Source organism: Myotis daubentonii, chromosome 21 (assembly GCF_963259705.1).
Source record: "Myotis daubentonii chromosome 21, mMyoDau2.1, whole genome shotgun sequence".
NCBI classification, from domain to species: Eukaryota; Metazoa; Chordata; class Mammalia; order Chiroptera; family Vespertilionidae; genus Myotis; species Myotis daubentonii.
The window spans coordinates 16511065-16653851 of NC_081860.1; the positions used below are offsets into that span (position 1 = coordinate 16511065).

The 142787-nt window shown below is 53.2% G+C and overlaps 2 protein-coding genes across 4 annotated transcripts in view; both read right to left on the reverse strand.

The window, feature by feature from the left end:
- Positions 1 to 6543: 6543 nt before the first annotated feature.
- On the reverse strand, positions 6544 to 96604 carry ADAMTS17 (ADAM metallopeptidase with thrombospondin type 1 motif 17). The gene is made up of 23 exons (XM_059677915.1): positions 96445 to 96604; positions 95683 to 96056; positions 87424 to 87589; positions 77715 to 77887; positions 73757 to 73840; positions 72377 to 72534; positions 69990 to 70033; positions 57884 to 57989; positions 53150 to 53290; positions 51956 to 52106; positions 46521 to 46622; positions 44978 to 45123; positions 40518 to 40684; positions 37335 to 37462; positions 35062 to 35182; positions 32894 to 32974; positions 30938 to 31095; positions 28047 to 28206; positions 27426 to 27561; positions 22545 to 22749; positions 18407 to 18559; positions 10805 to 10982; positions 6544 to 9624 (listed from the first exon to the last, which is right to left on the reverse strand). Exons 1-23 carry the CDS (start codon positions 96521 to 96523, stop codon positions 9452 to 9454), a joined length of 3384 nt encoding a protein of 1127 aa, XP_059533898.1. The 5' UTR covers positions 96524 to 96604; the 3' UTR covers positions 6544 to 9451.
- Positions 96605 to 104472: 7868 nt separating this feature from the next.
- Positions 104473 to 142787, reverse strand: part of CERS3 (ceramide synthase 3) — a 57432-nt gene continuing 19117 nt past the window's right edge. Inside the window, exons 2-11 of one of the 3 annotated variants that reach the window (XM_059678393.1) lie at positions 141719 to 141892; positions 134211 to 134325; positions 129048 to 129166; positions 127186 to 127243; positions 126281 to 126331; positions 125661 to 125753; positions 123182 to 123310; positions 121399 to 121505; positions 114047 to 114200; positions 104486 to 106107 (exon numbers count right to left, since the gene is read on the reverse strand). In XM_059678393.1, the coding sequence (XP_059534376.1) occupies positions 105943 to 106107; positions 114047 to 114200; positions 121399 to 121505; positions 123182 to 123310; positions 125661 to 125753; positions 126281 to 126331; positions 127186 to 127243; positions 129048 to 129166; positions 134211 to 134325; positions 141719 to 141891 (1164 nt within the window). In that variant the 5' untranslated portion in view covers position 141892 and the 3' untranslated portion in view covers positions 104486 to 105942. Of the gene's footprint in view, positions 106108 to 114046; positions 114201 to 121398; positions 121506 to 123181; positions 123311 to 125660; positions 125754 to 126280; positions 126332 to 127185; positions 127244 to 129047; positions 129167 to 134210; positions 134326 to 141718; positions 141893 to 142787 lie in introns of all 3 variants that reach the window. The other 2 variants (XM_059678392.1, XM_059678395.1) reach the window with 2 other exon arrangements.

The following is a 142787-nucleotide window of genomic DNA, read 5'->3' on the forward strand; positions in this document are numbered from 1 at the left end:
CCACATTATAAAATAAACTTGCATCACTATTGCATGTCATATTAAAACATTAACTGAAGCCCGGTCGGCGTGGCTCAGTGGTGGAGTGTTGACCTATGTATGAACCAGGAAGTCACAGGTTCGATTCCTGGTCAGGGCACATGCCCCAGTTGCAGGCTCGATCCCCAGTGCGGGGCGTGCAATGATTCTCTCTCATCATTAATGTTTCTATCTCCCTCTCCCTCTCCCTTCTTCTCTGAAATCAATAAAAATATATTTAAAAAAACACATTAACTGAAAATGAGTAAAATCTAAATCTAAGAGCTAAAACTAAAAAATCCTTAGAGGCAAACATGAGCCTGAAAATGAGTGACCTTGGGTGAGGCAGGTTTTCTTGGATGTGACACGGAAAGCACAAGCAATCAAAGGAAAAACAAACAAAGTGGATTTCGTCACAAGTACAAACCCTGCCCGTGAAATAGCGTTAGCGAGGACGTGGAAGGATAGCCCGCCCACGTGGTCCAAGAAAATCTTCGAAAATCATCTCTCTGACAAGCATCTAACCTCCAGACTATACAAAGAATTCATACCACTCAACAATAAACAGACACCCCACTTAAAAATGGACAAAGAATTTGAGTAGACGTTTCTCCAAAAAAGACATAGAAATTAGCAGTAATCGTTAAGCACATGTAAAGATGTTTAATATCACTGCTGACCATTTTGGGTTGAATGTACCACATTGTAGATAAAACAAACAAACAAACAAAACAACACCGAGAAAACTGCACAGGTCATTTGAGGCTCTGAATTATCACACCTGCGTTTTTCTGCAGGCAGCGAGACCAGAGACAGAGGGAGGGCGCCCGGCCAGCAGGGGGCACTGTGACGTCACCGTGGATCCAGCCTTGGGCTTTCCCTCCAGATCACACAGCTGGGGAGGGGCAGAGCTGGGATTTAAAGTCCTGTCTCTTTAATGCCAAAGCGCATGGTTTTCCTACTGTCAATCACCCAAGATCACGGTGCCGGGAGGGATGTGAGTGCAGGGATGGATGGGGCCCTCTTTCTGGCTTGCCAATGACTACCTTCTCCCTGTACCCTCACAGGTAGAAGATATATATATATTACGTATATATGCACATATGCACATGTGCATATATATGTATGTATATGTGTATGTATATGTGTATGTATATTTGTGTGTGTGCATACAACACACACACACACACACATCTCACCATGAGGACCCCCCCTAATTACCTCCAATAGCCCTACTGGGGGTTAGGGCTTCCACATACGAATCCTATAGGGACGCGACCTTTCCTTCCAGCGCCAACGCCTTCGACATTCACTGACCTGTGTGGTGCCCTTCGCCAGCGCCCGGCGTCTTTGGGCGGATGCACGTCGCCTTGCCGCCCCCTCTTCTGCCTCCCTGTTCCGTCCTCTTCACTAAGGCATCTTCTCTCCGCGCAGCGCCAGGCATCCTTTATTCCATCCTGTGGGCCTGTGCGAGTGTCACTCCCTGTCTGTGCAACCGGGGACCTCTGCCGCCTCCCAAGGTCACGGTGCCCAGGCCACCTTCTCTCCCAGCCCGACCCCAGGGCGTCCTGAAGGCATCTCTTTCCTGAGCTACAGGAACATCCACTTGAGGGGAAACTGACTTTCCAAATACACCGTGTGCCGTTGCTTCTCTCTAGGAGGCTGGGGCAGTAGCCTCTACCTTGTCCAGTAACAACCTCTACTGCACAGAGGTAACCACCATTCAAGAACGCAGCTGTGCCAGCCGGTGTGGCTCAGTGGTTGAGCATTGACCTATGAACCAGGAGGTCACGGTTCCATTCCCGGTCAGGGCACATGCCCGGGTTGCGGGCTCGATCCCCAGTAGGGGACAAGCAGGAGGCAGCCAATCCATGATTCTCTCTCCTCATTGATGTTTCTGTCTCTCTCCCTTCCTCTCTGAAATCAATAATAAAAATAATAAAAAAGAATAAAAGAGAAAGCAGTTGTCCCCTGGAGCGGATGGTGGGCGCCAGGAGGGATGCTGTAAGTCAGGGTAGACTTAGTAATGGGTTTCTGGTCGGAGGAGACCACCAGGGCTGCCCATTAACACCACATTAGTCAGGCCATTGTTCAAGAACAAATCAATCATGGATCAGAGCTTGAGCCACGCGTGATTAATGGGTGGCGCGGTGTCACCATGAATCACGCCCCGGAGTGCTGAGGAAAGCCCGAATCGCGAGAAGGTGAGGGTTTAGGGTTTCCTGAAACAAAGCTCAGTCAGTGATATTCATGAGCGGGTGACGTACTGTGCTAACCAGGCCTTGGTATTAGTCCAACCCCATTAGGGATCCCAGGGGCTGCAGGGCTGCCCAGCTGCTGAGCTTTCTGCAAGAGAGGGATTCGTATGCAGCCTGTGTCTGGGGAGAAACCATATACCGCCCATCGTGTGTTTGCAGAGCTCGACGTGGAGAGCAAACGAGAAAGGAGAGGTTTAAGATTTCCAATTAAATTCAAACGTCGCATGAGGCCGGGGAGAGGCCAGATGTCCTTGCAGTTGGGGACGTAGGTCCTCAGAGCCCCATAGGACTGGAAGCCGACCCCAACGTGAGGGTCAACTTTGGTGAAGCAAGATGCAAAGCAAGCTGGGAGTTGCACACTACTAAGGCGCTTTTAAAAATATATATACATTTTTATTGATTTTATTATTATTATTATTACTTTTTAATCATGGATACGATGCTTGTGTCTGCTGTCAAGCATACCCCCTCAATGTTTAAAAAAATATTTGTAGTGATTTCAGAGAGGGAGAGAGAGATAGATACTTCAATGATGAGAGAGAATCACTGATTGGCTGCCTCCTGCATGTCCCCCACTGGGGATTGAGCCCCCAACCCAGGCATGTGCCCTGACCGGGAATCGAACTGTGACCTCCTGGTTCATAGGTCAATGCTCAACCACTGAGCCACGCTGGCCAAGCTATTTTTATTGATTTTAGAGAGAGGAAGGGAGAAGGAGAGAGAGCTAGAAACATCAACAATGAGAGAGAACCACTGATTGGCTGCCTCCTGCATGCCCCACACTGGGGATCCAGCCACAGCACGGGCAGGTGCCCTGACCAGGAATCTAACAGTGACCTGGTTCATGGGCCAACGCTCAACTAAGATGCTTTTTCATGCTATTGGTCCAGCTCCTATTATTGTCACGAGTGAGAATAATACCAGCTACCATCTCTTGGACCGACTGTGTACCAGGCTCTGCCTCAGGTGCTCGGTAGACACGAACATGCGTAGCTCTATATTGGGAGACAAGAAGACCGTGTACCTGCGATGTCGAGCACACAGACTCCCGGGGTGTGGAGGCTCCGGAACCGTCTTATTGCTCCGCTCGCTTTTCCTGTAAGTCCACTCTGTGGGGCCGGGTCTGCCCTGTCCGTGGATGACAGCTGTTCCCTCCTGGGTGAGAAAAGCAGTTCCCTGGTCACTTTCTCAGGTCAATTTCAGTTGCAAGCTATGATCTCTATTCAGCAATAACTAGTTCCATTAAAGGGTCTAAATTCTGAGCTTATTTTAAAAATTGATATATACACATATATTTCATATGCATTATACAAAAAATATATTTATGTATATTCTATATATCAGTTTCAGAGCAGAAGGAAGGGAAAGAGAGATGGAAACATCCATGATGAGAGAGAATCATGGCTCGGCTGCCTCCTGCACGCCCCCCCTACTGGGGATCCAGCCCGAAACCCGGGCACGTGCCCTGACCGGGAATCGAACCCGTGACCTCCTGGTTCAAAGGTCAATGCTCAACCACTGAGCCACGCCGGTCGGGTCCAACTCTGACCTTATTTAAACTTGAGACCACTGCTCCTTTTGTGGCTTAAGCAGGAAACCTGCTTGGGGAAGGGGTCCCTGATGAGCCTCTTGGGGTTTTCCCCACCATGGCCTTCTTCCTCCTCCTGGGCAGGGTGGACAGGAAAGGGTACTATCGGGTACAGGCACCCCTTCTGCCCTTTCATAGGCTGTTTGAAGACAGACCCGCCCCCAACCCACCCTGTCATGTCCTGGGGGCTCTCACCTGGAAGGCTGACACGGGTGACACACTTCCCTTCACTGTGGCCGCGGCTCCTTCTGCAGTTCCTGGGATCCTGGCTGATCATGGCTGGACCCTCTGAACACAGTCCTCTCGGATGGTGACCCAAGCCCCCTCCACTGGCTCCCTCTCAGAGAGCCCACACATTGGAACACGGGCCATCCTGGGGCAGTCACCGCCCCTTTGTTCTGCCAACAAAGCACCCAGGCAGCCAGCTAGGGACTGAATTGAGCCCCCCTGGTCAACATGTTGCAGTGCTAAGCCGCAATGTTACTGTATTTGGAGACAGGGCCTGTAAGGAGGTAAAGAAGGTTAAATGAGGTCGTAGGGGTGGGGCCCTGATCCAAGAGGATTAGTGTCCTTGTAAGACAAGACACCAGAGTTTTCTCTCTCTCTGGGACACCAGCTTTCCAGCACCAGAATGAGGGGTTGGGAATGTCATAAAGATTCGGGGGTCTCTAGGAGGGGTTGAGGAGCCTCCGTGGGGTACAGCCAGGAAATTCCCAGGGGGATGGCCCAGGCCCATTTGCACGGGGGTCCAGCTGACATCTCTCCGTTTTGTTCCAGACATACCTGAGACATCTGCTTTCCTGTAATCCCACCTGGTCCCCAAAGGAGGTACTCACCGGAGGACGGAACCACAACCACATTGCTGCCAGCAGGAGGCAGACATCGGAGGGAGCCGCTACCATTTCTCAGCTGCTGGAGGAGAGGAGCCATGCCCAGGGCCCAGGTGCAGACAGGGCCTCAGTCCATGGTTTGGTAGATCAGCCCTGGCCCTGGACCCCAGCAGAAAAAAAACTGCGAGAAACACGGATCGGCTGCCCCCTACTGGGGATCGAGCTGGCAACCTGGGCATGTGCCCTGACCGGGCATCGAACCGTGGCCTCCTGGTTCACGTGTGGGTTGATGCTCAACCACTGAGCCACGCCAGCTGGGCTACCCAGTGTTTTGTTTTCATCTCAATGACTCGGTCCATGCTGAGTTGCCTTGCTGGCTCTTTTTCCTATTGACTTGATTTTGTGTCAAGATTTCCTGTTCGTTTACAAATATTTGCTCCTCCTAGGTTTGCCTCTTGCCGTCCCCAAACAGCTGTGAGAATCCAGCTCATATCTGCGAACGGCTGCGTGCAGACGGACACACGTCCATCAGCCTGCATGCAGGACCGCTCAATGAGGTCCGACCCATGGACCCGCTTGGAAAGCACAGGTGATGTCATTATGATGTGACATTGGTGATCAATGTGGGAGGCCCAGGATTCGCTGGAGGCTGCTAGGGGGGTGGTACGCAAACGCTGAGAACTTGGCTTTGCTGAGTCCCAGCCATCGCAAAGCCAGCAGATCCCATTCCCCCCCCGGGCAGAAGTGTGTTTATCCTGACTCCGGAGCCAACAGCCCTATTAGTTTTGAGCTGACTTAAATATTTTTCCACATTTGGGCAGAGCCACTGTGAGCCAAGAGGAGGGCATGGCCACATATTGTTATGATTCTCTGAGGACGGGGACTGTGCCTCGTTTATCCTTCCTTCCACCCTGCATCCACCGCTCGGCTCAACAAATGCTTACTCCCCTGGCTGGTGTGGCTCAGCGAGTAGAGCACCGGCCCGCAGACTGAAGGGTCCTGGGTTCGATTCTGGTCAAGGGCACGTACCTCGGTTGGAGGCTCAATCCTGGGCCCTGGTTGGGGTGCGTGCGGGAGGCAACCCATCGATATGTGTCTCTCCCCCTCCCTTCCACTCTCTCTAAAAAATAAATCAATGGAAAAATATCCTCGGGAGAGGACTGACAACAACAAGAGCAAGTGTTTACGGACTCACACTGTAAAATGGTCATTTAACAGGAGTCATGATATAAAGTACAGCCCGGCTGGTGTGGCTCAGTGGTTGAGCGTGAACCTATGAACCAGGAGGTCAGGGTTCAATTCCCGGTCAGGATACATGCCCGGGCTGCAGACCTGATCCCCAGTAGGCAGCCCGTTGATGGTTCTCTCTCATCACTGATCTCTCTCTCCCTCTCTCTCCTTCTTCACCTCTAAAGTCAATAAAATATATTTTAAAAAGAAAAGAAACATCAATGATGAGAGAGAACTATTGATTGGCTGCCTCCTGCACGCCCACACTGGGGATCGAGCCTGCAACCCGGGCCTGTGCCCTGACCGGGAATCGAACCGCGACCTCCTGGTTCATAGGTTGACGCTCAAACACTGAGCCACGCCGGCCGGGCCCCATCCAGGGTTTGCAACCACGCAGGGAGGAGGCCCAGGACAGAATGGTTGGTTAGCACTTGCTCACTGGGGGAGACACGGCCAGAACCGCATGGACCAGCGCCCCCTGACACTGTCCACAGCTGGCCGGCAGCCCCCAGCTCCCTGCAGACAAGCCCCGCGACACCCCCGGAGGAAGGCACACCGCCTCCCTCTCTCAGCCTCGAGGACTGGCTTTGTCTCTTGCTGCACAGACAGCTCACGACTGTTACAGGAAACACACTTTATTGAACATATTCAGCTCGCTTCCAATGGAATGATCAATCTTTCATGTACAGTGGTGTCCAATGTGTGTCTTCTATTGTATTTCTTTTCTATTTTTTCTCTGCTTCTTCTTCTTCCGAAGACCAGCACCAAAAAAGTCACACAGAATAACCCGGGGACAGTACGCAAAGTGAGTTAGTTAACGGGAACTATATACATTTGACTCCGGAGAGAACAAGACATGGTATTACTGCCACTGAGATCGTGCCCTGCGGGCAGAGATGGCCAAGCCATGGTCAGCTGAGAGGGTTGCATTTGCACCAATGAAAACAGCACCATGAGCCTGGCCGGTGTGGCTTGGCGGTTGAGCGTCAACCTATGAACCAGGAGGTCATGGTTCGATTCCTGGTCAGGCTCGATCCCCAGTAAGGGGTGTGCAGGAGGCCGATCAATGATTCTCTCTCATCATTGATGCTTCTCTCTCTCTCCCCCCTCTCCCTCCCTCCCTTTCTGAAATCAATAAAAATATATTTTAAACCAACAGCACCACGAGATCCTAAGACGGTAGTTAGCCACGCATGTGTGCGACCGCGTAGGGACAGCACCTGAAGGACAGTACAGGGTGTTGTTAACCATTAAGACACGCCGCTGCCGCTGTGGCCATCACGGGGTAGTCGTGTCTTCTGAACAAAGTGGGGCGATGGCTGCACCGAGGTTAGTCGTTGCTGGTGAATTTCAGATCACCAGCGCCCACGTGAGTGAAAGGAGCACCTTAGGGAAGCAATGGGGTGTTTCTTAACAACTGAGTCAGCCGCTTGCACTCTGAGGGCGTGGGGCCCTTGCCAGGGGCGTGCAGTTGACACAGAGGTGACAGGGAAAGGGCTCAGCCAGAAGCCCAGGCTGCGACCCATGCAGGCGTGCAAGCTAAGCTGCTCTGGCTTCCTTAGCTGGCCTCCCCCCGCCAACCCCCTTGCTCCGCGCCCCCGGCTCTGTCCATCTGTGATGAACTACAGGACATTTGGGGCTGAGGAAAAACAAAATCCTAGTGCCCCAAGATTTAAGAATGTTGTGGGTACAAGAGCAGGGCGGGGAGGGTGACATTAGAGGATGGGCAGCTCCATCCTGGCATTCTGTCCCTTCTCTCCACAGAGCACCGGGCACTGAGCACCAAAGGAGGGTTCTCCGCTCCTCACTGATTCCAGGGGCTGGGGGTAGGGGCAGCGGCCAACGGGCTGCATCAAGTCCCGGCCACCCCCCTCCACATCCCCCATCCCTGGAGCAGGCTTGAGAGAGCAGAGGGATTTGTTGTTTGTCATTGTGATTGAAGCTGGCCTGAAAGCCGTGACATCCACAACACAAACACAGACCACAGACACAGCGCCAATAAGCGAAAAAGCACCCGGAGAAGACCCCCTGCACATCCTCTGGGCTAACGGAGGAGATGGTGGGGTCTTCATGGCAAAGTCCTTGAACATGAGCACCAACCCAACTGCCACCACGCCGGCCAGGGAAACGGACATCTTGGCATCCAGGGCCCGTTCCCAGGCTGGGGTCCCTTCCTCCCAGCTCCCGGGAGGTGAGCGGTGAGCGGCCTGTGCGCCAGCAGTGCTGTGGGTTGGGGGATCCTGGCTGCAGGACTGTTGCGCCCTGTTGTCAGGACTCATCTGTGCCCTCAGAGGGCTCACCTCCCCGGGCTCCAGAGAGGGCACAGCTCTGTGTTGAGGGGCGAAGAGGCTGAAGGTGGGAAAGACCCTCTTCATGCTTTTCTGAATGTCCTTCTTGCACCACTGGGAAGATGGTCAACAGGGACACGACAAGGTCTGCGCTACGGGAAGGCTGGATGGCCGGGCAGTGGTCCCTGGTGCCGGCCAGGCGGCTCTCCTCCACTAGGCGGAGCGTCCCCTGGAGGAAACCTGCCCGTGATGGACGAAGCGGCCAGGCTTGAGCCTGAATCTTCTGAGGTTCTGGAGACAATCAACTTCAGGCAGGTGGCCAAGGTCACTGGGAAGCCATCCACAAGGTGCCAAAGTTATGAAGTCCTGGCTAGAATCAAGGGCCCCCCCCACCCCCCAGTAGAGTAGAGGGCTCCAGAAGGCAGAGAGGAGCCCCCAAGACCCTGACAAGGCTGTCCTGGGCTCCCCCGTCTGCCAGGAAGCGATCCCAGAGCTGCTCACAGCACCTGGAAGAGAGGGTCTTCCATTTCCCTGGGTGGACAGCAGAGATCTGACCATTAAGCACCACCCCAAACCTAAACCTTCCAGAATCTTCTCCCCAACACAGCTGATGCAACGCGGCGTGGCCCCGGTCTCCCATGGGCTCACGCAGATCCAGCCTCGCAGAGGGAAGTCCTCCGGGCCAGGCCCAGGGTCCAGAGAACCAGCTCTCAGCGCTGGGCGGACGGCACAGTTCCTGTGCTGTCGCGAGGCCCCCTCCGGAGAGGCCGCCGGCATCTGTCCTTCCACCCAGGGTGCCGCTGGCTTTCAGAATAAAGCCCGATTCCACGTCCACGGTCCCGTTTGGGCCACTCCACCCCGTGATGCACAAAGCACCGGGAATTCGGACGTCAGAAGAGAGCCGAGGCAGAGGCGGCCAACGACGTCTTGCTCTGCTGTCGGTTGTCAGAGGTGCCCCCGCTGAGGTCCAGGGAACCTTCGAGACTGTGCCGATTCTGTGGCTCGGGCCTATTCCCCCAACTGCAGAAAGCCAGCCAGTGGCTCTGAACAATATATTAAGTATAAAAGCACCAAGGGCGAAGGTCAAGTCCACGCTGGAGTTCTACGGGGACGGATTCTTGGGACGGCCTGTGGGGAGGGCGCTGTGCTTTGGAGGATCCTGGCTGCAGGACTGCTGTGCCCTCAGATGGGCGGGTGTTCAGCTGGCCCTGGAGTGTGGCGGGGCTGCGGGAGCGCGTGTCATGAGCTTGGTGAGGGCGGCGGCAGCGGCCGGCGCATCTTGTTGGCGTAGAAGTCCCTGCACGTCTGGCAGCAACGCTGGTACCACCGCATGTCCTGGCAAAGGTTCTTTTCCCGGATGACCCGACAGTACACGGTCCACTGGTCCCGCGTGCACTTATAGGTCAGGGCAGCTACGGGGACAGTGGAGAGAGAAGGCCTGGGGGTTACGGATGGCAGGGGGTGATTGTGACGCACGCCGGGAGGTGGCCCGTGGCCCGACCCACACTGGGCCGCCCTTACCGTTGCCCCGTGGAGCCTGGCGGCGACTGAGGAGGTATGTGCCCTGCTGGGGACACTGGCTGCTGCTTTCTTGTACAGGGGACGCACCCCTGTGTCCAACGTGACCACGTGGCAGAGTCTGGTGGCCTGGCTGCCTCCTTGGGATGCGGGCACTGCCCACCCTGCTTCTGAGCTAAGTGGCGCTCACTGTTATTTTGTGGCAGGAGACCTCGTCACTATGGGCATTTATGAAACACGAGGACACGGGGCGCTGCAGATCAAAGGGCCCACACAGCTCAAGGTCACAGTGCAAGGTCACAGCACAAACAAGGGTCATGGTTCTGCAGAGAGGAGGCCCTGCCTGAGAGACAACCCTGGGGGATTCCGCGGGGCTGGTGCATACAATAGCCTGGGGTGCGCGTCCATCAGCTCACTCACCCTCGCCCCACCCAGCGCAGCCACAGAGAAACGCCCTTCATTCCGGGGCCTTCCAAGCGTCAGGGAAAGGGCTGTGGGTGGGACATATTCCCTGGGGATGTCTATTTGGGCGCCAGTGGACCAGTGTTCAGTGTTTCTCACCCCGCACCCCTGCTGGCCCGGGCCATGGCCGTTAAGGGCCGAGTGGGGAGCCCGCGGGGCCAAGCTGCTCACACAGAAGGTCCCCGCTGGACGAAAGACCGAGCCCACTAATACCTCTCCCGTCTTCTCGAGCTCGGCTTCAGGAACATCCCGTGCAGACCTCCCCAAGGGTTCACGAACGGCGCCCCCACCGCCTCCCTTTGCAGAAGAAAGCGCCGCCCTTTGCCCAGCCCCACCTAGGAACCCTAAAACATTTGGGGGGATTCCCTCGTGTTCCCCAGGGGTGGGCAGGGGGGTCAGCGGGACACTGTGTTTGAGACGGAAGTTAGCCAACGGCTTTCCCATGACAAGGCCTGGAATCCCACCTCGGATCTGCTACGGAGGTGGCCCACGTCGGCCTCTCCAGGGCTCAGATAAGACCAAGGAAGGCGCTTCCTGGCTCATGGGCCCCCCCCCCCCCCCGCCCCAGTGTGGACTCGTTGGCGTGGGGGGTGGGAGGGACAGGGCACTCACCGAGGCGCGGGGAGGTGATGGTGTTCACATTGATCTTGTCGTTGCAGACCTCCTGGTGGCACTGCCTGTAGGCCGCGGGCTTCGAGAGGGTGGGGCACTCGTTGCCATGGCGCCCGGTGACCTTGTGCATGCACTGCACCACGCGGGACTGCAGGCCCTTCCCGCAGGTGGAGGAGCACTGGGGGGGGGGGGGGGACAGGGCAGCCTGAGCAGCCGCCCAGGGCTGGGTGCTGGGAGGGCCAGGTGGCATCTGGACCACGTGCCTCCCGTCCCTTCCCGGCAGGCCTGCCCCAGGCGTCACCAGGCACAAGCACCGCGGCACCCAAGTGGGCGCCCCCTGCTCCCAAGGGCTGTGTGCGCCAGGTGGGTTCTGCTACTTCTAGATGGACAAGCAGGATCATGGGGTTTTGGGGTTTTTTTTAAGTAAATATTTTTATTGATTTCAGAGAGAAAGGGAGATGGAGAGCGAGAGAGAGAAACATCAATGATGCAATGATGAGAGAGAATCATGGGTCAGCTGCCTCCTGCACGCCCCCCACTGGGGATGGAGCCCGAAACCCAGGCACGTGCCCTGATCGGGAATTGAACCGTGACCTCCTGGTTCATAGGTGGATGCTCAACCACTGAGCCACGCGGTCAGGCTTGTTTTTGTTGTTGTTTTTCCACTTTAGAGGGATAAAGGGACACAGACACCGTGGTGCTGTGGAGGGCCCCGTCTTTTTGAGTCACAAAAAAAGCGGAAACCCCCCAGCGACCCCTCTGTGGGCCTGGCCTGCTCAACCCAGAGGGGCCGCCTCCAGGAGCCTAGGCCCCGCTGTGCGCCCTGTGCCACATCCCATCTCCCAGCCCAGGGCCCTGATGCAAAGCGAAACCCTGTGAACACAGAACACAGTCATGCCAACGTCCAGCCACAGCAACACGGAGCAGTCGCACCAACAGGGGGCAAAGTCATGACAACAGAGCAAAGCCATGCCAACGCAGTGCAAGGTTATGCCAACGGGTGCAATCCTATGCCAACATGGACCATCTGATGCCAACGCAGTGCAAGGCTATGCCAACGGGTGCAATCCTATGCCAACATGGACCATCTGATGCCAACGCAGTGCAAGGCTATGCCAACGGGTGCAATCCTATGCCAGCGTGGACCATCTGATGCCAACGCAGTGCAAGGCTATGCCAACGGGTGCAATCCTATCCAACATGGACCATCTGATGCCAACGCAGTGCAAGGCTATGCCAACGGGTGCAATCCTATGCCAGCGTGGACCATCTGATGCCAACGCAGTGCAAGGCTATGCCAATGGGTGCAATCCTATGCCAGCGTGGACCATCTGATGCCAACGGGTACAATCCTATGCCAGCGTGGACCATCTGATGCCAACGCAGTGCAAGGCTATGCCACGGGTGCAATCCTATGCCAGAGTGGACCATCTGATGCCAGTGCAGTGCAAGGCTATGCCATGGCCTATGAGTGAATCGCCAAAGACAGCAGCACAAACACATTCAAAAACAGGTGGCACTCCGTGGGCTCAGCTGGCAGTGCCCGGGCACAGCCTGGCGAACGGAACGGCGGCGCAGGAAGGGGGGTGATGAGGGCACAGGCAGACACCGCCATGGCCAGGCTGCCCCTTACGGAAGCGCTGCTCTCCCACCGGTTCTGACCCCTGGCCCCGCACGAGCGGCAGTGTTATCCGGCCCAACGTTATCGTGCCTGTGAGACCGGACACGGCATTATTTCTGATGTAAACCTATGGCTTTAACTGTGAACGCGGAACTTCGTGAATGAATGACGGGTTTTCAGCTGGCGTTTGACGAGCCCCCCTATGCTATTAAAGACCTTTATGTCTAAATTGGTCATAAAATAAAACAAAAACCTTGCTGCCTGAGAAAGCGGGGTTTCCATGTGCTTGAGGGCCTGTTTCTGTGACCATTCGGCACGGACAAGACCGATGGGGAGAGACAGGGACCCAGCAGCGCCCCAACATCCTCCCTTTCCTCATCGGATCAGGACTCGGACCCGGGGCCTGGCACCACCTCCTGCACAGGACACGCCCAGAGGAACAGCTAGGTTGTCTGTTGTTGGTGGTCCTCAACCAGGGATACTTTCCCGGTGATTTTTAGAGAGAGTGGAAGGGAGGGAGGGGGGGAGGAGGGGCAGAGAGAGAGAGAAACATCGAAGTGAGAGAGACACATCGACTGGTTGCCTCCCGCATGTGCCCAGACCAGGGCCAGGGATGGAGCCTGCAACCCAGGTATGTGCCCTGGACCCGAATCGAACCTGGGACCCTTCAGTCTGTGGGCCGAAGCTCTACCCACTGAGCAAGACCACCTACTGCTTAAAAAAAAAGTTTATTGATTTAGAGAGAAAGGGAAAGGAGAGATAAAAACATCCATGTTGAGAATCATGGATCAGCTGCCTCCCACACGCCCCCTACTGGGGATGGAGCCCTCACGTGGAATCGGAGGGTGACCAGCTGGTTCAGAGGTTGATGCTCAATCACTGAGCCACAGCGTCCGGGCAAGAGCTAGGTATCTTCTCGGCCAGTGATGGCGAGCCTATGACATGCGTGTCAGAGGTGACACGCGAACTCATTTTTTTGGTTGATTTTTCTTTGGTAAATGGCATTTAAACCTATAAAATAAATATCAAAAATATAAGTCTCTGTTTTACTATGGTTGCAAATATCAAAAAATCTCTCTATGTGACACGGCACCAGAGTTAAGTTGGGGTTTTTCAAAATGCTGGCACGCCGAGCTCAAAAGGTTCGCCATCACTGCCCTAGGCCCTTCTTGGAGGGATATGGGGCAGGTGGCTGCTGGGTTTCTAAGTCCCTAGGAGACTGCACCGGCTGACGGAGAAGTCGCCGCAGTATGCCTGCCTCGCTCCCATGGCGCCCCCTGCCACCCGGTAGCCGGGCCCTGCCAGCCGGGCAGTGGCCTGCCTAAGTCACTTCCGGGCCAGGAGCGCCAGCAAGGGTTTCCCCGTCTTGTGCAGGTGTGGTTATGAGGCCTGTGAGAAACCAGGCGAGGCCTCCATCCTGTGGGCCTAGCAAAGCCAAGTGCAACATGGACAAGGTGTCTGCCCAGAAACGATCAAGACCCGTCGTGAGACTTAGCTTCCACCTACGAACCAGGTTCGATTCCTGGTCAGGGCACACGCCCGGGTTGCAGACTCGATGCCCAGTGTGGGGCGTACAGAGGTGACTGGCTGCCTCCTGCGCGCCCCCTACTGGGGATGGAGCCTGCAACCCGGGCATGTGCCCTTGACCAGAATGCAATCTGGGACCTTCACTCCTCAGACGGATGCTCTGTCCACTGAGCCACACCAGCTGGGCCAGCAGCGCTATTATTATTAACATCAGCGGAGGGCAGGGCTGACGGGGAGTCCCCTGGCCTATTGCTCAGCGCCCCCAGGTGGCCGGGCCCGGCCTCTGCAGGCAGGTGTGGCCGGCACTGACCTGCTGACCTGGCGGCTCAGCCAGGTGGCCTCCGGGGCACACAGGCCGAGATGGCCCTGGTGACGGACATGATTCCAGACAGGTGTGTGGCTCGCTTCTGCACGGCCTCCTCCTGTCACCTGAGCTCCCCACAGTAAGGACAACAGAGACGCAGGCAAGGAATTCCATCTCCGTCTTCCCCCCCCGCCCCCTGGCACCCCATCCCACCGGCCTTGGCTTTAATTGAACAGCCAGGAGGCCGCCCACCCGTGCGGCCTAATAGCATGGGATTAGCACCAAGCACAGGAGGGAAGCCATTTTTCAGGCTTTTAAAACGCAAGCAAACGGATCTATAAAAGACAAAGGAACGGATCTGGTCTTGTCTGAAGCCCTCCTTCCCTGCTGGGTGGTTTTCTCAAGTCGCTCGTTACACGAACATTTCATGGGGCTCCCCAGACACCGGAAACTGAGCGGCAAGGGAGACGCCCTAAATCCACCCAACAGCCCCTTGCCTGGGGCTTGGAGGCTGTGCCAGCCCCTCCTGCTCCCTCCCCAGCACACAGGGCCTGGTGACCTGCCACCCCTCCCAGGGGCCCTCCCCCAGCCAGGAGGGGGCGCCAAAGACATTTGGGGTGTGAGCTCCGCAGGAAAAGCAATCTATATATATAAAAGGCTAATATGCAGTGGCCCTCAGGAGTTCGACGTGCGCTGACTACCAGGGTGGCAGCGTAGAAGGAAGGCAGGCCCTGGCCAGCAGCCGGAAGGAAGGCTCCAATCTGCCCCGATCGCTGGCCATGCCTAGGGACCCTACCTGTGCACAAATTTCGTGCACTGGGCCGCTAGCGTTGAAATAAAATAACTTGCCCTTGTCAGCATGGTTCAGTGGTTGAGCATCGATCTATGAACCAGGAGGTCATGGTACGATTTCTGGTCAGCGCACATGCCTGGGGTTGCTGGCTCGATCCCCAGTAGGGGGCTCTCTCATCATTGATGTTTCTCTCTCTCTCCCTCTCCATTCCCCTCTCTGAAATCAATAAGAACATATTTTGGAAAAAATAATGATAACAGCTACAGGGCCCAACTTCTGCCTGCCTACTGTGAGCGAGGACCAGGCCTCAGTCCTCTCTAATCCTTACACGAACAGCCACGGTGGCATGCAGGGCTGCGAGCATAGTAGGTGCACAATAATCGCGCACCAAATGCATGAATGGTGCCCCGAGGGGCGGAACCTGAGGCTCAGGGCCTGCGTGACGGGGCCTCCCACCCGGGCCTGCCCTCCCTGAGGCCCCCACTTCTCCCAGCCACACACCCCCCTCCCCCCCAGCTGGGAGGGACCAGGTCTCTGTCATCACCCGGAGGCCAGACCCTAATGACAGGCTCCACTAGGGCGAGGCGCCGTCTCTCCGGTCTGTAAAGTCACGACTATAAAGAACTCCAGATCCCAGAGGGATGTTTTCAGAGTTAGCGAAAGGAGGTTGTAAAAGTCTCGGAAGAGGGACTCGCTGCAGGAATGTTACAGCTGTGCGTGTGTGAGCCCGGGTTCCGGGCTCTGGGGGAGCAGGGGACTAGGTGGGGGTGACAGGATGCGAGGCGGACACTCACTGCCCAGCGTCACCCCCATGTGGTCACTGGGCCATTCTCTGAGGGGCCAGTCTGCCTGGGGCAGGTTTGGGTAACAAAGAATGAGAGAGAAAGGAAGGGAGGTGGGGAAAGGGAGGGAGGGAGGAGAGAGAGAGAGAGAGAGAGAGAGAGAGAGAGAGAGAGAGAGAGAGAGATGGGGGAGAGAATACCCTACAGTAACTCCTTCTTCTGTTTGTGCCTGGAAGGCACTTGCCTGGGAAAATGTCAAAAGCATGTGTGACAGATTCCCCCCGACTTGGCATGAGCACCACAGCCTCGGAAGCTGCTGGAACCTGAGCCAGCAGGTTAAGCAAGAACGAAAATCCCGTCCCGGCTCCAGCCCGAGACAGCAGATGCTATCTCAGACCCCCCCACACACAGCCCCCCACACCCCAACACACACACACACACACACACACAGACACAGCCCCCCACACCCAGCCCCCCACACCCCAACACACCCCAACACACACCTACACACCCAGCCCCCCACACCCCAACACACACACACACACACACACACAGACACAGCCCCCCACACCCAGCCCCCCACACCCCAACACACACACACCACACACACACACCTACACACACAGCCCCCCACACCCCCAACATACACACACACACACAGCCCCCCACACCCCCAACACACACACACACACAGCCCCCCACACCCCCAACACACACACACACACACACACACACCTACACACACAGCCCCCCACACACAGCCCCCCACACCCCCAACACACACACCTACACACACACACACACACACCTACACACACAGCCCCCCACACCCCCAACACACAGACACCTACACACACACACACCTACACACACACACAGGCCCCCCACACCCCCAACACACAGACACCTACACACACACACACACCACACACACACACAGGCCCCCCACACCCCCAACACACACACACCTACACACACACACACACCACACACACACACAGGCCCCCCACACCCCCAACACACACACACCTACACACACACACACACCACACACACACACAGGCCCCCCACACCCCCAACACACACACACACACCACACACACACAGGCCACCCAAACACCAACACACACATACACACACACACACACAGCGCCTCACACCCCCCCACACACCTACACACACACACACAGTCCCCCCACACCCCCACACACACACCTACATATACACACACACACACACCTACACACACACACAGCCCCCCACACCCCCCCCACACACACCACACACACACAGGCCACCCACACACCAACACACACCTACACACACACACACACAGTCCCCCAACACACACACCTACACACGTACACACACACACAGTCCCCCACACCCCAACACACACACCTACACACACAGCCACCCCCCCACACCTACACACACACACACAGTCCCCCACACCCCCCCCCACACACAGCCACCCATACCCCCACACACATCTACACACACATACACAGTCTCCCAACACACACCTACACACACACACACACACATACAAACCTACCCCCCCACACACACACAAACCCACCTACATACATCCCCCCACTTCCAGCCATCTCCCCCACCCCCGGTCTCTCTGAGCTGCAGACTCTGGTTGGGACATGGCAGCTGGGGAAGCAGAGAGCTAGGGTGACCCCAGAGCTAGGGTGAGCCAGGAGCATGGGGGCTTGCAGGGGGCACTCTCCCCGTCTCTCTAGTTTGGTAACTGACCTCGTCACCAGGACAGTTCCACATCCCCTGCGCCCATGTAAGAGCCTCCTTGAGCTTCTACCCCAAGGACAGGGGCCCGCCCGGCCTGGGGCGGGAGGGGCAGGGCACAGCAGAGAGGAACAGAGCCAGGCGCCGCCAGACCAGAGCTGCCCGCACCTCAGCCTACTTCCTGCTGACCACCTGAGGCCATGGGACCCGCTCTTCCGTACTGCGTGCGGCCTCTGCCGCTTGGTCCCACCCACACCTGCACATCGGCCTCCAGATGACGTCACTGTGCCTGTGGGACAGGCCCCCTCTCTGTCCTCAGCGACCCGTCGGGCACCACGGGCACTCCCAGGGAGACGGAGGTGAGTTGCCACCAGCTTGAGTTCTGATCAGAAAACAACCAGAGCCCGGCCGGCGTGGCTCAGTGGCTGAGTGTAGACCTAGGAACCCGAAGGTCACGGTTCGATTCCCATTCGGGGCACAGGCCCGGGTTGCAGGCTGGATCCCCAGTAGGGGGCGTGCAGGAGGCAGCCGATCCATGATTCTCTCTCATCATGGGTGTTTCTATCTCTCTCTCCCTCTCCCTTCCTCTCTCTGAAATCCATAAAAAAATAAATACATAAGCAAATAAATAAAAACATTGGTGAGGGTTCTGTGGCAGGACTGTCAAAAGCCACGGGCTCGAGGTGGAGAAGGGGCTGTCCCTTTCCAATGGCGCACGCGTGGGGTCACCAGTGGGCGCAGCGTTTGCCAAGAAAGGGCGTTTGCCTGGTCACGCAGGGCCCGCCTGGGTGACACCGGCCGGGAGTGCGGGCGCCGGGCTCACCTTGGACCAGTCCCCGGTCCTCCACGCGTAGCAGCCGGAGTAGTCCTCGCACGCCTCCTCCACGCGGGGCCGGGTGGACGCGTCGCACTTCCCTTGGGAGTTGGTGCAGGTCACGGTGCGCTTCTGCGTGCCGTGGCCACAGCTGGCGGAACACTGCAAAACACGGCTGGTGCTGAGGCCGGGCAGCGCCATGCGAGTCCCCCCACGCCCAGGGAGGCCCCACCCAGGGCCAGGCCGGGTGCCGAGGATGCAGGGACCGGGGGCCAGGCTTCTTGTTTGTTTGTTTGTTTGTTTGTTAATTTATTTTATTGATTTCAGAGAGGAAGGGAGAGGGAGAGAGAGAAACATCAATGATGGGAGAGAAGCATAGATCGCCTGCCTCCTGCACGCCCCACACTGGGAACCGAGCCTGCAACCCGGGCACGAGCCCTGACCGGGAATCGAACCGTGACCTCCTGGTTCCTAGGTCAACGCTCAACCACTGAGCCACACCAGCCCGGCCCTAACTTCCTTTTTCATATTTGCTTCATTTGTCTAAAATAAGGGGACGATAACAGTGATGTTTTTCAGCTACAACAAAGCTGACTTCTGCAAGAATGCACAGAAAGGACACACGCTATTCTTTACATCTGTCCTTAACATTTACCCCCAAATGCTGTCTAGCCTTATTTTTCCGAGGCATGCAGTTTAGCTCTCTGTCTGAAGATCTCAGGAGGTTGTCTTTCTTTTGCTTTTGGAGACTGAGGTAGACCCGCATGTTTTAGCAGAAATCCACGGGCCGTGGCGCCACTCGGGGGGCGGGGGGGATGTGTTTGTGACCTGCCTGTGGGGTGAGCGGCTGGTTTCAGGGGGCGCCAGGGTCAGGCTAAGGCGGGCTAGGCCCACAGGGCGGCCCGGGCAGGCGGGTGGCTGCAGGGAGCCCTGGGTGACTGTGCTGAGGGGTGGTCCCCTGCTCTTCCGAACGGCCATGGTCCCCCCAGCATTTCAACTCCGTTCTCACCATTTGACTCCTGGCTCTTCCGTGGCACCCGCATCCACCCCTCTGGATCCTTCTCCAACCAAGGGCCTCCTCCCCACTTCTGTCCGACTCCCTGATTTGTCGGACCCTCTTCCTCGCTCCTTGTCTCTCTCCTGGACTGTCCAGCCTGTCTCTCGGCCACGCCCTCCCGTGGCCTGGCTGCGCGGCAGCCCGCTGGCTGGGTGCCTGGGCCCTTGCAGGCCGGGCTGCCTCGGGAGGAGGGACCTGGGGACGGTGTGCAGTTTCCCTCTCGGCCTCGGATCCAGGGACGGGGCCTGGGAGCTGAGGACAGGAGACGGCCAGCTCCCTTTTCGTCCTTCTCGACATCTGTGCCTCGTTCTAACAGTGCTGGAGAGCAGCTAGTGGAAAGATCGGCAGGGCCGGCTGAACCCGGCAACCTGTCAATAACCCATCTGAACCCAAGTGTTTCCAGGGGAAGAAATGTCCGAGGGGCTTCGGCCCGGGGCAACGTGGGGCCCGGCCGGTGTGGTTCAGTGGTTGAGCACTGACCTATGAACCAGGAAGTCATGGTTCACATGCCCGGGTTGCGGGCTCGATCTCCAGTGTGGGGCGTGCAGGAGGCAGCCGGTCGATGATTCTCTCTCATCACCGATGTTTCTCTCTGTCTCTCCCCCTCTCCCTTCCGCTCGGAAATCAATAAAAAATACTTTTAAAAAGAAATAAGAAAGAAAGACGCACTCAGCTCAAGCCTGGGCTGCGCCCTGGGGGATGGGTGGGTGCGGATAGGGTTTCCGGGGCGGCTCGGGCGTGATGGGGCACAGAGATGGATGGAGACGGAGATGGAGATGCCTCTATAAATCTCGTCTCCGCTGGCTCACGCCTCCCTCCCGAGATGGTGCTCTTGAATCCGATGCTGACAGCTGATAATGTCAGGCTGGGGTATTTTGGGAAAGAGCATGTCTATTTCTTCCATATAAGAAAGAATCTGAATGGAAAATGTATGGTTTTGATCTGATTAAAGTATAAATCTTGTTTGGATCAAGACCCAGGTGATTACGGCCCTATGGCTCCTGGGAGGTGGGGGAGGGGAGAGAGACTACTTACCTACCCTTACCCCTGCAACAAGTACCCCCCTCACCCCCGAAAAAGGTCCCTGGGATGTTAAACTTACAAACCTAAGTCCATCTTAATAAAAAAAATCAAACAAAATTTTTAAACTCTTGGCCTAGTCGGCGTGGCTCAGTGGCTGAGCGTCGACCTATGAACCAGGAGGTCACGGTTTGATTCCCATTCAGGGCACAGGCCCGGGTTGAGGGCTGAATGCCCAGTAGGGGGCGTGCAGGAGGCAGCCGATCCATGATTCTCTCTCATCATGGATGTTTCTCTCTCTCTCTCCCCCTCCCTCTCCCTCCGCTCTGAAATCAATACAAACATATTTTAAGACAATTTAAATTCTCTTCTTTTCTTAAAACATCATAAAGGGTAGGTTCCACACGCAGGCCCTTCAATGGGTACACGTCAAGGTCTGTCTGAGAAGGAAGCTTCGTTTTAGAAAAACCCTGGGCAGACTTTTCATTCATTAAGAATGGGCTGAATGCTTTCTTATTCTAAATAATTCCAACTGTTTGGCAATAAAGAGGAACTTTAAAAATATTTTCCACACTGAACAGTGTCTTGGCCGGAGCCCTCTGACTTTCCTAGAGCACATCTCACGGGGGACCCGGAGGAAGCCGGCCCTTCATCCAGCGAGTTTGCTGTTTTGCAGCCAAACAATCGAAATCGTGAAGCCTCAACGAATGCTGTTACCGAAGAGAAAGCGACATGGGCACGAGCAGCCGTCAGAGTTAAACACCGAGGGCTTCACTGACCCCTTTCCAAAGCGGCGATGGCACGAGAGGCAGGACCTGGACGAGCTCAGCGAACGCGGGCCCTCCCAGCAGCCGCCTGGCCTGCCGCTGGGACGCACAGCCTGCCTCAGGGCTGGAGGGAAGCTTGTGAAACCTCCTTCCCAGTCTGACACGAAGTTCAAATATGCCCCAAGGGCATTAAAGGCAGGCCTGCACATCTGTGATCTATCTGTGGATGTATCTTTGTATCTACCTATGTATCTATTTATATGTCTATGTATGTATCTATGTATGTACGTATGTATCTAAGTGTCTACGTATCTATGTATATACCTATGTATTTATGTAGCTATGTATATATTTATGTAACTACATATCTATTATCTATGTATTTATGTATCTATGTACCTACGTATCTATCTATGTGTTTATGTATCATCTATGTATCCATGTATCTATTTATACTAGAGGCCCGGTGCACAAAATTTTGTACACTGGGGGGGAGGGGATCCCTCAGCCCGGCCTGTGCTCTCTCACAGTCTGGGAGCCCTGCAATCGATCGCCCCAAAGAGGTAGGCCCCGCCCACCCGGCCAGGGCTCCGCGATGAATGGCCCCTGCACAGGGAGGCCCAGGCTACCTGCTGCAGTGCCGCCGGCCGGGTAGCCCGGGCCTCCCTCTTTGGGGCGATGGTGGAGCCCCCCAATTGCTCGATCACCCCCACCGGCCGGGGCCTGGGCCTCCCTCTTCAGGGCGATCATGGGCGATGGCTGGGCCCCCGACCAATCGCATCGCACCCACGTTGGCTGGCCTGGCGCCAGCGGGTGTCACAGTGTGGTCGTCCGGATGGTCATCTGGATGGTTGCTCCACTGTTCAGCAGTTTGGTCGATTTGCATGTTACGCTTTCATTATTACAGATATCCATCTATGTATTTATCTATGTATCTATCTATGTATCTTTCTATGTATCTATTTACTTATCTATTTATCTGTCTCTCTCTCTATTCATGTGTCCATCCATCTCTATCTACATGAGAATTTTCACAGGAAATGGGACGTAAAAGTAGTGTGCTATATGTTATCAGAAAGCAACTATCCATGATCAGTAACACGTTCCCCACGTGTTTTAGCCACGTTGGTATCTCGGATGGACGTGAAGAGCATGTGAGCGCCCAGACAGCTCTGAGTTGCTTGGGGGCTGGCGAGGACCGTGACACGTGAACCTGTGTCATGAACACGACGCAGGAAAAGGGACCACGCGGAGGCCCCTGTGGACAAGGGCCAGCGGCCCTGGCGGCGGCCCCGGCACCCACCTGTGACCACTCGGACGCTTCCCAGATGGACAGGCAGTCCTGGCCCTCGCAGCTCTGCACGGGCGCGGGCCGGGCGCCCTGGCAGTAGAGGGGCCGCGTGGTGACGTGGGTGCCGTTCTGCAGCTGGTGCACGCAGGTCACCTCCCGCTGCTGGACGCCCTTCTCGCAGGTCGCTGAGCAGGGGCTCCACGGGCCGGCCACCCACCTGCCCGGGAGGAGGAGAGACGGTGAGAGGAGACCCGGGCGGAGAGGCCAGCCTCCCCGAGGGCCCTGCCCCCGGACCATGGAGCCTGGGGCCTGCGGGACGCAGGGGGGAGGCAGAGCAGAGAGCTCTGCGTGGACTCTGTCTTTTGTCCTTGTTAATTCTCACCCGAGGATATTTTCCCACTGATGTTTAGAGAAAGTGGAAGGGAGAGGGAGAGACAGAGAGAGACATCGATGTGAGAGAGACACATCGATTGGCTGCCTCCCCCTCACATCGAGCCTAAGCCTACAACTGAGGGACGCGCCCTTGACCAGAATCGAACCGGAAACCCTTCAGTCCACAGGCCAACACGCTATCCACTGAGCCACACCGGCCGGGCAACCTCCTGATTTTAACATGTCGGCCATGAACTCCAAACCTTACGACACCTCTGTGGGCCCAGCGGGTCTGCTGAGGAATTCAGCCCCACGCCTCCAGTCTGGGACTTCACGCTTTCACATTCGGGGGGGGGGAGGGCAGCTGTGCCAGACCTGAACCGACGTCCAAGTGGCCATGTGTGTATTTTCCTCTCGCTCTTGCCTACAGAAGCCATTACTGGGCACCAGCACTTGTCACATGGGCACCTCAGGCACTGCTTTCTCCTCCGCTTTGGTCCCCACACTCCTGTTGCACACACACGCATATGCACACACGTGCACAGACCCACACACATGTACACGTGTACACACACATGCACACACATGCTAGCTCGTCTTTTGGTCGCCTTCTCTGATGCGTCCCAAGCATCTTGTCTTCAGACAATGAGAAAGAAAAGGCTGCTCCAGGGGAGTAACATGGAATGGTTCTCCCGAGACCCCAGCGCGAGTGGGACCAGCCCCCGGCACCCTCCGTCCGCGACCACGCGGCGGAGAACACGGGCTTAGCGAGCACCAGCAGGCGCCCGCCCGCTCCCGCTGCCCAGCCCCGCCGCGATTCCGGGGGAACCGGCGCCAGCAGACCTCCCTGCCACGCCGCCGGCCGCCCACGCCGGCCAGGAAGCGGCTCCGGATTTCTCAGGCCTCTGCCTGCGAACGGTTCCCAGGGGAGGTCCCCGGGCCCAGCGAGCCAGCCCGGCCTCTTCGGGGGCCCCCTGAGTGTTCGGGGGCCCAGGCCCAGGGCTCCCTCAGGGACCAGCGGGGAGCTGGCTGCCGGCGCCCGAGCTCGCCCGCCCTGCGAGGCTCTGGCATGCGGCGTTACGAGTAGGCAGTTTGCCGTTCTGCCGGCTCCCACCCATGACTACCTTTTTTATTATTACTATTTAATATATTTTCACTGATTTCAGACAGGAAGGGAGAGGGAGAGAGATAGAAACATCCATGATGAGAGAGAATCATGGATCGGCTGCCTCCTGCACACCCCCTACTGGGGATCGAGCCCGCAACCCTGGCCTGTGCCCTGACCGGGAATCGAACCCAGGACCGCTCGGTCCCTGGGCCAATGCTCAGTCCACAGAGCCACACCAGCCACGCTTAGCCGCATCTTGCCAAGGCCGCCCACCTCCTCCTCGGGGGTGGGTCTCCCCGAGGCAGCGTGTTCCGAGGACACTGCAGACCTCGGCTCCGGCACGTTGGAGAGACACCGCGCATTAACACCGCAGGCGAAAGAAACCGCCGGGAGTTTCCTATAAAATGTTACAGCGGGATCCGTCACCGAAAAATACTCATGCCCTTCCGTTCACGTCCCAGATGGTCCAGGCATCCGGAGCACATGGTGTCACAGATGCTGGGCAGCTGCTCCTCTGGGAACAGAGACAACAATTAGTCTCAATTAAGTTCCCAATAAATTATGGAGCGGGGGGCGGGGGGGGGGGCCTTTGGTGGCTCAGCCCTGTGTGGCTTGTTGGGCTCAAGTCAGTGAACCTGGTCCAAGCTGTTTAGAAACTCTGATGGCTCTGGCTAATTCACGTTCAGAGTAAACTGCATACAAGTCTTGGCATGAGAGGGAATAATGAATCCCATAACCACTTGCAATTGGAAATAATAATTTGTTGATAATTTTAATAGCTAATGAGCTACAGAAACCATGTCCAGGAGTCCTGCAAGCAGAAGGGAAAGAGATCCGTTTTATTTCTGGCTTCCTTTCCCTTCAAATATATTTTATTGATTTTGAGAGAGAAGAAGGGAGAGGGAGGGAGAGAGAAACATCGATTGGCTGCCTCCTGCACGCCCCCTAGTGGGGATCGACCTGGAAACCCAGGCGGGAATGGAACCGTGCCCTCCTGGTTCATAGGTCGAAGCTCAACCACTACACGTGTACCGGTTAATAATGCACATGGTAAGCCACGCCAACTGGGCAAAAACTCTTACTTGTTTAAAAATATTTCTCTAAAGCCTCGATACTTGAAGGACAGTTTTGCTAGATATAAAACCCTCGGTTTCACAGTCTCCCTCCTGGTCTCTGCTGTTGTGTAGGGATGCCACTCACACCCACGTGACGACGGGGACCTGGGAGTCAGGGTGGCAGCCACAGAAACCACCAGGAGCGTGTGGGCACTGGAAGGGAGGAAGAGCAGAGGGGGTGCCCCAGTTCTCGAGGGGCTCCGAACCTTCACAGCCATGAGTTTCCCTGGAGCCTGCTGATTCCATGGCCGCCCCACCATGGAGCCTGCCCAGAGCTGTCAGGACTGGAAGGTGACAAACTCCACGGGCGGAGCTGCAGTCAGACCCCCCAGAGGCCTCCCCGGACAGGAGCACAGGCGCCCTGGGTCTCGCTGCCACTCCGTGGTAATGGGCCATGGGACTGTTTTTGTTGTTGTTTGCTTGTTTTTTAAACAAACCTATTTTTATTGATTTTAGAGAGGACGGGAGAGGGAGAGAGAGAGAGAGAGAAACATCAATGATGAGAAGAATCATGGATCGGCTGCCTCCTGCACGCCCCCCACTAGGGGTGGAGCCCACAACCGGGGCATGTGCCCTGACCAGGAATCGAACCGTGACCTCCTGGTTCACAGGTTGACGCTCAACCACTGAGCCACACTGGCCGGGCTCATTGGATTGTTTTCCAGCTCGATTAGTAGAAATACCACCGACACTTGCTAAGTGCCGCTGATCTATTGTCATCAAGGCCACAGTCAAGGGTGACGAGGGGACGGAAGGGAGAGCTTCCTGCAGGAGCTGATGCTGAGAGCGTGGGAAGAGGAGAGCTCCTGGGCAGGGCAGGGCGGAGCCAAAGCCAGAGTAACAATTAAACGCACCGCTTCTATTTCAGCGGGAAGCAGGAAAGAGGAGCTTCACGGGTCAGACTACCTAGAAACGGACGCGATCATGGCAGCTTTTCAGATTTTGGCTGTGCCTAAGGATCCACATGTTCTACGCTTCATTCTTAAGTCATGATCACATGCATGCACACACACACGGACACACACACATGTGCCCACACATGCATGCACACTCATGCATATATGCACACACGCCTGTGGAATATGCTGCCATAAAAACAGAAGGGATTTCACTCAATCTTAACCCCAAACCAGGCAAACCTGGTTGAGATATCTCAGCAAAGAGGACACATTTCAACTCCAAACGCACTTCCTCACAGATGACTATTCGGGGTGCTTGCCAGGAAGATATTTCATGTTCTTCTCTGAATCCCCCGAATTCAACACACAGCACAGTATGTGCCGCCTGGAAGGGGTCCAAGCCGTAACGACTCTGGGGGAATAGCTAATAGCTCGGCAGTAACTTCTCAAGTGGCCAATACGCTCTAAAGGGCTGAAGAGACATGAGCTCGGTGACGCTGAGCTGCGGGTCCCAGCAGGCGCCCAGGTCCCTGTCATACCCTCTCCTCGCTCCAGAACATCGTGGGACTGGGCCATGAGGGACAGGCTCGCCCCTTCGCTGCCAGGTGACGGCAGGGCCTCTGTCCTGTGGACAGCGGTCAGCCCAGGGAAGGCCGCTGGCCGCAGCCATGGCAGCTGAGCGGATCTGCGATTTCTGCCTCGCCTGCCAGCGTCGGGGCCAGGTTCGCGATGTGTTTGTGTTGGTGCAGGAGGCTGGAGGGAGGCCATCTGCTGTGTGTGTCAGATTTCAGATTCCAGATGGTTAGGGCGGGGATTGGGAGCGGTACCCACGGGGGGGGGGGGGGCAGGATTAGAATAAGGAGGTGCGAATGGCGTGCAATCTGGGAGGGAAAGGCAGCTTGCTGGGACCTGGATGGGAAAAGAGGGGCTGAAGAAAATGGAAGGGGGGTTGGGGAAATCGAGGAAAACATTCGGGATAAAGACAACCATCCCCACCCCGCCCCCCTTTTTAATTGATTTTTAGAGAAAGAGGAAGGGAGAGGGAGAGAGAGACAGAAACATCCATGATGAGAGAGAATCATGGATCGGCCGCCTCCTGCACACCCCCTACTGAGGATCAAGCCCACAACCTGGGCATGTGCCCTCGACGGAATCCAGCCGTGACTTCCTGGTTCCTAGGTCGATGCTCAACCCCTGAGCCACGCCCGCCTGAGGGATTGTACATTTCCAGCCCAGTTCCGGCTTAGCAGCCAGAGGTCCAGTGTTCCCAGCACACAGATGCCTCAGCAGCGAGGGAAGGCGGCACAGAGTGGCCTGTGCCGACTGCATCACTCCGCCCCCCGCACAGGCGCTGCTGCCCCGCCCCAGAGGGCCGGCGCCGGAGATGCCAGCTCCTTACCGTGCCTGGCATGGGTGTGAGTTGCACCTTCGGACCTGGGGCTCCGGGCGGCTCGCGGGGGGGCAGTCGCTGTCATTCACCAGCGTCGTGGTCTTGTTCACGATGCGCGTGCAGGACACGATGGTCCTGCGTTCCCCTGGAAACCAGCGCACAGGGAGCTGAGAGGCTGTGGCCGCCACCTCGGGAGGGGCATTAGGTCCCGCTGTGGAGGGGCCTGCAGGGGTGCCTTCTGATCGGAGAGTTGTTAACTGACTGCGGTCAGGGCAGGAGAACTATCAGCTCGGCCAGGAGGGTGTGCAAGACATGGACAGGGCAGTGCGGGGCAGGAGAAAAATTCTAGACTAGGACCAGAAAGAGGCAACTGCTGCCAGGCCAGTGTGGCTCAGTGGTTGAGCGTCAGTGGTCCGGGCTCGATCCCCAGTAGGGGGCGTGCAGGGGCAGCTGATCCATGATTCTCTCTCTCATCGATGTTTCTCTCTCTCCCTTCCTCTCTGAAATGAACAAACACTGGTTATGTGCCCAGCCTGTCCCCCTCTGTGCCCTGACCACAGAGTGGCCGGAATCCACGCCTCCTTCCTTTAACAAAACCCCGCACCCGTGGGCCAGGACCCCGGGGCTCACCTCCTCCACACTGCACGCTGCACCCCTCCCAGCCGCTGTGGGTCCAGATGAACAAGGAGTCGTGGGGTTTCTCGGGCTCGCTCTGATTCTCAGCCGTGGCGTTCACGGGGATGGTGTACTCGTAGTGAATCCCGTAATTCTGGTCATGAAATAACAACACCTGGGCGGGAGGCAAAAGAGGCTGCTTTGAAACCACGCAATAGCCCGAGGAGAGCCTCGCTGTGGGGTCTCCCTCCCGGTGGGCACGGGGTTTTAAAATAGGTTCGACCTGCCCAGCCGGGCTGGCTCCTGGTTGAGTGTCAACCCAAGAACCAGGAGGTCAGGGTTCCATTCCCTGTCAGGGCGCGTGCATGTCAGTCTTGCGGCTCGACCCCCAGTAGGGGGCGTGCAGGCGGCAGCGGATCCATGATCCCCTCTCCTCATTGATGTTTCTCTCTCGCTCTCCCTCTCCCTTCCTCTCTCTCTAAAAATCAAACAAAAAAAAACCCATATTCAACTTAACGCTGCGAAACAAGGCTTCATGTAGGACTTTCCAGTGGCCTGGCTGTGGGGGGGGGGGGGGTGTCCTCAGGGCAGGCCTAACACCAGCCGGTCCTCCCTGGGTCGAAGCCACCAGCAAGTTCACTTCCAGGCCGGGAGCTCCAGGAGAGGGGCCAGCGGGGGCTCCAGGCAGACTGTGCAGGGCCCACCTGCCTAGATGGGGCGGGGGGGGGTGGAGGAGCAGGTGGCAAGTGCCTGAGATCAAAGCCCCCTCCTCCCTCCCCGGAGCTCCCCCTCCCCCGAGGGCTGGAGTGGGTGGGGGGTGGGGGCGGGGCGCCTCAGCAGCACAAACATCCACTTCTCCAAGGAACGCATTTGGAAACCTGCCTAGAGTGGAAAAGAAAGTAAAAAAAAAAAAAAAAAAAAAAAACCCTCTTTAAAAGAGATCTTTATTATCTCAGTCTGGGAATATAAGACTGGTGAATGGGGGATCCATCTGAAACCAATTTCGTGCAATTTCGCAGCCACGTATACTTTGTGGGCAGGTCCCCGTGGCTGCCCAGTGCGTGCGTCCTGGTTGGGGGGACAGTGGCTTCTATGGACAGCCAGAGGGGCACCTCTTGTTTCTAGATTTGCAAACTGGAAGTAACCGTCATCGTTAGCGAGAGAGAGAGAAGCGATTCACATTAACGAGGGCTAGGCCCGGGGCTGCGGCGGCTGCGGCTCTCCCCCCCCCCCCGCCCCGAGTTTTGTTTCTCGTGGTCAGAATGGATCCCGGCTGTGCCTCGGCCTGAACGGGCTGGCGATGCGCTCGGGCCATGAAAGCTTTGAGAAGAGACGGGAAATAAACCCATCCTGGCGCCTGCTACAGGGAGCAATGCAAGGGCGGCCGGGTGACCTGAGGGTGTCCTTGGCTTCCTCTTGCAGGCCCCCTGCATAACCGCTTTTATTTCATTATGATCATCATTACTTTTAATCCTCCTCCGAGAATATTTTTCCCATTGATTTCTAGAGAGAGTGGAAGGGAGAGATAGAGAGAGAGAGAGAGAAACATCGACCTGAGAGAGACACATCGATTGGTTGCCTCCTGCACATGCCCCTACCGGGGCTAGGAAACCTGCAATTCAGGTATGTGCCCTTGACCAGGAATCGAACCCGCGACCATTTGGTCTGCAGGTGGATACTCTAACCACTGACCAAACCGGCCAGGGCTGCGTTTATTGTTTTATTTTATTTTATACATTTTTGTTGCATTCAGGGCTCACAGGCAGAGCTGCCCCTGCAGTGCTTTGATATTCTTAAAAAGGATGCATCAGCCTAGCCGGTTTGGCTCAGTGGGCAGAGCGCCAGGCACAGACTGAAGGGTTGCGGGTTTGGTTCCGGTCAAGGGCATGGATCTCAGTTGCAGGCTCCATGCCCAGCCCTGGTTGGGGCATGTGTGGGAAGGAAACAATCAAAGTGTCTCTCTCACATCGATGTTTCTCTCTCTCTCTCTCTCTCTCTCTCTCTCTCTCTCTCTCTCTCTCTCTCCCTCCTCCCCCCTCCCTTCCATTCTCCCTAAACAAATCAATGGAAAAAATCCGCAGGTGAGGATTAACCAAAATAAAAAGGATGCATCCGCAGGTGGTCCCTGGGTTGGGTGGCGTCCTCCCCGACAGGTAAGACAGGACCCCACAGGTGTCTGAGACCACCCGGGGAGTCGACACTCCCGGAGAACCTGGGCCTCCCCCACCCCCCGTTCCCGGACGCCTGCTGCAAGGCGAGCCTGGAAGATCTGAGCACTGCTGGTGTGGAAGGAAGCAGCGTCAACAGCTCCTTTCCAAACGGTAATTTCCAGTGCGGACACACACCGAGGGGCGGACCGGTGCCGTCTGATGTGAAAACAGACTTCGCGCGGCCGGCTGCTGAACCGGCCAAGTCTCCCTGGCGGCCTCAGGGCTGCGCGGCTCCTCCCTGGAGGCAGTTCCCTTTAAGAAGAGGTGGGAGTCCTGCCAGCGAGGAGCCGGGCGATGTTCTGAGAGGGGGGAAATCCGAAGCATGCCCAAAGGGATGAGATAAGAAAAGATGGAGGCCGGCCGGCGTGGCTCAGTGGTTGAGCATCGACCTAGGAACCAGGAGGCCACGGTTCGATTCCCGGTCAGGGCACATGCCCGGGTTGTGGGCTCCATCCCCAATAGGGGGTGTGCAGGAGGCAGCTGATCCCTGATTCTCTCTCCTCATTGATGTTTCTCTCTCTCTCTCTGTCTCCCTTCCTCTCTGAAATCAATAAAAATATATTTAAAAAGAAAAGAGAAGATCAAGAGCGAGCCTGGAGCTGCAGGTGGCCAGGTAAGCCACCAGGAGCCGGGTGCACCTGCCCTCCACCCACACCCCCAGGAAGAAGTAGACGGGGGGTCCTCTCTGAGCCTTACCATCAAGTGCAGGGGGATTTTGGTCGGTCCCTTGGCAGAAATTTTCTCCCACAGGCCCCTGCGGACATAGCGGACCGTGGTGCCGGCGATCTGGAACTCTCCGGGGAGCTCGATCTTCCAGTCGCTGTTGATGGACCGCCGACTGGAGTCTTTGAGGGCTGGCAAGAGAACGGGACAGCATGGAGCCGAGGCCACGCAGAACACCTGTACAGAGCAACCCGACGACCCAGCCTTCCCTCTCCTGGGTATAGATCCCCCCAAAATCCCCAAAACGAAAAAAATCAATAAAAACATTAAAAGAAAAAAAAAAAGAACACAGGGAATTCTGGAGGGACCTGGTTCTGTCTGTGATGGATGTCTGGGCTCTGATTGGCTGGGAAGAACAATTTCATTTTGAGGCTCCGCCGGGGTCAGAGGTCAGACGTTTTATTTGTATTTATTTTTTAAATATGTTTTTATTGATTTCAGAGAGGAAGGAAGAGGGAGAGACTGAAACATCAATGATGAGAATCATAGCTCGGCTGCCTCCAGCACGCCCCTTACTGGGGATTGAGTCTGTAACCCAGGCATGTGCCCTGACCGGAATCGAATCTGGGACCCTTCAGTCCCCAGGCCTACGCTCTATCCACTGAGCAAACCAGCCGGGGCAGGTCGGACGTTTTAAATCGCTGCCTGAAACACAGCAGGGCCTTTGTGTATTTTGCTGAGGAGCCATTAGGAGCCTCTTAATGAGGAGAGGAACTTCCCACAGAAGGGAGGTGGGTCCCTGCTCTCCTCACTGCCAGAACCGGGCCCTCCTTTCTCCGTGCAGATATTTACATGTTGTCCGTGGACGCCGGGCACGGAGGGAAAGACCGTGAGCCATGCTGGGCAGTGTGGAGGGGCATCCCTGGCCGGGAGGGCAGGGCTCCTGGTTAGCGCTGTCTGCAGGCCCATGTGGGGGTCTGACCCCGTCCCCAGGCCACAACCCCCGCACCCGTGGGGCTGTGCAGGAGCGGGCTCCTCTCGTCTCTCCCCCCGAGTTGCACTGGGAAGACTTGACCCGCAGTCAACCCACTTCTAATCCTGGCGCCGCGTCAGCGCCTTTTATTTCCACCCGGAGGCCCGCCAGGGCTGTTCTGAGCCGTGGATGCGAACTGCAGAGGCATTTCCTGTTCCAGGTGGTTTCGAGCCGCGAGCCAGGCGGCGTGGGCTGGAGGTAGGTGGGGTGGAATTCCTCGGGAATCGCTCCCAGCAAATGTGAGGGGAGCTCAGGGCTCCACGGGCTTAACTTCCAGAGCGCCCGGCCCCGGTGCCAACATGGCTGGGTTGCACTAAACTTTAGAAACGTCACGAGCGTGGACCACCTCCGGGCTTGCCCGAGTGCATACCCCAGGCCCTGGAATCCTGGGGTTCTGATTGGCAGAGGAGATGAGGGGACCAAGGCAGGCCAGGCCGGTGTGGCTCAGTGGTTGAGCATTGACCTATGAACCAGGAGGTCACGGTTTGATTCCCGGTCTGGGCAAATGTCCGGGGTGCGGGCTCGATCCCGTGTGGGGTGTGGAGGAGGCAGCCGATCCATGTTTCTCTGTCATCACTGATGTCTCTCTCTCTCTCCCTCTCCTTTCCTCTCTGACATCAATAAAAGTATATATTTTTGAAAGTCCATTTCATGTGGGAATTAGAAGCTGAGAGATCTCATGGACCCTGACATCCTGCTGCCCTTGTCACATTTCCAGGGAAAAGCAGAGATAATGTCCCCCATGTTGCTCGCTACCCGGGGCTGGGGTCAGCTGAGCGATGGCGCTGGGAAGTCCCGGCAGCCAGAACCATGAGTCTTTCTATCACGACACCTAAGGTCTGAGTTTGACACCGATGTCCTGGGAGAATGCTGCTGACCCGATGACCGGCCCGCCCCGTCCTCCGCCTCCATCCTCAGAACAGACATCGCGAGTCAGATCATTGTTTTGGCGTTACCTAGGAAACTGTGGGCGGGTTTGTCCTCCACCACGCGGATCCTCCGAGCTCCGGCGGGAATGACAGCGGCTTCGATATAGCCTGTGGTGACGGATAACATGGGTGAACCACTCCTGCCCCATCTCCCACCAAAGTCCCCTCTCCCCGCCTCCCCATAGAGATTTCAGAGCTGGTGGGAGGTACAGCTATGACAAGTGTCAATCACAGAGCGTTCTTGTATGGCCAGAGCCCCTGGGCTGCCGAATTCCAGAGCAGCGCTTACTTATTTGCACGAGGGATGGGTTGAACCGTATCCCGCCCCCCACCCCCCAATTCATTGGTTAAAGTCCTAACCCCCGGGACTCAGAATGCGACCTGATTTGGATTCGCGTCACTGAAGATGCAATTAGTTCAGATGAGATCTTCGTTCTATTTTTAAAAACTGAATAGACTGCTTAAGGTTTCTCTTTCAGAACAAAACGCAAAGGGGTGCAGAGCTCATGGGTCACCGTGGGGGGTTGCCGTGGACACCAGTCGCTGGCGCTAAGGCCTGCGTGGACTAAAGGCCATAACGTCAAAACGGCGATTTAATGAATGAAGTGAAAGCCTCGTACCGAGAGCTTTCAAAACACCACTTCGCTGTGCCAACTCCACCGAAGGCTGAGCCCACCCCTGAGGAAAGCAGAGTGATGGCCGATTCGAGCTGATTCTTTCACAGATGAGTTTCCCGGGGCCTTGATCGGTTCAAGGCTGGGAGGCGACAGGCCAGAGGGTCATACTACCTCCACGCAGCCGTCCAGGACACGGGAGGAGGGCATCCCGGAGGACATGGACGCTGTCCCCGTGGGGGGCTGCTCAGAATTCCCAGCTTCAGTATTGAAGGTAAGAGGACCCAGAGGAGGTCAGACAGGGGTCAGGATTTCTCAGAACCAGCAGAAAGCCTGCGTCCGATCGCTTTTCATCTCCGGGATGGTATTTCTCCGTGATAGTCACCCTCGGGGGTGATAACATTCCTCCTGGGCGCTGGGCAGAGATGAAAGGCGCCTCCCTATCTGAGCTGACAGAATCGGCCGGTCTTTCAGCCACACTTGGCGCCATGGAGATGTCACATGACCTGGGGGAATCATACTATTTCGAATTTGGATTCCTCCTTCAACCTGAAATGCCCTGCCCCACCCCCACTGACAGTTCATCTCTAGTTGCTCTTTTTAAAAAAATTTTTTATTGATTTCAGAGAGGAAAGGAGAGGGAGAGAGAGACAGAAGCATCAATGATGAGAGAGAATCATAGATCGGCTGCCTCCTGCACGCCCCCTAGTGGGGATCCAGCCTGCAACCCGGGCATGTGCCCTGACTGGGAATCGAACCGTGACCTCCTGGTTCATAGGTTGACGCTCAACCACTGAGGCACGCTGCCTGGACCACCTCTCCTTGTTCTTTAGGGCGTAGGGGTGCCCTCATCTGCCCGCAGCCCTGAGGGAGGCGCCCTGCAGCACCCCCGCTGAGCTGCCTCCCCCTCATACATGCGCTCAGGCTGTCTGCCGGGTTCCCCTCCCTGGACTTGGTGACAGCTGCATTTTCCTTCTGCAAACCTCCTGCCTCTAACATCGTCGTCATGCTGAATCAATGTGCACTGGATGAAAGGCTCATGGGCGACCGTGGCTCAGTGATGGAGCATCGACCTATGAACCAGGAGGTCACGGTTCGATTCCCGGTCAGGGCACAGGCCCGGGCTGCGGGCTCCATCCCCAGTAGGGGGCGTGCAGGAGGCAGCCGATCCAGGATTCTCTGTCCTCACTGATGTTTCTCTCCTTCTCCCTCTCCCTCTCCCTCTCCTTTCCTCTCTCTGAAATCAATAAAAACATATTTTTTGGGGGAAAAATATCCTTGGGTCCCGAGGATTCACAACAACAAAAACATCTGAAGCGGCTCAGTGGCCAGTGGCTGCGAGACTGGACGGAGCCGCCCGGATTCGCACACAAGCCGCCTGCCTGACAGACTGGACGCCTGCGTCACTGTGGATGAGACGCCTTTCTCTGCCTGGCAGAAGCTGTGACGCTGAGTCCCAGGCCACCCTCTCCATGACCCACCAGCCCTTCCATACGAAACGCAGGGAGGGCACGCGATCGCTGGCTTGGGGGCCAGGGAAGTAAGACGTCCGCGAAGCACAGGCTTGCGCCCCGCGCTCACCTGTCCCCCGGGAGTGGCTGAAGTCGCCCTTGACCACGCGGCAGGTCTTGCCGTCCCCGCTGCACACCCCGCACCGGTCCTCTTTGGCCGCCGACCCGATGATGCCGTCGCAGCCGATTTTCTAGAAGACCAGAGAGCTGGGTTAGCCTGGGCTCCCGTCTCACAAAGGTCTGCCACGTGATGCTGGGGCCCCCACACTTTCAGAGGCCCGAGCAAATAGGCTAATTTATTTTAAGACCAGAAGATCAAAGAATGAATGGGATCCAGCTTGCGTTATGTTCGGCAGGACACCCACGTCACGGCCGAATATAATCTTTCGTGTCTGACAGAGAGAAGGGGGCCCAGGAAGGCAGCAGTGCTCCCAGCCTGGCCGGCGAGGCTCAGTGGGTTTCCTTTTTCTGGCTGGGAGGGAGAGCACGTGCTTTCTGTAACGTAACAGCCATCTTGCAATGACAGCCGCGTTCTCTCTTCCATCAGAGGGACGCCACCGACTCCTTATTTTCATGTGGACTAAAGGCTTTCAGGCCGGCGGCACCAGCCCTCGACCCGGCATTTTCTGGGCTCCCGGTTAGTTCTAACAATTCACAGCCCTCGCCTACTTTTTTTTAATGTATATTTTTATTGATTTCAGAGAGGAAAAGAGAGGGAGAGAAAGAGAGAGAGAGAGAGAAACATCAATGATGAGAGAGAATATGGATCGGCTGCGTCCTGCACGCCCCCTACAAGGGATCGAGCCCGCAACCTGGGCCTGTGCCCTGACCGGGAATTGAACCGTGACCTCCTGGTTCATAGGTCGACGCTCAACCACTGAGCCCGGCTGGCTGGGCTCGCCTTCCCCTTCTCGACTTTCCCCTTGTTTGGTTAAAGGCCACGCCATCTCTCCGAGAACGGGCGCCTGGAAAAGAACATTTCTGAGTTCTCCCGTATCTCAACGGTCCTTTATTTTGCTCCCATGCTTGGTTGCTGACTTGGCAGCAGAATTCTAGAATCCTGCAGGAGTCTATAATTATCTCCCCTTCTTCTGCCAGGGTGCGCTTTCCTGTGTGTTTTTCTTGGTCTTTCTCGGGCCGGCTGCTGCTTTTCTTCAGACAGCAGGTCATCTCTGGTTGACCGCTCGCATTTGAGAAGGCGGCACACAGGAAGACCAACCCGGGGAGCTAGACTTGAGGGCGGGGGTGTCGCGTGGGGGGCTTCCACTCGGGTGAGTGCCGTGCTCAAGCGCTGAGCCCCGCGGGCCGGGCCCTCCCTCCTTTCTCTTTCTTGGTCTCCTTCCGTGGCTTTTATCACTGTTCCAGTGAGTCACCACAGACATGCAACATCAGGATGGGTATGGGGACTATATCCCAGTGGGTGGGGCAAGTCCCCAAAAGCCAGGCATCGGTACCCCTGGGGTACCACCTGCAAAGGCACCAGCTTCGTTCTGTATCTTTTGTCTCGAACCAGAGCAGAGCTTGTCCAAAAACATACGCTCACCTACACCTCCCACCCTCACCTCGGCATCGCTCTTCCCTCTGTCATCACGTCTCAGGTTGTTCAAACATTTTCGAGCATTTAAACACTATGAGACACCTACTCTTTCAGCCACCTCGACTCCTAGGTGGTAGCCAGGTGAGCCTGCAGGAGGGGGTACCAGTCTGAAGGTGGGAGGCAGCACCCTGGCACCTTCTTAAGAAAACCCATTCCTCTGCCCGGCTGGCGTGGCTCAGTGGTTGAGCAGAGCGGTCGACCCATGAACCAGGAGGTCACGGTTGGATTCCTGGTCAGGGCACACACCCGGGTGGCGGGCTCCATCGCCAGTGTAGGGCATGCAGGAGGTAGCCGATCCATCAATCGATGTTTCTCTCTCATTAATGTTCCTCTCTCTCTCCCTCTCTCTTCCACGCTCTCTACAATCAAGAAAATATATATTTTTAATCCTCACCAGAGGATATTTTCATATTTTCCCAGTGATTTTAGAGAGAGTGGAAGAGAGAGTAAGACAGAGAGAAATATTGATGTGAGAGGGACACATCGATTGGTTGCCTGCTGCACACCCCTTGACCAGGGCTGGGGAGGAACCTGCAACCGAGGTACGTGACCTTGACCGGAATCGAACCCGGGACCCTTCGGTCTGCAGGCCGACGCTCTATCCACTGAGCCACACCGGCCAGGGCAATAAAAAAATATTCTTTAAAAAAAGAAAACCCACTCCCCCAGGTCTCCCCGGGCCTCCGCCCACGCCGAGCCCCTCTGAGGCGGGCCGCCCCGCCAAGGACACAGAGAGCACACGTCACCTGGCACCTGCCGTGCACGCAGAGGTCGGTCTCGTAGGGCCCGCAGGGCGTGCCGTCCAGAACCCTGTCGGCCACCAGCAGCGGGGACTCCTTCCCCAGGGGCGAGCAGTACAGCTCACACGGCTTATCTGGGGAGGGAAGGGGTGAACGTTGGCGTGAGGAGGGCCATGCGGGGCGTGGGGAATTGCTTTGCCAAGGGACCGCGAGAGGAACATGGATGCCTGCGTGCTCTCTCCACCAGAGTCTCCCTAGGGGGCCTCCCGGGGGCCTGGGAGCGAGGGTGGGGCTGACGGGGCCACAGAGGACTGGACACTGAGCTGGAGGGTTCCTGCTACAGCAGATACGCTCGCACCAGCGCCCGGGCTTTCGTGAACGAGTGACGGTCACTGAACGACCGCTATGCTCAGCTGCTTTCCGTGGCTGGTGTCCCGTGGCACCCTGATCCACGCCCTCGGTGGGAAGGCTTGTCTTAGGAGGCTAGAGGGGAGTGTCCTAAGGTTATAAGGAAGAGTCCTTTGGCTAAAGCAGTTTGAAAACAGTGAATTTAAAAAAAATTTTTTTTTAATTTTTATTACTTCCAGAGAGAGGAAGGGAGAGGGAGAGAGAGAGAAACATCAATGATGAGAGAGAATCATGGACCGGCTGCCTCCTGCACGCCCCCTACTGGGGATCGAGCCCGCAACTTGGGCAGATGCCCTGACCTCCTGGTTGATAGGTCGCCGCTCAACCACTGAGCCACACCGGCTGGGTGGGCAACTTCCCTCTGTTTTGTTAAGCAGCTCCAGCTGGCTGCACTGAGCCGGAGTGACAGAGCCCTCACCATCACACCCGCCCGGTCCCCTGGGGGGGCTCGAACCCGGAGGGGTTCCGCCGTGCCGGGGAGACGGAGCTGGAATGCGCCTCTCGGCCTCGGCCAAGCCCTCCGACGCCTCGGCGGGCGCGTGGCCTGCTGGCCCGGCCGGGGACGCCTGAGCTCTGCAAGGTCTGTGCTGCGATGAGATTCCACGGGAAGGGCAGAGCCGGGTGGGCTGGGCCCCGGGCCACGTCCACGGTTCTGTGTGAAGGCTTTTCCACGGAGAAGCCGTTTCTAAGGAGATCTTTGTCTCCTGCGGGAGGCGGGAAGGGCTGTGGTCCCAAGTCCTCCCTTGGAAAATCTACCTCTGCAAGAATTTCCTTGTTTTCTTTTTTCTTTTTCCTTCGTTCAAGAAGAGAAAATAGAAAAAAAAATATAGCTTCTCCCTCCCTGCACTGTGCGTCACCGGCCAAAGAATTCCGCCGCGATAGCAGAGCTATGAATAGGGCGGTCAGGACGGGCTCCGCGGAGCCGAGCCGGCCACCGAGCCGGGGCCGGGCCCTGTGGAAAGCGGCTTTGGAGAGGGGTGCTGAGACGCTGCCCTCCCTCCCTGTTCTGGGTCGGCCATTGAGGAGCTGGTCTTTCTCCTCTGAAACGCTCCTCTATGAAGGGCTGGCTCCTGCTTCTGTCTGGGAAGGCAATGAAACCGAGTCCGCGGGAAGGCCTGAGAGTCTCCCCGACAGGGGAGGTGGCCCCCGCAAAGCCCTGAGCTCCAGGTCTCTCCGTCCAAGGCGAAATGCTGACTGTACCCTGCCTGGCTTCCTTATCCAAGACGGTGGCCTTTTTAGCGCCCGGCCAGCATGGCTCAGTGGTTGAGTGTTGACCTAGGGACCAGGAGGTCACGGTTCGAATCCCCGTCAGGGCACATGCCCGGGTTGCAGGCTCCATCCCCAGTGTGGGGCGTGCAGGAGGCAGCCAATCCATGATTCTCTCTCATCATTGATGCTTCTGTCTCTCTCCCTCTCCCATCCTCTCTGAAATCAATACAAATATATTAAAATCAATAAATACAGTGGCCCCTTTCAGGTCAAAGGCGGGGGCGCTCATCACTTCTTGCTTTGGGAGAAAAAACACCAAAAAGCAAGTGGGTGGGACCGTCCGAAGGCAATGAGCTTCCCCGAGTAGCCCCTGCGAGGCCCCCGGAGGGGTGTGGGCAGAGGTGGCTCCCAGCCCCTGCGACAACGCCAAGGCAGCCGAGGAGGTCAGCCCTCCAGCAGCGGTTAGAAGTGGAGCGGGAGTGTGATCGGGACTTGGAGAAATGGGTGGAAAAACAGACATTTCAGTGGGATTTCTGCGTTTGCAGAAACGAGGCCGGAGAACTGCAAACCAAAGCAAGAGGCGAAGGAGAGGAAAACACAAACCCGTGCACAGAGCGGAGCGGAGGGGGGGGCGAGCCCCTTGGACGTGACCTCCTCTTGCTCCCGAGGAGTGGGAGAGGCCCGGCCCCGGCCTCGGAGTCCTGGCCGATCTGTGGGCCTGGCTGAAGGTTTGCGAGCCCGGCCTCCCTCCTGACTAGGGATCCAGTGCACCCGGGGCTGCTGGGAGCCTCCTGCGTCCCAGGCACGGCCAGGCCGAGGGCGGTGAGAGTCTGTGCGTGCAGCTGCCCACACCCTCCCGGGAAGGCGGGCTCCCCTCCCCCTTGACTGCAGGGGAAGCCAAGGTACAAAGGCTCCACGGGGTTGGCCCTGGCTGGTCTGGCTCAGTGGGTTGAGCGTTGGCCTGCGGACTGAAGGGTCCAGGGTTCGATTCCACGCCCGGGTTTCAGGCTCGATCCCCAGGAGGGGGCATGCAGGAGGCAGCCGATCCATGATTCTCTCTCATCATTGATGTTTCTCTCTCTCTCTCCCGCTCCCTTCCTCTCTGAAATCAATAAAAATAAAAAATTTACAAAAAGACTAAAAACCAACCCAAAATGACCCAGGAAATTGCAAGGCAGCGCCAACACTGGAAAGGGAGGCAGCAGACGCCCACTGTCCCGGCCCCGCACAGCCTCCCTCTCCACACGGTTGGCCCTGGGCCCCGGAAGCAGGCAGCAGGCTGCTGGTACTCTTCCCCCCACCCCCACCCCCACCCCCGCTTGCTGCAAATGGGGGTGCGGGAGGCCTCTGGGCTGCTGCCTGCCTCGCAGCTGCTCTCGGGAAATGGCACAGAGCTATGTCGTCCAAGGCCAACCCCAGGCTCTAGCCATGGGTCCCTCCCAGGCTGACTGGGCAGGAGGACTGGGGCGCCCTTCGGGGAGGACTGCGGGTGGGGGCGCCCTCTGGGTTTCCTCGGGAGGCGTGAGGTTCAGGGGGAAGGGACGGAGGGACAGGACGCGCCATGTTCCTCACCGTCCACCACCACCGCCGTCAGCAGGCCCTTCTTCTTGCTGCTCAGCCGGTCATGCGTCTGGCACTGCTGGTCCCGGAAGCTGGGCAGGCCCTTGAGGCAGGGCGGGTTCTCGCAGACCGCGTGCTCCACGCTGGCGCCCAGGCAGTGCGCGCCTCCGGGCCCGGGGCTGGAGGGGAGAGACCGGCCCCCCGAGTTAGCCAGACCCAGCGGGTGCTCCGTGTCCGCCTCCTTCCCAGGAGTGGGAGGGGCCGGGCGAGGCCTCCCAGCACCCCCTCTGCTCACATACCTCCCATCTCAGCAGCCCCAGCCCCACATGGACGGCGAGTGTGAGTGAGCCCTCAGGGAAACGCATCCTGAGGCTGCAAGGTCATCTGGACATGCAATGTGGTGAGTATGGGTTAGCAAGATCCACCCACTGTGCCTTTCATCTGCACTGAAAACTTAGCCATCAGGCCCGGCCGGCGTGGCTCAGTGGTTGAGCATCGACCTGCGAACCAGGAGGTCACGGTTCGATTCCCGGTCAGGGCACATGCCTGGGTTGTGGGCTCGATCCCCAGTAGGGAGTGTACAGGAGGCAGCCAATCCATGATTCTCTCATCATGGATGTTTCTCTCTCTCTCCCTCTCCTTTCCTCTCTGACATCTATAAAAATAAATTTAAAAAATAAAAACCATCCATGTGGACACCAGGTCGCTGGCGAGTGGAAAGGGCACATTTGGGGTTTCCCTGTGGGAGCACAAGCCGTGACAGGTGCATGATGTCACTCCCGCCCTCCAGGGGCCTTAGCAAGCAGGCTGCTTCCCCTCCTGATGCTCCTGGGGACCCCACCCCGGTGACCTGCCGCCTTCCTGGCTCCACGTCCCTTCCTCCTTGGGCTCCGACAGAGCTGGCTCTTCACCTGAGACCCCTCCTCCCCCAAACACCCGCCCTGCGACGCAGGGGGCACCGGCATCCGAATCAGAGGTGACCTTCCTACCCCGCAGGCTTTTGGCGGAAACTCCCACCAAGAGGGACAGAAATCAGGGCAGGGAAACATGAGCCCAGGAGGCTGCAGCCAAGACACGGCTGACCCCCAAGGCCTGGAGGTCAGCTGGCAAGAAGCGCAAATTCCAATAGCTGGAAAGACCAAGACCAGAGAGAGAGAAAAGGGGGGCGAAGGGAGGGACTCTCTTGCCAGTGTGTTTGGACAGTGAATAAACCAGCTGTAGGAGATGGGAAAGGGGCCAGGACTGAAGGGAAGGGGGCGGGGGGGAGGGGGGGGAGGCTCCGAAGCCAGGCCGGGATGCGCAGAGCAGGGAGGTTTGCACATCCTGGGAAATCGCAGGGCCGCCAGCCTGGTGCGCCGAGGGCTGAGCGGGAGGGAATGCTGTTGGGTCAGCGCTTGGCGCTGGGCCCCATCAGCTGTGTTTTGTAACAATCACCACATCAGGTCCTTCTGCAAAAGCGGCTGGCGGAGGCCTGGGCCTCGTACAGCTCCCCGGAGGGAGGCGCCCGGCGGCGGCTGGAACAGCCCCCAGGCCGGCCCCTTCGCTTCCCATTCACCTGCCGAGGATCCCTGACGGGAGGAAAAGGGCCTGCCACTGCTCTTTCGGACAGGAAGTCTGGTGTTTTTAAAAAATATACATGTTTGTGTTGATTTCAGAGAGGAGCGGGGGGGGGGGGGGAGAAACATCAGTGATGAGAGAGAATCATGGACCGGCTGCCTCCTGCACACCCCACACTGGGGATCAAGCCCACAACCCGGGCATGTGCCCTGACTGGGAGTCGAACCCAGACCTCCTGGCTCATAGGTCGACGCTCAATCACGGAGCCACGCCGGCTGGGCAGGAAGATCAGACAGAGCACCAAGGTGTAAATATTACCAGAACAAAACCAGATTGCTGGGCTCCCTCGGAATAAACCAGGCTGGGTCAGAGCTTAGAGCTGGTCCCAAGAGGCCACGGTGCACCCTATCTGTGGGCGACAGTCTCGCGGGCACAGGGCGGGCACTGGTGAAGACGGACCTGGTGTGCAGGGGGACTGGCCCCGCTCCCTGGCTGCCCATAGCCGTTGGGGGGCTCAGTGAAGCAGATGGTCCACGGCCCGCCTGACCCACCTCTTTGGCACAATCCTTTGCAATAAGCTCAGTGTTTCAGGGAAACAACACGAGGTGTGTGCCTGGGGGGCACTGGAAATGCACAGGGTCACTGACCCTGAGCGAGCGGGCAGCCAGGCAGTGGGGGTGGGGGGGGCGCAGCACAGATGATGGAGGCCTGTACTGAGTGGTGCCCAAACAGGGGTGGCTCTATCATCTATCTATTATCTACCATCTATCTATCATCTATCCATCTATCTACCTATCTATCATCTATCTATCCTCTATCACCTATCTGTTATCTATTATCTATCATCTATCTAGCTTCTATTTATCTATCCATCTTTCATGTATCTATTATCTATCACCTATCATCCTATCTAATAACAGACAAACATGGTTACTGACCGTACCTTCGCTACGCCTCCCACTGGCTAATCAGCAAGATATGCAAATTAACCACCAACAAAGATGGCGGTTAATTTGCATACATAGGCGTGAAGCGGCGGATTGAAGCCTGAAGGCGGCTCCGGCCGGAGCAAAGGCCTGAGTCCTGGGTGCTGGAGGAAAACCGGTGCCAGCAGCCAGGGGAAGGGAAGGCCTATTGCATGAATCTTTTCGTGCAACAAGCCTCTAGTCTATCTATATTCTACCATCTATCTATATTCTATCTATCATCTATCTATCATCTATTTTATATATCTCCTGTCACCTATCTATCTATTATCTATCTATCTATCTATCTATCTATCTATCATCTAGCTATCTATTATCCATCATCTATCTACCTATCATCTACTTATCTATCTATCTGTCTGTCTATCTTTCTATCTCCTATTGGTTCTCTTTCTCTGGGAAACCTTATACACCATCAATGCTCTTAATGAAATAGTCATTCTTAAAGCACTGAACACCTCCTGTGAGCCCGGCACTCTGTCGGGGGCCAGCGGAAAGGGTTCAATAAGACACAACATGCAGCACCGATTCCCTTAGCACTACCAGAAGGGACAAGGTGTCCCTGGCATAGACTGAACTGTGAGCATACACTTCACCGTAACCAGGGCCTCCACGCCGGCCAGGGGAGCGACCCGAGAGAGTCAGCGCCTCCGCCCCGGCCCCCGGAGCGTGTGATTTATGGGGCTGGGACCCCGCCAGGGCCGCGGGGTTCTGCACACAAGGGGGATTTGCTAATTCTTCATCAACATGACTTAATTGTGGATGAAAAAGCCTTCCGGGTGAGTCATCATTCATAACGTGCTCCTTTACGACATTAATGGGATGCAGCTGAGGGCCCAGGAGACGAAAACGGGCCCTTTTAAGAAACAGTGAAAAGGGGGAGTTTCGAGAGGAGAGCAAAACCCACGCGGCGAGGGCAGCGTGACTGAGCGCACACCTAGCCCCACGCGTCCCGAACCGACGTGCGAAGATGGACCAAAGAAAGACGGCCTCCGAGGGAGACGACCTGAAAACCACGGTTCCCAGCCAAACAGCTCCAGGAGGGCGGCTTCTGATACGCAGGTGAGCTCGGCAGCCACCCCGGCGCCTCCCCTGACGCCGTGGCCGGCAGGCAGCTCCCACAGCAGCCAGCAGCCGCCTGAGCTTGGCCGCCTCCTCCCGCCTACGGGCTTCCCTGGAATGACCTCCACTGAGGAGCGCGAGAGGCCCGCCGGCCAGAGCGTCTGTCCTCCCGCTGTCCCTGGGAGCCTTTTTAAAAAATCTTTTATTTCTATTGATTTTTGTGGTTGTAATACCCCAAGGACATTTCCTGCACTGATTTTCAGAGAGAGTGGAAGAGGGAGAGGCAGAGAGAGACATCGATGTGAGAGAGACACACGGCTTGGCTGCCTCCTGCATGCACCCCGCTGGGGCGGGGGATGGAGCCTGAAATCAAGGTACGTGCCCTTGACCGGAATCGAACCTGCGACCTTTCAGTCTGCAGGCCAACACTTTATCCAGGGAGCCACGCCGGCTGGGGGTTATTGATTTGAGAGAGAGAGGAAGCAGAAGGAGAGAGAGAAACATCCATGAGGAGAGAGAATCATGGATCGGCTGCCTCCTGCATGCCCCCTCCTGGGATGGAGCTCGCAACCCGGGCCTGTGCCCTGACCGGGAATCGAACCCTGACCTCCTGGTTCCTGGGTGGCCGCTCAGCCACCGGGCCACGCCAGCCGGGCTCTGGAAGCCTTTGGATGGGGGTGCGGGCGAGGAACAGCGGCTCTGTTCCCCAGAAAGAGCTGGGCAGAGGAGGCCCCCTGACACGTGTCCCGCCCCGGACCTGGTGCATTTCAGTCCTTGCGCCTCCGTGTGAGACAAACCCTCTCCGGGGCGGTGAGACCCGCAGGTCCGGAGCAGATGGAGGTGCGGGCGGCGGGGCGGGGCACTCACGGGGGGTTGTCGCATTTCCTCTGCCGGAAGCGGGCTCCGGTCCCGCACGTGCGGCTGCACATGCCCCAGGCGCCCCAGGGGCTCCAGTCTCCGTCCACGTGCTCCGGGATGGGCGTCTTGCTCACGCACTCGCCCGCGCGGCACCACTGCAACACAGCAGGCCTCCCACGTGATGGGGTGCCCTCCTTTCTCCCCCCGCCCGCCGTGGGTCCGATTGCTCTGCCTAACTTAGGTCCCAGCCGCCTGTGCTGGGGGGAGGGGGGCGTGCTTGCTACCTCTGCGGCCTTCGTCACTCAGCTCGGCCTGACACCCATGTCCCTCGGGGCTGGGGTTTCGCCCTAAACGTCCACGTGGATGCACTCCGTGCGGGTTCGCCAAGTGCCCAGCAAAGGGGTGGATCCACACGGCGCATGGAGACCTGGGCTTCTGCGAAGGGGCTGCATGACGGAGGCCCTGACCCCGAGGGCAGTGTGGTCCCGCTCTGGGGTTTTGAACGTCAGGGTTGGGTTTGCTGCTTGGAGAGGACAAGCTGGCCCCACGTGGGTGACGCTGGCTTCCCTCTGAGGACAAGAGCAAGCCCGCCCCTAAAACAGACCTTCCCAGCGTGAGTGGCACGAAGCCTGGAGGGGGAGAGCTGATGTGCTGGGTGCCAATCACAGCATCTCCTTCGGTCTCGCCGTGCGACTAAGGAGGAAGGCTGGCCCTGGACACCTCTCTTCTCTATTTTTTTAAAAAAATAGAGTTTATTAATTTCAGAGAGGAAGGGAGAGAGAGAGAGAAACATCCATGATGAGAGAGAATCATGGATCGGCTGCCTCCTGCACGCCCCCTACTGGGGATGGAGCCCACAACCCGGACATGTGCCCTGACCTGAAATCAAACCGTGACTTCCTGGTTCTTAGGTCGGTGCTCAACCACTGAGCCACCCCAGCCGGGCGACACCTCTCTTCTCTAACGCTCATCCATCCCCCTGCTAAGGAAAACCAGGCAGCAGGCTCGCTCTCTTAACCCTGAGCTAGCACGGAACAGCTGCTCTCATTAAATCTCTTTCACCACAGCCTTTCCTGTAAGGCAAGCGACCCTGCTTTCCCACTTATGGTCTATTGATGTAACAGTTTGAGAGTAAATCCACTTGTATGACACACGGCGTTAATTTAACAAAAATAATATGCAGCCCGGCCGACATGGCTCAGTTCACCTCCCGGTCAGGGCACAGGCCCGGGTTGTGGGCTCCATCCCCAGTAGGGGGCGTGCAGGAGGCAGCCGATCCACGATGCTCTCTCATCATTGATGTTTCTCTCTCTCTCCCCCTTTCCCTTTCTCTCTGAAATCAATAAAAAAATATTAAAAAATAATAATAAGCAAGTGATTCTTGTGTCTTATAAGAAAAAAAAAGGGGGGTAATGGAAGTGGCCCTCTGCCCAGAGTGGGCTCCATGGGCATTTCTGGGGAGGCCAGGCGATTCCCCGGGGGTGCCTGAGAACAGTGCCCAATGCCAGGGGACGGGGGCTGCCCCCAGGGACTGGCGGGGGCGGGTGGGTACCTTGTCGGCCCCACACTCGGTGCCGTCCAGGGGCGGGTCCAGCTTCGTCTTGCAGGAGGCGTCTCCTTCCACCAGGCACCACAGCCCCGCGCACATCAGATGCTGTGACAAAGAGAAGCAACATGACTGCCGAGGACATGGCGTGCGGGTCACAGCGGGGTCGCCGGAGGGCCCGGCGAGGGGTTTGGGTCTCCCTTCCTCTCTGAAAGCAATAGAAATGTATTTTTAAAAATAAATAAAACAACAAAAAAGAACCAATGGGAAAAAATCCTCACCTGAGGAGGTGAGGATTGATGAGAAAAGAGAGACGTGGAAGGGACAAAGATCAAGGAGAAAAAGACAGGGGGTGAGCATCGTCTCATGTACCAATAAAAAAATATTTTTTAAAGACTGTCTCCTTTTAAAAAAAAATCTGTATCTACATCTATATATACTGACTTCAGAGAGGAAGGGAGAGGGACAGAGACATGGAAACATCACCGAGGACAGAGAGTCATGGGTCGGCTGCCACCTGCACGCCCCACACTGGGGATCGAGCCTGCAACCTGGGCCTGTGCCCTTGACCGGAATTGAACCGTGACCTCCTGGTTCACTGGTAGGTGCTCAACCACTGAGCCACACCGGCCGGGCAGTGCACCGCTCCGACTCCTCTCTCCTCCCACTACCCACCCCCCGACAGAGCTTCCTGGGATCACCTCCCAGATAAACTACTTGCACCCAAGTCCCCGTCTCGTGGTCGGAAAATTGAGACCAGATGTACTTGGGGCTCTTTTGAGAGACTGTTTCCTTGAGGCCAAATCCAATCAACGACAAAAAATGCCTGAGCTGGAGTGGGGACACGTCCCCTCCAGGGCAAGGCCAGGGCAGTCACCGCAGGGCTCGCCAAGGGTGTGCTGAGCTCAGTTCCCAGGAATCTCAAACATCTGCACTTTGGGCAGCGTGAGCGTCGGGGTCCCTGTGCACAGCTCGGGGCAGTCAAACATCTGCACGGAAAAGAGGCGCTGTCCACGCTGCTAATGTCAGAGCACATCCAGAAGGGGAAGGGACCGCCCTGGCCGGTTTGGCTCAGTGGACAGAGCATCGGCCCGAGGACTGAAGGGTGCCAGGTTCGATTCCCGGTCAAGGGCACGGAACTGGATTGCAGGCTCGATCCCCGGCCGTGGTCGGGGCACATACAGGAGGCAACCAATCAATGTGTCTCTCTCACACTGATGTTTCTCTATCTCTTCCCCTCCCTTCCACTCTCTCTAAGAATCAATGGAAAAATGCCCGGCTGGCGTGCCTCAGCGGTTGAGGTTGACCTATGAGCCAGGAGGTCACGGTTTGACTCCCTGTCAGGGCACAGGCCTGGGTTGCGGGCTCCATCCCCAGTGTGGGGCGTGCAGGAGGCAGCCGATCCGTGATTCTCTCTCATCATGGATGTTTCTATCTCTCTCTCCTTCTCCCTTCCTCTCTGAAACCAATAAAAATATATTTTAAAAAAATAAATAAAACAACGAAACAAGAACCAATGGAAAAATATCCTCAGGTGAGGATTAAGGAGAAAAAAGAGATGTGGGCGGGACAAAGGTGAAGGCGAAAAAGGCAGGAAAGCAGCGCCCGAGGGTGTGGACAGAGCGAAGAACAGCCCAGCGCCTCTTAGTTTCCAAGGATGTGGAGCTGCTCTGGGCCAGAGAAGTTGATGACTCAGGCGGAATACTGCGCACTTGGGTTCAGGGAAGCCCCACGGCCCCACGTGAGCGGGGAAGAGGTGAGAGCCTTGAGCACAGCACCAGCTGGTCCCGTAAAGTGCGACCGGCGGCACCTCATTACGCGGCTGGTTCCGCGCACTCTGACCCCAGAGCTCTGGGGGACAGTGGTGGCGGTGGGGACATGTGTCCCGGGGACAAGGCTGAGCCAGGAGGAATGTATGGGGCCGGGGGTGGGGGTTAGGAGACATAACGGGCCTTCAGGAGAGGGAGGAAGGAGGCGGCCTGACCGTTTATTATGCATTTTATAGACAGCGCTTTCCCATAAAACTTTCCTAATCATCAAAAAAAAAAAGGGGGGGGGGGGGAGAATGAGGTCAGGCAAAGGTGTCTTCAATAGAACACAAAACGTCTGAACTACAAAGGGAAACACACTAATAAATTATATCATAATAAAATGAAGAACTTCTGCCCGGCTGGCCTGGCTCAGTGGTTGAGTGTCAACCTATGAACCAGGAGGTCAGGGTTCGATTCCCGGTCAGGACACATGCTCGGGGTGCAAGCTCCATCCCCAGTAGGGGGCGTGCAGGAGGCAGCCGGTCCATGAGTCTCTCATCATTGATGTTTCTATCTTTCTCTCTTCCTTCCTCTCTAAAATCAGTGAAAAAAAATATATAAACACACACACACACACACACACACACACACACACAAAAGCCTAGTATGCAAAGTGTCCCCTCACGAGTTCAACTGACCAGTTCGATCGCTCGCTATGACGTGTGCTGACCACCAGAGGGTGGCGCGGAACAAAGGGAGGCCCTGGCCGGCAACCACTAGGGACCCTACCTGTGCACAAATTTTGTGCACTGGGCCTCTAGTGTGTATATATATAAAACGCACATTAAAACAGTTTCTGCAGATAAAGGTGCAGTCAGTCAAGCGAATCAGGGGTGGGGTGCCCAGGGTCCCCCAACTCCCCGCCCTAGGAGCAGTCCTTAAGTAGCAGCGGGATGCCACTGACCGGGCACAGAGCGTCAGGGAAATGAAACTGCTCCCTGGTCCTAGCATCTGTTCCCTCACCGGCTGCCTTTAATGCTTGCCGTGTGAACGTCATGTCAAGTGCACGGTGCCGCAAAGGCCCCCGAGATGCTGTGTAACAAACACGCCCGGTGCAAGCTGCCTTCCCTGGGACGCTTGGCACTGTGGGGAGGTGTGGGTCCCTCGGAAAGACACCACTGGTCCTGCGTTCGAGGCTTCACAGTGTTTCTCTTAACCCGTCGTGCCCCTCTGAGGTCCCCTCCAGGTGGTCTCAATCCCCTTCCTCACTCGCACTGCTGAGCGCCTGGAGAGATGCTCTGACGCAACACCGTGCGGAAGGGGAGGGTTATGTAAAAAACCCTCAGAAACGTGCTGCTGATAACACCAGCCAAGAGGGAGATAAAATGAAATGCGAAGCGCTGGATGTGAAAGTGACTAATCCACATTTTCCACACAGACTCCTGCAGTTTGAAGCCCTTTCCCGCACCGGCATGCCAGGCCTGCTTCTGGAAGGTTCCGCGAGTCCCGGGTTTGGTCCCTCCTTGCATGTTCCTACAGGTTGTGGCAGAGACCACCATCACCTGGCTGGGGCCAAATGGTGCGGTGGGGGAGGGGGGGAGGAGACACAGGCTTGGGGGAGGGCAGGGCCAGGGGAACGAGGCATGGGGAGAGGCAGGGCGGAGAGCACTCCGGGGAGGATGTCTGCTGTGCACGCTCGAACGCTGCTGGAAAATGGGGCCTTCTGCTGCCAAGCCCAATAGCTCTGAGAGGAGCTGCAGCTGCCGGGCAGGAAGCTGAGCCCAGGCAGGCGAGGCGGCACTCACCCTGGAGTCCGACCCAGCTTCCTACCGCCCAGCCCGTCCGTCTGAGGGGCAGGGCGGGGCTCCCGTCCGGCCAGCCGCCCACTCTGGCCAGGTGTGTCCGTGGGTGTTAAAGGGGCCGGCTTCGTTTAGATCGGTAGTTCCTAAATCGAGCTGAGCGTGACAACTCCGAGGAAGACATATCAAATGAAATACCCGGACCGGCCAGTGTGGCTCAATGGTTGAGCATCGACCTATGAACCAGGAGGTCAGGGTTCGATTCCTGGTCAGGTCACCAGGTTGTGGGCTTGATCCCCAGTAGGGGGCGTGCAGAAGGCAGCCGATCCATGATTCTCTCTCCTCATTGATGTTTCTCTCTCTGTCTCCCTCTCCCTTCCTCTCTGAAATCAATAAAAATATATTTGTAAAAAATTACTTAAAAACAATCGGGGCCTGGAGGGGCCAATGCCACACTGTCCCTTCCAGCTGTCACCACCCTCAGTCTCATTCTGACGGAGACTCTGCTCTGCAGGGACTGCTGACAAGGACAGGAGTGACTTGTCAGCATAAAGAAAAAAGGCCAGACTGGGCTCGTCGGTCAAGTTCCTCTCCCCTTTCTAATAAATATTTACTACCCGCTGTTTACAACGTGTAGGTTTGGACTTTCTTGAAACGCTTTCCTGAATTAAAAACATCACATTACTATTGGCTAAAAGAGGAGACGGCTCTATGTGCCAAGGATTTGCAACAAGTGCCAATTAGGCAATGCCAATTTTTTTTTTTTTGCACTTATTTCCATGGGCAGCTCTGAGCCTCACGGCACCAGCCTTCTGCACACAAGAGAGACGCGATGCTGGTGGTGGGGGGTCTCCGGGGTCCTAGGAGGGAGGACGGGCGGGGCTCTAGCTTTCCCTGGTCCTCTGCCCCGCAGGTGTTTCAGGAAGATGGGCCTGGCGCACACTGGAAGCCAGGCTGCTCCCGCGCCACCTGAAGTAGCGTTTTCCCAGAGTTCTCACCCAATCCCTTTGAGCCAGGAAATGGCTTTTTTAGGCTCCACATGGTGAATGCCAGAGGAAGAACGTACATGAGTCCAGTGGAAGGAGGTTCTGGATTCAAAACTTCACCTAAAGACTAGCCCAGCCGGTGTGGCTCAGTGGTTGAGCATCGACCTATGAACCAGGAGGTCAGGGCACACGTCCGAGTTGTGAGGTCGACCCCCAGTGGGGGGCATGCAGGAGGCAGCCAATCAATGATCCTCTCTCCTCATTGATGTTTCTACCTCCCTCTCCCTCTCCCTTTCTCCCTGAAATCAACAGAAATATATTTTAAAAAAAGAAGAAGAAGGGTAATAACTCATGCAAGCCAGAGCATGCCACGGGGGACAGATACTGGCCCGCCACTCCCGGGCACCCAGCACCTGGTCTCCCACGAGGAGGCCCCAGGGCGGGACTCTGAACCCCTTCTCAGAGTAATATCTGTCCATGCATAATGACGAAGGACAGAAGTTTACCAAGGAAACAATTCAATGCAAATGTAATTCCAGATACAGAATAACTACAAATGCATACTCCAGCAACATGCGTTTCTTAGTGAACAGGTTACATAACAAAATCTGACTCTGAGTGTACGAGCATGTGTTTACGTGCACCCATGTGTGCACTCGGCTCTCGAGGCATGCACTGTGCAAGTGCCCATGATGGTAGATGTATATGCATGCCTGCTTGTGTGTGTGCGTATACATGTGTGTAAATGCATATACACATGTGTGAAAATGCATATACATGTGTGTGAATGCATATACACGTGCGTGCGTGCACAGGTGCGTGGAGTGTGAATACCTGTGTCCTCCAGCAGAAGCCACATGCTCCTTCCTGGGCCGCCCCCCCCACCCCCCACCCCGGCCTCTTACCTCCATGTTTCTGCAGAAGGTGGCGTTGGTGCCAAACAGGATCTGGCACTGCTCGTTGGCGCTGTAGTGCATGCCAGGCAGCTTGTGAGGGAGGCGCACGGCGTGCTGGCTCCGGGGGTCCGTGACCAGCAAGCAGGTGCTGACTTTCGACCTGAAACGGACAAGAGGTCAGTCGACGCGCAAAAGCACTGCCCGGGACTTTGTTCTGATTTTGAGTCGCTGAGAAGGCTGCGCCTCCACATTACTTATGGGCCGCCCGGCCGGCGTGGCTGTGGTTGAGCGTCGACCTATGAACCAGGAGGTCACAATCAGGGCACATGCCCGGGTTGCGGGCTCCATCCCCAGTGGGGGACGTGCAGGAGGCAGCCGATTGATGATTCCCTCTCATCGTTGATGTTTCTCTCTCCCTCTCCCTTCCTCTCTCCAATAAGGAAGATACATTGAGCGAGCCCTTGTCCCTGGTGAAGGCGCGTCCCTATCACAGGGGAGCCTGAGCATGGAGACACCTCTGTTCTGCTGCCGCCACGGCCACCGACACAGTGGTGTCCACTCATGGTCAAAACATGCAGAGAGCCGAAACCGGTTTGGCTCAGTGGATAGACCGTCGGCCTGCGGACAGAAAGGTCCCAGGTTCGATTCCGGTCAAGGGCATGTACCTGGGTTGCGGGCATATCCCCAGTAGGAGATGTGCAGGAGGCAGCGGATCGATGTTTCTCTCTCATCGATGTTTCTAACTCTCTATCTCTCTCCCTTCCTCTCTGTAAAAAATCAATAAAATATATTTTTTTAAAAACCCAAAACACACAGAGAAATGAAGCAGGTCCAAAGCATGGTCACGGTGCTGATATTTCAATTAACCAACAAGAATTTATGAATATGAGCTGAGTGCCCAACATCATAGCAGATGCATGCGCCACGCCGGGTACGCACGTCACACCTGGTGCACACGTCACACCCAGGGCACAGCCCACACCAGGTGAACATGGCACCCAGGTACACACGGCATACATCACACCAGGTGCACACACTGGAGAAAGCCTGGCAGATGCGGGAGGTTCTGCACTGACCATGCTCTAGGGCAGCTGAGAATTCTGGGAGATCCATTCCCCTGCCCACATGCGCGGAGACCCCACGTTGCGTCTGCTGGGAGTACTTCCTGTTGCAGGGAAGGCACAGAGGGACTCCAGGACTCACTTGAGGAAGTTTTCAAGGTCATCTCGGCTGCAGGAGGACCAGGAGAGGTCGCTGGGGTTCCGGCCTTTCACCCACTCCCCCGACATGATGTGGGACCTGCCGGCGCAGGACGCGTGGTCGTCGTCGTGGTTCATGCCCAAGCTGCCGAGGGAGGGAGAGGAGACAGGACACTTATCCTACAGGCTTCTCATCTCTGCTTCCAGGGTCTAGCATCCAATTCCTTTTTATTTTTTTTTTTAATTGATTTCAAAACGGAAGGGAGAGGGAGAGAGAGATAGAAAGATCAACGATGAGAGGGAATCATGGATCGGCTGCCTCCTGCACGCCCCCTACTGGAGATCAAGCCTGGAACTAGGGCATGTGCCCTTGACCGTGACCACCTGGTTCATAGGTGGATGCTCAACCACTGAGCCACACCGGCCAGCGCCCACTGATGTTATTTTCAAACCTACTTGTGTCAGTCACGCTTGCGACTTCACGGCTAAAAATGGTCAAACGCTAAGTAAGCGCCCGGTAAAGCTACCGTTTGGTGAACTAGCATTGGGGCTGGGAGGCGTGACGTTGGCATTTAAATGAAGGACTACCTGACTGAGAGGCTCCTGTTATTGCCAGGGCGTCTCTTACTCTGACAGCACCACAGTTTACAGAAACGAGGCGTGTGAGGCCCACACTGTAATTTTACCGTCAAGTGGCTGTGGGACTCAGGACACAGACTGGCCTCTGTCACGTGTGGCCCAGATGCATCCCACACAATAACAACTCCAGGGCCGGAGTTTGATCGGGCCTTGAGACAAGGAACACACGGCTTCTCCCAGAATCTTACGTGTTTGAGGCGCTCTGGGAGGGCAGTTTTAGGAGGCTCTCAGCCTGCCTGTCCCTCTCTCAGAAGGTTTGGGATTTTTTTTTTTTTTAAATGTTTTTGTTGATTTTCAGGAAGGGAGAGAGGAAAACATCCATGATGAGAGAGAATCATGGGTCGGCTTCCTCCTGCACGCCCCCTAGTGGGGACCGAGTGCACAGCCTGGGCATGTGCCCTGACTGGGAATCGAACCAGCAACCTCTTGGTGCACAGGATGATGCTCAACCACTGAGCCACCCCGGTCGGGCCTGAATTCACTTTAGAGGCAAAGACCAAACCACTCTCCATAGAGATACAGGGACTATGCTAACGGCAAAGCTTGATATGACCGAATACTCGACGGAGAGCTTCTCGTTCGAGCCCAGGGCTTCCTGCACTCTGGGAATAAAAGTCTTGCCCAGCCGGTGTGGCTCAGTGGCTGAGCATCCACTTATGAACCAGGAGGTCACAGTTCCATTCCCGGTCAGGGTATGTGCCTGGGTTGCAGGCTCTGTCCCTGTGCAGGAGGCAGCCGATCGACGATTCTCTCTCATCATTGATGTTTCTCTCTCCCTCTCCCTTCCTCTCTGAAACCAATAAAATAAACAAAAAAAATTATTCCATAGCTTACTTACTTTCAACGTAAAAGAAATAATCAACTGTCAAAATACTTAGATGCCACACCGGCAAATGAAATGCATGGAAGAAACATCTGGATCCTTTAAAGCTCTTGGGATATCGAAATGCACCATTCCGGCGCGTCCAGGGAGTGCACCGCTGCAGGTGGGGTCTGAACCTGCACCAAGTTCAAGGCCCACGCGTTTCATTTACAGACTCGACCCTAAGGGTGGAGAGTCTAAGGAACGGAGGGAATTCAGAAGCAGTAACCGCCTCCTGCTAAATTATGAAACGCTCATCTGAGGGGCTTTCCACAAAGTGTTGTCTCTACAGACTCCCTGCTGCTTGCACACCGAGGATTTGTTTTTGAAATTTCCACACCGCTGAAACATTGGCGGCTTTGTTACTGCTCTTTCCTTTCCCATTTATTTATTTATTTAGCTATTTTGAGGCTCTTCCGAAGCAACCCTTTTTATCTTTAAAAAGAATCTTCACTTCCCCTCGTGCAAATTATAGGCTTCTTGCAGTAATCGCTCCTGCTTAAGATGGCATTCAAGGTGCCGGATAAAAACAGCTTCTCCTGGCCGCCTTAATGATGGTGTACGCAGCTCTCAGCTCGTCCCGAAGCCCCTCTGAATTCTGGCTCCGAGCAGCCATCCTGTGAAGAGGCGATGCCAGGAGCGGCGCCCAAGCAGTAATTGATATTTTCACTAGCGGCAACTTTGTAGCCGATGAGAGGTTATGCGAGCGGCAAGTCTGTAGCGGAGAGTAGGTTATTAAGACAGGGAAGGAGGTCCTCCCGGCAGAATCCCATCGGGGATGTGGAAGGAAAAGGGGTTCCGGACACAGAGCCTCTCAGCGTGTGGTTCCCCCAGAGACGCGAAGCCCCTTGTGTGGGTGTCTCCGAGCACAGGTGACGACCAGAAGGGCGGGAGAGATTCCAAAATCAGGGTGCGAAAGCTGTTCTAGCGACTCCCCCATGGAAAACACTTACTTATTTTAAATACTAGAGGCCCGGCGCATGAAATTCATGCACGGGTACAGTCCCTAGACCTGGCCTGCAATCAGGGCCATCTTCCCCAGCTGCCCGCAGCTGCCCGCCCCCCCCCCGCACCCAGTTCCCCTTCCCCCGGCCATCGAGTGATCAGTCCCTGACAGCCGGGGGAAGGGACCAGGAGGTGGGTTGTTCCCTCTTGCTGGCCCCGCCCCTGCCGCAGATGGCCATTGGGCGATCGGAGCCGATGGCCAGGAAAAGGGACCAAAAGGTGGTCGGTGCGCCTCACAGTGACTGGTCCAGCAGTTTTTCTGGTCATTCTGCCGTTAAGGTCAATTTGCATATTACCCTTTTATTATATAGGATGTTTCCATTGATTGGCGGGAGAGAGGAAAAGAGAGGGGGGGGGGAGAGAGAGAGAGAGAGAGAGAAACGAGAGAGATCCATGGATCGGCTGCCTCCTGCACGCCCACACTGGGGATCGAGCCCACAACCCGGGCCTGTGCCCTGACCAGGAATCGAAACAACCATGACCTCCTGGTTCATAGGTCAACTCTCAAGCATGGAGCCATGCGGGCTGGGCCAGAAGCAGTGTCCTTGCCTCACCTTGGACTCTGCGTCCAGGCTAAGACTCCAAAGGAAATCTTGGTGATTTCCATGCGATTCCTGTTAATGCTGGGCAGTGGGAAATTCCCACTTAGGGCACAGAGGCCACTTGGGTGGGGCCACCAGCCAGAAGGTTCCTGCGGCTCCAGAAGCTGCCCCTCCCGTTCAAAATCACCCCTCAGAGACGGGCAGAAGGAGAGTCTGCTTTTGCTGGTGTGGGAGAGGGAGGCGGGGGCTGTTATGAAGAGAGGGGCTGGGCGCTGTGCTGGTGCAGGGGGGCCTTGCGAGTCCCCAGGGGCCCCTCCTCAGAAGCCAGTCCTGCAGCTCAGGGCAGACACAGGAGGAGGAGGAGGAGGAGGAGATATGTGGCCGTGGCAGAGGGCAGGGGAGGACGGGACCGGGCTTGTCCGTGATGCATGCGCAAGACCCTGCAACGCTCAGCAGCACACTGAGAAAGTATCATCACAAGAGGACATGAGCCCCAGGTATTCTGTCCGGTTCAGGAAACTGGATCAGACAGACGGGGCTGGGAGGACGCTCACACGCAGACTTTGATCCGGGGCCCACGCACCTTGGCGTGAGACCGGGCCACCTGCTCGCGTGCCCACCTGCCCCTCAGTCCGGCGCTGATGGCCCTGGGAGCTGAGTAGCAATGGACGGCAGGACACAGGGGGCCAGGGAGGAGCCCATCGAAACCCAGCCTGGACGGCCTGATGGAAAAGCAGACCCCAGCACCGTGCCTGCCTGCAGACCCTTCTTGGTCTGCAAGGAAGACCGACCCCGACCGTCTGTGATACAACAGCCCTAATTCCAACAAGTACACACACCCCGGCTGGCGAGGCTCAGTGGTTGAGTGTCGAGCTGTGAACCAGGAGGTCACAGTTGGTTCAATTCCAGGTCAGGGCACATGCCCGGGTTGTGGGCTCGATCCCCAGTGGGGGGCGTGCAGGAAGCAGCCGATCCATGAGTCTCTCTCATCATTGACGTTTCTCTCTCTTCCTCTCTGAGATCAATAAAAATATATTTTTTTAAAAAAAGGTTAAGGCACGGACGTTCTACCTTCAGAAACCTGGACTTGGGAACTGGCTGCAAAGGACGTAGGGAGATGAACATAAATAAATCCCAGTATTTGAATGCTGGGTTGAGAGTGACTCAGAGATCATGCTGATCCCGGGAGAGAAATTCGAGCAGAAGACACTGAGAAAAACCTCTTCACCTTCCAGCAGATGCTTTCAGAACAGACCCAAACCCCAAGTCAACCCTCAGGGCCCGGCCGGCGTGGCTCAGTGGTTGAGCATCAACCTATGAAGCAGGGGGTCACAGTTCGAATCCCAGTCAGGGCACATGCTTGTGTTACGGGCTCCATCCGCAGCAGGGGGCGTGCAGGAGGCAGCGGATCCATGATTCTCTCTCATCATGGATATTTCTCTCTCTCTCTCCCGCTCCCTTCCTCTCTGAAATCAATAAAAAATATATTTTTAAAAAAAGATTTCGACCCTCTGAGCCTGTGGCTGGGCGAGCTCTGGGGTTCCCTGCAGGGCTGAGCCCAGGCTCGCTGGCCGGGTCCACGCTGTGGAAGAAGCAGAGGCGCGGACCAGCAGACTCCGGATGTGGAGAGCTCGGGTGCAGAGACACGTCCTCGGGAAGGAGTTTAAACACCCGAGTGGCCGACACTTACTTGTGGCCCAGCTCGTGGGCGATGGTGAAGGCGAGGTTGAGGCCGTTGTCCTCGGCGAGCACACACTTCCTCTTGGCGCTGCACACGCCTCCTAAGTAAGCAATCCCTGCAGCGGAGACAGACACAGCCTTCAGAATCCTGGGCCCTGACCTCGCCGGGAGGGTCCGGGTGGTCGCATGGCAGAGAGAGGTGCAGACGGGGTGGTAAGGGGCACAGGGCTAGGCCTGACCTTCCAGAGCTCACAGAGGGATCGGTGGGCACGCGACGCTTTGGCCTCAGCCTAGTAAGAATAGTAACCACAACAAATGCCGAGCAGGTATTTTTTTTAAAAAAATTTTAAATAATATTTTTATTGATTTCAGAGAGGAAGGGAGAAGGGGGGAGAGAGAGAGAGAAACATCAATGATGAGAGAGAATCATGGATCGGCTGCCTCCTGCACGCCCCACACTGGGGATCGAGCCTGCAACCCAGGCATGTGCCCTGACCAGGAATAGAACCGTGACCTCCTGGTTCCTAGGTTGATGCTCAACCATGGAGCCACGCCGGCCGGTAACATCCTCTTTGTGGATCTCAACTTCACTCTGGGGTGGACCTGAGCCACTCCCTCCTGCCCGGTCCCTCCAACAGCCCCCCGAGCTGCCCGCTCTGCACGGAGATGCGCTGGGACCCGGGCACCCCGAGCGGGCAGCTCACCGTGTGTCTACTTCCATTCAGAAACCAGCAGCAGCTGGGCCAAGCGGGGAGAGCGTTCCGATGAAAGGGACAAAGAATGGTTTCTGGCCTCGCGATGCTGGTTTGCTCATGGACATCCCAACCGAGCCGCGCAGACGACTGACCTCCAGCAAGGACACCGTCCGGCTCCTCAGGGCCTTCGAGGCCATCTCTCTGGTTTTATTTAAAAAAAATTTTTTTGTGTGTGTGGCTTGTTGCGAAGTGGCCAGCAGCGAGCCAGAGGCACACTCCCACGCAGCCCTCCTGGTATGCACGTGCAGTGCGCACACGCATGCACATGCATGCACACACATGGATACACACACACACTCACGTGCACTTAAAGCCACACCCAGCAGCACCATCCCAGGCCCAGGCCAGGCCTCCGGGGCCAATAAATTAATTACAAACAATCCGACGAGCACGCCCGGGAGCAGCCGTCTGGCGAGGGGGTAAGGGCGGCGGCCAAGGCCAGCTGTGCGGAGCCTGCCATCCCCGGGGCGTCTGCTGCCCCAGCAGACTCAACGCCACACGGACACGTCCCCAGCCTCCGGCGCGCTCCGGCCGGAGCAGGCGGTCCCCATCCCCACTCTGATGAGGTAACGCACAGGCTGGGGAGTCGGCTCAGCACAGGGCCTTCCAGTAATTGCCTTTTAATCTGTCCAAGGCGCAGATGGTTCTGCAAAGCTAGAAACAAAGGCTCGGTTTATTTACAAAAAAAAAAAAAAAAATGTTCTCACACGAGGGTGGGGGAAGGTCCAGGGCTATTTTTTTTTTTTTCAATTGACTTTTAAATAGAGAGGGAGAGGGAGAGAGAGAAGCATCCATGATGAGAGAGAATCATAGATCGGCTGCCTCCTGCACGCCCCCCACTGGGGATGGAGCCTGCAACCCGGGCCTGTGCACACGAATCGAACCGTGACCGCTTGGTGCATAGGACACGGCTCAATCCACTGAGCCTCACAGGCCGGACAAGGTTCAGTGCTTTTTATTTTTTTTATTTGTATTGATTTCAGAGAGAGGAAAGGAGAAGATACAGATAGAAACATCAATGATGAGAGAGAATCATTGTTCAGCTGCCCCCTGCACACCCCACATTGGGGATCAAGCCTACAACCTGGGCGTGTGCCCTTGACCGGAATCGAACCTGAGACCCTCCAGTCCGCAGGCCGACGCTCTATCCATTGAGCCAAACCAGCCAGGGCTGTCCAGTGCTTTATGACGTTTCACTGCGACCATGAGCAACCTGGTCCTCGAGCCGAGTGAGGGAAAGAGAAAGAAAAGGACCCGGACACACCCAAGTGCATTGACGAGCGACGGTGCGCAAGTGTGTGAACTCCCACAACCACGTGGGGGGGGTCGGGGGGGGTCCCAGGTTGCGGTAAAAGAAAGGGCTGCAGGGACTAAATGGGCGTGAAGCGATGAGCTTCAGCGGGAAGCAAAGGCCACCACTCTTGCACGTTCCCTGGGAGGAAACAGCCGTCCAGAGGGAGGGTGAGCTGGCGGCTCGCGGAGACCCCATCGCCTCTGGCTGCAGAGGCACCAACCGGCAAACACCCACCCAATCCCCACATCGGAGCTCGTCCACAAAAGAGGAGGCCGGCGTGTTTCTCCAACACTCACGCGCCTCCAGGCAAACCCCGGGCCTCCCTCACCAAAGTGCTGATAAACCAACAACCATGAATAATCTTCGCAGACTTAGAAGATTTCCCTAAACCTTGATGTGTCTATACAGAGACGTGGGTGGGACAGAGGAGAGGTTCCCCGTGGTCAAGTCCAAATGCTCTTAATCCTAAAGATAAAAAGACTCAAGGGATAGAGGCAATAATATTCACAGCAGTTACCTCCAAGATATGGTGAAGTCATTATAGCTCCTGTTAATTGTCTCCTTCTTCCTGTGTGTGGCTTAAACCTAATAGAACGAATGTGTACTTGCTATGGAGATTAAAGCTATTGGTTATATTTCATTTATCCCAGCAGACATGGAACAGAGGCAGAGGAGGTAAACACACACACACACACACACACACACACACACACACACACGAGTCCTCCAGGCCCGGCCGGCGTGGCTCAGTGGTTGAGCGTCGACCTCTGACCCAGGAGGTCACGGTTCGATTCCCGGTCAGGGCACACGCCCGGGTTGTGGGCTCGATCCCCAGTTGGGGGCGTGCAGGAGGCAGCCGATCCATGATTCTCTCTCATCATTGATGTTTCTCTCTCTCTCCCCTCTCTCTTCTTCTCTGAAATCAATTTTTAGAAATGTCTCGCCGACACCCCTGGCAAAACACATATTTTAAATGGGAGATGCTGAGGACAGGCGAGCAGGGCTGCGGCGCGTTTCTCCGTCGCTGGAGAAGTCCATTTGATTCATCCCAACAGCGGTGGCGTCCCCGGAGCCGCCGGCCTGTCCCCCAGCCGTGTCATCTCAGGGCAGACATCTCCCTCCGCCTCCCGCTTCCGCTTCGGGGAGGAAACTGGGGGCAAGGAGGCTTCACTGTTTTCTTTTTCGGTAGAAAACTGCACGGTGTCAGCACATAATTCTCACAGCCTTGCCAGGGGACTGCGGATTCAAGAAGTAAACAACACCGGACAGTGTAAACGCTGTTCATCCGGCAAACGGCCCCGGGTAAACAGTCCCAGCTGCTGGCCCGGCTGCCCACGTCTCGGACCATCCTGGGCTCCCACCAACCGCTCACGGTACCAGCACCATCCTGGTTGTCACTGGGATGCCACGTGCCAATGACAAGAAAGAAATTGACGTCTATTCACTGGCAACCGCGGTGGTGAGGATCAAGTCCTGAGTTCAGGCTCATTCCCAAGTCCCTTCCTAATGCCGCGACCCTTTCATACAGTTCCTCATGCTTCGGTGACCCCCAACCATAAAATTATTTTCGTGGCCACTTCATCACTGTCATTTTGCTGCTGTTATGAATCGTCATGTAAATATCTGATAAGCAGGATGTATTTTCATTGTTACAAATTGAACATAATTAAAGCATAGTGATTCATCACAAAAACAATATGTAATTGTATATGTGTTTTCCGGTGGTCTTAGGCGACCCCTGTGAAAGGGTCGTTCGACCCCCAAAGGGGTCGTGACCCACAGGCTGGCGACCCACAGGTAGAGAACCCTGCTCTAAGTGGATGAAGGTGTGATTTAAATTTGTGAACCAGCCCAGCAGGCGTGGCTCAGTGGTTGAGCCTCCACCTAGGAACCAGGAGGTCACGGTTCGATACCCAGTCAGGGCACACGCCTGGGTTCAGTCCCCAGTAGGGGGCATGCAGGAGGCAGCTGATCCGTGTTTCTCATCATTGATGTTTCCCTCTCCCTCTCCCTTCCTCTCAAAAATAAAAAAGTTAAAAAAATCAAAATAATACATTTGTGAACCACATTAAAAAGCAAATAGCTTTTTAACTGGCCAGTGTGGCTCAGTTGGTTGAGCATCATCCCGTGCACCAAAAGGTCGCCGGTTCGATTCCCGGGTGGGGCACATACCTGGGTTGCGGGAGCATCCCCAGTCGGGGTGCCTATGGACCACATGAGCTGTGTCTATAATGTGCCTTGACTCTGTTCCAAGGACCCGTGCAATGGAATGCGCTAGAAAGTTGCCTGGGACGACCTTGACATACGGCTTCACTCCCTCTCACGCTAACAGCTCTATTTCCACAGGAAGCATAAAATACAAGGCCGTGCGCAGGAATGTGTGCCAAGTGAGCAGAGAAAAAAGAACCGTGCTCTCAGGATGATTAAGAAACCACACTTCTTGCGAATGCTTGGCCGAGCGAAGCCACCCTCTTGGGGATGAAAGGGGGAATTTAAAAGACCCAGGCTGAGGGCCAGGGCAGGCCCAAGGGGATTTCGATCTGTGCTTTGTTCTAAGCCCCTCGAGGGTGGGCCCGGTTCTTGGGCTGCGTGTGGGAGTGGGGCAGGGGTGGGGGGAGGGCAGGCCAGGCCAGAGGGCGGCTCTGGGCACCAGCTCCTGAGCAAAAGTCCATCAGCACTCCCCTGGCAAGGATGTGCGAGCCCCTCAATAAAGAAGTGGTCCCCACACCCAACTCAGGAAGCTGGCTGTCATGTGGGTGCCGACTCAACATTCCGAGCTCAAGTCAACCTGCCCCGAGAAGCCGCCCCTCCCATGCCCTGAGGAGGCCTGGGCGGGACTCCGTGCTGCCGACAGGATGCGAGAAGAACGACATTGCACCCGGACAGACAGTGTGGCTCAGTGGTTGAGCGTCGACCTAGGAACCAGGAGGTTGAGGTTCGATTCCCGGTCAGGGCACGTTCGATCCCCACTGTGGGGCGTGCAGGAGGCAGCCGATCCGTGATTCTTTCTCATCATTGACGTTTCTGCTCTCTCTCTCCCTCTCCCTTCCTCTCCGCAATCAATAATAATATATATCTTTTGAAAAGGGTGTTGAATGCCCAAGAGAACCCGAATGGTCCTTATTTCATCGGACCCGACTCAGGAGCCACTGTTTGCCACGCAGACGTGGCGCCATTCTTGGGGACATAGACAGCGGCGTATTTCTCCTGGGCCAGCAGGGGCCGAGGTGGGCAGGCTCCGGTCTCGGGTGTGGGTCTGCCTCGCCCTCTGCCGTTTGCCACCTGGGTGATGATGGCGCCCGTGCCATCTCTCTAAGCCTTCCCCACCTCCCCCTCCCCCTGTTGGTAACATGAGACTGACACCCACCTCCCGGTGGAGGATTCAATCAATCATGCCAGGGGGGCACTTCTCACGTAGGAAGCCCTGAACAGATATAATCTAGCGCTGCAATTATTTCGAGCGAGTCCAAATGGGGGGGGGGGGGGAGTTGAACAGAAAGTATTTGTCAAGCAAAAGCTCTGCCAAGAAAGCATGTAAGGATTTCGCAGGAGGGGCAGTGTTCGTGGCGGAGTCTCTCAAGGCTTTTATGTACATGACATCCGGGACACTGAAGACAGAAGGGCAAGCAACTGGGGGCTTCTCCTATGTTTCTTTCCTTTTTAAAAAAAATAGGTTTTTATTTTCTTAGGGAGAGAGGGAGAGGGAGAGGGAGAGAGAGGGAAACGTCAATGATGAGAGAATCAGGGATCGGCTGCCTCCTGCGTGCCCCCCACTGGGGATGGAGCCCGCAACCCGGGCATGTGCCCCGACCGGGAATCGAACCGTGACCTCCTGGTTCATAGATCGATGCTCAACCACTGAGCCATACTGGCCGGACCTTATGGTCCTTTTGAGATGAGAGAAGTACTGCCCGCTGATAACAGACATCCCAACACACTGACATCTCCCCCTTTCATGTAACATATCAATTTTCACTCTTTCTGAAGCCAGTCAGGTACTGGGTCAGTCAGAACTATTTGCTGAAGACCCTGTATGTCTTCAAACCTCCACGCTGTTCTCAGGACATCCAAGTCCTTCTGGAATTTGCTTTAAAAGATGTGGAGCCCGGCCAGTCTGGCTCAGTGGTTGACCATCAACCTATGAACCAGGAGGTCACGGTTCGATTCCCGGTCAGGGCACAGGCCCGGGTTGCAGGCTTGATCCTCAGTGTGGGGCGTGCAGGAGGCAGCCGATCCACAATTCCCTCTCATCATTGATGTTTCTATCTCTCCCCCTCTCCCTTCTTCTCTGAAATCCATACAAATATATTGTAAGAAATCATGAACGGGTGGGAAGCGTGCTCTGGGCGGGTCTGTGGGGAGGCCAGAGAGCTGGGGCGACACTGACCAGAACTCCGCTGACCGGCATCTCAGGCGCTCAGCTCCGAGCAGCAGGAATAAACCCCATTGTTTCCTCCTGGGCGCAGGGTGGCCTGGCTGAGAGGTGCCTTCAGCCCCGAGCTGGAACCTTTGCTGGTGGCTCGGGGACCCCAGCCCGGTGCTGGCGCCATCAGAGAGCCTTGGAGACGCTCTTGGCCACCACCCAGGGGCCCGGTGCAGACCCTTGTACTGTGACCTAGACCGCCCAAACGGTCCTAGTCAAGTACATTGCGCCTTGGCCCCCAGAGGGTTTGGGTGGCATTGGCGGCACCACGGCGATCACCCAACAGTTTGCCCTTTGCCCCGCAGCTACTGTGGATGCATCCACTGGAACAACACCGACTGTGGCCTAAACACCAACACAGACGCCGGGAGGAAGCAGGCGGCCAGGTACGCACCGGGGAGGTGCCACTGTGGGCAGACAGTTCTCAGCTTTAGGTCTGGGCGTCCGCCCGGCTTTGGCTCGCTCTTGAATGCCTCGCTGGCAGGCAGCTCGCCCGGATGAAAGGGAGCGTGGCACGTTGGAACAGAGGCGCGATAGGAACAAGGGGGCTTTGTTCTGCTGGATCTTCTGCAAAGCCCGGCGCCCCGACAGGCGTGGGCGCTGAGCCAGGGGGCGCGGGGTGGGGGCGACGTGCGCACCTGGGCGGCCTCCGAGCCTCCCCACACTGAGCGGGCGGGCTGGGGTCCCAGCACTCGTGCCCGCGGCCGTCCCGGAGCAAGGCCACCCGTGGCCTGCCTCTTCTGGGAGGGCAGTGTTTGTCCACCCAAGGGGATGTGTGGAACTATCATTAGTGACCGTGACGGAGGGCTCACCTTCGGGAAGAGGTGAGAGAGGACAATTATGGGAGACACCCCAGCACAACGAAAATCAATTCTGCCCGGGCCGGTGTGGCTCAGTGGTTGAGCGTCGACCTAGGAACCAGGATGCCAGGGTTTGATTCCCTGTCAGGACACATGCCCGGGTGGCGGGCTCCATGCCTAGTTAGGGGTGGGGGGAGGGGGTGCAGGAGGCAGCTGATCCATGATTCTCTCTCATCACTGATGTTTCTGTCTCTCTCTCCCTCTCCCTTCTCTAAAAAGATAAAATAAAATGAAGTTAAAAAAAAAAAAAAAAGAACAAGTTGAAACACAGACATGGTTCCTCTGCCACAAATTGCTCCGCCGTCACACATTCCAAGGAGGGGACTCAGAGGGATGCGATCTGGGAGAGAGAAGGCTCGCCATTGTGCAGAGGCAAAAACGTCTTTCTTCCCCGGTCCCCGCGCTTCACCCCAAGTGCAAAGGCGGGGAAAGGGCGCTGTTTTCCCGGGGTCCCCTCTGACCTGCCTGAACCTTCTCCTGGACTCACATGTTCCGGAGCGGCCACAGGAGGACACAGAAAGCTCTTTGTCCGCACTGGCTGCCTTGGCACTCACTTTCCTTTTATTTTTAAGTAAGTTTTTATTGATTTGAGAGAGAGAGAGAGAGGAAGGGAGAGGGAGATAGAAACATCAATGATGAAAGAGAATCACTGATCGGCTGCCTCCTGCACACGCCCTGCTGGGGATCGAGCCCGCAACTGGGCATGTGCCCTGACCGGGAATCGAACCAGTGACCTCCTGGTTCCTAGGTCGACGGTCAACCACCGCCAGGCCAAACAAAAAATTTTAATACACACACACACACACACACACACACACACACACGGGAACATATCTTGTGTTTCCTGACCCCCATGAAACACAGGTGCTCGGACTCCGCCTGGCGACCCACTCAGGAAGCCTTCCCTTTGTCCTGCAGCAGCGAGGGAAGGAGAATGGTCTGTGCGGAGGAGGAGGAGGAAGAGGAGGAACTGCCAAGGTAGGTCTTAGAAGGCAGCCCCTTCCCCATCCCCCCCCCCCCCCCAATGGAAAGCAACGTTGGCACCAGGAGGCATTTTGCAGGTGGAAAACCTTCCCGTTGGAGCGCAGGTGCGAGCCCGCACTTCTGAGGGGAGGGAGGGAGGGAGGAGATCGGAGGCCATCTTCAAGATCAGCACGTCCCTCGGGGAATCACATGGCTCCGTGTCTCAGGACGGCGCGCCTCACTGTTTCCAGCGCTGTGTTCCTGACCTCGGGCCTCGTAGCCAAGACCGTCCAATCCCAAGGGCACAGCTACTTACCCTCAGACCAGCCAATGAAAAGTTTAATGGAGCGGCCGGTGTAAGGCCTCTTGCCAGGGACCTTCCGTCCAAGTGTCTGGGTCTTCTCATTCCATTAGAGACATTTCCCGGGGCGCCCTGGCTCCCGACTCCATCCGCCGGCCACTGGAATTGCGCGGAAACTGGACACGGGCGTACAGGAGTGGCTGGCACCCTCGTCCGCTGGCCTGGCAGGGCCTGGAGGCGGGGACCGGGCCGTTGCTGACAGGGACCATGTGCAGCCCAACCACACCTTTCTACAGGCTTCCTGGCTGATCTCTTCCTTAGGATCAGATGGCCTGCGCCGGAGCTGAGGTCACAGGATGAGTCATTTCCCAGCATGCCCGGGGCTTTCTCAGGGAAGGAGGCGTTTGGATCATAGTTTGGCTGCCCGGGTGCCTGGTTTTCCTGAACTCCCTAAATCTTGTCTCAAAGGGTCTTCTTTTTCTGCTTTCTCCTAAGTTTTTTTTTTTTTAATAAATATACTTTTATTGATTTTAGAGAGTAGGGGAGAGGGAGAGAGAGAAACATCAATGATGAGAAGTCAATGCATGTATTTTAAAAAGGGTCCACTGGCCCAGCCAGCATGGCTCAGTGGTTGAGCGTCGACCTATGAACCCAGAGACCACAGTTCGATTCCTGGTCAGGGTACATGCCTGGTTGCAGGCTCGATCCCCAGTGTGGGGCATGCAGGAGGCAGCCGATCCATGATTCTCTCTCATCATTGATGTTACTCTCTCTCTCTCCCTCCCTTCCTCCCTCTCCTTCTCCCTCTCCCTCTCTCTCCCTTCCTCTCTGAAATCAATAAAAAAATTTTTTTAAAGGGGTCAACTGTATTCTGAAGGTAGAGGGGGCAAGAATTGCTGATTGATTGGAAGTACCAGGTACCTTCCGAAATTAAGACCCTGCAACGGCCGGTCAGCTTCGGGAAACGGCTAATAAAAATCACAGCCACCAGTTCCCACGGCAGTGGGCGCTGTGCCACACGCTGTCCATGTGCTTGTGTGCGCGCTTCATCCTGACCTCACCGCAGGCCCGCGGGGGTCCGGCCACGATGCCGCCGACGGGAGCTGAAGGGGACAGGCCCGAGGGCGCACACTGGGGAGGAACTGCGCCAGCATCCCCGGCGCCCTCGCCAGCATCCTCGGACATTCGCACGCAGGCTGAGCAGATCCGGGTGTGGACGCAAAGGGCTTCTTGGCCCGACACTTCCAGATTTATTTTTCCAAGATGAAAACCTCTGGGGGTTCCCACTTGATCTCCAAACGTGTGTTTATCTTGGCAGCTGGCGCTTGATGGCAGGAGAAATGCTGCAACCGGCCCGTGAGGCCGGCCCCAGGGGCCCCCGCCGGTCCCCTCGCCCTGTGGCTCCGGGAACCCTTCCATTTAATCAGTGGCTCGGCCAAGGTGGAGAGGAGAGGGCCGTGGCGCTCCCCAGGCCCCCTGGCACGGTCCACGCACAGCTGTTGGGTCCTGTTTGATTTTGTAACCATGGGGTCCAGGAGACAGGAGACAATAGAAAATATTGGAAGAGTATGAAACCGAACTAGAGAAAGGCAGTGGGAGCTTGGAGGAAGAAGTATTAAGCGGAATTGGCATTTCCCCCCCCAAAAAAAAATAGAAAGAAAAGAAAAACCACACCAAAAACACTAATCGTTTTCATGGAATCGACCGTGGAATACCGTGGGAAACGGGAAAGGGCTGCGGGTGGGACAGACTGCACCCGTCTGAGAACTGGACGGTCCAACAGCCCCAGTGAGAGGGCAGGGAAGCTTCTCAGGGCGGATGGGGTGGGGGGACGGGAGGACGTGGGACTCGGGGGGTTTCTCCGCCAACTGGAATACAGCACATCCTCACAGCTCAGGGCAGAGATGAGGGTTATGTACTCAGAAGAGAATAAGCAAAAGCCAGCTCTAAGTCATACGAGAGAAAACCATACAACCAGATGCACGTTGGTTGGACACGCTGGAGTTCCTGCATGTTCATTCATTCATTCATTCACTCACTCACTCATTCAATCATTCGTTTCTATTCAGTCACTCATTCAATCATTCGTTCAACAATTCAATCATTCATTCATTCCTAGTCATTGAATCATTCTCTCATCCATTCCATCAATCATTCATTCCTATTGAGTCATTCCTTCATTCAATCATTCATTCATTCACTCACTCATCCCGTCATCATTCATTCATCAGCAGTGGGGACTAAGTCTTCCAAGCCCTGGGCCAGGCACTGAGGGACACGACACACGGGTAAAGCCGGTGCCTGTGTAGTGCAGAGTCCTCTGAGGCACATGAGGCACCGGGGCCTCCATGGGGACAAGCCTAGTGAGCAGGAGGGTGGAGCAGAGACGGAAGAGCGGTGGCCGTCCACGCTGAGTCGTGGACACGGGGAAGGACAGCCCCCGCCTGGGCAGCCCTGTCAGTGGACAGAGGTCAGCATGGACTGGTCACCGACAGCCCCAGCCAGACTGAGACGGGTGTCAGCGGTCCCTCTATCAAGACCGATGTCACACTGAAAAGTCTCATTATGGACCACTGAGCCAAACCTGCCAGGGCAAGGATTATGACGATTTAACCAAAATCTCCGGCTTGTACGTGGCAAAGCCAGAGAGAGGGATGGAGATGAGACGCGACGAGGACTCCAAGGGAAGCCCGGGTTTTGAACATGTGAATTCCATCAGGGCATACACTGCCCAGGCCCAGCCTGTGTTCCTACAATGCTAAGCACAGCAGGTTTAGAAGTTCGCACTCGGCGGCGCCGTACTGTGACCCCCTCGGGAATAGAGGTTTGGGCGATCGCTGACCTCACTGAAACCCTCTAGGGTCCCTGTGAACCTCACAGTCTATTCCGATGCCCAAAGAATGGGTCAATCTGAAGGCTACGAGCAGCCAGGTACACCTGGGGAGGGGAGAGAGGAAATGGCGGGGGGAGGGCAGAGAGGAAATGGCGGGGGTGGGGGGCGGGGGAGGGGAGAAGGAGAAGGAAGAGGAGGGAGGGAGGGGAAGAAGGAAAATGTGTTTGTCCAGCAGCAAGGGCTGGTGGTAGCGTTGCTATCTGACCGGAAAGCAAAGCCTGCTGCCAGGGCTCACCCCGGTCACACCTCACCCAGGACGCACGGGGAAACCACCCGTGGGCACGAGAACAAACCAGTAAGCTCTGTCTCATGACAATCGCGTTAACTCAGGGGGGCCCCCCGACTCCGGCACTGGTGGCCGAGAGGCTCAGAGACAAATGCACCCCAAACACAGTCACCTCGGGGTCCCCCTGTGGTCCCCCCCCCCCGGCTTAACATTTCCTATCTTCCTTATTAACCCTCTGTCTGGACGCCTCCTGCCATAAGAACTGTCAACACTTTTCTGGAAAAATAAGCAGAATAAAGTCAAATGATCCATTTCTACAAGAAAAGAGGCGACGGAAAAGGCACGAAGTATCGAAGCGGATGTAGCGCCCCCTTCGATTATTATTTTAACCCGAAACTTACCGACGGTGTCGCACGGTTCGTCTTTGTGCACGCAGAAATCTGTCCTACAAAGAAAACGGAACACCAGTCAGGTGCATGCAGAACCGGGGTGGTGTGGGGGGAGGGGGCGGGGATAGGGGGGAGCACACACTTCCACGCTGAGAGTCATCCCACCCATCGCGACGTCACTGCTCTACTTGTCATGACTCTACGTTGAAGAGTCATGAACGGCAGGGCTTGCCCATAGCAGCTCATCTGCATTTCCCAGTGCAACCCCCACCTACCCACCCAGGACCCCCCTTTTCCCGCTAAACTCGTCCACACCGAACACTCGGTGGCTGGAGGGCCTCCTTCCAACAGCTGAAAGCATTTGGGGAGAAAACGCGTGCCAAGTCACGGGTCAGAAACAATTACTGGTCAATACGCTCAACCTACAGTGACTTCCCCGAGCGACTCTGCTCGGGCAGCCTCGGGGTTTAGATGCTGAAACCAGAAGGCACCCCAAAGCCATTCCTTTTCTTAAATGTATCTTTTTTTTTTTTAATTTCAAAGAGGAAGGGAGAGAGAGAGAGACATGGAAACATCCATGATGGGAGAGAATCATGGATCGGCTGCCCCCTGCACGCCCCCTCCTGGGGATCGAGCCCGCAACCCATGTGCCCTTGACTGGGAATTGAACCGTGACCTCCTGGTTCATAGGTCGATGCTCAACCCCTGAGCCACGTCGGCCAAAGTCATTCCTGAATATATTTCTTTAAAGCTCCCTGATCCCCCCAGGCATGTGGTGGTGGAAAAGAGAAAGAGTGAAGCTACTCAAAACCTGACCCCATCCCCATCCTGCAGGTACAGGGACTCATCCTAGCCTCTGGCTGCTCTTGGGGGGACGGAGGGCTCGGGGCGTGGCGGGGAGACAGTCACAGGTAACGCCGGGGGAGGAGTGGACGCCTGGGTCCCAGTCCTCTGTCCCAGCCCCCGACTCGGTCTCCTCGGGGGTGCTCTGGCGCCCAGCCCTGGCCGCAGCTGCTGACAACCCAGCTCCCGCCGCTCCTGCTCGGTGGCTCCTGCTGGCCATGATTTCATTTGTGCTCCCTTCCCCGCGGCTGGCCGTCTGCAGGTTTGGTGGGCGTCCAGGGGAACACAGGGCTCGGGCTCAGCCCATGAGGGACAGGGAGGGGGGACACAAAAGAGGAGAAACCTCGCCTGGGGCCCGGGACGCGGGACTGCGTGGCCCTGGCCGGATCACTCTGGGAGGAAGGAGCAGCTTCCCCGCGCAGCAGCGGCCTCACACCCAATTTCCGTGCGAAAACATCAGCCTGTTATTATCCCAACCCGGGGAATTGCAGCTCTCAGCCTCTAATTATTAAACAATGCCTCTCGGCCAAGTTGGCGGCCGCCCCCACTCTCACACCGCCTCCCCCGGCTGCTGGGAGGTCTTTAATTTCACATCTGCGAGGGCATGGAGGACTTGACGGGGCGGGCAGACACCAGTCCTGCAGGCCCAGCAGCCCCGCAGCAGTGGGCGGAGTCGGGATGGTGCGGGTAGCTCAGGAGGTGCCAGCACCAAAGGGAGAAGGAGAAGGCGGCCCCGGGCTGGCTGCAGGTCAGAGCCCTCGGTGGGCCTCAGCGGGCCCTGCCTGCGGCTGAAGAAAACTTGCCCTGGCCGGTGGCTCAGTGGTTAGAGTGACAGCCTGCACACCGAAGGGTATTGCGTTCGATTCCCGGTCAAGAGCGCGTACCTGGGCTGCAGGTTTGATCCCCAGCCCCAGTCAGGGTGTGTGCGGGAGGCAACCAATCGATGTGTCTCTCTCACATCGGTGTTTCTCTCTCTCTCTGCCCCCCACTCCCCGTCTGCCCTTCCACAGCCTCTAAAAATCAATGGAAAAATATCCTCAGGTAAGGATTACAAAAAAGAAAAAGAAACCTTGCTTTTCTGACCTCCAGTCTCCCCCTTCCCCAGCACCCCACTCAGGACGCCCCCGCGTGCAATCAGCACCCCAGCATGTGCTCAGGTGGAAAGGACATCCTTAAGCAGGTTTAATTGTGGTCGAACACATCGAACACGAAATTCAGCATCTGTACCATTATTTTTTTCTTGTTTTGTTACTCTTCAACGCAAGGATATTTTCCATTGATTTTTGGAGAGAGTGGACGGGAGGGGGAGAGAAAGAGAGAGAAACATCGATGTGAGAGAGACACCTTCTGTGTATCCGCTCACCCACTCATGGCCACGGGGGTCGCTTCCACACTTTTGCTGTGATGCCCACTGCCCGGATGAGGAAACTGAGGCTCGCACAGGTGGCCAACGGTCCGATGGCCAAGCCAGAATTCCTAGCCAACGGCCCTCTTCCCTCTCCCACGGGAAACGGCTTCCCCCAAGCACGTTTTGGGGTGCAGGCCGCCCACGTTACCTGGTCACGAACACGGCGGCATCCACAGGGGGCGTGTCGTCCTTGCCTCCGGGCACCTGGTTGTTGCCGAGGTACCGGGCGCCTCCGTACTCCTCGTTCTGCCAGTGGCAGAAGCTCTCCAGGGACCGCTCTCCGTGGTGGCCAATGGACAGCTTGGCCTGAAAGAAATCGGGGGGGGGGGCATTGAGAGAAGCCAAGGCCGCAGGGAAGCCGGCATTGGTGCTCAGACTGCAGTGTGAGGCGGACACGGCTGCCCGCTGGGTCGTCCGTTCCGGACACGCTTCCCCGAATACAAACCTAACGCTGGTGGGTGGACGCAGAGACGCAGACAGAGGCCACTGTGGGTCTGCGTATACGTTCCGATGGAGACTATGCTGTTTGTTTTTGGTTAATCCTCCCCTGAAGATATTTTTCCACTGATTTTTAGGAGAGTGGGAGGGAGGGGGAGAGACAGAGAGAGAAACGTCGATGTGAGAGACACACATCGATTGGTTGCCTCCCACACGTGCCCCAACCATGGCCGGGGATCGGGCCTGCCACCGAGGTACGTGCTCTTGACCGAAATCAAACCCGGGACCCTTCAGTCTGCAGGCCGACGCTCTATCCACCAAGCCCAACCGGCCAGGGCCAGCCTATGTTATTAAAGAAAAGTGTTCTTTGTCCGACTGGTGTGGCTCAGCGGCAGGAACCAAGAGGTTGCCGGTTCAATTCCTGGTCAGGGCACATGCCCAGGTTGCAGGCTCGATCCACAGCAGGGGGGCGTGCAGGAGGCAGCCGATCGGCGATGCTCCTCTCTCATCGATGTTTCTCTCTCCCTACCCCTCTCCCTTCCTCTTTCTCTCAAAAATCAATAAAAGGCATTGATCTCTGAGATCAATAAAAATACATTAAAAGTAAAAAAAGGACAAGTGCTCTTTTTGGTAAACTGAACAGCATGCGGCCACCAAGCATTGGCCCCTCCCCGTCACCCTCCCTGCCTGGCCGTGGGAGTGTCCCAGGGAAGCACTCGACCAAAACACCCGAGGGCGATGCCACCGTGACTCCAAATACGTGCTGAAGCTCAGGGAGAGTGACAGGAGGGCGGCCGTGGTGCCAGAGACCTCGCCGCCACCACCGTCTGCTCTGCTGAGACGTGCCGGGCAGAGGAGGGGGGGCGCTCAGGCCCCTGCTCAGGGTGCTGAGATTCTAAGCAGACGGCTGCACCCCCAGCTTCCAGGAACGGCATGTGTCCTCCTCTCCCCGGACATCCGGGTCCCTGGCCCCGGGCACCCTGATGCCACCGGCAGAGCCCGGGAGCCTGGATGAGCCAGACAACCCCCTGGGCTCCTACGGAGCTGCCAGAGCCGGTCCATTCCCTGTGTGCGGCGCTCAGGGACTCACAGGGCGCTGTCGCAGCAGCACGAGCTTGGTGACCTGGATGTTCACCTTGATCCCCAGGGTCTGGTGCTGGAACATATTGTAAACCTGTCAAGAGAGAAAAGGAAAGAAAGAGGTCAATCTAAGCATTTTTAAAAAAATATCATGGTATCCCGGATGGGATCCTAGAACGGAGAAGAGCTATTAGGTAAAAACTACGGAAATCGGAGCCAACGATGGGCTCTAGTGAATAATGGGACCAATACTGATCCTTTAGTTATAACCAACGCACTAATGTAAGATGCTAGTAACCGGTGAAACGTTATGGGAACCCTCTAGGCCAGCGGTTCTCAACCTGTGGGTCGCGACCCCTTTGGCGGTCGAACGACCCTTTCACAGGGGTCGCCTAAGGCCATCCTGCCTATCAGATATTTACAGGACGATTCATCACAGTAGCAACATGACAGTGATGAAGTAGCCACGAGAATAATGTTATGGTTGGGTCACAACAGGAGGAACTGTATTTAAAGGGCCAGAAGGTTGAGAACCACTGCTCTATGCGTTCCATTATTCTGTAAATCTAAAACATAAAATATAAACGAATAAACTATAAATTCATGTATTTATCCATCATAAAGTGTAAGTTCTATTAATTAAAAAACATATTAATTGAAAGGTAATGGTGAGTCCAGCTGGTGTTGCTCAGTGATTGACCTTCGACCTATGAACCAGGAGGTCATGGTTGATTCCTGGTCAGGGCCCATGCCCGGGTTTCAGGCTTGACCCCCAGTAGGGGGCGTGCAGGAGGCAGCCCATCCATGATTCTCTCTCATCATTGCTGTTTCTCTCTCTCTCTTTCCCTCTCCCTTCCTCTCTGAAATCAAGAAAAAAATATTTTTTAAAAAAACAAAAACCTTCTAGGCCGGTGAACAGCTCCTCCCCAGGGGCCCGTCACCTGCTTCTTCTCCGTCCCCGTCTGCCCCTCCCTGGCCGTGTCCCCACGTCGCCCAGCGGGACAGCGGCGGCGGGCCCGCCAGCTGGGCCCCCCCAGGCTGCCAAGGCAATGTGACAGCTGCAGCCGGGCTCTGACCACTCGCCAGGGCGCAGCCGGCGTTGGGCGCCCGAGACAGAATTTCCAGACGACGGGCGCGCTGTTCCCTGCCCGGCCAGGTGTCTCTCCAAACATCGCATGGACGCTGCCTCCAGACTTGTCCTGAGCAGGAATTTCCATGGGAAAAAACAGCCGGGAGACTCGGTTCCATGTCTCCGCGGGCCGCTGCTTTGTGTGTGGTGGCTGTTGTCCGATTTCCGTCTGGCGGACCGGCTGCCAGGACGGGCCTGCGCGTCGGCCCTGGACTCGGCTGGGCCTGTGGGAACGTGGGCAGCTCCCGCCAGGGGGCAGGCGCATTAGCTGTGGTCGGGCTCCCACACCTGCTCTCCTGAATGGGGCACGCCAGGGAGCAATGCCTGCCTACAGACCTTATTTTTAAACATACATTTTTTATTGATTTCAGAGAGAAAGGGAGAGGCAGAGAGAGAGAGAGAGAGAGAGAGAGAGAGAGAGAGAAATATCAATGATGAGAGAGAATCATGGATCGGCTGCCTCCTGCACACCCCCCTACTGGGCATCGAGCCTGTAACCCGGGCATGTGCCCCGACCGGGAATCGAACCGTGACCTCCTGGTTCACAGGTCGACGCTCAACCACTGAGCCACACCGGCCGGACCCAAGAGGGGTTTTCACAACAGCACCCCCTACACGTGTGAATCAGGGCCTCCCCAGGGGCATCTGGGGACTGAGAGTGACACTCTGCAATTAGGGTGCCATTCGGACCCCACACAGAAGGGGGTGTTTCCTCCCACAACGCCTCTCGTGGGGTCCCTGGAGCAGCAGCCCCAACATCACCTGGGGACTTGGAGCCCGGGCCAGGCCTATGGCTTGAGACGCTGGGCTGGGCACCGCGGCTGCATTTAACAAGCACCCCCTCCCCCCCAGGAGGCCGCAGGGTATGAGGACCAGGGGTGCTCACACACCGCGCTGGCCTCTCTGGTCGCCAGAGAGAGGCCGCTTATCCGTTCCGCCTGGTCACTGAGTAAAATTGATGTCATTTTCCCTCCGCGGGGAACCTGCCTGGAACGCGTCGGCGTCTCACTCTGCCGGTGGTTGTTAAGGAAGCTGAGAACAACTGACGCTCTGTCCAGGGGCCCATTTTCCAACGGGGCTGCCCAGACCCAGGCCTGCTGCTGTCAGCTCTCCGGCCCCAGCTACAATATCCCTGCTCCTGTGTCACCGCGCCCCGCCCCCAACTGCAGGAAAAGCAAGTTACTCGTGGAAAAAGACACTAGGCAACATTTGGAAAACCGTGGGAAGCCGAAAGCCGGGGACACAGCACCCCCTCTCTCTGCGCTTCCTGCTGGGGGACCCCCAGGATGGCTGGCAAGAGGCTTCTCCCTCTGCATGGACCTGAGCAGGTGAGTGGTTTGTTGGGGACACAGAGCTCGGAGCAGGACTCCACGTCCCTGGATAAGAGCCAGGCGGAGGGATCTTTTAAAACACAAAGCAGGCCCGGCAGCCTGGCTCAGTGGTTGAGCATCGACCTAGGAACCAGGAGGTGGAGGTTCGATTCCCGGTCGGGGCACATGCCCCGGGTTGCAGGCTCGATCCCCAGTGGGGGACACGCAGGAGGCAGCCGATCATTGATGTTTCTATTTCTCTCCCTGTCCCTTCCTCTCTGAAATCAATATTTTTTTAAAAAAAGAGAAATTATAAAAGAAACATAAAAATAGGAGCTTTGTCTTATGCCTACTTCAGTTGTTGTAATGAAGGTTTATTCCTGGCATTCGTGACCCGGACAATTTAAGAAGAAATAAATGAGATGAAATTATCCGCAGATGGAGGAGTCGGGAGCGGGGCCAGGCCCCCAGCCCGCTGTCTGGGTTTCCTCTGGGGGGACTAGAGGCCACAACCGGCCATTACCCAGCCCCCAGGGCGACCGGGTTTCGGCACAGGAAAGACAGATCCCTTCTCAGAAACCAGGGCCACGCAGCACGAGGAGTTAGCAAAAGCGATCCCACCGCTGGGCAAATCCCGAAAAGGAAACCGCGGCAGGGGCTCAGGCGGGTTATCTGCACTCCCACGTTCACCGCAGCCTCCTCCACAACCGCCTGAAGGTGGGAGCCACCTCAGGGTCCACGGGCGGGCGAGTGAATGAACAAATCGAGGTCCAAATGCACAAGGGAGTACCACTGGGTCTCAGGGAGGAAGGAGAGTCGGACACACGCTACCACATGGAGGAGCCTGGGGGACACTGTGCTCGTAAAAGAAGCCAGTCACAAAAGGCAACACAGACAGCGAGACTCCACGCATCGGGGGACCCCGGCTTCCAGCCAGGCTTCGCTGCGCACGGCAGGACCTGTTTTTGTTGTTGTTGTTTTTGTAGTTGTTGCTGTTGTTTAACATATTTGTATTGATTTCAGAGAGGAAGGGAGAGGGAGAGAGAGAAACATCCATGATGAGAGAGAATCATGGATCAGCTGCCTCCTGCACACCCCCTACTGGGGATGGAGCCTGCAACCTGGGCATGTGCCCTGACCGGGAATCGAACCGTGACCTCCTGGTTCGTAGGTCGGTGCTCAACCACTGAGCCACACCGGCCGGGCAGGATCTGTTTTGCATTAAATTTTGATCTCGGTTCCTCCTACTAGACGGGACTCCTCAGAGCAGGGAGAGCAGGGACAGGGCTCACTGGGCTCTTAATCCCGGGGGATGGGTCCCCCGCACAGCAAGGGTCCTGGATGGCTTCCAAAAGGAGTGGCGGGCAGGGCCCCCTCACCATGCAGACCCAGGCGGTCGAACAGCGCCATCCACCGTGGGCACACCCGCCAGCCCCCCAGGGATCACAGGCTGTGTGGGCCTGCCTCCCCCTGAACGGAGGAGGAGATGAGGATGCTGGCTGCCCGGGCGGGGACCCGCCAGGACTCACCATGTTCATGACGGTGAGGATGAACCGCTGTGCGGCCTCAGCCCCGTGGTACTGCACCATGTCGGCGTCGGCCACCACCAGGGTCTCCACTGTGTGCTCGTTGGTGAGCCGGATGGCGCTCCTCCGCTCCCGCCAGTCCGGCGACGGCCCGCCCTTCCCCGGCTTCTTCTTTTCTAGAAAGCAAGGAAGGCGTGAGTGCAGTCCTTGGCGGCGGCGCGATTCCCAACCCCGAGCACGGAGCAGGCCTCCACGGAGCCTCCCTGCGAGAGAGGACACGCTCCACCGGCCAGTGAGGGTCCGCACAGTCACAGGGGAGCCGGGGCCGCTCACCGGTGTGGGAGGGGGCTGAGCGAAGTCAGTGATGCGGCTCTAGCCAGGCTTTTTTTTTTTTTAAATATGTTTTTATTGATTTCAGAGAGGAAGAGAGAGAGAGAAATATCAGTGATGAGAGAGCATCATCGATGGGCTGCCCCCTGCACGCCCCCTACTGGGGACCGAGCTCACAACCCAGTTATGTGCCCTGACCGATCAGGAATCGAACTGGTAACCTCCCGGTTCCTAGGTGGATGCTCAACCACGGAGCCACGCAGGCCAGGCCCGAGATCATTTAAAAGCTGTCCCCTGCCTGGAAACGGTGTATTCCTCTGTCACACCCAGGTCGCCTGCCTTCGCTGAACAACAGAGATGGACTTTGCTAGGTCATCAGTTTCACTGCCTGGATGAGTAGACGCTGAGCCACGCCGGCTGGGCTCTAGGTGGCGGGCTGAAGTCTGCACACACACGCAGACTTACAGAAAGTTCTCAGGCCTCCCAAATTCTTCTCTGATCACTGTTTTTTTCCTTCAGCCAAAGCAAAGGGTCGGTTTGTAGAAAAACACCCTGTTTTCGCCTGGGAACGGTGGCTCCACGTGCTGGGAAGAGCTCCCAGCCAGGGGGAACTTTCCGGCAGCTGCAGAAACCCTGCATCCTTGAGGGAGAACGGCCTTCTCTTTTTCTTTTTTTCAAAAAGGAAAAAAAAAAAATTTTTTGCTCTCCAAGGATGAATTCTTTAAATAACTTTGCCCAAGGCCAAGTCGTTTTCATAAAAGGCATCTTTTGCATGTAAATTCCTTACAAAGAAAGGTGCAAAATGAGAGTTTTGTGATTGTTTTGTTTTTTGGGGTTTTTTTTGTGTGGGTTTTTTTTGTCTAGTTAAGATCCCAAATAAAGAACCGATCAATCTTGAAATCCAAAATCAGCGCTTGCCATCAATGATTCTCATCACTGATGTTTCTATCTCACTCTTTCTCCCTTCCTCTCTGAAATCAATAGAAATATTTTTTAAAATATATTTTATTGATTTTTTTACAGAGAGGAAGGGAGAGGGACAGAGAATCAGAAACATCGATCAGCTGCCTCCTGCACACTCCCCACTGGGTTTGTGCTCACAACCAAGGTACATGCTCTTGACCGGAATCGAACCCGGGGCCCTTGAGTCTGCAGACCGACGCTCTATCCATTGAGGCAAACCGGCCAGGGCAATAAAAATATTTTAAAAAAATCAGCACTCGCACTAGGCCGGAGGTATGACTCAGACCCCACCCTTGGGACTAGCAGGACCAGGGGCAGCAAAGCTGAGCTGGCTCCACCTGACCTTCCCACTCATGGTCATGGCCACAGAGGTACCCAGCAGCCAGGCACTGCTGCCTGTGGGGGAGGTGGAAAGAGAGCCCTTCAGCCAGCAAATACTGACTGAGAACCACTGTGTGCGAGGCACTGCCCCAGGACAGGGGACCATCTGGACCAGGGGTGGGGAACCTTTTTTCTGCCAAGAGCCATTTGAATGTTTATAACGTCCTTTGAGGGCCATACAAAAGGAGCCACTGAAAAATTAGCCTGCTAGCCCGGCCAGTGTGGCTCAATGGCTGAGTATCAACTTATGAACCAGGAGGTCACGGTTCGATTCCCGGTCAGGGCGCATGCCCAGGTTGCAGAGGCTCCATCCCCAGTAGGGGGCGTGCAGGAGGCCGCCGATCCATGAGTCTCTCTCATCATCGATGTTTCTCTCTCTCTCTCTCCCTTCCTCTCTGAAATCAATAAAAAACATATTGTAAAAAAAATTAGCCTGCTCTATTCAGTCAAACATTTAATGAAGTCACCCCTAATGCTTTGGCAGGGCCTGAAAAAATGAGTTCTCGGGCCTTATATGGCCTGCGGGTCCGACGTTCCCACGCCCGCCCCACCGTGAGCAGGCCCTGGTTCCTCCCGTGTCCCAGGTAGAAAGGTGGCTGATCTGCTCCTCCCACCTCCACCTCAGACCAACGAGAGAGATTTCTGAGCAATTCAGGTGGCAACAGGGCAGATCGAAGAGATCCTCCATTTCATTTCCATAAAGCAATAGAGACTCGACGGAAGGAAAAAATAAATTTCCAGGGGGGGGGAAAAACACCCCCAAAACTTAACCATACTTGAAGCCCAAGTTTTAGGAACGAGTGGAGCTAGTTATGCGTAGTCTGCTTTTCTGTGTTTTGCACGCCTTTGTCCGGTCAAGCACACGGTAGGCTGCTCTCGTGTGTTTCGTCTGGGCTAGAAACCCTTCCTTTTTTGGTATGCACAACAACTTTCCAGGGATAAAAGCATTTCAGAAAAACAGGCTGATGTATCTGCCAGATGCAAGCAACATCGTTTTTGACTCCTGGTTACATTTTGTTTGTTACCAGAACCTGCCCTCGTGGGAGTTCGCAGTTTCTAAAGCCGGTCACAGAAGCACCAGGCTTCTCTGTAGCGAAGGTCGGCTGGTCTTTCTGACGCGCGTGGCCTGCGTGGCTTTGACCCACGGGGAGTCACAAAAGATTTGGCAGGTTGCTCTGCACGGATGGAAATCTTTCCCCGAGAACCCTTTAGCTATAGATGCACAACTTTTGTTTTCAGAACAGATAATGCAATTTTACTGAAGTTAGAATAAGTCTTTAAGGAGGAAAGGAGTTTAAGTTTGTTCTGTGACAAATAATGTTCCCGTTTTTGGGACTGAAAGTAGAAGGCAATATGTGAATGTTTAAGTGCTAGATAACTTATGTATATAAAATACTGCAAGGAGCCCGGCCAGCGTGGCTCAGGGGTTGAGCGTCGACCTATGAACCGGGAGGTCACGGTTCAATTCCTGGTGAGGGCACCTGCCCGGGTTGTGGGGTCCATCCCCAGTGTGGGGCGTGCAGGAGGCAGCTGATCCATGATTCTCGTCATCACTGATGTTTCTGTCTCTCCCTCTCCCTTCCTCTCTGAGATCAATAAATACATTTTAAAAATATATATTTATAAAAGAACACCCGTGCTTTTTCTGTCGACGTTCAAGTGCAAAATCTCCGTCTTCATTACGGGGAAGGGCACCAGGGAGGGAAATGGAGGGAGATTGGGGGGGCAGGCATTTCCCTGGAGGGTATGAAAGGCGAACGCTCACATCACCACAACAGCCAAGACCACTGAGAAGCGGCCATCAATACAGAAAAGGGCAGTTTTTCAGACTCAGAGGCCAAGCCAAGCAGGCCCCTGACAGAAATTAATTGAGGGCCTTGGCCCCAGTGCGGCTCCAAACACTCAGCACTGAAATGTGGTTAAGCCGTGCCCCAAAGGGAACCAGCCCGCCGTCCAGATGTGGCTCAGAGGACCCCCTGCCCTCAGGGCAGAGCAGGCCTGACACCCAGACGCTCGGCCGGCCCCTGCCCACGGTCAGCCCCGCGCAAGGAAAGGCGCCCCCGAGTCAAAGCCAGGAGGTCCCCGACAGGCAAGGAAGGTTAGAGGACTCCGCAGAGCAGTCGGAAAAGCAGCAGTAACCGGCCTTGGCGGGGATGCCTTAGAGCAGCGGTTCTCAACCTGGGGGTCGCCACCCCTTTGGCGGTCGAACGACCCTTTCACAGGGGTCGCCTCAGACCATCCTGCAGATCAGAGATTTACATGGCGATTCATCACAGTAGCAACATGACAGTGATGAAGTAGCCACGAAAATCATTTTATGGTTGGGTCACCACATGAGGAACTGTATTTAAAAGGCCAGAAGGTTGAGAACCACTGCCTTAGAGTTTATCTTCTGGGAGAAAGTGGTACTTCTTTAAACATTGGCACCAAGAACACTTGCTATGTCTGCGAGGGCCAAGTCCAGGCTCCATTAAGAGTTCCTGAGCTATGGCCTCTGAGTTCTGTCTCTAAATAACACCTGTCTCACCCGGCCGGCGTGGCTCAATGCTTGAACGTCGACCTAGGAACCAGGAGGTCAGGGTTCGATTCCGATCAGGGCACAGGCCCAGGTTGCGGGCTTGATCCCTAGTAGGGGGCGTGCCGGAGGCAGCCGATCCAGGATTCTCTCTCATCATTGATGTTTCTCGCTCCCTCTCCCTTGCTTTCTGAAATCAATAAAAATGTCTTTTAAAATAATAATAACAATAAATAAATAAATAACGGCGTCTCCTGGGAGAGAAGCAAAGCCCCGTTTGGCCTCCCCGACCCGAGTGTCCCTGAGCAGGGGTGTGGCGACGATGCCCCTGGCGGGTGTGGGTGGGGTCTCCCGGTGTCCCCACCTGCGGGGGGGGGGGGGTGGGCTTTGGCCCTTCCCAGCAGGTTCCCACCATGAAGGCGGTTCCAATCCCTGCCCCATTGGGCGGGCTTTAGTTCACCGTCTAGCTCTGAGCCAACCCCCGAGACGCGGGACCTGATCCATGACTTGCTAATGGCCTGAGAAAGGTCTGGGCTGAAGGCAGAGTGTGCAACCCAATCCCCGTCGTGGCGAGCGAATTCCCCGTCTGGTCGGCAGGAGCCATCGCCCGCTGCCCTGGAGGGAGGCCTGCAGGGCGAACCACTGCCTTCGTGGCTGGAGGACGCCCAAGAACACTGGGCAGCAGATGTCCCGACGAGCCTTTTTTTTTTCCTCCTGGGCTTTTCCATGAGAAATGAGTGGACTGAGAAAGCCAGACCGTTTGTGGTGGAGAAAAAAAAAAAAAAGGCAACCCGAAAGGCATTGCTTAGAAAGAGCAAACCGGCGCTGCAAACAGGGTGTCTGCTCCCTTCTCTTCCTCGGCATGTGGGACCCTCTGGCCCGAGGCCTCCTGCTGGGAGGGAGGCGGGCAGGCTCCCCAGCCCAGGCCCTCATTCCCTCCAGCTCTCCCCCTCGGAGGGAGCGGGAAGGGGCCGCTGCTGATTCAAAAATCAGACGGTTCTGCGGGAATTGGCAGGGGCGGCGCTCCACCCCCGCCGGCCCTGGAACACGAAGTCAGCACCTCGGCCACCCGGCCGGGGCCTGGCCCGTGCCTCCCGGGACCAGGATTCCTCTTCCTCTCCTGCCCCAGGGCGGGTCGCGCTGCCAGGAGCTTCCTCCAGCCACCTGGACTTCCCGGCCAGCGCGCACTTGAAATCATCAACTGCGTTCTGGGCCCGTCTGCCCGCAGCTCCGAGAGAGATTTTCCTGTGGAAGCTGGAGGCCGGCTCTGCTTAGAGTTATGTGAGGGGGGGGGGGAGGGGGCGGTACGGGGGGGGAGGGGTTGCATAACAGCCCAGGGGAGGACTGGGAAAAGATAACACAGTTCGCGTCCAATTCCTCTGCTTGGGGGAACGGCAGTGGGAAAGGCAGTCTCACACACACACTCACACACACACACACACACACTCACACACACACACACAAAAACACACACACACAAAAACATACACACACTCACACACACACACACACAAACATACACACACATACTCACACATACACCCACACTCACACACAAAAACATACACACACACTCACAAAAACACACACACTCACACACACACAAAAACATACACACACACACACAAAAACACACACACTCACACACACACAAAAACATACACACACACACACAAAAACACACACACTCACACACACACAAAAACATACACACACACAAACACACTCACACACACACACTCACACAAAAACATACACACACACACACACACACACACACACACATGGCTGGGTGTGCTTTTCCTTTCTGTCTCCACGCTTGAGTTTCTGATTTTCTTTCTCAATCAAGCAATGGGAATACTCCAGAAGAGGGCCAGGGTGCTTGCCCTAGACTGATTTTTCTGTGTTCTCACGGAGAATACGTCCAAAAGACAACGGAAAGGGGAAAAACACAGGATTACGACGGAGTGACTGCGATCGCTCAGGCTTCTGGAGGAAACATCGTTATGAAATATGTGCCATCGGAGCCCGGCCGGCGTGGCTCCGTGGTTGAGCATCAACCTAGGAACCAGGAGGTCTCGGTTCGATTCCCGGTCAGGGCACGTGCCCGGGTTGTGGGCTTGATACCCAGTGGGGGGCGTGCTGGAGGCAGCCGATCCATGGTTCTCTCTCATCACTGATGCTTCCTTCTCTCTCTCTCCCTCCCTCTTCCTCCCTCTCCCTTCCTCTCTGAAATCAATAAAAACATTAATAAAAAAAACAAAAAAAACAACAGCTGCCAAGAAGCCCGGTCTGGCCAAGCCTTCCCTGAGCGCCAGCCTCAGTTCCGTGAGCCCGTGGCAGGATGTCATCAGTGTTGAAGCCAGTTTGATCTCTGTCATTTCCAACCACATGGATCTTAATGGATACAAAGCACAAGCCCCAACCGATTATTTACGACAGCGTACACACACACACACACACACACACGCATGTGCACACACACGCACACACACGCACGCAAATTCTTGCATAAATCAGCAACATACAATCTCTCAATAGTCACAGTATTTCCTAAACACTGGCTATAATCACTTGATAATGCTATACATGGACCAGGCGATATTACAAAATAACTGCATGTATTTAACAAGAACAATCAGGACAGAACTTAGATGGCTAAGGACCGTGATGCCTTCCTCTGAGGTTACCTTTGTCGGATGTGTTCTAATGAGCTCTCCACCACACAAAACATGTAGGTAGGTGTGTGTGTGTGTGTGTGTGTGTGTGTGTGTGTGTGTGTGTGTGAATCCTCACCGGAGGATATTTTTCCCATTGATTTTTAGGAAGAGTGGAAGGGAAGGGGGAGAGACAGAGAGAAACATTGATGTGAGAGAGAAGCATCGATGTAAGAGGGAGACTTCAATTGGTTACCTCCCACACGCGGGTTAAACCTGAAACCCAGGTAGGTGCCCTTGACCGGGAATCGAACCTGCCACCCTTTGGTGCGCGGGCCGATGCTCTAATCCAGCGGTTCTCAACCTGTGGGTCACGACCCCTTTGGCGGTCGAGCGACCCTTTCACAGGGGTCGCCTAACACCATCCTGCCTATCAGACATTTACATGACGATTCATCACACTAGCAACATGACAGTTATGAAGTAGCCACGAAAATAATTTTATGGTTGGGTCACAACATGAGGGACTGTATTTAAAGGGCCAGAAGGTTGAGAAGCACTGCTCTAATCACTGAGTCACAGGCCAGGGCAGGAGTCCTGTGGTGATAGTGCCTCGTAGCATAAAGTGGTTTTATTATCTGAGTCTCTGGCTCTCCCATTACATGTCCCATCTACCAGGGTGGAGCAGGAGGAGACGGAATTCAGATGCTCGCGAGAGACCATGAGAAGTGAAGACTCTACCCCAGATCTGAAAGGAGACATGAAAACAGCCACAGAAGACAGACAAGGAGTTTTCAACTAAAAATAACCACGTAAAAAAAAAAAAAACACATCGAAAACCATTTCCGAAGAGCCCAAGTCCCATTTCAGTTGTCGAGAGTGGCCAAAAAACCTTCAGAAACGCATGCTCTCACCCAAAGGGGGAGAAGGGCTCCCACAGACTCCACATTCTCATGCCAAGTCCCAACCTTCCAAACCGGAGTGATATTTTATGAATCGGTTTATAAGGCCCTAAAAATAAGGAGCTATAACCGAAATAGGATCAGCCTGTCTCCTCTCCGGGAACCCCAAGGACTGTGAGAAATGCAAGCTCAGCCCGGCCGGCGTGGCTCCGTGGTGGAACGTCGACCTAGGAACCAGGAGGTCACGGTTCAATTCCCGGTCAGGGCACATGCCCGGGTTGTGGGCTTGATCCCCAGTAGGGAGTGTGCAGGAGGCAGCCAATGCATGATTCTCTCTCATCATGGATGTTTCTATCTCTCTCTCTCTCCCTTCCTCTCTGAAATAAGTAAAAATATCTTTAAAAAAATAAAATAAGAAATGCAAGCTCAGTGGTTCCCTCCAGCTGGCCTTGACTGTATCAGCCCCTCTATGCCCCTGGAGAGCATGGCGGCTTACCTGCCCCTACTCACAGGTCAATCCAGTGCTTCCTGGAGGAGGAAGACTTATCCGACCCCCTCACCGGCATGAGCCAGCTGGCCACCCCTACGCCATGGTCCCGGCTGGGGTAACACAGTCTTAAGGACCAGGCCCAGGGACGACCCTGGCCACCACGTGCAGCCATGAAGACCCCATTCCCGTGGGAAAATCTGGGTCCCTCCGATTCACCCTTCCGGGAAACTCCAACAATGCCGGCCGCTGGCGCCTCAGTAATAAATCAATGTTCCCTGTTGCTGAACTTGAACGTTCGATGCTGATGATAAGCCTATTAATAGCGGCCACTGTCCTTCTCAACGGAGCAACCAAGTTCACCGAGACCCCGGTGCAAAGGAAGAAGGACCCAAAGCAAAACATGCACCTTTCTCCCTGGTCTGCGTTCCCCCCGGGGCAGGGCCTCCAATATGCCCGTCTCTCCCGCACGCACGGCGGAGCCCAGGGAGGTGAGACGTGGGGGAGGTTGTTTTCCAAGCCGCCTCAGGAATTGCTCTCTGCACCTTTGCATGACTGCTCTTGTTTTGACTTGGTTTCCAGCACATCCTCCCCGCCCTGCTTTTGTGAATAGTTTCATTTCCTTTGTTGGAGGCTAAACAGAACATCCTCCAAAGGATGCCTCCACTCCAACCCCAGGGACAGAAATGCAAACGCCAGTGCAGTTTATCGTCGCGTCAGCGATCCCGAGGAGGGCAGCGGGCCACCGGCCCAGCATCCCACGCGCAACTTGACCGGCCGTGGACGGTGTGGGTTTGAGGGGAGGGGAAAGGAGGTTTCAACGGGCTTGCCCTAGGACAGTGATGGCGAACCTTTTTAGCTCGGCGTGTCAGCATTTTGAAAAACCCTCACTTAACTCTGCTGCGTCACCTATAGACATTTTTTGATCTTTGCAACCATAGTAAAACAAAGACTTATATTTTTGATATTTATTTTATATATTTAAATGCCATTTAACAAAGAAAAATCAACCAAAAAAATGAGTTGGCGTGTCACCTCTGACACGCGTGTCATAGGTTCGCCATCACTGAACTAGGACTTCATGGTACCTGGTAGTTCCCAGTGATTTTACCCTGAGGTCCAGCCTCCCTGCTTTTGTGAGCGTGTGGGAAGGATCAGAGCAAAACCCTAATGCTTGGTGGCATTCTCTCTTCATCCACCACTCGGAGCTCCCCGGGGTGGCAGGGATGACCTTGACCCAGCGCGGTCAGCCTCCCGTGCCTCCTAGCCTTAGGGGGTGACCGCCACCTGGGCAGGGTCAGGACAGCTCGAAACAGCTGAGCGGAGCTGCAGGGCTCATTTCTAAATAACCAAGTCGCCCTCAAAGAGAGGCACAGCTCACGCGACTCCGCTGCAGGTGGGGACACACCGTGGGGGTGGGTCATGGGATGTGCGATGGCGCTGAATGGGAGTCGGTCGTCCCGTCTTCCAGACTCACCTGTTAGCACCTGGCAGAGCGGGCCCGGGGCCTGGGCCTGGGCAGAGGGGCTGGGTGCCAGGGACCATTTGCGCCTGAGCAGGTGTTCTCGGCCGCCGTGCGGGCCCCGGGAGCTGTTGAGGGGCTGGAGGAGCACCTGTTCCTGCCCCAGCTGGATGAGGCCGACCTGCCCGGAAAAAACACACAAAACACGGATGTCGGTCACCCTCGTTCACACTCGCCCGGGACCCAGCAGCCCAGGGGCAGCAAGGCCTGGTTCCCACGCCTGGGCTTTCTCTTAGCAGGTGGCCCAGGGTCCGGAGCCTGCGGAGGAGCCTGTGTGTGCCTTGAGGCATCCCACCCGCAGCTGTGGTGGGGAGGGGGTCACAAGGTGTGGGGGGTCCAACGATATATGCAGCAGCACCCATTTTCCAGGCTTGCTTTGAAATATGTACTTATTAATAAAAGCAAATTTGAAAAAAAAATATGATTTTTAAAAGATTTTTAGAGAGAAAGGAAGGGGAAGGGAGGGAGAGAGAGAGAGAGAGAGAGAGAGAGAGAGAGAGAGAGAGAAACATTTATGTGAGAGCAAACATTGATCGGTTGCCTCCTACACGCCCCCTACTAGGGATCACTCCCGCATACACCCGCATGTGCCCTGACCAGGAATCGAACCGGCAACCTTCCGGTGCACAGGATGACAATCAACCAACTGAGCCCCACCGGCCAGGCCAAACTTGATTTTTAAAATAATTTTTAAAACCATGCCCAAAAGTTTACCTGAGGAGGAGCCCCCAAACGTGTTGGGAATGAACGACAATTCTGTCCTTAATGGGAAAATGGATCTCCCCCGTGGGGATATTTGGAATTAAATGGAGGATGGAATCGGTCAGACATGTACCCTTCACCAGAATTGAACCTGCGACCCCTCCGTCTACAGGCCGATGCCTTGGCCACTGAGCCATGCCAGCCAGGGCCGAGGGCTTGCTTTTTAACCAAACAAAGAACCTAAAAATGAAACTGAATATGTTAGATTTCTAAACACAGTGTGAAGGGTGGAAAAGTTGTTAATCACCAAATTTGTAAGTGGGGCCCCAAATTCTTCAAAGCCCCCTAGAAAGGGGATTGCCAAGAGTTGCTGGATGATCAAGGAAACAGGCTTTGTAAATTGAATGAAAAATGTAAGAACTAGGATTTTTTCATCAGTCGCTTTAATACAGCGGTTCTCAACCTCCTGGCCCTTTAAGTACGGTTCCTCCTGTTGTGACCCAACCATAACATTATTTTCGTGGCTACTTCATCACTGTCATGTTGCTACTGTGATGAATCGTCATGTAAATATCTGATCTGCAGGATGGTCTTAGGCGACCCCTGTGAAAGGGGCGTTCGACCGCCAAAGGGGTCGCGACCCACAGGTTGAGAACCGCTGCTTTAATAGAATGAATATTAATTCACGCAGACACACACACACACACACACACACACACACACACACACACGGTGTGTAGAACTGTTCCCCGAATTGGGACACACTCCTTCTCCAGGATCCTTCCTTCTCTCTGCCCCACCCCTTTGTCTAAAAGCGATGACACACTAAACCAGCGCGTCTCAAGCTCCAAAGTCCCCTGAACGTCTGGGTGGAACCCAGAACGTGCCCTCCTGACAGGTCCCCAAGCGATGCTGCCACTGCCATCGGGGGATCACACTCTGAGACGCTCTGCCGCCCCCACCACACAGCGATTCCTCCACGTCTCGAGCTGGGACCCCACTCCGGCCTCGGGAAGCAGACCCCTCCACCTTCCGCAAGGCAATCGGATCGCCCCACCCGATCGCCGACAACCTTCCGTCCTCAACGCACAGGGTGAGACCATATGGACGGCTCTGAGCAGATGTCAAGGTCTCTCATTCATTAGAACGTCTGCCAAGAACAACTCAGAGATTTTATGGCCCAAATAAAACTCTTATAGTTGGCGGTGCGTGACCCGCAGGGAAGCACGGCCTGCGTGCCTCTCCCCTGAAGTTGCAACTCGAGCGTGAGGTACTTCGGGGAGACCGGAGCAGCAGACGGAGGGAGGCAGCGGTGGGCTGCGGCGGGCCCACAGGTACAGAAAGCAGGTACGGCACGGGCCATGGGGTGGGTCCCGCCCGCACGAGCCCTGCACCCCCTGGAAGAGACACTCAACTCTAACAAGGGGCTGGATGGACTCTTCCCGAAACGCTCAGGCGGCTGGAGGTCAAAGGTCGCCTGGGGTCTAGCCCTTTCCAAGCCAGGTCGGATCTGTTCTTCCCCGGGTTCTGCATTCGCAAGGCCCGTGAGCAGGTAGTTCCAATGGAACTCGATACAGAGAGAATCTGACCTCGGTGAGAAACCCTACGGGTGCCAACACGCGGCCTAGCCCCGGGGGGAGGTTTTGCTTTAGAAGGTCTCTCTTTTTAAAAAATATATATTTTTATTGATTTCAGAGACGAAGGGACAGGGAGAGAGAGAGATCCACAGACCGGCTGCCTTCTGCAAGTCCCCTACTGGGGATCGAGCCCGCAACCCAGGCATATGCCCTGACCATGAATCGAACCGTGACCTCCTGGTTCATAGGTCGATGCTCAGCCACTGAGCCACGCCTGCCGCGCTGGTTTAGAAGGTCTTGTTTGGAGGGTCCCACATCCTGACTTGTCACCTCCTCTGCGCCCCCTCACGCCACTGCTATCACCAGAGACTCCCACGCCAATAGCCAGAAAGGCTCCTCCTTGCCCCGGGTAAGTGATCCCCCAAACGAGGTCCCAGGCCAGCAGCAGCTCCTGGGACCCTGCCAGGAATTCCAGCTCTCAGGCGGGGTGGGGCCTCGCCACCAGGGAACAAGTCTTCCGGGGGAAGTCGGATGCCAGCGCCAGGATGAGAACCACGGCTCCTGGGTGAATTCCAAATGCTTCGGGTGGGCATCCAGGGCCCGGCCTCCCCTACTCCACACACCTATCCATTCCCCTCAGCTCCCACCATCTCCTAGAATAACCACCTCCCATCCCGACCCCACAGCCGACTCACGGGCCCTCATCTCGGGATGGGTCTGGCCTTCGCCCGGTCTTAGAACCTGAGACCCACCCCCTTCAGCCCCAATCCTTGCCCGCAGGCTCCACCACACCTTTGTCCTGGGTGAACCTGGCCCGCCCTCTGAGGAACGGCTGGCATCTCTCCCCCCCTCTCGGAGGCTGGATGGGCGCCGACCAGAGCGGCCTGCGTTTGGCAGGTGTGTGACAGTGAGCCGGTGGCTGTCAACAATGCTGGCTGCCTGGCTGATTTATAACGGGAAAGGCCTGGGAACGGCCTGTGGGGCAGGCGCAGAGACGTGTCTCCCAGGCCTGGCGGCCAGCTCTCGCTCAATGATTGCACGGGCTTCGCCCACGGCCTCTCTCCACGAGCAGCTAAGGGCCTCGCTCTCAGATCACAGCCCCTGACGGCCGGCCGTGCCATTTCCTGAAGAACAAGAACGTGCCTTGGCCGGCGTGGCTCCGTGGGTGAGCGTTGACCCATGAACCGGGAGGTCACGGTTCGATTCCCGGTCAGGGCGCACGCCCAGGTTGCGGGCTCCATCCCCAGTAGGGGGCACGCAGGAGGCAGCCGATCCATGATTCTCTCTCATCACTGACGCTTCTCTCCCTCTCCCTTCCTCTCTGAAATCAATAAAAATTTTTTTTTTAAAGAAAAGAACAAGAACATGACTGCGCATCCGTGCGCAGGGAGAGGTTAACCGGTGGCTCTGCGAGGCCCTCTGAGGCTCTGGCTGCAAAAACCTCTCCCGCTGGACACATCCGAGGTCGGCCAGCTGCAGCGGCTCAGAGTTCAGGAAATGAACTCCAAGAATGCGATCCGTCTGAGATGCCTTCAGTTCATCATCCCGTCTCCAGCTCCGTTTTCTTTTCTAAGACGTTGCCAACAAAGCGAAAGTTCAAACGAGGGAATCTCATTACGTGCCCTGGGTGACGGTCACGGGCAGCCCGACGCGGAGGCGGGTGGACAAGGTCACTTCAAGGCCACGGGGGCGTCTTTGCAGAGAAAGCTTCGGATTCTCTGGTCCAAGTTCTTCCCTTTCTGTCCCTCCGTCCTTCCAAATTCCACAGACTGTCCCCTGCCTTCCTCTTCCGTTCCTTCGCCGCCACTCAACTATCTCTTTTCGCGGAGCTTCCAACAATGGGCTCTGCGTCTTGCAAGTATGTTCATGCTGCCCCCAGATAAGTAATCTTCATCAATGAGTCACCCGGCACGAGGCCCCTTCCCGACACCTGTACCAATATCACGGCGTGTGATCGTGCAGTTTGGTCCACTTGCTCCCTTCCAAATGGTCCCCACACCATAGAGTTTTTGCCAAGACGAATCCCCACTGCTGCTCTATGTGGCCATGTGGTGTTGCATGAAAAAGCAGGCAATTTTCTAAGCAATCCGGAGTCTGGTAACTCTTTGTTTGTTGTTATTAATCCTCACCCGAGGATATTTTCCCACTGATTTTTTTTTAGAGAGAGACTGGAAGGGAGGGGGAAAGATCGGGAAAGAGAGACACATCGATGTGAGGGAGCCACATCGATTGGTTGCCTCCTGCCCGTGCCCCAACCAGAGCTGGGGATCGAGCCTGCAACCAAGGTACGTGCCCTTGACCGGAATCGAACCCGGGACCCTTCAGTCTGCAGGCCGACGCTCTATCCACTGAGCCACACCCGCTAGGGCATGGGCCCAGCTTCTTAACCTCCTGCAGCCCAGAGCTCCCGGTTGTCCAGGCTGGTCCCAGCATCTCAAGCACAGCACGGCCCTGGCAGCCCACCCTCGGCCACGAAGGGGGGGACAGAGCCTGACGCGTGGACTACCCAGTTTGTCAGCGTTCATCGGCGGCAGCAGGGTCACTGCTCGGCTGCCCGCCCCTACAGGCAGGGCCCCCCCTCCTCCCACTGTGTGTCCTCATGGGCAGGGGTAGCAGTCCCCCCCCCCCCCCTCTTCCCACAAGCGGCACAGACACTCAGTCCAACCTTGGAGTTCCGTCTCCACTGCCAATCCCGGGAAGCTGAACCGGGTTCCGGCCCCGTTGGCATCCCGCGATCTGGTCCTCTTCACGGGCGGCGGCGGGTCCAAACTGACGTCAACTATTTGGGGCAGGAAATACCTTCCTCCCAGGCGCGAACGTCATGGCTTTGAAATGACACAGCTACGGACACGCTTCCAAAACCTTACGCCACCTCCGTGGACTCTCGGAAATGTAAATACAGCGGAGCCGCATAAACAGAAAACAGCGAAGGCTTGCGCCGGGGGTCTCTGCAGCTCCAAGCAGCGCTCACGGCTTGCCCAGCCTTCCGAAATGAGACGCAGAGAGAGCAGGCACCACAGGCCCACACCTGTGCCCACTGGCGAGCACAGAGGGTGGGGGGCAGGTTAACTCTTCAGGCCCCTAAACAATGAAGGGAGGATCTAGTCTCACTGTACCCCTCCTCCAAATGTCTCCGGAGCCCTCGCCGGTTTAGCTCAATGGGTAGAGCGTCGGCCCAAGGACTGAAGGGTCCCGGGCTCGATTCCGGTCAAGGGCAGGGCAGGTACCTCGGTTGCAGGCTCGATCCCCAGTCCCGGTGGGGGCGCATGCAGGAGGCAACCAGTCAATGTGTCTCTCTCACGGCCATGTTTCCCTCTCTCTGTCTCTCCCCCTCCCTTCCACTCTCTCGAAGAATCAATGGAAAAATATCCTCGGGTGAGGATTAACAACAACAACAACAACAACAAAACGGCCCAGGAGACAGGCGGCACGGAGGAGTCCACACAGCAGGAGCAGGCCTGTGTCTCCCACCCCTGCCCCCTGAGCCACTGCGGGGACGTTAGATGTGGCAGCATTTCCTTGTACTCAACATCGTCCCATAAAGTTTTATTGACTCTCCATTTGTTTATTTACCCTCTCTGGTTGCTTTCTCGCCGAGTAGGTGCAACAGAGACCATGGGGCCCCGCAATCCCTAAAATAGTTGCTATTCGGCCTTTTACAGATGAAGTGGGCCAGCCCTGCTCTACCTGGTTCTACGGCCACCAAGATTTATCTGCACGGCATTGCCCGTCTCCCACGCCTTGTCCTGACACATGCCACGCACACGCACACGCGCGCACATACATGCACACGCCAGGTCTCCACCTCCCAGTGCTTCCACCACGGTCAAGGGGGACTGTCAGGTGCCCACCCACCTGGGCCGTCTCAAGCGCGGAGTGCCATGCACCCTTGGTCAGCCTACTCGCCGCTTCTTTCCCTGTCCGGACCACCTTGCAAACCGAGTCCCCAGGCTACTGTCCCCTCCAAGTCCCCAGGCTGTCCGTCCCCTCCTGCCTCCGGCCAGAGTGCACATCAGGAAGGAGGGCCCAGCATCCAGCCCACAGGGATGGGAGGAACAGGGCAGACTAAACAACAGAAGCGACGGCCGGGCAGGAATTTAGAATCTCTGGTGGAAGAGGTCCACCCGCCGCTGGCAGGGCCCAGCTCAGCCTGTTGGCCCTGTTCCTTTATCTAAAGCACAGCGCCCTCACATGGCGCCGGAGGGAAGGGCAGCCCCGAAAGCCTGGAGGACTGACATGAACTCTCATGGCTCAGATGCCATCTGTTCAGGGCCCAGCGCTCGCTAGCTCGCTCGGTGGGGATTTAAACCGATGCGATCCAGATTTCCACCCCCGGCTCCTCCGCAGATAGCTAGCTACTCGCTGGAAACTTTACACCGAGAAGTCTAAACTCTGACCTCTACAGAAACTCACTAAACCGCAGCAAATGGGATTCAGATGTTTCCATGTACAGTACAGGGATGTGACCTAGACTTTAAACACTTTGGCAACAACAGCAAAAATGATGTGGGCCTTCCAGTCCCTCCCAGAACGTGATCCGGCCCTGACCCCAGGCCTACCGCGACCGGGGCCTTTCTCGCTCCGACTTAACCCTCCTCGCCCACAGCCCGCGTTCTCTGCCCCCTCCGCCTACGGTCCATTTTCCTGGTTGAACCCAAGAAATCAATTTCTCCTGGCTGAGTAAAAGGAGATCACATTCAGAGCAGGACACACAAACGTCCAGACTGGGGCACTGGCGAATGCCAGTCCTAGGACACCGCCCCCCCGGGGTCCCCGACATTGCTCAGAAGAAAACAGAATTTTCATAGGAACCTGGACCCCAGGCTGTCCGGCTCGGTGGCAGCATGAGGAAGGGCGAGGGAATTCTAGAAGCTGCAACCAGAGAAGCCCAAGGTGGGGGAAGCAGCTGCTTGTGCCTGGGAAGGGCAGCACACAACGATGTCAAAAACTGCTTCCCCGCCCAGCCCGTGTGGTGCAGTGATTGAGCATCAACCTATGAACTGTTCGATTCCCGGTCAGGGCACATGCCCGGGTTGCGGGCTCCATCCCCAGTAGGGGGCGTGCAGGAGGCAGACAATTGATGAGTCTCATCATTGATGTTTCTCTCTCTCTCTCTCTCTCCCTTCCTCTTGAAGTCCATAAAAAATATATTTAAAAAAATAAATAAAAACAAGAAACTGCTTCCCCGGCAGCCAGGCATGGCAGTAGACAGAGAAGCAGCTGTGTGGTTCATGCCCTGAGCCTCTGCCAGGCTTGCTGGGGGCAGCCCATCTGCCAGCCATGTGCACTCCTCGGGGCACCGAGATCTGAGAAGCACTTGGCTGGGCACCTGAGTGGCCACTGGGTGTCCAGGCAGGTGCACAAGAACCTCCCCGCCCCTTGGCGTACTGGTGCCTGCTGTGCAGCAGGGCGGCGGCTTGCGGACAGAGGAAGAGCTATGGCCACAGGGGACAGGGAGAATCTTATGTGCAAGGTCGGCACTCCTCGGGCCTGGCTCAGGGTGGATGCCCCACAAACGCCCACTTGTCGTGAACCAGGGTAGGAGCACCCTCTCCCTCCTGGTTCACAACTAATCAGAGTGGGTTAGTGGCCCGCCCGGGAGCCCGCAGACTCCCTCTTCCGTGCACAGAGGTCTCAAAGGGACAGAAGGGAGGGGAATGAGTGCCCACCACCCCATCCCCACAGCCAAGAAGAGGCAAGATGGACGCCAGCAGCTGTGCCCCATGGAGTGCACACGTGCAGATGGCGCACTCGCTACACCTGGCCAAGTGCGCCTCTCCGTCTGGGGCCTGACAGGTACTGCCAGGCGGGCTGAGACGCACCCCCCTCCGTCTGCGGTAGAGCAGCCCCACCCCACCCGAACCCCAGCCCTCCTGGGGGACCACCCCCTGCGCCTCGACAGACTGCGGGGCAGACGCGGAGGAGGGGGCAGTACCAGGCCGCCGGCGGCGCCGCAGGTGCTGACGGAGACCAGGGAGCCCGGGTGGCCCAGCACGCGGCCCGAGTAGAAGCACAGCTCGGCGGGGCGTCCCCGGCGCCAGGCCTCGCCGGCCTCCTCCACCTCGAAGCCGCGGGACAGGAAGCGCAGGTCGCGGCGCAGCTGCAGGTACAGGTCGCGCCCGAAGGCCGGCAGGTGCAGCAGCAGCGCGCGCTCGCCGGGCGGGGGGCGCGGGGCGGCTGGGGGCGCGCGGGGCCGCCGCCGCCGTCGGGGCCCGGGGACCCCGGGCAGCAGCGGCGGCAGGTGCACGTCGTCCGGGCGCACCCGCCGCGGGAGCACCACTTCCACGTCGGCCGCCGCGTCGCCGACAGCTGAAGGGGAGAGAGGAGACGTGTCAGCGCGGCGGGGCCCGCCCGCCCGCTCTCCCGCCGGCCGCCCGTCGCGCACGGGTCCCGACGGCACCCGGACAGCGCGACCCCGAGCGGGCGCGCTCTGCCCGGCCCTCGCCTCGGCGCCTCCGTGCCCGCCAGCGCCTCCGCCCGGGCCCGACCACCCGGGGAAGGTCTCCCGCGCGGCCGCCCGGCTCGGAACCCCATCCTGCGGCTGCGGCCTGCGCCTCGTCGGCCTGGGCGCTGTCAGCCGATCGCCGCCCGAGCAGCGCTGCACGGGCGGGCGCGGGCCGCCTGGATGCCTCGGGAGGGCAGAAGCAAGGGGGTCGAGAGAGGCACCGGCGAAGGACGGCGGGAGAGGGGGCGCTACCTGTGCCCGGGTCCAGTCCCCAAACCAGCAGCAGCAGCAAGGGCAGGGCGAGGGGAGGCAGCAGGGCGCCGTCACACATGGTACTTGGGAGGAGCAGCCCCCCGGATGGTCGCGGCGGAGCAGGAGCGCGCGAGGCGGCGGCGCCAGCCGGAGTGAAACCCTCCTCCTGCCTCTGGAAAAAGTAATTAGCGCTGCGGACAAACCCAACGTGGTAAACCCGAAGCCCCGCCCTCTCCTCAGAGAGCAGGAGGTGATTGGGCACTTGCTTTCCCCGGCCCCGCCTCCCCCTCGCCTATTGGCTAGAACGGGTCCAAACCAGGGTGTGTTGTTAGGTTGTAAGCACTTTCTTACACGTGGTTTCTGGGCAGTGGCGGAGACCGGACGCCAGGTGGCGCGCGACCCCGGAGGACCCAGGAGGGGACACCTTGAAGGTCCACCATGGGGAAGTCTCTAATCTTAAGAGTTTATCCTCATTTTTGAAATCCCCTGACCCTGCCGCCTCAGCTGCACAAGACGACAGGCTGGAAAGCGTCCTGGCCAACCGTGTCACCCCTAAAAGCGCGTTTCTCTCTGCATCTGGATGTGTGCCACTGGGCACTTTCTTGCACACCGGTGTTTGCACCTGACTGCTGGCTACATCCAACATAGCAGTATTTATCCAAACCCTTCACACAACCCGTTGTCTTTATCCTCACAGAAGCCAGCGAACAGGTATGGCCACACCCTCTTACAGATGGAGAGATGTCATGGTGAGCTTTTTGGTGCAGCTTTTGTTGGCCAAAGAGCCACCTCAAAGGCCTGCCACTGAAAGCCGGTGAATAGCAGCCAGGAGTGCTTATGCCACTGGAGTCAGGCTGAAGGAGTCATTGTCCACTAACAGACGCATGCAGACTACAGCAACAACTAGACAGCAACCAGACTGCGCAAAACTAAAGAGCTGGGAAACATCGAGAATCAGAGAGGACACGCTTGTGCCCATGGGTGGGAGTGTAAACTGGCGCAGCCACTTTAAAGAATAACTGGGCGATTGGTAGTAAAATTTAAAATGCATACACCCAGCAACTCTGTAATTCCCATCTGGTTAACTACCATGGAGAAGCAATGGCACAGGGCAAGGATGGTCGCCACAGCACACTATTCAGAGAAAAAGAAAAAGTTGCAAAAACCTGTATGCCCATCATCCGATACATGGCTAACAGAACACCAGGCATCAATGAACAAAAATGTAGTAATTTGGTGTTTATAACCACATGGAGAGACATCAAGACTAGCTGACAAAACTTTTTTTTTTTTTTTAAATCAAGTTGCACCCAGCCGGTGTGACTCAGTGATTGAGTGTCGACCTATGAGGTCAGGGTTCCATTCCCAGCCAGGGCACATGCCCGGGTTGCAGGCTCGATCCCCAGTAGGAGGCGTGCAGGAGGCAGCCGATCAATGTTTCTCTCATCATTGGTGTTTCTCTCTATCCCTCTCCCTTCTCTAAAATCAATAAAAGCATATTTTCGAAAAAAATCACTATTTGCCATAATCGCATTTCATGTTAACACACTCAAATAGCCTTGTCTTAATTTTTTGGAAGGGCAGGGCTTAAACCCATTTCACAGATGGAGGAGTCAGGGGTCAGGGGGAGATGAACACAAGACACGCAAGCCCACCGAAGCCCTACAGGTGGCAGCAGAGGCCTGAATGTGGCATGAGGGCAGCTGGCCTTGGTTGGCTCTGGGTCAAAAGTTCCTTGCGCTCACTGTTGACAAAGCTCAACGGTGTGGCGTGTCCACCTGCGTTTTGTGAACAACTCTCTCCTGGTGGGCAGAGAGCTTTCCCATCATGCTGCTGGGAACAGGCGCCAGCAGGTCGGTCACGTGCCTCTCTTGGACACTTCATGCCCGACAGTCAAGTCTGGGCGCTGAGAGCCATCACGGTGCCTGTTACTATTGCTACTGAGAGCAGATGACCCCTGGGCAGTATAAAGAGGACTGCGGGCCCTCAGCCCAAACTTGACCCTCGTTAGTCCCCCCTGACTCGGGCCTTTCTTGAGCTGGTGAGCTGGGTGCAGGCGCCTAGACCCGTGTGTAAGCTCCATCCGTGTGTAGGTGGGAGAAGACCCATGATCCTTCCAGAACCAACTGACTAGACATTGGCCAGGGAGGAAGGTGAGGAGAGAGGGTGCGAGAGGGGATTCCCATGACAAACTCTAGAGACTAAATTCACTTGGTCCTTGAGCCACCCATCCAGCAGCATAGCAGCATCATCTACTTTGGTGGAAACCAGTAGCCATGGCAACCCAGTGGCGAAGCCTGTGTGTGCAGAGGCCCTCATGAAAAGGAAACCAGCCTTCCAGAACCAGCTGACCAGCCCCTGGCCAGGGCGGGAGGTGAGGAGAGAGGGTGTCAGAGGGGATTCCTTTGAGTCTAAATTCACTTGGTCCTTGAGCCACCACCCATCCCTCCTCCTAGGAGCCCATGAGATGTCCCATGCCCTCCAGCAGGGGGCGCCTGGCATCAGTCCCCTCGTCCTTCTACAACCAGAACTGGTGTGAAATGCAAGCACAGGCTTGCTCTCCTCAGCTCCAAAGGCCTGGGTTCTTCTTGTTTTCTTCCTTTCTTTTGTAGTTTTTAAATTTTTTTCCTGATTTTTATTTCACCCTTTTCTTGTAAAGCCTGGAGTTGGCCCAAAATGCAGCTACTTGGCCAGCATCCTCATCCCCTCCGTGACTCCTGCCAACCTCTCCCTGCGGGGTCTGCATGCACCTCCCCACTTCCTGGGTCTGTTTCACCGTGAAGGGGTGCCCTAGCCACCCAGGCCATTCCTGCCCGACTCTGGGGATCACCACTGTCTGGAAATTTCGGCTCACCCAACCAGGCCCTGGTAGTGATACTGCAGAACAAGTCCAAGTTACTGCTCCTTAAAACATCGATTTTAAAAATTTTTAATAGATTCTTAGAGAGAAAGGAAGAGGGAGAAACATCGATGTGATTGTGAAACATCAATCGGCTGCCTCCTGCACGCCCCCTACTGGGGATCGAGCCCGCAGCCTGGGCCTGTGCCCTGACCAGGAATCGAACCCCTAACCTCTTGGTGCAGGGGACAACGCCCAACCAACTGAGCCACACCGGCCGGGGCAAACCCTGCGGTTTTTTAGTCTAGCTATTGTTCTCTGGGGGTTTCTACTGATGTCTCCCTACCCCTGCTCTTCCCTAACATCTTGAGTCACCCCCTCCCCAAAGACTGCTTTGGAGCTGAAGGTCCATGGCTTTCGAATGTCCGTGTTGAAAAGACAACTGTATCTTCATGTCCCTTCCAAGAGGGGGGAGGGGAAGGCAGCCTCTGACAAAGGGGACCTTGCACTCCTTTTTCTCTAAATGAGCAGGACAGGGGCTAGAGTGTGAGGCATGAGCACAGAGCGGCATCCCAGCCAGCCAACTCCCCTCCCTTACAGACAGAGCAAAGCACTGTATGTCCTGTCACTGAGCAGCACACCGGGTCCTCCTCGGCCAGCTTCCTCCCATCTCAGCACCGCCCTCCGGCTCCCGAGTCCCTTCCTCTCCCTGTTCTTTTCTTTGCTCCGGGAAAGCAGCTGGTCTGATGAGCGAGGCTCGAATGTAATGCAAGGACGGGCGGAAGAAGGGAACGGACCCCGATTTATATGTGATTTTAGGAAATGCCGATGGTGATGGCTCAACCTGGTCGAGTGACTGATGTTTTTCTCTCTCCCTCTCCCTTCCTCTCTCCAAAATCAATGAGTATGTATTTTTAAAAACTCGGTCATTGCAGCTCACAGTATTAACAAGCTGACGGGATGGCCAAGGGACAGGAGGCCACGTCGGGGGGCTGATGACTGTGTTGATCGCTGTGATCGCTCACGAGTGTACCCGCGTCAGAACTTACCCACTGGTGCGCTTCAAACACGGGCCGCGGGCCACGCATTGCGTGTCAACTAGATTTCCATGAGGTTGTGGCAAAGGGCAGTGCTGAATTGAAAACGTGGATCATTTGACACTATGTTTATGTAATGAAAGCTCAAAACGACACTGTATTTTGAAGACAGACAGTGGACAAGGAAGACACACGTTCAACATACAGACTCGCCGCCTTCCTCTCGGGGGGATGGAAGGCGAGGAATTAAGAGGAAAAGAGCGTTCTGGGTGGCCCGTGCGGGTACCATGCAGTGTGATCGGGTCCCATCTCAGTCCCGCTAAGACCCATCCTTGGGGGAGGGCAGGGGAGGAGAGCAAGAGAAAGCTGGAGGGAGGGAGGAAGAAACATAAAGGGGGAGGGGGAGGGGAGGGGGAGGGGCAGGGGTGTGGGGACAGACACTTAGAGCTGAGAGACAAATGCATTTTGTAGAAATGACTCTCCCATTCGGCTCTGCAAACGTGCCCCTGGCTAAGGGCCAGACGGCCGGCTATCTAAGGGTGCAGTTGCCTGGTTATCAAATTCCCCCTCCCCGAAGCCTTCTGGAAGTGGCTGCCAAGAACAGAAGGGGGAAATCCAGCCCCCCCCCTTTTTCCCTTGGACCTGATTTCACGGTTTCCTCGCTTTATTTCTCCCCGGGGATCCTCCGGCCCCCGCTGCAGGTGGGGTGGGTCGTGGGAGTTGGGTCAAGTGCTAGGGTTTCACAAGACGGCACGTGAGCCTGAAGGCGAGACGGATGCCAAGCCCCTGCTCAAAGCCACGGCCTTCAAGCCAGGTGTGGTGTCCCTGACCCTCGCCTTCCTCTTCCTCCCTGTCCTGAGGCAGCAGGAGAGGAGGCTGGGGCGGCCCTGGACCCTTCCCCGGGGGTCCCAGCCCTTCCAGCACCCCAGCGTGTGGGTGTGGGGAGGGGAGGGGGAGGGGGGATCGGCCTGCACCCCCCCTCCTTTGCTCATCTCTCTGCCACCCTCCTGCTGGCTTCTCCAGGTCCCAAGCACAGGAAGCTCACCTCCCCAAGGCCACCCGCAGCCGCCTCTCCACTAAAGAGCCAAGGCCATGAATATTGGGGCTGCCCACGGGGTGCTGGGAGCGAGAAGGGGGTGAGGGAGGCAGGAGGAGCAGGCCTTAAACTTGGCTGGCGCTGGCGCGTGCTCTAGGAGGCATGGGCAGGTGCCACCCTCTTCAGCCTGGGAACATTCTATGCTGATAGAACAAGGTCCCCGGAACCAAAGCAGAGGTCCAACGGGTGGGTGGCCGGTGGCCAGAGACATGTGGGTTCTTCAGATGGACAGGTGGGAGGAGCCACCAGCACACCCGGCTGTGGTCAAGTTCCACCCTGAGGGGGGTGGCAGGACAGGGTGTGGGGGTGAGGAGAGAGGAGAGGTGGAGGCTGGTGGGGATGGAGGGGCCATGCAGAGAGCGGGGTGCGGGAGAGTTAGGAGGAGCCTGGGAAGGAGAAGGGAGAGGGGACCACTTCCCACTCTACTCGGACACCTGCTGGCTCTCAAGGGCTCTCTGCTTTCTGCTGGCTCCGTCACACCCCAGCACCTCTCCCCCTCCCCCCTCTCTCTGGTTGGCTCTGCTGTTCTCCCTCCCTCCCCGTCCCTGTGTGCTTGCAGTCCCTGTCACACACACTGACTCCCAGGCCTGGGCTGTGTGCGCTGCGGGCAGGGGCCGCCGTAGGTGCTGGGAGGCTGAGCCGGCCCCTGCAGGAGCCCACAGACTCCCCCACAGTGGACACAGGCCAGACGTGTCCCTGAGCAGCTCCCATCAGAGTGACCACACTGACCGCTGTGTTCTTGGACGTGCCTCCTGGACCCAAAGCCCATAATTTGACTTGGCTTATTAAATTGTTCCAGGGTTTTGAGCTTCATTTTATTTTTCTCTTTTCCCCCCTATATTTTTATTGATTTCAGAGAGGGAGAGGGCGAGAGATAAGAAACATCCATGATGAGAGAGAATCATGGATCAGCTGCTTCCTGCACGCCCCCTACTGGGGATCGAGCCCAAAACCCAGGCATGTGCCCTGACCGGGAATGGAACTGTGACCTCCTGGTTCAGAGGCAGATGCTCAACCACTGAGCCACACTGGCCAGGACCCTCTCTCCCTTTAAACACCAGTGGATTCTGTCCTCTCCCCTCTTCTCCTTCACCAGAGCTTGAGGGCCCCCTGGTGGAAGGTTTTATTCGCAAGGACCAAGACTTTGGCAACTTGGCAAAGGGCCTCTTCATTTATTTATTTTTGTTTTTTAATATATTTTTTATTGCGTTCAGAGAGGAAGGGAGAGGGAGAGATAGAAACATCCGTGATGAGAATCACTGATTAGCTTTGGTTGAGGGATTGTGTGCCTATGTTCATGAATGACATCCTTTAATTGTTCGGTGTGTTTTTTTCTAATATTCTTGTCAGATTCTGGTGTCAAGTTTGTGCTGGTCTTACTGTATAAAACGAGTGTGGATGTGTTCCTTCCTTTGGAAAAGTTCGCGTAACGCTGTGTACATTCTTTCCTAAATATTGGAAGGGTCCCCATCTGGGCCTAAGGACTGTTTTGTGGGGTTGTGTGTGAATTTTATCATTTCACATTTCATTTTGTCTTATACAGAAGACTATTTAGGTAGCTATTTCCTCTTGTGCCCGTTTGACCAGCTGTATTTTCCTAGGAACTTTCACATTTTACGTACACCTTCAAATATATTGACATAGTGAGGTTATGGGCTCTTTTAAAGGTATTTTTGGTATTAAAAGTTTTTAGGAAAAAGGAAAGGCTGTGGTCAAATAACACCAACAATCTGAGAAAGGCGAGGACGTCAAAGGCGCTAGCTTTTATTCTCCTGTGACCTGCCCCTGTCTGCTTTGTCTGGTGACGGATTTGGGGCTGACTAGCCTGTGTCAGGGCACATCCCCATCTATCAGCCTGAGAAACTGCTGGTAGGAACGAAGCGGGTGCCCCCCCACCCCCAGAACCCTCACTGCTCTTCAGAAGCACCCAGACGCGGCTGAGATGCAGATCTGTTTCTCGCCCCAAAGCATTGAATTGAAATGTCAGCAGGCGCCAGGCAAGGCGTGCTTAGGCCCACAGGGAATGCTGATGGACCGATGTCCTCCTCCAGTTCCAAAAGGCAGGTGAGAAAAGGGGCTGAGAAACACCTCCCTGAGCACCGCCGAGCGTCTCTGCCGCAGGGCCCTGTGGCCAGGACCAAGTTAGGTCCCAGCCCGTAGGTGTCTGTCTGTCTACAGAGCCAAGAGGCTCTCCCCGGTCAAGACCAACCGCCAGTTCTTGTCCGGGGTCGGTACCCCACGGCCAGCAGCCCCAGTGTCCTAACGTGGCTCCATGCCCTCTGCTCCCTGGCACGGCGTCTCTAGAGTCTGGAGGACAGGCAGATGGTTCCACACCAGGTGAGACCCGTCACCAGCTCCCAGAAGCCGAGAGGGCGCGTGCCGGACCCGGCCTTTGTTTCGCGGTCAGTCATTACCATGACTGTCCTATCGGGGCCCGCTGGGCTGCGTTTTTATAAAGTCGCCTGGCACAGTCTGAGGCCTGTTTCCTGCAGGGGGAGTGGTTGCTCTAAAACCAACCACACCCCAGCCCCACAGCTTCTCCACCTCCTGAGAGGCGGGTTAGTGCACCAGCGACCAGAGACGGCTGACACTGGCACATCCATTTCACCTTCAACATTCAAACAAGAAAAGAACTGGAGGGGAGGGCAGCGATTTTTTACCGTAAGCAGGGAGATACTTGGTACAGAGACGACACCAAAATAAATCAAAGAAAAAGTACTCTGCCAACTAAAAACATTAAAAAACAATATCTCAGCATGCTCTTCTGCCACCAAAACAATAATAATATAATAGTAATAACAGCTCCCCAGCTGTGCCCGTGAGGGAGTGTGGGCACTTTGGGTTATAACATAACATTATACGGACAATGCATGGTGCTCGTACTGGCAAACATGACTGTGCAGAGAACACGTGCCCCATGCTTTTCTATTGTCCTGAAGAGTTCTCACAAGGAGATTTCATTGGGGGAAGAATTCTGAATGGTTCTGGTTTCGGTTTAACCTGAAGGTTTTAAAAACATCTTTTTAGTTAAAAAGAACTAAATTTTTTTAAAAAAGATGACAACAAAAAAACATCTTTTAAGTAAAACACAATTCAGGTACCTGTCCTGCGCAGAGAGCCGTCCTGTTCCCAGGGCCCATGTGGACGCGTGAACGGTGCCCACTGTCCTAGCTGTCCCCTGGCTTAAATACGGGCCCTGAGTGAAATGAGACGAAGGTGCACAGTGTGACCAAAACTGTCCGAGAGACAGGGGTGGGGTGGGGGTGCACATGGTGCCCGGTTTTCCTTCTGCTGGGAGTGGTCTCTCCTCAGCCAGCAATCATCTAAGACACCCCGGGCCTGCCCTGCATGCTGGGCTCACGAGACACGCCCCCTGTGGGGACCGAGAGCAGCCCCTGAGCCCCCAGCCCCCTCCATCCTCCCAGAGGCGCAGGTGGCCCGGGAGCTGTCGCTGACAGGAGCACCTGCGCTTGGACCGCCTGGGGTGTTTGCCAGCTGCCTTTGGTTCTGTTTGGCTATTTGGCAGTCTGACTGGTTACAGGGGAGATGAATGGGTAGCACCCTCCTCCTGTGTCTAAGGTTTCCTCTTGGTCAGGAGCTCACACGCATATCATGCCCAGAGGCTCCAGTTTCCCAGGTGATAGTGGCTCAGGGAGCAGCCTGACAGGTCCCACTCCCCCAGGGCCTGCTGGGTAGCTCTGCTGGCCTTTCAGAGAAGAAAAGGAGGACAGACCAGCACAGCAAGATGGAATGGGACCCAAACTCCCTCCCCGTGGCCATTGGACTGAAGGAGAATTCCCAGGGAATTCAGAAATTACCCTTGGGAAACTAACAAATAAATAGTTTCAGCGTAAATGGAAAGGGCCTGCTGGGTATTTGCATTTCCAGCTAGCACCACGCAGGCTGAATGGGCAAGTTTTTAAGCTGGTGTCTCTCCTTCAGGCCCATGCAATGCCCAGCTTAGCCAGGTTCTCTCTCCCAAACGGAGCTGGAACCGCAGGGGACGAGGCTCAGGGACAGTAACACCGGAGTTGCCTTCTCTTGCTGGATCCTTCCTCCGACCCTGTGAGGCCGGCGGGACAGGCTTCTTCCCCTGGACAGACAGAGCGACAAGCTTGGGAGGTTTAAAACAAGCCCCTGTCCCATCGCTGCCTCTCAGTCGTTCTAGGGCAGGGGCTCTCTCTGTGGCCAAGCCCAGCGGAGACAGTGGGTTGACAGCACTGCTGGCACTCACTAGGGATGGGCAAGGCGGGCGGTGCAACGACAATGAGAACCGACATGGTTCCCTGGAGAAATCCTTGAACTCTCTGACCGGTCTCACTCCTAACTGCAGTAAATCCATGGGAACGCTTATATTTAACATTTTAACACATTCCAACAACGTTTTTGTTAAATACATCTGGAGGGGGCACTGGGGAGAGGGAGGGCGGGTCTGGGGTCCCTGTGGGGCCTGGGTTGCAGTGACGGAGGGCAGCCTGGCTTCTGTGGCCCTGGTCACATGGCCCGAGACCCACGTGGGCTTCCCGCTAACGGCCATGATGACCATTGGGAAGGAGGCTCCGGTCGGGCCCGAGTCCGTTCTTCAAACAGTCTCTCTCTTTGTCCTTGGTGGCCTCTTCCTTCTTCTCTTCCTCTTCCTCTTCCTCTTCTTCGTACTCCTCCTCGTCATCACTCCTCACATCCTGGATTTTCTGGACAAAGGAGAGAATGGACTGTGAGTGACAGCCGGCCGCCAGTCTTGAATGAATGAGCAGATAAGTGGGCCCAGTTTAGAGCTATGGCCCCGTCAAAGGAAACCCAGCATCCAAACCACCAGACACGCACTGGGACAGAACAGGGCATGAGGCCAAAGCAAACCTCAACAAACTTAAAGAACTGACACGAGGCAAAGTCTGCTTTAGGTCATGATGGAATTACACAGAAGACAGTATCAAAAATAGAATAGGAGAGCCCTAACCGGTTTAGCTCAGTGTATAGAGCACCGGTCTGCGGACTCAAGGGTCCCGGGTTCAATTCTGGTCAAGGGCACATGCCCAGGTTTCCGGCTCGATTCCCAGTAGGGGGCGTGCAGTAGGCAGCCAATCAATGATTCCCTCCCATCATTGATGTTTCTATCTCTCTCTTCCTCTCCCTTCCTCTCTGAAATCAATAAAAATATATTTTAAAAAATAGAATAGGAAAAATCTCAAAAACTTAGAAATTAACACACAAATAATCAATGAATCATAGAGTACATTTCAAGAAATGTTAGAAAATATTTTGAACTAAAGTGAAAACACATTTCAATGTTGGTGGGATATAACTAAGGCAGTACTTACAAGAAATTTCATAGCATTAAGTGTTTATATTTGAGAAGAAGAAATAATAATTTCTTCACAAATAAATAATTTAAGTTTATTATTAAATAATTTTGAGCTCCCACCTAAAAATACTAGAAAAAAAGAAAATAAGTCCAAAGCAAGCAAAAGGAAGAAAATCATTGAAAGCAGAAACAATAAAAATACAGAAAAGCAATAAAACCAAAATCTGGTTCTTTGAAAATATTCATAAAACTTATAAATCACTAGCAAGGTTGGCAAAGCAAAGAGAAGACACAAATTATCAGCAAACAGGAAGGAGAAATGCCTGTCAACGCTGCATTAGTAACAGAATGCCATGAACAACTCCACAGATAGCTATCGTACCACTCAGGTAGAGAGACCAATTTCCCAAAACTACAAACACCAAAATTCACCCACAGTGATCTAGGCAGTCCGAACATTCAGGTGGCTATGAAAGAAATGAAATTTGTAGTTTAAATTTTTCTGAAAAAGAATTATCATCAGGTCCAGATGGTTTCACTGGCAAGGTCTATGGTTTCACCGACGCTTCTATACAGAAGAACTAATACCAGATCTCCAGAGTGTCTTCCATAAAATAGGAGAGGGGAAAACTTAGCAACTTTTTATGAGTAGAATTGCCCTGATACCAAAACCATACAAAGACCATATAAGAAAAGACTTCTACAGACCAATATCTCTAACAAGCATAAATATAAAAGTCCTCAACAGAGTATTCCAAATCAAAACCAGAAAAGCATAAAAATAATAATACACAATGAAGTAGGATTTGTCCTAGTACTGCAAGGCTGGTTCAATATCTGGAAATGAATGAATGCAATCTATTATACTAGTAATCTAAAGAAGGAAAATAGATGATTATCTGATAAAATTCAACATTCATTCATGATAAAAACAAAAAGCTTAGCAAGGAATCGAAGCTAGCACCATACTTAATGGTGAATGACGGAATGCTTTCCCCCTAAGATCAGGCACAAGGCGAGGATGTCCACTTTCGCCACTGCTATTCCACACTGTGTCAGAAGTCTTAGTCAATGGAATAAGGCAAAAATGAAACAAAGGCCACACAGATTGGAAAGAAAGTGCCCCTACTGGCAGATGACATGATTATCTATGGAGATAATCTTTCAAAAACACTCCTAGAATTAGTAAGTTTAGCACTTAGGCTGCAAGATACAACAGCAACACAAATTCACACACACACACACGCACACACACACACACACACACTTTTGATTGCTAAACACCATTGTAGTATGTTGAAAAATGTCCTCAAAGCTACTAGGTCCTAGTTCCTGGACCTTTGACTGTTGCCCTCTCTGGTAGAGTCTGCAGATGTGGTTAAGTAAAGGATCTTGGGATGAGAAGATTATCGGGTTCACCCAGACGGGCCCTCAGTGCCATCACAGCGTATTGTAGGAGCGGCGGAGACAAGAAATATAAAGACGGAGGCGGAGTGGCGTGGCGTGGCTACAGGCCAAGGCTGACAGTCGCTAGCAGTTGGAAGAGGCAAAGCGCAGATTCTCCCCTAGAGCCTCTAGCACAAGCATGTCAAACGCTCGGCCCGCGGGCGGCATACAGCCCAAAAGGAGTATTTTTGCGGCCCAGCCAATATGACAGTAAGTAAGAAACGTTTTAATAAAAATTTTGTGACTTAATTTTTACAATATCCAGTTATACACAATTATTAATAGCAAACTACAATGTTTGCTAATAGATGATTACTATAATTGTGTTGCATTCATTTCCCTTACGCACAGGCGCACCATTTCTCTCCACTATTACCAGCAGCGAATATTTTAGCAGCAGATTGCCATGTCATTAGTCTTGGACTGACTTGTTTGGTGTGCACAACAGGAAATATTTTGCTTTCAGAAAACAAGAAAAATAGGTTTATTTGTGTTACACTTATTAGTTTATGCAGTTATTCAGTGTCTGGTAAGTTCATGTTCAAGAAAAAACATTAACTTCTATTAAAATGTTCTATTATTTTATGTTAACAATTATTCATCCATTTCATCCCTTTGTATTCAGCATGTCTCTATTGAAATAAACCTACGTTTCTATGAAAATGGAAGCTTTGGGTTTTTATGCGGCCCACATAAACTTAAACCTTGTTTATTTGGCCCGTGTTAGCCTTCGAGTTTGACATGCTTGCTCTAGCAGGAACACAGCTCTGCCACACCTTGATTTTAACTCAAAATTGACCCCCAGTGTGGGGTGTGCAGAAGGCAGCTGATCAATGATTCTCATTCATGTTTCTATCTCTCTCTCCCTCTCCCTTCCTCCCTGAAATCAACACAAGCATATTTTTTAAAAATCAATGGGATAATCTCCTCAGGTGAGGATTAACAAAGAAAAGCAGACGCACACCTCCCGCCATGGCCCGGGCTTTGTGGAGCTGCTTGAGCTGAGAGGTGAGCTGGTCCTCGAGGGCACTCCCATCGCCCTGAGCCACAGCGTCAGCACCCTCACTTCCAGGAAGACGTCCTGCACCACACGAGACTTTGGGTAAGTTGTGGTCCCATAGTCACGAAGGTTGGGGAGCACCCCTGACATTTAGGGGGCAGTGGCTGGCACGCCGGCCGCCCCCAGTGGGCACAATGTCCAGATGGGCTGCATGCAGGTGAAGCCCTGGTTACAATTACCTGCGCCCAGAGCCTCACACCACTTGACACTCAAGCACAGCCATTCCTGCATGGTTTTAATATATTCTCAATTTTCCAGGAATGCAACGATGCACATAAATCAAAGGAAGACTGTGCTTTTTTTGTTCAGAACTTCACAGTTTCAGAAAAGCACGCCACCGACGGCAAGACTACCAGTGCCGCCCGAGTTCCCAGCGCAGCCCTGGGGCCGGCTGTGCGCACAGCTGCCCCATTCACAGTCGGTCTACACATAAGCAGATGGCATCTATCGACTTCAGCATGTTGTTGAGTGAAGCCATGCACACGTGTTACATATGAAATGCATATTTATCAGAAACGTCTTTCATCTCATTTCTTTTTCATTATGGTTGTGGCATTATACTGCTTTCTGAAATTATGGCTATAGGTGAGTCATATTACCCAGGAATTTAATTTCAGGCTAGTGCCGGGGTGTGGGTCCAGCAGGATGGAGGGCCCCCGCCCGAGATGATGAATCAGGTTCAGAAAGGACTTCCTGGGACCGAGCGCTTGTGTGAAGGACATATAGGTGGCTGCACATGACAGGAACTCGGATCATGTAAACTGGAAATTGTGTGGCATTTAGTATTAACAAAGCCCCACGTTGTATTCAAATGTACCATGTGTGTGCGATCTGTAACATCACAGCCACAGGTATGAAATCCTGGAAGGGATTTTGTTTTCTGCCCTAAAAATCCTCCGTCTCCACCTGACACCTGACATCGGCTGCAGCAGCATCTGGGCGAGAGGAGGAGCGAGCTGGACGGGGAGCCAACTGCCCATCTCCTTGGAATTCACTGGCGCTCTGTGATTTGGCACAAAGAACCGGAGTCAACAGTTATGCTGCTGCTGCTGCTGCTGACAGCTAACACTTAGCATGTGCTTCCTGTGTGCCAGACACTGATCGAGGGGTTCAGCCTACAGGGCAGGTAGCTCCCAATGCCATCAGCCCCATTTCACAGGTGAGGAAACTGAGGCAATGAATAGGTCCCAGCCAGGAGGAGGGAGAGCTGAGATCTGAAGGTACGGGAGCCTGTGCTCTCAGCTAGTACTCTGATTGCTTAGTAGGAAGTTACTTGGGATTAAAAAAATTATTATAAAAAGTTTTCTTATGCTTTTATAAAAAGTCTAAAAACAAGTTAAAGGATTTGTCACTGCATTTTATGATCTTGACTATTCAATGCACTTATGTACTCACTATTTTTTACTTCATACAAATATTTAAAATTAATTTTCTAGTTATTTCAAATAAAGCAGTGTTTGAGCTTGGCTGGTGTGGCTCAGTGGTTGAGCAGCAACCCTTGCACCAAGAGGCCGCTGGTTTGATTCCCAGTCAGAGCACATGCCCATGGTTTGGGCTCGATCCTTGGTTGGGGGTGTACAGGAGGCAGCCGATTGATGTATCTCTCTCATCGATGTTTTTCTCTCTCTCCCTCTCCTTCCTCGTCTGAGATCAATTTTTAAAAAAAGAATAAGTGCTTGAATAAAGAATAATTAGAAAAGAAGAAGTATGACAAGTGAAGGGACTCGGGTGACTATGCATTTGCTGCAGGCCTCCGTTTCCTCGTGGTTCTGAGAGGGCTCCTTTCTCTCTCTCACGCCAACGGTGCAGCTTGTGTCAAGTGTCATTCTGTGAACTCGGGCCGCACTGCCTGTCAAGAGCAGATGGCTGGGGCAGGCTGCCAAGGGGCTGGCTTCTCCACCCTCACTTTATGGCTCCTCCCTTGTGTCTTGGCTGCGCACCAGGTTAAGATGTCGCAGAGACATGCTTGAGTTGGCCCGCACCCAGCATGCTGTTTACCAAGAAGAAAAGAGAAGCTGAGGGACGATCAAGTTCTAGGGATGGTAACGAAAGCAGGCTGGGCCCCTTTAATTCTCCCGACAGCACTTCTCCTGTTTGCAGGGGAATGACAGGAGGAACACACTGCTTGCCGTGCTTCCTGGTGATGTGCGGGCTGGTAGCACATCACCACGTCACCACCCGATGGGACCCTGTGAGGGTTCAGAGCCAAGGCTTGGTCTTGAGCAGCAAGATGCCTGCTCACCACGGTCTGCACAAGTCACGGTCCTGAGATGACGGTGCCGTTGCTCTTATAAGGCTTGTGACCACAGAAGCCAATGGCAGGTCCTCATTCATGGTATGCATGCAATGACCCTACTGTTTAGGAAAAACAAAATCTGACTATTTGAAAAATCACTATGAAGTAGTATAAGCACTTTTGTCTTTTGCAGTCTACCATGCAAACTCAAGGAGACGATAAAAAGATTCATAAGTTATTCTGTAACTTTCCACCCCAAACAGCATGGTTTGCTTTCCCAAATTATGTATTCATTTGCATATTCAAAATTACTTACGAAGGGCCTACCAGGCAGAAGAAACTTAAAAGGGACGAATTCTCACTCTCTGTTATAAGATTTAAAAGACATTTTTGGAGGCCGACAAACTTCTGCAATCCCATTTATTAAATATCCAAGAATTGGTCACTTCAGTAACAACTAGGTTGAGTGTTAAATACTCAGTATTTATGAGATATTGTTGAAGACTGACTTGCTAGTTGTTGCTCTAAGAATGTCAACTGCCGCCTCTGTCCCCTGCCCCCTGTGCATGAATGCGACTCTGCCCGAAGCAGCATTCTTTCAAAGGCGGCCTAGGGCTTTGGAGGAACAAGCAGGTTTCGCAGCCAGGTTTGCCACCGCGTGGAGAGCGGAGCGCACATGCTCGCCAGCTGAAGTCATAGGGACCGCAGCGAGGGGCGAGGGGCCTCCACTGCCGCGGTCAACTCACAACTGGAAGCAGCTTTTCCACACACAGCGCAGCACGACAAATCCGGACCTCCTGTCCACAGCCCCCGGCCCACTGGCTTTTAACTAGGCCTGGTACAGGCCATCAGGGGTGAGACAGGTGAAAATCACGAGGAAACCAAACGAGAATCTCTCCTGGCTTCGCGTTCTGCTCTGCGGGCTCCCTCCCGGCCTGTGGTTACCGCCCCTCGCCTGGCAATGAGACAGCTCCTGCCCGGGACGGGAGCTCCGGGAAGGCCTGACCCAAAGCTACGGCGGTTCAGTCCGGGGTCCTTCCGTCCCTCCAACCCCCGGACGTGCAGCCGTCTAGCTGCTCAGTCGTATCCTTATCTCAGTCACTTCAGCTTTATCAGTCACTTCGAGATAAGAGAGCTTTGGCAGAGAACAGAAAAGCTCTTTAGAATATTAATAAACCAGAACCAGTCAATGAAATATTTTCTTGGCACGCCAACCTTCATGGAGAACCTACTCTCAGGAAAACAAGCTCAGGTCAGTAATTCAGATTTTTAAAAAAATGACAACACAGCTTTCTGAATTTGGAGCTGAATGCAGATGTAGCCTGACTGCCCACACCTCTGTCTAGACCTGGAAGGTCAGACACGGTAGAAGGTCAATTATCGCCACGTCCATGTAATTATCAGCTCCTCCAGCATCACTGAGGCACATGCACCCCATGCGGTGGGAAACCGAGTTAATCAGAGAGCTGAGCAATGAGCTCATCAGACCAATGACCAGCACATCCATGACCTACAAGTCCCTCTTTCTGATGAGGATGCGCTGCTGTGTCAGGCGTGGATGGCCCAACTTTCACCTTGAAAGATCCTTTCGATCCTTGGATGGATGATTTTCACACAAAGAGGAGCTGTGATCTGATTTTTTTTTTAACTTGCCTCGAAGGCTCAAGTCAAGTTCCGTCAAGTCCATGAAACGTTCCCTAGTCCCCTGAGTCAACACCTGTCTTTAGCACAGGACTCTGAACGGCGCAGACAGCTGCTAGCAGGTAAATATTCCCCCAGATGCTGAGCTTTCTCACTGCTGAAGCCCGCTCCTCCATCCAGAACTGAACTCAAAACAAAACAATATTCTATTATCTAAACTGTCTTATCAATTTGTTGCTTAGGAAAACAGATGTTTTCAGAAAAGAATGATTGCCAAATGATATACAATATTTCAGAGAGCAGGAGAAAACTCCGGGGAGAACATTATATGCAAATCAGATGCTCTAAAATTTTGTTCAACTGTCACCGTAAAGCTCGTCCCAAACTGGAACAAATTTGGACTCATTAAGACATTCTTTAAAAAGCAGCAATCAATTTTTAGATAAAAAATCTCTTAAAATTAACTTGTCCTCTAATAAAAGCTATTTCTTAAATGCACCTTTGAGACCTACTTAATGAAAATTCTAGCTAAATTTAGAAAATTTTTTTTAATAATGATCAAAATTTTTTAAAATAGTTCCGGTTAACTATAAACTAACTAGAATGTTCCACTGTTTAGGCCTCACCTTCAATCTGGCACTGAAGTCTACTTGTTAAGAATAATAACGCCCAGCTAGTGTGGCTCAGTAGTTGAGTGTCAACCTATGAACCAAGAGGTCCCCACAGTTAGATTCCCGGTCAGGGCACATGCCCGAGTTGCAGGCTCGCCCCCCAGTGGGTGGTGTGCAGGAGGCAGCTGATCAATGGTTCTCTTTCTCATGGATGTCTCTCTCTCTCTCTTGCCCTCTCCCTTCCTCTCTGAAATCAATTTTAAAAATATTTTTTTAAGAAATAAATAAAAACATCGATTTTTTAAAAGGATAATAAGACGTGAACAGCACTTACCTTCGTGAATATACATCTCTTGAGCATCTTCAGGATGAAGTAACCCCAGTAAAGGTGAAGGATTTGCAGGACCATGAGCTGCAGGTTGAGGAAGATGTAGGAAAAGAAGGGCTCGAGGTAGAGCATCGGGATCACCAGCGTGCAATACAAAATCCTGGGAAACCGAACAGATGAGAGCATTTCGTTACAGTCCGAGCACTTGTGAATTGTCAGCGAGAAAACGGCTTTTTTTTCCTCCCAAGGCACACAACACTGATTTCATCTCCATGACGTCCAGGAAATTCTCAGTAGAAAACAGTGGATAGCATTACCTTTTATATCATTACTGGCGAGCCACAAAAAGCGCATCTGCCTCCGGGGAGGAAAGGTAACGCCAATGGAATGTCTCTAGCCTCCCAGCCGCGCTCCGATGCGCTGGTGCCTCGGTTTCCTCTTTGCAAACAGGAGAGCATGCCCGGACCCTACTCCCCTCCCAGACTGAGAACAAACAGGATCATGCGCGGCTATATGGGGTTATTACCACCTTACAATACAGTCTCATTCATTTGGCATCAAAGGTGAATGGGGAATTCTACAAAGTCAATTTTCCAGATAAAAGAGGCTCTGAAAGAAGCAACAATTCTATTGCTCCTCCCGCTTCCTAAAGGGAGCTGCGTACTGCACGGACTCCTGGACACAGTGAGAACTGCCCTCGACGACCCTAACACACAGCACCTCCAGGTGCCACTGCAGCATGACGGGCCAGCGAGTCCCTTCCCAGGCCTCACACACGACTACGTCGTAGAGTTCTGGCACAGGTTTGTTTGTAAATATTATATTCTAATTATAACCATAACTTAGCCCTATGAAGTAGGAAAATAAAACAGGAAAGTTGCCCATAATTTTAAACAAACAGCACTGTAATTTTTGTGTACGATCCCTCAATTTTATCCTACACATATCTGTTATTTTTTAAATTAACACATAGCAAAATTAACTATTTTTGGTGTGTTCTAGGAATTACAATGTAGCACAGATTTGTGTGACCACCACCATTAGGGTACCGACAGTTCCATCACCCCCTACCCCTGTGCTGTCCCCGCGTAGTCACGGCTTCCCCATGCCTAAGACTGGCAACCACTCATCTGCCCTCCGTCCCTTTAATGTTATCTTCTCAAGGCCACACAATGGGAGCATAGTGAGGCAGCTTTGCGTCTGCCCTCTCTGGCCCCGCACAGCGCCTCTGGGATTCACCCAAGTTGACCTGGGTCTCCATAGCATGTTCTTCTTATTACCAAGTGGTCTTCCACTTCATGGACACACCACAGTTCATCTATTCCCCCCTCTGCAGAGCAGAGATAACAGCCACTTACCCATTTTATTTATGCAAATATTTTTTAAGCTTAGGAATTACAGAAAAATATAAAGAGGTTAAGTAAAAACCACCGAAAATCTCACAACTCACGGGTGACCTAGTACGTTTCGGTGAATCTAATTTAAGATATTTTTCCTAAAAACAATAAAGGTGTTTCCCCCTCTCCCTTCCCCATTACCACGTTTTTATAGAAGAGGGATCGCACTACTCATCTGAGTTTTGTACCCTGCTTTTATCACTCAATAACATGTTACAGAGTTGTCCATGTCCATGAACATAATCTACATACCAGGGGCCACAAAACACTTGCTAAAGGAGCAGATAGCCAGTATTTCAGGCCCCTGGGCTATTTGGTCTCTGTTGCAACCACTCAACTCCACTACCGCAGTGGTAAAGCCGCCATCGGCAATAAATTCATCAATCAGTGGGTGTGGCTGTGTGCCGATAAAACTTTATTAACCAAAACAGCTTGTGGGCTAGATTTGGCCTGTGAGCTACAGTTTGCCAACTGCTACCATCCTATGCAATAGCTGCACAGAATTTGATAAAAACTTATTTTTTAAAAATTAGAATGTCCTTGTTCTAAGAAATAATACAGACGTATTTAAGACTAAAAGGATATGAAGTTTACAACTTTCAAATGGTTCGGAAAAAAGTGTGTGTGTGTGTGTGTGTGTGTGTGTGTGTGTGTGTGTGTGTGTTGAGAGAGAAGGAATGACGAAGCAAACAGGACAAACACCAACCAGTAAATTGGGGACAGAGCAGAGTGAGAGTCCTCTAGGACAAACTGGAACTTGTCTGGGAAGCTTGACATCATTTCTAAAGCAATAGAGGCAGGAGGGAGCCAGGCTACACTGGGACTGAGGCCGCACAGCCTAAGACGCTAGGACACGAGGAAGAGGCTGTGCTGGCCCTTACACAGGACACACAGCGGGGGTGGCCGGCACGGCGGGTCAGGGCGGGAGCACTGCCAGGGCACACTGCCCAGCGAGACCCTGAACAAACACGCGGGCAACGCACTGTCTGCTCCCCGAGGGCGGCACCGGAAAGTCTGGTTCCGAGATACGCATCTGCAGCGGCGGCTGGGGAGCGCTGGCTGCCACGGAGCCTTCTCGCCCTGCACAGCCCCTCCTTCCCCTGGCGGCCAGGCCAGGCCCCCCGGGCACCTCAGTGGGGTCCTGGAGGCCGAGCCCCGCCCAGGAGACCGGCTCTGCCCCTGACTTGTCGTTCAGTCAGCGCCTTCTGATGCACGTCGGCCAGAGCCCTGCTGGGTGCTTTCAGTGCGGTCTGGTCTTTTCTTTCCTTAAAATGGTCCTCTCTCTAGTCGCCATTCCAAGCATTTCCATGTTCTCATCACCCACAGCATTCCCTTTCGTGGGAAGCGTCCCAAGGGACCACCTGACGCCCAGAGGCCAGGGGTGAAAATAAGGTTCCACAAGCATGTCCACCCTGGGAGCTACGGAGCTGAGTATTATTCACAGTTGGAGATGATTTTGTTTGTTTTTGTAAAAAAAATTTTTTTAGAAAATGGTCCGTATTAATAGTCTTTAGCTGGGCTGGTGTGGCTCAGTGGTTGAGCATCAACCGATGAACCAGGAGGGTCACAGTTCGCTTCCCGCCCATATTGCAGGTTCCATCCCCAGCAGGGGGTGTGCAGGAGGCAGATCAATGCTTCTCTCTCATCATTGATGTTTCTGTGTCTCTCTCCCTCTCCCTTCCTCTCTAAAATCAATAAAAATACATATTTTTAAAAGACATAAGCCTGAGGTTTAAACACTTCTGAGTAAACATGCAAACAAATGGGGTAACCAGGCAGTTGGATTAAAGCAATTTGGACAGTGCCAATTGGAATTTCTGCCTAATGTCCAGAGCAACAATGTTTAGAAAATCCATGTCACTCACCCTTGCTGCCCGTGACTGGGAATGAGCTGAGTAAAACCCCGTGAAGAGCAGGAGAGGGGAAGAGGCGACCCCGTGGTACGAACGCCGAAGGAAACTCCCCGGGAAAGCACATGTGCTCACGGCTGGGGGAAATCCAGGAAAAGCCAAAGAAAGGGAGACAAGTGTAATGTGCAAGCACCAGTCCTTTCCCGCAAAGCTTCCAGAAAAATTTCACATGGGTCTGCTTTCTCCCTGATCAACCTTTGATCTCACCCCCAAGGGTGCAACAAAGGCTTTTGGAAAGACTAGAGCAACGGAGCTGCCCACTGCCTCCCACCGCAGCTCTGAAACCTCTGAACCCTAAGTCGTCTCCCCTCTGCACGTGGTTCGCTCCATGGAAAATCCCAGCCGATCTGGACCCCTAAAACAGCCTTGCAAGGAGTGTGCGGAGGGACAGGGCCGGGACAGATGGTTGGAACAGGCAACAACGGGGACTCGCTTCTCTTCTTTGGCATCACAGAGCGATTGTGCGACACGTTCAAACTTTTGGGAAAACTATTTAAGCTGGAGCGCAAGGCACTGCAATGGATTCTTTCCAAAAGCATTGCAAACCCATCTCCCAAACGTCCAATACTCGGTGAGGTTTCCTTCCACCTCCCAGACAACGCACATCCGTCAACATCAGCACAGAAAAACCTTTACCAGCAAAAGAGATGATTACAGTCAAGTCTGTTAAGACTGGTTGACTTGCGATCTCTAACTCCCTGAAGACAGCACACAGTGCTATGGGCTGCTCTCTGACCTCACTGGAGTGCCAAGGTCAAGACCATGCCAAATGCATGTGACTAATTCTCCTTGAAATCCAGACATGCAGGCATGGGAATGAGTTCTCAGACGTGGGATTTTTAAAGTCAAGGATGTGTGGGAAAGCAACACGCCACCTCCACAGTCACGCAACCCCGGCACTATGGCCAGCTGTTGCCTGGGGAAGAGGACGCTTGTGTGTTGATTCTGAGACATCATGGGAAAGTGCGAGGGGAGCGTCCTTTGTTGCTAAATCAAAAGCCAACCACAGCACAATACTAGAGGCCCTCAAACAGCTCCCCAGACTGACGTGTTCCCTGGGGCTTGCTTGTGAAATACATCCGCAAATTCTTTGAAACTGCTCCCATCAAGAAATGGAGACTCATTTTCCTTCCCTTTCGTATGAGCCGGACTCCCTGACCAAGACCCACTGTAGAAAACGAGGCTGGAATTGACATGGTGTGACCTCTGAAGCGAGGTTGTAAGAGACAGCATCTGCCTCACTCTCTCTTTATTTTTAAAAATACGTTTTTATTGGTTTCACAGAGGAAGGGAGAGGGGGAGAGAGATGGAAACATCAATGATGAGAGAGAATTATGGATCCGCTGCCTCCTGCACGCCCCACACTGGGGATCGAGCCTGCAACCCAGGCATGTGCCCTGACCAGGAATCGAACCATGAGGTCTTTGGTTCATGGGTCGATGCTCAACCACTGAGCCACACCGGCTGAACTGCCTCAATCTCTCTTGAGCTATGAGGAGGTCAGGCCGAGGGAGGGGCCATGTGTAGCTGCTCCATCTGACGGCCCAGCTGCAGCCCTAACCAACCATCAGCATCCACCATTGCTTGTATGTGTTACCTCTACCATGTGGGTAAGGGAGCCTTCAAGAAAACCTCAGCTGACTTCCCAGCCACCATCTGCCTGTAACCACATGAATGCAAACCACGTAGCTGAGGCCAGTCAATTCCCAGAACCATAGCGATAATAATAATCAATAAACGTTGTACTTTTAAGAGTGAGGTCTGCAAACTATGAACTGTGGGCAAAATCTGGCCTGCGACCCATTTTTTACAGCCTGTGAGCTAAGCTGGGTTTGGCACATTTTAAAAGAAACAAAACAATACAAAGAAAAGTATGCAACAGAGACCATATGTGGCCCTCACAGGCTTAAAATCGTTATTCCATGGTCCTTTAAGGAGACGTTTGCTCACCGCTGTCTTAAGCCACTGCATTTTCAGGAGGTTTGTTATGGCCAAAAAAAAAAAAAAAAAAAAAAAAAAAAAAAAAGGAGGTTTGTTATGCGGATACAGATAGCTGGGACACGTGGACCATAACAGGAGTCAGCCATGGGCAAACCCTGGACGTAGGGTACCATGAAATTCACACTGAAAAGCCACAGCTCAACGGTTATCTGCAAGTCACAATTCATCCCCTCATTAATTACTATCGTGCAATCTTCTGATTTCACAAGCACACTTGCTCCGCCAAAGCCAAGTGACAGCAATGTGATTCATCAACCAAGAAGAACAGAACAAGCCTGGATCTCAGATTTGATTCCAGATTAAACTCCAAAGTCTACAAGACTCATTCATCATTTTAGTACGAATAGTTGGCATTTACTGATAGTATGTCACAGACACTGCTCAAAACTATTTTATATGTATTATTTCAGCTAAGCCTCATGTCGACACTTATTTCCATTTTACAGATGAAACAGAGGTGCAGATAAATGATCTAACATATTCACCATCACACAGGCAGTAAGTATAGAGCCAGGATTTGAACTCAGGACTGACTGGCATCCATGAAGTTAACCACTGCACTCTGCCTCTCCCGGCCAGAAAATGTCTAATCAAGACATGCAGTCCTGGTTTAAAGAATGCAGATGTGCCCAGCTGGCGTGGCTCAGTGGTAGAGCATCAACCTAAGAACCAGGAGGTGGTGGTTCGATTCCTGGTCAGGGTACATGCCCGGGTTGTGGGCTTGATCCCCAGTAAGGGGTGTGCGGGAGGCAGCCAATCAATAATTCTCTCTCATCATTGATGTCTCTCTCTCTCTCTCTCTCTCTCTCTCTCTCTCTCTCTCTCTCTCTCTCTCCCTCCCTCCCTCCCTCTCCTTTTGTCTCTGAAATCAATTAAAAATGAAAAATAAAAAGAATGCAGCTGCTCCCATAGGAGGGCCGCGCCCTGTCCTCTGCCCAGACTTCCCTGGACGCTAGTCAGGGGTGCAGTCCAGCCCCCGGGAATCTGGCCTTACCCTGGCTGCGGCTCTTCCCCTGGAACGCAGGATCTCCAGTAGCACTACGTAACCTGCTGAGAGGACTGAAACTCCTAGACTAGCCCCCAAACCCTGCTTGGTGATAACCTGTTCCTTCCAAACCATCCAAGGCTGCCTCCCACTTTTCTCCTGGTTTCTGTCAACCCACACAGGGAGAGCGAAGCTTTTTGCCAAAGGAATGGCTGTCAGGGAAGACACAGGTTCTCCACTGCCAGCCCTGGGATCAAGAGCCCATCAGCATCGAAAGGACACGCAAACCACTGTTGGGCCCAGTGATCGTGGAGAAGGAGAAGAGCCTCACTTTCCTCACCTGGGAGCCGGGAGCCCTGACAGCCGGCGGATTTGCTGTGCAGACTAGTGCCAAGACACACAGAGGGCCTAACCCAGGGGCTGGCCTGCCATCACTGGTGGTTCTCATCACTGTGATCTTCACACGGAACAAGCCTGTCCTTCAAGGAGCTGGCCAAGGGCACTTCACTGGAGTAACTGGAAAAGCCGTTCCTCACAAGACAGACCCACATTCATGGGCGGGACCGAGAGGCGGAGGTGCGCCTGCCCGCCGGTCAGACAGTTCCACCCCCTTTGTCATGAGCCTCTTCCACAGTGGGAGGCGTTAGCTTTTTTGTTTTATATATATATATATATATATATATATATATGTGGGGGGGGTGATATATATATATATATATATGGGGGGGTGATATATATATATTAATTTCAGAGAGGAAGAGAGAGGGAGATAGAAACATCAATGATGAGAGAGAATCATGGATCGGCTGCCTCCGGCACGCCCCACGCTGGGGATCAAGCCCACAACCCGGGCCTGTGCCCTGACCGGGAATCGAACCGTGACCTCCTGGTTCATGGGTCAAAGCTCAACCACTGAACCATACCCGCCGGCGGCACTGCTTTGATTATGTGAAAAGGGCCTCTTCATGTTCTTTCTCCCACTGAACTTGGCACAAGTAACTGGACTTGACCAACGTGCCAGGCTGCCTTGGCGCGGGGACTGACCGCAGGGCACCGTCTACTCACCAGAAGGGGAAAATGATGAGGCGGCTGATGAAAAATATGGCGGAAAAGATGAAGAACAGGGTATTGCAAGTTTGCTTCCATCCAGCGTAAGAAAACATCTTCGCAGACTGAAAACAAAGAAAAAAAATGGTGTTCAGATAAAATATTAGTACACATTTCTAAAATTAGACATTTATAAATGATATAGTGTCTGGGATTTGCTTCCAAACAATCAGGGGGAAAGGTGGAGTGTGAGTGGGGAAACAGATGAAACAAGATTTGCGATATTGATAACTTATGTGTGGGGGGTTTTTTGTTAATCCTCACCCGAGGATATTTTTTCCATTGATTTTTTTTTAGAGAGAGTGGAAGGGTGGGGGGGGGGGGGAGAGAGAGAGAGAGAGAGAGAGAGAGAGAGAGAGAGAAACATCGATGTGAGCGAGACACACTGATTGGTTGCTTCCCACACATGCCCCAACCAGGGCTAGGGATTGAGCCTACAACCGAAGTACATGCCCTTGACTGAACTGAACCTGCGACCTTTCAGTCTGTTAGCCACTGAGCCAAACCAGCTACGGCTATTTTGCTGTGTTTTTTACCGAAGGTCCTCAGAACATCTAACAGCAATGAGCTCAACTTTACAACATACTTAAGGGTCAGGTAGGGCTTCTGTTACAGCTAAGGATGGAAAGCCTGGTTGCCTAAGGAGTTGTCTGGTGTCACTGACAGGATGGGGGGAGGGAGGTCTGGCAGGGACAACCTTGGGCTTATGTTCACCTCCAACGTCTAAGTCCCTTTAAATAACACAATGAAGCTGCTTTCCTAGTGGACACACAGCAAAGCCCGCTGAACTGGAGGGTTTAGAAGCAACAGGGCAGCATAAAGTCCTTAGGTCCCTGCCAATGTGGTCACACTCAGGCTGGTTACTGAGACAGGATCAGAGAGCGGGGTGAGTACAGCCGCGACGGCCACGTTCAGGGGGTAGCACGTGGAAAAGAAACCCAGGCACAGCCTTTGGCTAAGCCGACTGCTGCCCTGAAGGGAATGTAATCATCTTGACCTTCAGACTGGGATGTACATGGCTAATAATGATTACATACAAGAAACAAAGTGTTCTACACAGCTCATATTTTAATAGTAGACAGTTGCTTTGAAATGGCTTCTGGTTACGTCTGGAACAGGGTTTGGCAAATTATAGTCCGGTCTACAGGCTAACCCTGGTCAGCTCTTGAGTTAAGCATGGTTTTCACATTTTTAAAGGAGAATAAGAACAGAAAAACAAAAAGGAAAAAATAAGAATATGTGACAAGAGATTCTATGTGGTGCACAACGCTAGATTTACTATCTGGCTCTTTACCAAAAAGTTTGCTGAACCCAGATCTAGAAGGACAAGATCCTACAACAGCCTGGCCGGTGTGGCTCAATGGTTGAGCATCAACCAATGAACCGGGAGGTCACCATTCGATTACTAGTCAGGGCACACGCCCGGGTTGTGGGCTCGATCCCTGGTAGGGGGGCGTGCAGGAGGCAGCCGGTCCATGATTCTCTCTCATCATTCATGTTTCTCTCTTCTCTCTCCTTCTCCCTGTCCCTTCCTCTCTGAAATCAACAAAAATATATTTAAAAAATAAAAATAAAAGTTTTGTTTCTTTGAGCTTGAAGGTCTGGGGACCCAGAGTCATCTGTGGACTGTGGCTGTTTTCAGGACACACAGCCCTGCTGGACCCTCACACGCTTCTTCCTGTGAGGGGCCCGGAGCCCAGGACGTCCTGTTGTTACCAGTGTGTTAATGGCGAGCGTTTACCTCCAGCCAAATGTCAGCCACGTCGTGCACAATCATCACCAGGGTCCCACTGCGGATGTAGTTAGCGCACCAGGAGAAGCTCATCAGGCTGAGAGCAGCCAGGTGGTGGATGACATGAGCAAAAAAATCCTACAGAAGGAGGGGAAGTGGAAACCATTAAGAAAGTGCAATTAGTTCCCAACACTGGAAGAACTAATAATGATGATGATGATGGTGATTTAAAAACTAATAACATCTGCATGTTTTAAAATTTGTAAAATACTTTCACTTTAATTCTAAACATAATCCTTGTGAGGGAGATAGGACAAGAATTATCCTCACTGATAAAGTCATTTACTTTGAGAGATCGCCTGTCATCTGTCATCTAAGTCCTGACTTCTGCTGTTTCTCCCACAGCCCCACGCTGGGTATATGTGTACACACACACACACACACACACACACACACACAACCATATTCTTGTGTACATTTACATGTATTGTTTATTCCGCGTCTAATTCCAAAAAGGAAAACAGACATATAACAAACACTACACAACAAATGAAATAAGAGGTGTTGCATATGAAAAGATAAAAAATAAAAGTGGAATAACCGACACTAGCAAACCCAGGCTAAGAAAGGTACCACAATTGAGCATAAAAACACAAAGGTTTTCTGCAGCAAAGATGTACTAATAGCCACTAAGTCCACAAAAATGTGCTCAACCTCATTAACCATCAGGACAATGCAAATCAAGGCCCCAGGAGATCCTACGTCACACCCACCAGGACAGCTGTAACAGAAAAGACCAACAATAGGTGTTGACAAGAATGTGGAGAGATTGCAACCCTTGCAAATCGCTCTTAGTGGTGGCTGCTTTGTTGAGTAGCCGGGCAGTTCCCTAAAAGGTTAACCATAGAATTCCCCAGCAATTCCACTCTGAGGTATGTACGCGAGAGAAATAAGAACATATGTCCGTGCAAAATTTTGTATCTGAATGTTCATGGCAGCTTTGTTCATAAAAGCCAAAAAGGTGGAAACAACCCAAATATCCATCAACTGATAAGTGGATGAACAAAATGCAGCATATCCAAACAAGGACTATTAAAAAAAAAGAAATGAAATACTCACGCGTGCTACAACATGAATAAACTTTGCAAAGACTACGCTTTAAAGTAAAAGAAGTCAGATACGAAAAGAACATGTATTGTGTGACTCCATTTATATGAAATGTCCAGAAGAGACAAATCCATAGAGACAAGAAGCAGACGAGTGACTGCCCGGGGCCATGGGAGTTAAAAGAAATGGGAACTGACCGCTGGAGTAATTTATTCTGAGGTGATGAAAACGTTCTCAAATTTGACTGTGGCGACGACGGCCGAACTCTGTGACTAGACTCAAAACCACTGAATTATGCGCTTTAGATGGGTGAATTGTATGGTATGTGAATATTTCAAAAATGTGCTTTTTTAAAAAAACTTAAAAGATTTAAGTTTCGCCGAAACCGGTTTGGCTCAGTGGATAGAGCGTCGGCCTGCGGACTGAGAGGTCCCAGGTTCGATTCCGGTCAAGGGCATGTGCCTGGGTTGCGGGCACATCCCCAGTAGGAGATGTGCAAGAGGCAGCTGATCGATGTTTCTCTCTCATCGATGTTTCTAACTATCTCTCTCCCTTCCTTTCTGTAAAAAATCAATAAAATATATTTAAAAAAAAAAAAAAGATTTAAGTTTCCTTGTGGCCAAAGTAAGGGACTAAACACGACAATAATAATAGCCTAATTTATTGAGCACTTACTGTATACCAGGAAGTGCTTCATGTGGTGTAACTTGCTTAATCCCCACAGCAAGCAGAGCAGATAGGAACTCTTTTCCGCTCCGTGCTATAGACAAGGAGATCAGGGCTGGGGGGTTAACCATCTAGCTCAAGATGTTAGTGAGGGTCAGGCGAGGATTCAAACCCCAGCAATCTGACCCCGGAGTCTGAGCTTTACCCAACTCCTAACCGTTTTATGTCTCTGAAGGTACGTGTTTACAAACATATGACATATCTCTACACTTCATTTTTTAAAAAGTACTCAATGCACCTTGTACATGATAAAGAAAAGTCAACGACTAAAAAAATAAAAGGTTTTATTGCCTCAAGAAATGAAAAAAAGACAGAATCATTATAGGATCAACCTACCTGAGTGTGTGTGTGTGTGTGTGTGTGTGTGTGTACAAAAATACATAAATGATTTTTTTCAATTCTATTTCTTGAGTAAATGACTTGATTAGCTTCAGTGTTAACGTTTATATAATGTTCCACCACAAATACTTACCTAGGCACCAAAGTATGAATAAAATTTGCACTATTCTATGTGCTATAAAAAGCAAAAAACAAACAAAACAAAACTATGAACCAGAACTGAACACATATAAAATACAATTTAAAGATTAAGATTTGGGGCCGGGGATAAAAACTTTGGAAAAATAATGAATAAAGTAACTTTGTGAGAACTTACCTTCCTCTTCACATCAGAGCCCAGGCTGAGTAAGAGCGAACAATAAAAACTCATCTCCAGGATGTAGTACCAGTACTGGGATGGCAGCAAGGGCTGAGAAAAATGAGAGTATTCACTTTAATGCCATCTAACTCATTTTAAGGCTAAAACTACTGCTTATACCTATTGATATAACATTCCCCAGGAACCCGAATCTGCATTCATTCTAATAATTCAAGAATGTATATGGTAATCTTTAGGATAATTACTAAAATAATAAAGTATGCATAACTGAAAAGCTATATAAGGGAAGAAGTGGAATAATCATTTTTTAAAACTTGACTGTACCATAAAAATGTAAGAAGAGAAAACAAAAAAAAAGGGAAAGGCATAAGGTGGTCCAAATAGAAGATAAAATAGCAAGATGGTAAATTTAAACTCAAACACACAGTGAACTGTAGACAGATGAATAGAATGAGACACATGACGGGTAAGTGAGGATGAGTCTATTCCAACCGAGAAGGAGAAAAAGGTGTGCAGAGACATGGACAGAGCAGGACAGGGGAGCAGGCCTAATGCGGGGGGACAGTATCGGGGTCCTGAGGGCTGAAGCAGTGGGGGACTGTATCAGAGGTCCTTACCTGTCTGGGATAGCCATTCCACACCTCCCCGAGGTCATATACCCAAGGTTTCTGGGGGGAAAAAAGTTTGTCAGAATCAAAGGCTGGCTTCAGCAGAAAACGCAAGCTCCTCCTGGTGTCACTGACGGGGGCAGGCAGCGCAGAAAGATGCACTTTTGCATCCCGCTGCACGTCTCTTCCTCAGGAGGTATCCACACACGTGGCTATACAACACCCTGGACTAGTGAATGTGGGACCAAAACCAGTCCTGTCTCACAGGCATTTCCAACGATGCCTCTTCTAACTTAATGATTTCCGAACCAAATCCATGACTGCTTCTGTAGCAATCAGATAAGCTGGAGCAATAAAGTATCTTAAGAGAAGTTGAGAGCAGCCTGAGAGCAGTCTCTAAAAGCTGCCTGTCTTTCACTTTCTACAAACAATGGACTATTCCGTTTACAATCACTTAGTCATTGTTTACATAATGTAGGGAGAGATTTGGTTTTCGATGGAGGAGTAGGGAAAGTCTTCATGGGACAAGTGGCATTTGCTCTGAGGCTGGTTGGAGTTGGACAGGTAGAGAGATGGGAAGGGCAGGACATTCCTGGCAGAGGGGAAATGTGCTAAAATCCCTAAGTGGGGATGTGCCAGGCATGTTCTGTGATTGTCAGGGTCCAGTTTAGTGGGTGCATGAGTTGCCCAAGTGGAAACAGGGAGAGACTGGGTTAAAGATAAACTTGGCAGATGCTCAGTTTAACGAAGGCGCTGGAAGACAGGCTAGGAATGGCCACTCCCCAGGCCTCAGAGGGGTGAGAGGGCTATGAGCTGCTATCTCGTGGAAAGCTCTAGATCCTAAGGAAATCAAGGGCAGGGATTTTAAAAATTAAAGACAAGTTCCAACCAAAAATATAAAAAAGACAACTTACATCATAAAGAAACGCGATCCCAGCCACAGTAATCACTAAGTAAAATGCAAATCGCCAGCTGCCAACAGAAAGGAGAGTCTGGTAAGGGAGGTGGACATTGGAGGGGGACACATCTGGTGCGGCAGAAAGCACGAGTGTTCTGGAGTCAGATCCACCTACGTTATCGCGAGACTCTGCCACTTAGACGGCCGCAACTTTAGGTCAGTTTTAAGCGCAGGGAGCCTACCTTCTTCACTTGTAAAATGGAAACAAAACTTGCCTCAGAAGGTAAAAAGAATTGAAAATAATTTATGAAAAATACAGATCATAGTGTCTAGTAGGAAATAAGCACCAATAAGAGGCAGTTGTGTTGTTGTTATTATTATTATTATTATTTGCTTAGCCTACTTCCTGACACACAATAAATGATGGTTTGATGTCAGTATTATCAAATCATTTCTTTTATCTCCATTTAATTCCCAGTAACAAGGTTTCTATGTGGCCCGACCTTTTAGTATTGCCTTGGAAAAGCATATTTTGAAAGATTACCTTTTTGTCATGGATGGAGAAAGACCTATAAATTAAGAGACTTAAAAGACACAACCCAACTGTAACGCATGGGTCTTATTTAGATCCTGGTTCGAATAAACTAAACTGTCAAGGAGATTTGAGTCAGGTAAGGAAAAAATAAACACACTGAATAGTTGCTATTATGAAATAAATTGTTTAAGGTATAATACTGGTATTGCAATTATGTTTAAAGTTACTATGGTATGTAACTTTTAGAGATATGTATTAAAATACTTACTAATGAAATTATACAACGTCTGATATTTACTTCAGAAGTGATCTTCAGCCATAATTGAATGAAAGCAGTCAAAAGGTAGAAACTTTTAGGTATAAGATCAGTAAGCGCTAGTGATAGATATATAATATGGTGACTATATTTAACACTACTGTATGGTATATTTGGAAGTTTCTGAGAGTAGATCCTAAAAGTTCTCCTCACAAGGAAAATACTTTCTTTTTCCTTTTTCTCTCCATGAAATGAAGGATATAAACTAAACCCGCGGCAGTCATTTCACCATATATGTAAGCCAAGTCATTATACTGTATGCGTAACTGTATACAGTGCTGTATGTCACTATATCTCAGTAAAAGTGAAAAAATCAACCCACAAAAATATCTGTGATGGGAGGAGTGGGCGGAGCAGAGGTGACACAGGATGGCCCGGTTGAGAGCTATTAGGGTTGGTGATGGAGACATGGCATACCCTATTCATTATGCCAATCTTTTTTCTACAATTTGTATGTTGATAGCGTTGCAGAGTAAATTCTTTTAATTACGGCTATTTTAGCTAATGACTGCTGAAGCAACAACGGAATATTAAAAATGACATTTGTTCCTTCCATTTGTATAAAGCCTCACAGAGCTTTCATCAACCCGCCCACACATATTAAGAAAGAGGAATATGGGTATATTCCCACTGTGGAGCTGAGACACTGGGGTTTTCCCAGTTCACACAGCCAAGCACTAAAAGGCTGGAGTACGGGTCTGGAGAACATGGTCACATAAGTTGAACAACAGCTTGTCTTCCAGGATTGTTTCGATAGAGAAAAAAGTAGGGTTCACCCGGCCAGCGCGGTTCAGTGGTTGAGCATTGAACTAGGAACCAGGAGGTCGCGGTTCGATTCCCGGTCAGGGCACATGCCTGGGTTGCAGGCTTAATTCCTAGTAGGGGACGTGCAGGAGGCAGCTGATGAGTGATTCTCTCTCATCATTGATGTTTCTCTCTCTCTCCCTCTCCCTTCCTCTTTGAAATGAATAAAAATATATTTTTTTTAAAATTGTAGCACTTCAAAAGCTGGGACTGTCCTTCTTACCAAGCCTCCTGGAATTTCTTCATCCTGGAAGGCCTGTCCTGATTCCGCCGACCCCGAAACCATCTTTCAACCTGGCGCTCCGTCAGGTTGCACTTCTTCGCCAGGCCGTAAACGTCATCCTGAAAGGGATGAAACGAGTGAGTGAGTGATGAAGAGCAGAGTCAGACTGGCAGGCAGTCAAGAAACAGTGCGATTGGATTACGAGAGCTGGTGCACTGGAGAGGAGAGCGACTCAGCATTCGAACTCGAGCCAGAGAATTTACCTCTTTTGTTTATGGATCACACACGCATACACACACACACACACACACACACACACACACACACACACATCATGCCCCCCCAAAACCATAGAGAATGTTAGCATCCCAGAACTCTTAAGTTACAAAGAGAGATCAATTCTCCATAAGTTAGTAGCAACACATCTATATGTTCAGGCTGCATAGCGAGCAAGCTCATTCAGCTCAATGTTATTCGCGCGTCCTCGGGACCAGGCAGAGGAGTAGCTTAACGTGCCGATCAAACCCAATCTCTTCATGTTTCCGGTGAGGAAACTGGAACACAGAGTTTAAGTAAATGCGAGACGGAAAGCCAGTAGCCAAGTGAGGACTAGAACTTGGGCTGCTGCATATTCTGTGGCTTTACATGGTCGAATAGCTCCCGAACACAACACAGGAGCAGCTCGCACAGGTGCTGGCTGTCACTCTCACACTGAATCAGATGCAGAGCCTAATTCAAACCGAGCTGAAAGAATTCCAATCATCAAAGCAGTGCTGGCAGCAGATAAAAATGATGGCTGCTTCTCTTCTGGGCAGAAGCTGTAGGCTATGACTGAACATTGGACCCGATGTGGATAATGGATTAGCTCTGAGGTCACAGACCTGAAGCTCTCACAGGCCAGGCCAGAAACAGAAGTGACTGAGCGGATCGCATCTGTGTCAGAGTCGCATTCTCTCCACACCAGCTGTGTGAGAAACCCACTCTACTCTCCACCTCCACAAGGAAATAAGCTCTTTTTTTTTTTAAGCACTAGCTTTCTTGATCTTTCATTTTCCAATGTGAGTGCAAGAAATACTGCCCGGCTGGTGCAGTTCAGTGGTTAAGCATCGACCCAGGAACCAAAAGGTGGCGGTTCCATTCCCCGTCAAGGCACATGCCTGGGTTGTGGGCTTGCTCCCCTGTAAAGGGCGTGCAGGAGACAGCCGATCAATGACTCTGTCATCACTGATGTTTCTGTTTCTCTCTCTCTCTCCCTCTCCCTTCCTCTCTCTCTAAAATGAATTAAAAAAAAAAACACATAAAAATAACTTCATTCAATCCTCAGGACAGCCCTGTGAGATCAGCAATGTTATCATCATGTTCAATTCACAGAGGGGGAAACTGAGGCACAGAGTGGCTCATCTGCCCAGCTCCACGCCCCGCCTGCAGCAGAGCCATAGTCTAGACCAGTGATGGCGAACCTTTTGAGCTCGGCGTGCCAGCATTTTGAAAAACCCTAACTTAACTCTGGTGCCGTGTCACATATAGAAATTTTTTGATCTTTGCAACCATAGTAAAACAAAGATTTATATGTTTGATATTGATTTTATATATTTAAATGCCATTTAACAAAGAAAAATCAACCAAAAAAATGAGTTCACATGTCACCTCCGACACGCGGGTCCTAGGTTCGCCATCGCTGGTCTAGGCCGCGGTCTGTCCTCACAGCCTGTGTGTTTAGCTCCGACACCAGAAGAGCCTCGGGGAGAAGCAGCGTGGCCGTGGCCGGAGGAGAGGCCTGCGTGGGGGCCAGGAGACCCGGCTCCTCCCCTACAAGCCAACCCCCCAGGAGAGCGGAGGATGGCCCCACCTCTTTGGCTCTCACGTGCTCGCCTGTGCCACCAACAGAACGAGAGAGTGCTTTGCTCTGAAAAGTCTGAATCTAAGGCTGAGACAGGCGAGCAAACTGCAAACTGCAATCCCTTCATGAACCTCAGTGAGTGGCTTTCTGGCCGTCTCTCGGGGCCACGTGCTCATCAGAGCTGCTCCAAGCGACTTCGGGGGGGGGGGGGGGGTCGTGGCTAGACCAGGGGTGGGCAAACTTTTTGACTCGAGGGCCACAATGGGTTCTTAAACTGGACCGGAGGGCCGGAACAAAAGCATGGATGGAGTGTTTGTGGGAACTAATATAAATTCAAAGGAAACATCATTACATAAAAGGGTACGGTCTTTTTTTTTTTTTTTAGTTTTATTCATTTCAAATGAGCCGGATGCGGCCCGCGGGCCGTAGTTTGCCCACGGCTGGGCTAGACCCTAATTTCTGCTGTTGCTCCATTTTATCAATAGCAGAATAATTGATCTGTTGGCCAGGGCCGTTGGGCTGTTACCAGGGCTCACTCCCAATACATCTTGAAGTAATTATTGAGATATATATAGAGAGACGTAAACATATGCATAAATAATGAACTCGCAGCTGCACATACACAGCCCCAAAAGAATGGTGCGAAATCATAGCGCAAAACCTCATGGGAAGCGGATGTGCACAGCGTTTGGGGCCTCATCAATACCATGTTGTACACCCTCCTGTGCTAACCAGCCAGAGTTGGCGCTGTGCACACTGAATACTTCTGCTTCTGTCGAGGCCGCAGAGAACAGCTGCAGGAGCACCCTCAGCTCCACGCACTCAGCTGTGTCAGGGAGTCATGTGTTGCCCACATGTGTCACCGCTGCGGTTTCTGCCGTTGACAGCTTGGGAAAACTTCCTTAGAGGTAATACCCGGATCTCGGAGCAGCACAGTTTTGGGGTGTGTTTTTTTTTAGTTCTCCCAGCAACGTGTCTTACCTCAGCCAAATTTATGGCCATGTGTATGAAAAAATACAGACAAAACGCTATTGGTATGACACCAGCCAAGTTACTATGGGAGGTATAACGAGATTATTTTGTTTCCACATCTGAGATCACTAGGAAGTCATGTACCTCGCCTTCCCCTATGATTTCCTGTCTTCCCAGGTTCCAGTGCTTTTAATGTATGGGCACTTTTTGGACAACTTGTTATCTTGATCTGCTTTGCAAATATTGCCTCGATCTTGTAATCCACAAGCAATGTAAGTTAGAAATCTTAATTATTTTCCTTCATTTTTCTTCTTGGTTTGAGGGTGATGCAAATGTCCACACTGTGTGTGACCTGAGTTACAACAAGTACTCCAGGTGTTCCAGCCTCTGGAACACATTTTCAATATTCTATTCACAGGGAAAGAAGACACGTGGGCATCACAGGAACAGTGCTGGACGAGGGGGGCGGGGGGGGGGAGAAGCAGGGGCCGGGTTCCCGCTACAGATTCAGCCAAGGTCACTCAGCTGCATGACCTTGGACATCCCATTTCTTCCTATGAGGCCTCAGCTTCCTCACCTGGGTCATGAAGAACAGGACGACCTAATCCCTAAAACTCTTTCAGCTCAGAACAATCAGGGGGCATGCAGGAGGCAGCCGATCAATGAATTTCTCTCATCGATGCTGTTTCCATATATATAAGAATCTAGACCTGCCGGGACACTATCGTTTTTAAACTATCAGATTAAAAACTTCTCCTCTGGTACATAAATATGTAGTACACTACATTTCGAGAAGGACATCCTGCATCGTGAAAAGAATTGAGACTCTTAAAAATTCTACCTCTAGGGAGCGGGCAGGGGCACAACAGACTTCTGTGTGTGTTGAGGCCTTGGATAAAATAAAGTGTCCTTCACACAAAAGCCACCACAATGGGCAGGTCCATAAGGAATGAATATTGACGGTGCCACAATCATCAAAATTGTCAGCTACGGGCTCCTTATCTTCATAGTGATCTTTCTTTAAGCAGTAAATATTGTCTATATCCTACCATTAAAAATGAAATGTTGATCTTTATACTCAAGTTATGGCATTAATTATAAGTGTTCAACATTAGAGTTGTACACAATAGTCCAACTATTCACATTTGTTATTTTATAACTAGTGGCCCAGTGCATGAATTCATGCACATTGAAAGGAAATTAATTAGAAGAAATAGTTTAATATCGCTATTTGCCGTTTCTCTATAACAGAAGTGTCAACTAAATTCACAATCAACAATGACAGATCAAAACACACGCATGCGATTAACGCCAGTGAGAGCTTTATATACATAGAAAAACTTGCTTAATTAGACCTGCTTTCTGGTTTAGATAAACTTTTCCAAGCCCAGTGAAGCACCCCAACTTCTCTTTCAGGTAATTGTCAGCAACACAGCAGTAAATATCAACATGAAGCAGGTTATTATTATAGATCACGCAGGGAGAACAAAGGGTAAAATATTTAACTGCAGCAGTGTTTGACTATATTCTGCGCAGTGACAAAACTGAAGTCATTTTCAAGGTCCACCATTTCTTACTTCTTTTCAGTCGGGTCAAGTTTCTAAGCTTTCTAAATCTGTGTTTTCCAGGTAATGAAAAGAAAATAGGATTTCACCAAGTCTCCTATCTACCTACTCCAAGACTTCTGTGAGGATCAAATGAGATGAGGCACGGGAAAATGCTTCACAGACATTTGGTTAAAGTGTGAAATTTTTGCACCTGGCTATGAAGCAAGTCGTGTTCCTGGGCTGAAGAAACTGCAAGGATGCTAGTCGTCGCTAGAGAGAGGAGACTGGGCGTTGCTACGTGACGTCATTACCCAGCGCCCACAGCAACTGTTTCTGGGCTGGGCTGGGCTGTGGGCCGCATGTTGCGCCATGGGGTCTCAGCAGCGTCGGCTGCGATTTGGTGGGGTGTTGCTCTGGGGTCATGGCGGGGCCTGTGTCCCACTTGGGGGAAGCCAAGTGTTGCTTTGTGGGCTCCAGGTCCGCGGTGCCGTTTCTCTGTAAATGGCCAGTGCACGTCATGATAGCTCCTGCATTGAGTGTCTCCCCCTGGTGTTCAGTGCGCATCAAAGCGACTGGATGGATGGACACTTAGCAAATTAGCCTTTTATATATATAGATATTTATTTGCCATTTTATACTATGCTTGGAATGCTATAAAACCTATCAATAGAGAAAAAATTCAAATGGACCAAATCATTCGCCAGTTAACTGGAACCAATTTCTTGCACAGATGAGGGAAGCTCCAGATGACAGAAACATTATGAAAGAAGATGTTAAAATCCCCCAAAAAGAATGTGAACTTACTTCAGATGGTTTGCTCGTAGAGCGTTTGTAAAAAGTCTCTAAGACAGTGTTTGGTATAATCTTCCGAACTTCCTCTTTAATACCGAAAGTCTTTGCTAGAGGTGTGGCGATAAATCTACAAAAAAATGAAAGACAGTTCAAAGTCTGATAATGAAGCCACAATGACACCAGAGAACTCATGTGGTGACTTTGGATTCCAAATGAAAGTTCAGTCACTGGTTCATGTTGTAAATGGATTACCCACGGCTGACAGCTATCTGCCTTAAGTTCAAGGAGAACAAATTTTGAAACCTTTTATGCAAGCAGCATCTTGAAAAATAAAATACTGGCACAATTCCCTAAAGTCCATTTTATGTAAATTCAGATATATTCATACAAAAGATCCAGGAATTCGGATAAGCCATTCCACTTAGAGCTTTCTTAAGATTCCCAGAGATTAAAATAAGTATTTTGAGATTAAAAGTTTTTTTTTTAAATATATTTTATTGATTTTTTACAGAGAGAAAGGGAGAGAGATAGAGAGTTAGAAACATCGATGAGAGAGAAACATCGATCAGCTGCCTCCTGCACATCTCCTACTGGGGATGTGCCCGCAACCCAGGTACATGCCCTTGACCGGAATCAAACCTGGGACCTTTCAGTCCGCAGGCCGACGCTCTATCCACTGAGCCACACCGGTTTCGGCGAGATTAAAAGTTTTATTTGGTGATATTATCTTACAGAAATTACTACGTTCCTTTTTAAAGTTCTAACTTGAGAAAATGTCATACTCTTGGGTAAAGGTCTAAGAATGCGGTTGCTGGGCGGTGCACCAAGTATGTTATTTAACTTTATGAGAAACTGGCACATTGTTTGCTGAAGTGGTTGTACCATTTTGCATCCCATCCAATAACGTGCCAGAATTCCAGTTACTCCCTATTCCTGCCAACAGTTGGTATTGCCAGTCTTTTTTTTCTTTTTGTTTTTTTAAATATATTTTTATTGATTTCAGAGAGGAAGGGAGAGGGAGAGAGAGAGAAACATCAATGGTCAAAGAGAATCATCGATCACCTGCCTCCTGCACACTCCCTACTGGGAATGGAGCCTGCAACCCGGGCATGTGCCCTGACCAGGAATCAAACCATCACCTCCTGGTTCATGGATTGACGCTCAATCACTGAGCCACACTGGCTGGGCTACTATTCAGTGATTTTTTTTTTTTTTAAAGAAAATTTACCAAGTTGTGCACTCGTCACCATGAGTCAGCTTTAGAATATTTTCTTCACCCCAATATGACTCCTCATGCATGTTTACTGTTAATCCCTGTTTTCTCTCAGCACTACCCTGTCTTTCAATCACTGATTTGTCTTTAGAGTTTGACTTTTCTGGATACTAAATACAATGTACTCATACAACATGTGGTTGCTCATGTCTGGCTTCCTTCACCTGGCCTAGTGGTTTTCAGGTCCATCCAGTTTTTGGATGTGTTCAGAGTTCATTCCTTTTTCTTGTTCTCTAATAATCTATTGTACAGAAATACAAACATTAATAACGTCTTCTGAAGAGCAGATACTTTAGCTATTTACCAAAAGGAAAAAAGCATATACCCACACAAATCCTCGTACTCACATGTTCACAGCAGCTTTATCTGTAACAGCCAAAAAGTGGAAATGGCCACATTTCCATCAACTAGTGAGAAGACAGATTAACTGTGGTGTAACCATACACTGAGACTGCTCAGCAATGACAAGGAATCACTATACGTACATATAATAACGTCGACAAACATCTCAAAGCACTGTGCTAAGTAAAAACAAGTCAGACACAAAAGATTATAATCCATAGGATTCCATTTATAGGAAATCCAGGAAAGGCAAAATTATATGGACAGAAGCATGTCAGTGATTGCCAGAAGCTAGTATTTAGGGAAGAGGCTAACTAAACGGGGTACTGGGAAGTTTGGGGGCTGATAAAAATCTCCGAAGTCATAATTGTAGTGATGGTTACATGACTGTATACATTTGTCAAAATGCATCAAATTTTGGATGAACTTTGTTATATAAATCATATCTCAATAAAACTAATTTTTTACAAATAATAATAGATCCCAATTCTTCCTTCGGTTCTAACAAAGGCTCCATCTTCTGCCAGGTCCATCTATGCTTATACTTACTGCGGAGTTTCTGTGTTTGATGAAATGCTGGAAGTTTTGGTTATGAATGATCACTGAGCCCTTCAATTCATTTTTTTACAACCATAGGAGTTGAATAAAAATCTCCTAGGATAATCTGATAAAATGTACAAACCAGTCCAACTTCCAGATGGACTAAGCGCTCCTGGAAAGGACCCATACATGTCAGAGACAGAGGAACACGAACTAATGATGCACCAGATGCACACAGAGCGGTGTGGCCACGTCACACAGCACAGCGCCATCCTCAGAAAACGGAGCAGCAGAGGAAGGGCTCATCGCCGTGCCACGTGTCAGCCCACAATGCGGACAGTTTATGTTTATGCACGTGTTTCGTGGGGTCATACAAACGAGAAGCCATCAACAAACATGAAAACCCAGCAGGGAGGGGAATGGGACTGGGAACTGAGGATAAAAGGTAATTAGTGAAAAAGTTAATTCCAATCAATCAACCAAAAGAGGTCTTACTTGACACAGACAAAAGACAGCATGCCATGATTAGGGAAATATGATTAATTATCTCTCCCTTTGCACAAAAGGTCCAGATAAAACAAAAACTAATGTGTTCTTAAAACTAACAAAGTCTTGCCGAAACCGGTTTGGCTCAGTGGATAGAGCGTCGGCCTGCGGACTGAGAGGTCCCGGGTTCGATTCCGGTCAAGGGCATGTACCTTGGTTGCGGGCACATCCCCAGTGGGGAGTGTGCAGGAGGCAGCTGGTCGATGTTTCTCTCTCATCGATGTTTCTAACTCTCTATCTCTCTCCTTTCCTCTCTGTAAAAACTCAATTAAAAAAAAAAAAAACTAACAAAGTCTCAAAAAATATATCTGACAGGGTTTTGGATAAATAGTGGAATTGGTTCATTTATCCAACCTACGAGTGGAGAATTGTTACTGGAGAAGAAACTCATTGTTTTTACTAGAATAACACAGATACAAAACGGTTTAATACGGTAGTGTTCTCCATCAGAATCACTCAGTGCTATCTCCTTGAATGTTAGAAATGAGGAAATCAGAAAAAAATGAAAAAGCAAAGCAGAATTGAGCCAAGAAGACTTATGTGGTGAGGGAATACAGCCAATCTCAAAGCCAGATGAGTGTAACATTCCCTCCGAAGGGTCATGTGAGAGTAAGTATGTGGATAAGTATACACAGTGGATAAACACACATCCATAGCATACTTGGTGATATGAGAAACATATCTATATTAATTTAAACAAGAGAAATACGGCCTTGTTTTTTTTAACATGTCCAGGCTTGCCTGAACTTGCACTTTATTGATATGGAGTAGAAAAAAGTCCAAGAGGAAAAAAAAAACATCGTGGACTTCTGCTCCCATGTAAATGGTTCAGAGCGAGGTTAGCTGCCAGGAGAGGGTCTCTTAGGTTTGCTATTATTACAGAACCCAGCCTTCAGACGGCCCCATGCGGACACCCCAATGGCCCCCTCTTTACCTGGCACGGCCTGGGTTACCTGTGAGCCAAAAGCCTTGCAATCCCAGAGGTCCCCCCTCTTTTCAATACTATTTTATTGAACAAAAGGCAGGCAGGCCTAGGCAGATAGTAAGCAGATGAGGCTTAACTGCTTCCCCTAAACAGGAGCAATAGCCCACTGGCATGGGATCGCCTCCCGGCTCCTGAGGATCTGAAGGCTCTTTGGCCAGAGTTTGGTCAGAGGGTTTCATCTGAGAAAACAGAATACCGGGACCAAGGCAACTTCATAACACTGAGGTCTAAGGTGCCAATTTAGAGACCGCTGCAATGAGGACAGTAGTAATATTTTTTAAAAACAATATATTTTTTTTTTATTGATTTCAGAGAGGAAGGGAGAGGGAAAGAGAGAGATACATCAATGATGAGAGAGAATCATGGATCGGTTGCCTCCTGCACGCCCCCTACTTGGGGTCAAGCCTGCAACCAGGGCATGTGCCCTGACAGGAATCCAACCCTGACCTCCTGGTTCATAGGTAGATGCTCAACCACTGAGCCACACCGGCTGGGCTAGCAATCCTTCCTGAACTCCTGTAGATTGCTGCACCCACCCTTCCGTAAGGAATGATGGGCGTGCCGTCCCACGGTGCCCTGTGCTGCCGAGTAGAAGTGATCAAGGTGGGGAATCTATTCACTGCACAACTAAGTGAAAGAAAAACGATGACCTCTGGTTTTCCCAGCTCCACCCCTGCCTTGGACTATTCTGGGAACATAATTTACTCTGAGATAATATGTTTATTCCACAAGTGTTTAAATTTGAGTAGCTCAGATCCCTTTACATCACACTTGAGACACATAAATGCAGAGAGTCTGGATACACTAGTTAGAAACTGCAATTCCAGACACACACACACATACACACACACACACACACACACACACACACACACACACACACAAAATCAACCATAAGCCACAAACTAACATTTGTAAGGAAAGGAAATCCTAAAATACAAGGCAAATGTCGGTCACTTTCAAATGATCGACTTGTTTGTCCTTTACCAGCTCTGTCTCCACTTGGCGCTCTACAGCTAGAAAAGGGAGGGGCGCCACTTCCTGGAGTTCAGTGGCTCCTGGCTGGTACTGCCGGGTAAAATGAGCAGCCAAACCACCAGTCCTGGTCACAATTCCTAGGACAACAGAAGGAAGCCTACTCACGGTAAACACGGGATATGCTGAAACGCAGTGTCCAACTTACATGCATTTCTTTCTGTTGTTAATCCTCACCTGAGGATATTGTCCCATTGCTTTTTAGAGAGAGTGGAAGGGAGGGGGAGAGACAGAGAGAGAGAGAAACATCGATGTGAGAGAGACACATTGATTGGTTGCCTCCTGCACAGGCCCTGACCAGGGCTTGGGATCAAGCCTGCAACCAAAGTATGTGCCCTTGACCAGAACTGAACCTGGACCTTTCAGTTTGCCAGCCGACACTCTAACCACTGACCCATACCAGCTAGGGCTACATGAATTTTTAAGAGAGTACAGAAAATTTCACATTTGCGATCATCCCTTGAGGCTATGTCTTCTGTATTCTTAAGAGATAATAATTTACTCTTTTTGACCATCAGGGGTAGTTCCTTGTGCAAGTCCAAGAAGTTATGGGGAAAATTAAAAACCAACAACCCTAAACCTCATGTTATAACAAGAGGGTTCAAGTCCCAAATCTCCTCCTTACATACTTCCTGTTTCACCTTGGCCAGGTCACGTACCTCTCATTTTCTCCACTGAGATGATACCATTAGTGATTTTATGTACCTCTTAAACTATAAGTTTCTATTCAAATTCAAGGTGTCAGTAACATTTTATTTATGATATAAGTGGTTTAATCTAATACAAACGATATAGAAGCCCTGGGAAAAAATATAACTTTTTTTCAAAAAGCATGCTTTTGGCCCTAACCAGTTTGGCTCAGTGGATAGAGTGTTGGCCTGTGGACTCAAGGGTCCCAGGTTCGATTCCAGCCAAGGGCATGTACCTTGGTTGCGGGCACATACCCAGTAGGCAGTGTGCAGGAGGCAGCTGATCAATGTTTCTCTCTCATCGATGTTTCTAACTCTCTATCCCTCTCCTTTCCTCTCTGTGAAAAATCAATAAAATATATATATTTTTTAAAGCATGCTTTCGTCCAGCTGGCGTGGCTCAGTGGTTGAACAGCGACCTATGAACCAGGAGGACATGGGCTTGATCTCCAGTAGGGGATGTGCGGGAGGCAGCTGATCAAAGATTCTCATTGATGTTTCTATCTCTCTCCTTTCCCTTTCTCTCTGAAATCGAGATATATATATATATATATATATATATATATATATATATATATATATATATATATATGCTTTTAAATATGCTTTCTCTCCCATGTTAACCTTTCCTTACTGCCAGTGCTTGAAGAGTGATGAGATGAGTGGAACAACACTCAGCGCTCTGCAGCGTCACAGAACGGAAGGAGCTCCGGGTGAGTTCCTGGGAGTTAAAGTTATAAAGGTGATGCTGACTTGACTCGGTCCCTTGAGAGGCAAGAAGAATGGTCCTGGGAATTAACAGAGGATTGGATTCCTTCCTAATTGTTGTTGGCGAGGCCAAGACCAAGACGAACAAGTTGGTCCCCCACAGCTGCGCTGCTTTGGCAACCGAAAGAATTTTCTAGTTCTCTGTCCCGATCAAAACATAAAAAATGGAGCTGTCCACCCAAAAAGGTAGGCAATCCGCAATGCAAATAGGCAGAGGACCTGGGTGCCAGATGCGGAGGGCACCAGGCACGTGAGGCAAGAAAAGCTACGCTTCAGACCAGGGAGGAGTCATTGGCTGATGGGTAGGCAGGGGCGAAACCCTACTTTATTTATGCGTGCATTCCTGAGAAATCCAAACATCTAGGAAAAAGCAGGATCCACTGTCAAAAAGGAGGCACCTTTTCAGCTGTTCTCAGCTGGGGTTTCGTGGTGCCTCCCAACAGCAAGCACACAGTGGGCCCACGGGAAGTTGCTGTTTGTACGGAAACCTTTGGGGCGGTCCCTGAAACAGAGCTGGTCAAACTAACGCTCGAGATAAGCACCCTGCAAATGGTTATGCACATATGATCTGCATTACGGTTAGTCTTGGACAACATGATCTTCATCAGATTTCGTCTTAAGTTTTTCCAACTCTTGACATTCAAATATTCTTTTTGCTCCAAAAAAATAATGTGCTAATAACAGGTTTTTGAAACAGAGACAGCTACAGAGATTACAAATGGACATTTATCTCCTGTTATCATGACACTAGTGCAGTTTTAATAAGAAGGCTGGAAGTAATATCTATTTAAATTTAGAGAAAGAAAAGAAGTTTGCTTTTCCTGACAAAGCAAATTTCTACTTTTTTCTTTGATTTCCTTATACCCTGGAAGGAAGGCCAGCTATTAAAGCTTTCAATAAACCTTTAAAATAAACGTTGCAATAAGGCAAGATGAAGTTTGCTCTTTAAGGAGCCATATTTGCTATTTTGTAGGCATTTGGAAATGACAATGCACCCTCTAAACACAGCTCTCTAGCACTGCCTTTCTGGGGTGCGTGTCCTTTGTCACAGACCTGGCCCAGGGAACGTGAGCCGAGTTCCCACGCTGTCATTGGCACTAATAAGCTCTGTGATACTTAACCTCTCGGCCTCCACTTTCTCACTGTGCAACTAAAGCACTTGTTTCTCATTTTACTTGTTCGGCTCCTAGATAACAGTTGGTGGGCACTGATTTCATGCGCAGCCTCTCAGGATCTGCACCTCCGAAGAGCGGATTCTTCAAGGATCTTACCAGGACTCTCTTCTTCTACAGCTGGGACCAGGCAGGGGCATGGGAAGGAAAGACACACAAGCAATACTTACTTTTCAAAGACATGCCGGATAATCAGCAGGCCGAAGGCATATGGGATGGTCATGTACAGATGAGAGGGTTTTACAAAGACGAGCCCATCGTGATCTTCGAGGTCTGACCACTTTATTGCCGGAGGGAGCCAGAATCTTTCCAACCAAAACCAGTCTTTAAACGTCTGAAACATTCTACAGAGACAGGAAAAGAACACGTTAGATCTGCAAGACAAATAAAGCTGAGATAACAATGAGAACCTGGGCTCAAAATGCCTAAACCACACAGTTCTGGGATGGGGTGGGGTGGGGTGGGGGAGAAGGTAACAACAGAATATTATTGCGCAATGGGTTGCACATCTCTTCATTGCAGTCAACAAGAACTGCTCTGCCTATACCGTCAGAACCATTTTGGCCGTGGTGGGCAAACTGAAGTTTAACACAGCACTGTTCATACTTTCTGTACAACATGTTACTCTTATGGGCAGGCACCTTCCTCTTGCATGATTCTATGGTATGAAAAATAACCTCTACAACTTCAACATGCCAAAGGTCAACACCACGAAAGCTCCAAATATGAGTAAATCTTCACTAGCGTCCTAAGAACTTCTCCAGCAGATACAGAACAAGCACATTTTACTTCATATTATAATTCGTTCCAATTAGTCCATGCCAACAAGTATTTCTTTAAGTATATTTTTCTTGATCTCAGAGAGGAAGGGAGAGGGAGAGAGAGAGAAACATCAATGATGAGAGAGAATCATGGATTGGCTGCCTCCTGCACGCCCCCTACTGGGGATCAAGCCTGCCACCCAGGGATGTGTCCTGACTGGGAATCAAACCATGATCTCCTGGTTCATAGCTTGACACTCAATCACTGAGCCACACCAGCTGGGAAAGATTTTTTTTATGTTGTTATAATAATTGCTATATAAAAGTTTGCTCACTCCTAAAATATGATTCCAGGCAGGACGGGTGAATTTGTCCAATCAAATATAAATACTTGTTAATTTATATTCACTATAACATCTATAATTCAGTGAATAAATGAACAGCTAAACTTTAAAGAGTTAAATGAATAGCTTACGGT

Excerpts from the sequence above, each read along its gene's own strand:
- ADAMTS17 (XM_059677915.1), bottom strand. The coding sequence starts at position 96,523 with ATGTGTGACGGCGCCCTGCTGCCTCCCCTCGCCCTGCCCTTGCTGCTG. Across the intron at positions 70,034-72,376 it reads GCCGCCGTGTTCGTGACCAG|GACAGATTTCTGCGTGCACA; the intron begins GTAACGTGGGCG and ends TTTTCTTTGTAG. Across the intron at positions 10,983-18,406 it reads GGACCGGGGACTGGTCCAAG|TGCTCCTCCACCTGCGGGAA; the intron begins GTGAGCCCGGCG and ends CCCCCCCCCCAG.